At 42.0% G+C, this 135,005-nt stretch overlaps 2 protein-coding genes across 2 annotated transcripts; one reads left to right on the top strand and one right to left on the bottom strand.

Annotated features, from left to right (window-relative positions):
* Positions 1-25,989: 25,989 nt before the first annotated feature.
* Positions 25,990-78,117, bottom strand: reck (reversion-inducing-cysteine-rich protein with kazal motifs). Its single transcript, XM_084566547.1, has 21 exons — positions 77,849-78,117; positions 60,401-60,459; positions 57,786-57,860; positions 55,200-55,236; positions 53,640-53,725; positions 53,495-53,542; positions 53,138-53,171; positions 52,556-52,753; positions 51,478-51,742; positions 51,191-51,364; positions 47,899-48,111; positions 46,406-46,542; positions 45,275-45,418; positions 44,998-45,186; positions 43,800-43,922; positions 43,016-43,187; positions 42,436-42,625; positions 40,924-41,134; positions 40,769-40,842; positions 37,048-37,203; positions 25,990-31,162 (listed from the first exon to the last, which is right to left on the bottom strand). The coding sequence occupies exons 1-21, from the start codon at positions 77,919-77,921 to the stop codon at positions 30,956-30,958; spliced, it is 2,865 nt and encodes a 954-aa protein (XP_084422673.1). The 5' UTR covers positions 77,922-78,117; the 3' UTR covers positions 25,990-30,955.
* A 25,685-nt stretch (positions 78,118-103,802) lies between these two features.
* Positions 103,803-107,658, top strand: hccsb (holocytochrome c synthase b). The gene is made up of 8 exons (XM_084566166.1): positions 103,803-103,875; positions 104,642-104,760; positions 104,926-104,973; positions 105,111-105,244; positions 105,423-105,571; positions 105,999-106,118; positions 106,209-106,295; positions 106,407-107,658. Exons 2-8 carry the CDS (start codon positions 104,652-104,654, stop codon positions 106,603-106,605), a joined length of 846 nt encoding a protein of 281 aa, XP_084422292.1. The 5' UTR covers positions 103,803-103,875; positions 104,642-104,651; the 3' UTR covers positions 106,606-107,658.
* The last annotated feature ends 27,347 nt before the right edge of the window (positions 107,659-135,005 follow it).

The following is a 135,005-nucleotide window of genomic DNA, read 5'->3' as shown; positions in this document are numbered from 1 at the left end:
TTTTAGTCTATTAAACAAGGGCCTCGTTTAAATAACTGAAGAAATTAGAATAAAATTTCATCAGAAATGTCTGGGTTATATAATTGATGTTGAAATTACACACAACTATTACAGTCAGTTTAAAATATATATCTGGATTTAAAGAATTTTGTTACCTGCAACAACTTTTAATGTTTAAATTATATAATTCCAACCAAAAGAAAAACAGGGGAGGCAGAAAATGTTCCTTTGCAGAACAAAATCAATGATTTTTTAGATTCAGTGGAGGAGGCCCGAGCCAAATCCGCCTTCAGCAAATACAGTGTCACCATTTCTGCAGAGAGAAGGTCAAAGGTCTCTCCATCGCTGGCAGAGACAGGACGGAGCACAGAGGACGGACGCTCGGCTCCATTTTAAAACGTCCTCGCTCGCGTTTCCTTTGGCAGCCTCTCTCTCAGGAGACTCCCTGCTGCCATCTTAAGTGCTCTTCCATTACTGTGATGACTCGACCGGACGTTCTGTAGTCCCGGCCTCTGAGCGGTCAAGTGCATGAGTCAACAACGGTGCGGCCTTCAGCTGTGGATTTTTGCCCAGAATGGATTCAGACACTATTCATTAGTTATTTCTCGTGCATGGGCATCCTGCAGCCGCTCTGTACGGTAGAGGAATGATGAAAACGTTGAAGCAAACTGAAAATGAAGCAATGTAAAGAAGCTGTGAACAAGAAGACAAGATGGATGGTTGGAGTTTATCAGAGCACGCAGAAATAACATTAGGACTGTTTTGTAAATTATTTACATTTTTCATGTTTTATTCATTCTCTCGATTGTGTTTTCTCTCAAACTGATTTCTTGTTTTTTTGAGAATAAAAAACACAAAGGAGATCCAAACATAAGAACAGAAAAGCTGTTGTTAAAAATAAAAACCTCATTCAGAAATCTCAAACGTCTCAGATCTGCGGTTTAAATAGAACACACACCACAGGTGAACACATTTCATGTAAAATTTAGTTGCAAATGCCTCAGATAGCAACGCTTACGGCACAAGTGTCTAAAAACAAAACAATAAAGAGTAATAAAGTAATAAGGTGAATAAGAATACTGCAGAGGATTATTGCAATAATAAATAATAAAGGAGGAAGGGTCAGTACCTGTGATGTCTGACCATGCAGCCTGCTTGCAGTTAAAGCTCTTTATTTACCACCTACATTAATAAATAGAGACATAAACTTCATCAGATATAAAACAATAACTTTTAAACACAACAGACGTGTCAGGGTTTTAACTTTAGAACCTTTTTCTGTTTATGAAGTTGAATATTTTCTGTAACCACGTCTGCTTTCTCCTCACATTTCCTGTTCTTAATTTGGAACGTCTCAGTCGTTTGTCGGGTCGTGTGTTGAGTTAACCGCGTCTTGTCCCGTCCTGCCTGTTTTTCCTTTTGTTCCACGCGCCTTTGTTTCTTGCGTTCTGTTTTGATTGGATTTGTATTGACCTGCGCAGCGTCTTTTGTTCCTCGTTTAGTAAGTCATCATTAAATTTACCTTGAGCTGCTCATCCTGTCTTTCTGGATTCTGTGTCCTCCAGGTCTACATCACATATACCCACAAAACGCACCATAAGTCTTTATGAAATACCACCCTGAAAGGCTTTAGTTGATTCACTGTCACACAAATCAAAACTGAACAGTTTTTAATCTCTGGTAGGAAAGTGAGAAAGAAACGCTGACACATCATCGACCAGACTGAGCCTCGATGAAAACTACATTTAAGGCTTTGTTGACTAAGAGTTGACTCCTTATGACCCAGAAAAGACATCTTAAGTAAACAAGCCTGTTCATGCTGTACCCTGAGCTGCAGTCCACAGTTTAAAGATATAATATATGAACACCTTCCAAACATCGTGGATCAAGCTCAGACACTTCAGGTGCACACTGACGTTTTAAGAGTTCATCTACAGACTCTCTGGTTGTCATGGTGTCATTTAAAAAAAAAGAGTTTCCACAGAGTCTCCACCACATTTGCAGTTTTTTATTAAAACGCTCTCATTCATGTTTCCTCCAGACCTAATTATAAAACGCCTGATAATCCTCTGAAGTTTCATTTTTAAGTGTCGTCATTAGGTCGGTAATCTAATCGATCAAACGCTTTGATTTATGACCAGAAACCTGCAAAGCTAACGGTGTTCCCTTCAGACTCAGCTCTGCTTTCTGCTCGGTGCTAATGAGCAAATTCTATCAATCTGAACATGATAAGAGACCAGATCTTATCTGTTTCCTTCCCTGCATGTTTACCTGTTTACATCCAGGTTGTTTTTTAAGCTGTTTAAATTCAGGTCGTTCATATTTCGTATGCGTTGCACGCTGAATTTGATTCACCACGTTCTCGGGTTGGAAACACGGATGAATCACATAAAAGATTAATACGTACGCTGAAATGTTGAAGGGATGATGAGAGCTGGAGAAACTCTGAATTAAAGGTTAACCAGGCTAGGAGCTTCAGGAATCAGACCAGAGACAGTTCAGTCTGTGAAGGGTCTCTGTTGTCTTCTTGAGGACGTTTCTGTCTCTGAACAGGTGGACTGAGGTTTAGTCTGACATCAGTCTACAACACCTGTCATTCACACCTTGAGCCTCTGACTGGTAATGGCTCATTAGAGAACCATTCACTGGAGACTACAGGTGACTCTTCTTCTGTTCCCTTCAGGGGTCGCCACAGCCAATCATCTTCTTCCGTCTCACCCTGTCCTCTGTGTCCTCCCTCACTACATCCATAAACCTCCTCTTTAGTCTAGCAGCTCTAACCTCAGCGTCCTTCCACTGATTTATTCACTAACCCTCCTCTGAACATGTCCAAACCATCCTCTCTAACTTTATCTCTAAAACATCTGTCCCTCTAATCTACTCATTCCTGATCCTGTCCATCTCCAGCTCGTCCTCTTGTCTTTTCCTCCAAGCCGTACAACATCGCAAGATCTGATCATTAACAGACACTAGTCATACAAGTTTAATTTTTGTCCTCTGTAGAGGACACGAGTCTCTTAGTGATATTTAAAGAAATTATATGAGCTAGGGAGTAGAACCTGTTGTGCCATGTAGAGGACATCCTGGCCTTTCTCGTGGTATCTCATTGGTTGGGGTGTAGCATGTGTGACATCTCACTGGTCACATTTTATGGAAAGCAAACGTTAAATAGATGAAAAACAAACATTTATCGAGGCTCTAAGTGAATATTTGATGTGTTTTAGTTAACCTTCTAATAAGTTTTATTCACATGCACAACACTTTTAGTTGATGTCCCCTGTGGTGGACATTGGGACTCAGTTCATTAGTTTTTATTTTAAATTCAAGTTTCGCTCAAAATTGTAGATGGAATTTGAAAATTTGCTTGAAAATTGAAATGGGATCACATCCATCGTGATTCTATTTGGGTCAGGAGCAACATGTGAGATCAGCAGATAAATATATTAATGTCATGTTATTATATTTGTTCGACGGTAGAGATGAGTCTTGAGCATAAAAGAAGAGTTATTAAAAAAAAAGAAGTAGGAAATAAGATAAGGCACAGCTTCCTAGCTGGGATGTATCCACACCATCATTTAAGTTGTCCATAAAGAAGTAAGAGCAGTGACAGATAAAATAGCATCACAGTAATGTATTAAACTGCTAAGGTTACATATCACTCCTGACACAATCATTAACATCCTTCGACATCGTTGCCCTGCAGGGCTCCTGTTTTACCTGATGCTTCCTGGGCATCAAGTAACGTGACTGCAGTAAAGTACCTGACAGATGTACAGGTGGGCTGCAAAGCTGGGACGTAGAGGAAATCCAGTACTTCAAAAGGCAGAATGTGTCCCAAAAGGAACCCAAGTATAACTTCTTTCTGTGTGCGACAATAACAGGAAACAGTTTTTGGGACGACCACTCAGAAATACAGCTCTGGAAAAAATGAAGAGACCACTCCCACAAAGGTCTCTTAAATCTACATCTATGGCAGCCAGTCCATCCCAGTGTTTGTTCGATTCCAACACAAGCCTCCTCATTCTACTTACTGAGACACTGATCAGCTGATCACCTGAACCAAATCTTATTTAATGAGGAAGATTATAAAAAAACCACTGCTGTGACTAAAGATTGAGATTATCCCACCAATAATGATTTCTAAACTCTTCCTAAGTTAAAATATTAGTGTTGTGTTGTTTAAGAAATGTTTTCTGTGAATTATTTTTGAAAACACTGCATCTTTTTTGTTATTTTGACCAGTTGTCATTTTCTGCCAATAAATGATCGAAATGGCAAAATTTTAATTTCAAATTTGAGAGAAATGTTGTCAGCACTTTATAGAATGAAACAAAAATGTTCATTTTAATAAATACATAGCAAAACCAGCAAAACTGATCATTTTGCAGTGGTCTCTTATTTTTTTTTTAGAGCTGTATATCTCCTGATGCACTGAATGAACTGTGAGGCTGATGACGGTCCAGTTACTGACATAAAAGGAGAACAACGTTCCAGTTAACTATACTTCAGTTACAAGTTTAACTTCATAATTGTGTTGTTGCTGATGTTGCAGCAACAGTTTGGTCGGATCAGACAAGAAAACAAAGAATTTGAAACCCGTCTTCACTATAAAGGACAGAAATTCTCAAACTTTAATTTTGCTGCGTCCCAGGAGGATATATACTGTAAATAGCATTCTGCTTTATTGCATTCATCAAAGTAAACGTTTAGATTCATCCGTTTATTCCATTTAATCTTTTGTAGAATATAAATCTGGGTTTATTTGTTCTAGACACATGAACAGAAATGAAAATGAATTTAATTTTTAGACGTCGCTCTGAACGGCAGCAACAGTGGAAACATTAAACGAAGGAAGAGTTTTGTCCCTGTTCGCCCCCACACAGTGATTGGTTTCTGTGTTTTACGGCCGTTATCATCACACTCTCTCTCTCTCACACAGAGACAGACGCGGTGGCCGGCGCTCAGTGTTTAACTAAAGGGAACAGGCTGTGCTCTGAACAGGGATCATTCTCAGACTCCACCCTGATATCTGGTGGTGTGGATGGACCTCTGCCAGCTGCACTGCTCCCCTGCTTTTTATTTTAGACTCTGACCTGTCTCGACAAAGGACTCTTTCCAAACACATAACACATATCCTTCCCACTGGAGGGACTGGGTGTTCCTTTGCCAAACTAGTTTAACTAAATAGTGTTGCGACACCGAGCTTGTCTAAATTTATAATCCACTCTTTAATACGTTTAAAGTGTTTATATGAGAACTTTACTACCTGGAGTTGGATTAAGGGTTGAGGTTAGCAGATGGCAGAGAAGGGCTGAGACGATGAGGTGATGGCCGAGCTGACAGGTGGCGTGGTTGTGGTTTGGTGAGCATGGCGTGGATTCCTGGTGGTGGGCGGTGGGAGGGAGGGGGGCTAACGGTCTGGACAATGGGGTAAACAGCAGGTAAGAGTTTAGCTGAGCCGGGATGTGCCATGTCTATTTCTCTCTTGGCTTGTTTCACAGTTTGTTCATCCTTGAATTCTTGAACATCTCATCTAGGAAGTGACATAAGGAGGAGATTGGTTCATCGGTCTGTGATCACGTCATAGTTACCAGAGTCACTAGAGGTCACTGTCACTTGACCTTTAACACCAGCTCAGTCATTTGAAGGACATGCAAACTCCACACAGAAAGGAACCAGTCGGTGCTGATGGATTAGAACGAGCTGCTTACACAAATAATTCTTGTCATTGTTTAGACGAACAAACATTAAAGTGAGAGTTTTGTTGAACCAACAATCCACCCTGATCTCCTCCCTGCTCGCTCTATGGTCCCGCCCACACCTGGTATTAACATGCGTCTCCACCCAGCTCCTCAGATCTGATCTCAGTTTATCTGGAAGTAAATAAACTCCAGTAGAACCGTCTCTAATGGATCTCTACTGCCGTTTCAGAACCAAGAACAGGGAGTGCTAACCGTAACCCTGAATCCTAAAGGAGATATTTTAACTTTCAGATTTTATTCCAGTAGTTGGTTCAGTCTGTTGCTGGTCAGATTTGGACAGTGATCAAACATTGCTGCATTCCTGTCCTCCCAGCCTTTCAGTGTCTTTGGTTATGATGCATACGATTAATCGCCTGAATCATCCGCCCCTGAGCAGGTGTGGATAAAGGAGTGGCTGGAGAGCTGGTTCAAGGAAGACGCCACCTTCTCACCTTTCACCCTCTTGCTTCTAACTCATAGAAATTAACAGTTTATTTCAGTAGCTCTGTCGTCTGTCTCCACTTCTGCCACTAAGGAGTGACTCAGGTTTACTTCACACACAATACTAAGAGATTTGCTTTTTTCATTTTAATAATCATCTCCAGGAGAAAACAGAGGGAGCGTCCAAGTGCTGTCTACTTAGAATAATAGTGTAATAACATCCTCTGTATAGTGGCTATGTAGTGTCTGGTGATCATATCTCCTGTGTGGACCATAAATCTGTTCAGTGAATTCCAATTTGTGCAGTAATGCAGTTTTGGTTCATCCACATTGGCCCAGTTCGCCTCTTGTGCCGCTTTTATTGATGAAGCTGTTACTTCCAGAGTATAAATGGATCTCGTATAAATAGATAGTGTGTGTGTGTGTGTGTGTGTGTGTGTGTGTGTGTGTGTGTGTGTGCTCTCCAACCTGAGAGATTGTTCACTTCACGGTGAAAGTGTGAATGATCGTCGGAGGGAAAACTGTCACCAGAATGTCGCACTCACGTCTCGTCTCTCTGGTTTCTGAGGTGTAGCGTCACCAGACTTCATTTTCTGGACCGAACGTGTCACGTCAGAGTGAGAAAGTGACAACATTAACTACACACCGACGCTTCTGCAGAGATGCAGGGTGCACCAGGACAGGGAGAGGATGTTCATGGAAACAGAAACTGCAGCTTCTGCTCAGATTAAAAACCACATTTACTGATCCTGGTTAGTTTAACAGTTTATTTACATCTTTGCTAAATTTGGCTGCACATTGTTTAATGTCACTGCTCTGGTGAGGTCATGAGACAAAGAGTTAGCTCTCTGTGTTTACTGCCTACCAACAAATTAGAGGTTGCAGGTTCATATCCGTTGCTCTGCTGCTGTGGCTCTGCTCGTATTTACTCTCATGATATTGAACATTATCATGTCGTATAAAGTCCTTGTTTTACCTCGCAGCAAAGAGGACCCCGTACCAAAGTAGACTGCAGGGCAGAGCATTCAACACCTTTTTATGGCCCGGCATTAAATCCCTGGCAGGACCTTTGCCGACCAGATCGTGTTGCTTGAATGCCGCCTGCACAGTCACTGGCTTTGATGTGAAACCGATACCCGGACTCATCTTCCATAACTTTCTCCTCATGACTAAGATCCTCACCGGGAGGAGGAACACTGTTTTTAGATTATTTTTTGATCGTGAGTGTGTGGATGGAGGAGAGAGGAAGGAAGGAAGGAGGCAGAGCACTGTGGAGAGAACAACCTGAAAGTGGCACATTATGTCTGACGCCTCCTTTTAGCTGATGTGCTGCAGCAGGGGGGTAATCAGGCTAACTACAGTGGAGGATAGAGATCCATTTACATTATGCACGGTTCTCAGAAGCTGTAATCAAAAGGATTTAACAGAGTGTGGAGAGGACGGAGCATGGCAACTATTACTCTGTGAGTTATGTTATAGGATGAATTAGACCAGAAAAACTGAAATAACTGAGATGAAATATTGTTCTCTCTCTACCGAGTTAATTCTTCTGCAGTCACATACATCCTCCTTTAAATCCAGGCTGGTTTCACTGCTAACGTTGCCTCCATGTCTTCAGGTCCAGGTTTCAACCAGCTGATCATTTAAACATGAGTTCAGTTTCTAGTTGGTGACCTGCTACAAGTTTTACTTCGTGTGAACTCGTGTCCAGTTCAAGGCCTGCAGCTCCAGCATCAGCTTGTTTTATTCTACCGCCTGTGTGTGAGTATGTGAGCTCTGTTGTAGACAGAAATGTACGTTGATTTACTGGAGTGAGAGAAATGATTCTTAATTCTTTTCTTGTATGAGTAGCCAACATCTGCAATGTACAACTTCTGTATATCTGGAAGGAGGACATTCACTCGTGGGCTGAAAGCTGAATGCAGAGTACATTTATGAGCGCAGAAACCATCGTGACCCTTGAGGAGGTTAAAACGTTGCGCACGTCAAGATCAGACTATAGAGGAAAACAAAAAGAAACCTTGATAAGATTTAAACAACTTTCATTTTCTGCTGCCACAGGGTGAACTGTGCAGAACTCTCAAGAAATCTTGAGGTGTGTGTGCAAATGCAAGGCTGAACTCAAGGATATAGGCTATGAAGGTTTGTAATTCACTTCAGTTATTTAAAAGTTTTCAGACGGCAGGATCTGGTCTTTAGCTGATTTTTAACTTTGCTCAATTTTACATCAACGAATCCAAAGGGATTTAAAGACTGATTGGTCAAAGCAAACAGAACACAGAGGAGTAGATCAACTAAATATAAAGTAAACCCAAATAAACATCATTTATTCAGGCTCCACCTTCTTCTCACCAGGAAGGAGGAGCAGGACGACCAGGTGAGAAATAAAGATTAATACAAACAAACAGAAGCCTGCCTGTGGCCTCATACTGTCAACGAGGTCACAAAGCAAAATAAAAACCTAAATTAAAACTGTTGCATCAGCTGACCTGAAAAAGATCGGATTCTATCACAATGAGCTGCTTACACAGATAAATCTTCTCATTGTTTAGATGAACAAACATTAAAGTGAGAGTTTTGTTGAACCATCGATCCACCCTGATCTCCTCCCTGTTTGATCTATGGCCCCGCCCACACCTGGTATTAACATGAGTCTCCACCCAGCTCCTCAGATCTGAGCTCAGTTTATCTGGATGTAAATAAACTCCAGTAGAACTGCCTCCAGTGGATCTCTACTGCTGTTTCAGAACCAAGAACAGTGAGTTTGTTAACAGTTAACTTGGCTGCAAATAAGATTCAAGATTCACAGAGTTTATTGTCACATGCACAGTATAGAAATTTTTGCTGTCCACCCAATGCCTAATAGAGAATCTTAGAAGTAGAGTAATAAAACTAACGAGGTGAATTTACCCTGAGATGTCTGTGTCCATCACATGTAGTCTCTTACTTCGTGTCTTTTCAGTTTTACTTCCTGTCTGTCTTTTCCCTCCTTCCTTCATTATTTCCACCTGTGTCTTGTTTTCCAGTCAGTGCTGCGTCTCCTGGACGTACCTGTTGTTGTACGAGGTGTTCTCTTTTTTAATTCTGCCTCGTTCCTCTGGTATCTTCTCTTGTCCTGCAGCGTGAGACATTAAAGGGTTAACTAGGTTTAATTAGGCGGCCTGCACAAGCCGCTGACACGACTAAAGGAATCTAACGTATTCATGATTTCTACATATTTATGAAACTATAATTTACTTTACAGTAATAAGAGAAGTCTCTTTAAGGTGAATTCAGTTTAATTTCACCTTAAATCACACAGAGTCTGGGATGCAATAAAAAATAATACCACAGTTCATTCATGTCTGAGACTCTGAGTGGTTAATTTCCTCCTCTGTCCTGTCGAGTCAAACTGTGTCTGCTACCGTGAAGTGTTTAAAGAGGACGACAGGAGCTGATGCCACACGTCTCCACTATTTTTGTTGGTCACGCCAACGAACTGCGACTGACACCAGATATACCCAGGCTGAAGAAAACGTAGCTCCGGGGTGTTATGTGAAAATAAAAGTAGAACAAAAACACAATATGAGAGTTTTTCATGTTGTCTGTGATAAATATGCAGCGACAGAGACGCCACAGCCCATAATATTCAATGTTATCAGTTCAGTACAGATCCAGAGACAAAACATCAGCGTCTGCCTCAGTTAGATGTGATTAATCTGAATACATCATTAGGCAAAGTTCACATCCCTTTATTTTTATTTTCATTACAGAAAACACTAAAACTTATTGTGTCACTTAAAAATAATTGTATGACCTTTAAAATATGACTTTACTGGATCAAACTTAAATAATAAAATGATAGATATGAGTTTAGAAATGTTAAACAGCAGAGTTTAGCTCACTGAATCAACTGATCTTATAACAATTACCAGGAATATAGATATATATAAATATATATTTGCAGTTTTCTACATTTCTGAATAAAAATGAATCAGAACGTCAGTTGATTTTAACACAAGTCCTGAAAGCAAAACTCTATCAAACACATGAAACTAAAATATTATACTTTATTCAAATTAAATGAGCCAATATTACATATCAATGAAGTGCAAATGTAACCAACATCCAAGCTGCTGTAGACCACTGATAGGGGTTGATGTTTTTACCTCCACAGAATGAGAGGAAGCATAACGTTCTCCAAAATGACGACTGTGAAACAGCAGAACTCAGCTCTGATAGTTTTTAAGACAAAAAATACTGGATGTTAAAGATTTTACAGGTTCCCAAGTCCACAAACAAGAAATGACAGAATGTTTTTACACATGATCTTAAATACTGTTGGACTAAACCATCTTGAAGATGCAAAGGTGGAAATGAAAACAACCAAACCAAGAAACTACAAATGTAAACAAAGAGGTTTTTAAATGAAACCCTTTTAAATAAAATAACTTCTTCTTAAATGAATGTTACTAGGTTTAACATAAAAGAAAATACAAAAGAAAGCAACCCACCCTCTCTACCCCTCTAAACTCAAGATGGTCCAGTCTAGATTGGAAGCACCTGGTTGGATGTGTGGCGTTCAAGTGCCGCTTCATGAAGACCAGCTCCTAAAGAGAGAATGGTTACAAAACAAACCAAACACCATTCATTCATCTTCTGTAACTGCTTGTTCCTGTTAAGGGTCGCGGGGTCTGCTGTCACTGGTCTAGAGGGGGGTCCACCCTGGACAGGTCTCCAGTCTATCACAGGACTAACACAGAGAGACACTCACACCTACGGCCAATTTAGAATCACCAATGAACCTAACCAGCATGTCTTTGGACGGTGGGAGGAAGCTGGAGAACCCGGAGAGAACCCACGCAGACACAGGGAGAACATGCAGACTACACACAGAAAGGAACCAGTCGGCCTGGATTAGAACCCAGAACCTTCTGGCTGGGAGGCATCAGTGCTAACCACCACATCACTGTGCCGCCCAACCAAACACCAATAAAACAAATATTAACTGATCAGCAGTTACCAGAAACATTCAGTCACAAGGAGGTCACAGCAGATACTGGAAACAAGGAGCCACTGATATGAACACATGTTTCTGTTTAATGTGTTTGACTGGGTTCTCTTTGTCTACTTTAATGAAAATGAAGTCGTTTTAATGCAGAAATCTAAAATATTCTGAGATGTACAAATACTTTTAAGCAGTACCATACGTATAAAGACAACATGGGGGCTGATTCAGTATTAATTATTAATCATTTGCATGTTTTTCAGTATTGTCAGTGTTAAAATGCACAGCAGTCTATGTACAAAATGTTCAACATTTCTCTTTCTAAACTTCTTATAATGTATAAACCCTAAATGCATACTTACAAAAAAAAAGAAAGAATTCTGTTCAAACTTGAATGAAACTGAATTCTTGGTGAAAAGCGAGGTCGTCAATTTGCAGTTATTATGAAAAGAAATGGTTATATTCATAGAAATAAGGAACCGACAGTCTGTGTGTGCATTAAATCAAAAGGACTGTGGTTCATTTGCTTCTTCTGCAGAATACAAAAACAAATCCTTACAAATAAGAGAAGAAGGTTCATGGGTTTACATGTGCCTCAACACGTGTCGTCATGCGTCTGAGTCTGAGTCTGAACTGTGTGAGACCCGTTGAGTCCTGAAAGGAAGGCTGCAGCCTCTGGTTTCATTTTAATGATCTGGCGACGAGCAGCAGAGAGTGAGAAAATGCAAACAGAGCTAATTTAGTTTTTCAGATGAGGTAATTACGTCTCTATTGCAGCAACAGTTTGTACACATCTCCTAAACTGCTGCTTTCTCCTGAAAATGTCAGCGTGTTGTTGTTCAGCCTGAATGTGACAATGAAGTCTGTCTGAATCCTGTCCAGACCTGTCTGCCTCCACAATTCATCTCCAGCTTCTTATTTCCATATAAGCCTTAAAGAATCTTCAAACCGTCACTGAGCTCCGTATTAATGACACATCCAGTCTGAAAAACTTTCCATGAAACTGAAGCTTAAATCATGACACGTCTGACTTTTAATTAAAACGGTAAAACTGTGTTTGGTGTTTTGCTCATGTTGGTTCCTCGTGCAGCTGCAGGCTGCAGAGCGTCGGTGCACATCAATGAGAGCTCAATATGATCCAAATCACTTTGAAATTATTCATCAAAGATCCAGGTTTCCTTCGTCAAAGACTGTTTTCCCTTCACGCCGGTTCATCAGGATCTTAACCGGTTCAAAGGAAGAGCGACGGCGGCTCACATTTACACGTGTGTTTGGCTGCTGTCTGTTAATTATGTTTTGGTATATCTGTTTATCAAAATGCAAATTTAAACTTGGGTTGTGTGAAGTTTGGTTTGTGTGATGGTGCAGAGGAATCTGTAACTGAACATTTATAGAATTTAAGTTTAAATTTGGGCTCAAATGAACTCTGAGTATAAACTCTAACAATAAAATAAAAGACCAGATTTATTATGAAGAGATAATACAACAAATAATAAATCATTCAAAGTTTTCTTTCAAAGCTTTTCCACCATGATGTGTTTTGAAAGACATTGTTTAACTGACCTTTTAAAACCAGGGATCTCAGTGTGTCGTAAATAAAAACCTGATAAAAGTGTCTGGAACGTATTTGTTAATATGGCGTCAATAACAAGACACATAGTCTCAAGATACTTAATCTTGAGACTATGGAGGAAACCTTGAGCAGAACCTTAAGCTCATCTGCTTGAGGCCGACCATGTACGGACAAAAAGAGAAAGAGAGAGAGAGAAGGCTTTTTTATTGTGGGTCCAAAACACGAGGTACACAAAGGGGGACGAAACTAAGAGAGGTAGAAGAAGAAGAGGATGAATAATGAATCCAACATAAAGGATTAAAACATCAGTGTAATTAGAGTAAAGTGGGTTTTATTGAACAGAAGAGAAGAGGTGAGAGGCAGCAGCAGGAGGAGGAAGAGGATCAACATACATCTGACTGAAGCATCTAATCACAAGAGCACATTGGTTTCTGCGTCTAAGACGAGACGGTGACGAGCTAAAACTAAAGCCTGGTGAAAAATATGATGCTTTAAAATGATGTTTGATGTTATTGACAGATGAGGAGGAAGAATACGATGTTTGAAGGAGCATCACTCTGATATCTCTGCCGCATCCATCACCGTCACTAAGATAACTATGAAGTTAAAGAAGTCTCATCTCAGTACTTTACTAGTTCTGAAGTCTCATCTCAGTACTTTACTAGTTAAAGAAGTCTCATCTCAGTACTTTACTAGTTAAAGAAGTCTCATCTCAGTACTTTACTAGTTAAAGAAGTCTCATCTCAGTACTTTACTAGTTCTGAAGTCTCATCTAAGTACTTTACTAGTTAAAGAAGTCTCATCTAAGTACTTTACTAGTTAAAGAAGTCTCATCTCAGTACTTTACTAGTTCTGAAGTCTCATCTCAGTACTTTATTCGTTGAAGAAGTCTCATCTAAGTACTTTACTAGTGCTGAAGTCTCATCTAAGTACTTTACTAGGTAAAGAAATCTCATCTCAGTACTTTACTAGTTAAAGATGTCTCATCTAAGTACTTTACTAGTTAAAGAAGTCTCATCTAAGTACTTTATTAGTTAAAGAAGTCTCATCTAAGTACTTTACTAGTTAAAGATGTCTCATCTAAGTACTTTACTAGTTAAATAAGTCTCATCTAAGTACTTTACTTGTTAAATAAGTCTCATCTAACTACTTTGCTAGTTAAAAAAGTCTCATCTAAGTACTTCACTAGTTAAAGAAGTCTCATCTAAGTATTTTACTAGTTCTGAAGTCTCATCTCAGTACTTTATTAGTTAAAGAAGTCTCATCTCAGTACTTCAGTTAAATGAAGTTATTGACCTCTGACCTTTTACTGACACGTATTTAATCAGTGATCTGCTCAGAGATCAATTTTGATCCAGACTGGTACCTGGATTCACATTAAACTGCTCTGAAGAGACAAACACTTTCATTGACGTGAAATCAGACTAATAAGAAGATGTAACTCTTCTAATCTGAATTGTCATAAAGCTGCTGAACATTTCTCCAGCAGGTCTGTTCTGTAAACTACTCTTCATCTTCAGTTCAAGAGGGTTGGAGAGTGAAAAGGCATCCAGGAGTGAATAGCTACTCAAACCTTGAGGGAGAGAAAGGTTTGTGACAGGTGTCCTCTGTGTGACGTGAACTGCTACTGGAATGAAGAGCAGCTGGGTGGTGGGGAGGGCGACTGTCAGCTGATGAGATAAGAAGGTGGGAAATGAAATGATGGTGGAGGGAGAGGAGTTAGGGAATGACAGGAGACGCGAGAGTACACAACACAGAGGTTAATCAGAAAGACAGGAGGAGGACGAAGAGGAGGAGGAAGAGGAGGAGGATGCAGCTGTTGCCAAGACAGCAGACACTTTTATTTTTAATTCTACATAATTTAAATGTCTTCCTCTCTGACAGCCGAGTCCTCACAGCAGTCGCTGGAAGTGCTCTCCTCTTTGCTCGCTCTATTTTCAAACTCTGGCGAACAAGTGGCCGCGAGACGTGAACTAACGGAGCAGCGGGAGCGTCACTTCAGCGGGAGCTTCAGCGGGAGCTTCAGCGGCCGCTAACCACACTTCTGTTGTCACACGGTGGATTAATGTGTGTCTGTTTAGGAGCAGGGAGGTGGCGGTACACTGTGTTCCCTTTGGAATCCGAAAGCAATTAAACAAACGTCGATAGGATCGCTCCGGCTGATGATAACATCCAGCTGAAAGGGTTTTGTTTTTCTTCCCACAGAGGAGAGATTTGTGGGAGTTCTGATAAGCAGAACACCCCCCCCCCCCCACCACCACCACCCCCACCTCCACCACACCCCCAGGCCAGATACAATACTCTGATCATGTTTCTCACTTGACCCGCTGGGCCTTCAACCTAATTTCTCTCTCTTCTGAGTTTTTATCAGCGTATTATTAAAGAACACAAAACAATGGAGACGAGGCAAAGCAGCTTTTCTAGCAGAACAGTTAACGCTGGTATCGGAATAAAAACCTCAGTTAGATTTTCCTCAGCTCAGTTTAGTTTTTGATTTTTGTAATTTCTGATCGTGTTTGTGGCTCCAGTGAGTCTGAGCTTCTCTTTGTGTGATTCATTGCACACAGCGTCAGACAGTTACAGAACCAAGGAAGACATGTCCCCCCCCCCCCTTCCCCCCCTTCCCCCCTCTTCCCCCCTCTTCTTGTGAGTATCTCTGGCCTGGAGTGGTGTGTTTCCCGTGGAGCTCTATACTACATCTGTTGTCGTGGTCTCATCAGCCTGCCTAGTCTTCATGGATTCCTGCAGTTATCCACTCCTACCTGAATGAACAATTCTCCAACCTGCCTATGATTCCTCTTACATTTTCAAACTGTCATGTAACATCATCAGTTTGTATCATAAGATTCCACATGTACACTTTAGTCAGATATGTGTATCTATGACAGATGTATGTTTATCTTGCTGTTCTCTTCTCTTCTCTCTTTGCTGTTCTCTTCTCTCTTTCTTCTGTCTGTACCCGGCTGGCCTTAGGCAGATGGGTCCCTCCATATGAGCTGGGTTCTGCTCGAGGTTTCTTCCTGTTAAAAGGGAGTTTTTCCTGCCACCGTTGCCTTCAGGCTTGCTCTGGGGGTTTCAGGCCGGGTTTTTGTAAAGCGTCTTGAGACGATTTGTATTGTTATTGACGCTATATAAATAAAATTGAATTGAAAATTGAAATTGAATGTCTGAATTCATCTGAATACATTTAAGACATTTATGGTGACACTTAATAATAACAGCACACTATGGAGCATTTATAAAGCCATGTATGAAGGAGTCATCAGTGGTTCAACAGATCAATTATTGAGTGTCCGTTAATGATTAATAAACTAATTAAATCTACATTTATTCATCTCGTTATTTACACATTTAATATCTGGTTTATAACGATGTATTCTGACTGTAATTAATGATTAATTCAGGTCTTTATAAAACATTTAGAGGCTGTTAATGAACTATACCTGGAGTCTGTGACATGTGAAGCTTTTATGAAGAAGATTTAAAGGTTCAGAAAAACAAAACACAGAAACACAAAGAGAAAAACCTGTAGAGATGAGACTAAAGGAGTTTGGATAATGTGGTAAAACTGACTCAACCATGGAAGTGAACCTCTGTTTAGGAAGAACGAGAGCTTTGACCAAATGTCAGGAGAGACGCAGACGACGTGGTCCAAGCTGGAAAACTCTAGTTTAAGAAGTTGTAGAAGGGTGTGTGTGGTGTGATTAAATGTGATGAGTGTCATCCCTGGCCTGTGTGCGCTGCTTCGACTCAGTGTTGGTGTAAAATGAGCAGAGAAAAAAAAAAAAGACAATATCAAAAACCCTGACGGTGTTAAACAGCTGAATATCTTTCAGCAGAGAGCAGCTGGAGAGGCAGCCATGACTTCACTGGAAGGATGTGTTCAAGTTTTATCACTGTCGGGACAATAACTTCCTTTCAACCGTCATTTCCTCCGAGGAACAAACCATCCAGTGTGTTAACGTGAACAAACTGAGGCTTTTATTCCTTATTACTGCATTATCTACGTCCTACAGAGGCCTTTTCATTGGTCCAGCCTAAATAATATATATATATATAGAGAGAGAGAGTAAATGGAGCTCAGATGAACATTATTTCCAGACAAATGAATGAGGAACACTTGAATGCATCAGTGGATGTGAAGATCAAACTAAATCTATTAGAAGCTCAGTAATAAACACGTCTGATCCTTTACTTTTTATTTTTGCTCATCTACATTTTATTTACTAAACCAAATCCAACGAGGACAGTCGGCCTAAAGCACATAATGATTTTCTCCTCTGAGCACGGACAGCAGCCAAGCAGAGAGAAAAGGGACGGATGAGTTCACTAATAGTTTCATTTCACATCTTCTGCCTTTCAGCACGTTGCACCGTCCAGGAGGAATCACATCAGACTGTGGCTCAGTCGTCAGCTGCAGAAACGAACGGCCTTTAATGCACCTCAATGCTCCGTAAGAATAAAAACCAGGCCCCTGGATCAGGTCTGAGCCGGCCTGCATGGAGCCAGAGGAGACCTGACAGACCCAGAGGTCACTGTGAGACAGAGTTATTGTTCAAACATGTGAAACAGACTGAACCTTAACGTTCACTCCTTTAGTCCGGCCGTGTCCCAAACCTCGTTTTCTTTTAGCCTTGTTGACTCTGATAAAGTCTGCCTCCATAGAGTCCTGAAGGGTTTCACTTCAATACATGTAATTATCTTTAACTGTTCAGACGATAACTGATTTTTTCTTGCTTACTTTGCAAAAGGAAAAGTTTCTCAGCTTTATTCATCTAAACAACTCTGGAGCTGAAAGACGAGCCTTGACTTTGCCTTGTATACGGGAACATTCAGTGTACAGAAGCTTTCTGGTACAAATGGTGTGTGTGTGTGTGTGTGTGTGTGTGTGTGTGTGTGTGTGTGTGTGTGTGTGTGTCGTATTGAGTTCTAACTTTCTTTCTTGTTTGTGCTGATTTGATTTGCGTGTTGGTGACACCTAGCGCCTTCTCGTTTCTTCTCATTTCTTCTCATTTCGTCTCATTTCCATCTGGTTTTGTGTCGACCCCGCCGGCGCCCACAGTTGATTATGGGATGTCTATGCTCGTGCACATCGACTCCAAATCGACCAGCCAAACCCCTGCAGGGTCTGTGAAGAGAGAGCGCCGAGCCGGAGCCGTTAAAACACTTGAATAAAAACCACTTCGCACACGACACATTTTATTTAGCAGCCACGCGTCTATGAATACGAAACGCACTCCCTGCTTCTATTACCTGCAAGAAATACAGGATAACTAGATGGGACGCTGTGTTGCAGATTTTTTTTTCCAAATTAACTGAGCCCATATTTGCCTTTTGTAAATCTAGTGCAGACTGTTCTTGCATCATTTCAGTTCCTCGTGAGGCTCCTCGTCTTATTTTCAGCAGAACAATTGATTCATTTCTGCCGTTGATTCACTTAAACTCAAGAGCGAGTTTGTTGGACGATCATTAAAAGGAAATCTGAATCTGAGAGTGAATAAACATTTCTCCTGCGTCCTTCTTCATTGAACATGAAAGCTCCTCGTCTGCTCTGGTGAGCTCAGGGGAAGGCTTCCTTTCATCATCCTGTACAGTAACTTCACAAACAAGATAGAAGAACACAATCTGAGCTGAGAGCGCGTTTCAAACTTTTCCAGCAACGAGATACGGCTCGATTGATCCCTCCTCATCTATAAACCAACGCGAAGCCTCACAGACCAGAACCAGACGAGCTGCAGGCACGGGACCCAGCGCTTCAGCGCCTCACGCCTCTGTTCCTCTGTCGGTTAGCTCCGCTCTGACGGATGCTTTTGTTTTCTGGGTTTGTCTCACGCCGCCGCTTATCTAATAAACTACAGAGTAGCTGCAGCAGATAACCTGGTTTGACTCTGACATGTGGATTATTGACCTGTTGGGACTCCTCTGGACTCCTCTGGACTCCTCAGGACTCCTTCTGGTGATTTATGAGTGAAAATGAGTCAATCATCAGTAACTCAGCTAAAAACAAGAAGAAGAAAGGTTTTAAATGAGAGATATATTAATTAAAATAACAACTAAATGTATTTATCCTTGCAGGTCCAAGGAAAACATTAAGATTCCCTCATTTTAAAGCTTGTTTCTTGTTTTTGCAGCTCCTCAGTCCTCTCTCTCTGCAGCTTTTCCCCCGTGTTTCCTGAACACTCCAGTCTGACTAATAACCTTTCTGGCACGGCCGACGCCATGTGCATTAGTGAAGGACGGACGGCGTGAACAGATTCCACCTCGGAGCCATTAGGTGCAGAGAGACCTCTCGGCCCTCAGCGATCGGTGCAGCCGTCCGTCTCTGTCTGCCGTGGTGGTTTTACTGGGACTGAATGTGAACTAGTTGTCCTGAAATCAGATCGATGAGAGACAAGAGACGAGTTCTTCTGTAAATGTAAATGTCATAATAAAGAGAGACAGGTGTCCTTGTCCTGTCTGGGTTTGAGAGATGAATTCAAACAGAATCTGCAGCAGAGGTCATGATGTGTTGGAGCCAGACTCTCTCCTGAGGATGAACACCTTACAGCCGGGACGGGGGACGGTCCAGGTGGCTCAGCACTAGTCCCAGACTGGAGGCTTCTACTCTCTGTTCCTGCTCCTTATTCATGATATCAGTATTCATATTAAGTCCAGAGCATCCTGACCCACAGCTCACCCTCCGTTCCTCAGCCTAAACCAGCCCCCTCACATGTCTTCACATTTCCTCTCTTATCTAAAGACACGTCCTCAGCAGCAGACGGAGCTATGAAGGTTACACAACGCCTTACATATCAGATAAAAACAACTGAACTCAGGAAACTAAAGACAATCATCATCTAACGGTGAAGCTCGAGGACGGAGACGCTCGGTGTCGGTGGCCGTGACTTCAGTCTGTAATCTGAAAGCTGTTCATTGGTCTGGACATGGAGCCAGACATGGAGACAGACATGGAGACAGACATGGAGCCACGCTGCAAGAACACTGGACTAAGATTAAAGATCTTAAATCTGTATTTTTATTTTTTTAATAAAGTTTTTGCCGTCAGTTTCTCTACAGAACCATCTCTCTCTAGCACTGATGCCTCCCAGCCAGAAGGTTCTAGGTTCTAATCCAGGCCGACTGGTTCCTTTCTGTGTGTAGTCTGCATGTTCTCCCTGTGTCTGCGTGGGTTCTCTCCAGGTTCTCCAGCTTCCTCCCACCGTCCAAAGACATGCTGGTTAGGTTCATTGGTGATTCTAAATTGGCCGTAGGTGTGAGTGTCTCTCTGTGTTAGCCCTGTGATAGACTGGAGACCTGTCCAGGGTGGACCCCCCGTCTAGACCAATGACAGCTGGGATAGACTGGAGACCTGTCCAGGGTGGACCCCCCCTCTAGACCAATGACAGCTGGGATAGACTGGAGACCTGTCCAGGGTGGACCCCCCCTCTAGACCAATGACAGCTGGGATAGACTGGAGACCTGTCCAGGGTGGACCCCCCCTCTAGACCAATGACAGCTGGGATAGGCTCCAGCAGACCCCCCATGACCCTTCACAGGACAAGAGGTTACAGAAGATGAATGAATGAGGTAAATAGTTTCCGTCTAGACGTCTTCATGTCTCCTTCAGTCGTCTCTTTAATGTTTCTCAGGATTCCACCTGAAATAGAAACCTAGATTTTCCTTCTTTTGTGTTTGCTCATATTTATGTTCGATGGATGAACAAGTTGTTCCGTCTAGAAATCCAAGCTGCTCCTTCTGATCTGATTCTTTTTGAATCAGAGAATGAACGGGTCCAGGTGGCTCCACGCAGCCTCCATCATAGAGGAGACAATCTATCATGGAGACCAGATGAGATCTTACCTGGGGGAGGGGGGTCTCCTCCTCCATCATCTCCTCCACCCACCTGGGTGCCCACTATCCACCCCCGCCCCCTGTAGCTGTTAATGGGACCACTAACCCTGTCTGTCCCATCAGGAGCCACCTGTGCCACCTGGACTCCATCTGTTGCCAACACATCCTTCACCCCATAGAGGTGGGGGTGAGGGTGGGGGCTGAAAATGAGAATAAATTGGGTTTACTGGGTTATAATCTAGATTTATTTTCACCGTCTTTATATATTTTCTTCTGCCCCCCCTCCCTCCTGATTCTGTGTCGTCTCCCCATCAAGGTTTTGCTCCTGGTGTCTTTATGTTTCCTCTGCAGGTTTCTGTTCTCTGGCTTCTTCTAAACGTCTCCAGAGGTTTAGAATTAAAATGAAGAAGAGTTGATCCTGGGTGTTGGACACTGAGCTCCTCTAGGAGTTAAAGCAGAACAGAGATCAGATCAGATCAGATCAGATCAGAGACCTGGAGTATGACTCAAACATCTCTTTGTTTCTCCTTCCAGCAACAAAGAGAACACGTCAGGATCAGAAGCTGTGAAGACAAAACTCAACGGCTGCAGACGAGAAAGAACAGACAGAACAGAAATATTATTTAGCTTTTCCTTCAGGTGCATCTGTTTCTATCTAACACCAATCAGCCACAACATTATGACCACTGACAGGAGAAGTGAATAACATTTAAACCATCTTGTGACGGTTCAATGTTCTGCTGGGAAACTTCTGGACCTGGCATTCATTGGTGTGGATGTTACTTAGACATGTAGCACCCACCTAGACCAGACCAGGCCCCCCACCCCATAGCAATGACCCTCCTTGATGGCAGCAGCCATCCCCAGCAGGATGCAGCCTGACACAGACACACACACAAAAACACTTTAGGAACAACTAAAAAAAAAAACATGAAGAACAGCACAAGGTGTTGACCTGGCCTCCAGATTCACTAGATCCCAAACTGATCTAGATCCCAACCCACTAACAACAGGACACCCTCAGAAGGCCCATGTCCATGCTCTGATGAGTCACCACAAGGGAGGATTGATTGCTGTGTATTAAAACTGAGACTTATTTGATTTTAAACTGAACTCAAGAACTTAATCCGGTTTCTCTTTCACTTCCTGGTTGCAGATCTCCTGCTCTGCTCCACAGGAAGCTCCAGACCTCGACCTTTAGCTCCGTCTGATAAACAGACTGCAGGTTTCCTCTGAGGACATGATATAATGCTGCTTTAGGTTTAAGAAAGTAATTCTGGTTGAGATCAGCTCAACTAGTTCCTGAATCTGAAGCGTTCTGGTGGCGTCATGTTCGGCCTCCTGGATCAGATCACGTATTAGTTTTCTGTGTAGCTGCAAAAACTGAAATCAATGCTTGTTCTTTTCCTGCCAACAAGTACTGTTTTTTTTGCAGAGTGACCAGGACCATCTCCAGGTCCTTGTCTAAGTAACATCTGCTTCTGTTATCTCCAAAAAGTATGAACTGCTCAGATTTACTGATTTCTGCACCAACAAAGAGCAGAGATCTACCCTCACTACAGTCACTGAGCTTCTACTATTATTACAGCCTTTTCACGGACGTGGAGACGTTCTCCTCTGAGATATTCTCCATGAAAACTATGACAGTAGCGGGTGCATGTTGGTTTTTGACCCTCATGAATGAAGACCAGAATCCTGGTCTATCAGCTCAGATCAGACAGAACCAGACGATTAGATGTGAACGTGGACTTCAACCTCCAAACACTGGGAGCACTGTCTGTGGATTATCTCTGCAAACACGGACTCTGCTCTGTTTGCTCCACTGGATTCCTGTCCCAGTTGAGCTGAACTTGCTCTGATTTGATTGCATTGTTTGGGACACGTGACCCGTCGGCCGGCGGGTCGGCTCAGACCCTGCTGAATTAATTAAAACCCAAAGTGGAAGCAGATCAGCTTGTGTTGACACCTGGAGGTGGATTGTTGTTCATGTTAGTTTCAGGCTGAGATTAAATATTTACCAGATGAATTTATTTCTGGGATGTTGCTGCAAGAAAATCAGCTCAACTCAGAAAATATAGTGAAAACCAGAGCTGTAATAAACCTGAGTCACCCTGAGATCCTGGAGTTGTTTGCAGCTTTGTGAACAACTAAACATCTAAACATCTGGTACAGCAGGAGAAACATTCCTCTAATAGAAGCTGAAACCTGCTGACTGCACTGAGCACGTGCAGCGCAGGGAAAGTACCAAGTTGCAAAACATGGATCTTTGAAGTGAGTCGATCCTCACAGACCTCCACGTCTACTGTTTTTATGTCTCATTTCTCCATTAATTCAGAGCTTTTCAGTGACGTCTGGCTGCAGTCACAGGTTAATATCTAATCTTTGAGCCGTCAGGAATCAGCTGAGAGTCAGGCTCTGCCAGCACGGTGACGGCTGGAGACGCCACACTGAGCCTGTCCAAGGTAACTGCAACTGAACAAGGAGCTGGTGGAGGAGGAAGCCACGGCACAGAAAGGATGAAACATGAACGAAGCTCACATGAAACAAGAGAACAAAGACAAACTGGTGACGGGTGAAGGGAACACGGAGGATAAATAGAAGAGGGACAATGAGACACAGGTGAGATACATCAGGGCGGAGCCAACAATCAGAGAGACAGGAAGTGAAGACATCTGGAATGATGGAGGGGTTAGTAACGATCAAAGTAAAACAGGAAGTGACCAAAAAAACAGAGAAAATGACTCTAGTGGAGAGAAATGGTTTCATTTAGAAATGTTTCAGAAGCTGCTGGGACAACTGGTCTAGAGGGGGGGTCCACCCTGGACAGGTCTCCAGTCTATCCCAGCTGTCATTGGTCTAGAGGGGGGGTCCACCCTGGACAGGTCTCCAGTCTATCCCAGCTGTCATTGGTCTAGAGGGGGGGTCCACCCTGGACAGGTCTCCAGTCTATCCCAGCTGTCATTGGTCTAGAGGGGGGGTCCACCCTGGACAGGTCTCCAGTCTATCTCAGGGCTAAGACAGAGAGACACTCACACCTACGGCCAATTTAGAATCACCAGTTAACCTAACCAGCATGTCTTTGGACGGTGGGAGGAAGCTGGAGAACCTGGAGAGAACCCACGCAGACACAGGGAGAACATGCAGACTACACACAGAAAGGAACCAGTCGACCTGGATTAGAACCCAGAACCTTCTGGCTGGGAGGCATCAGTGCTAACCATTTCTTTCTGGAGCAGAATTCATTCAGAACGCAGATGGACCTTTATACTGGGCTCTCTAAACCTGTTTGGTTTCTCTTTGAATGTTTGGTATCAAATAATCCATGACTGTTTTATAATAGAAAGAATTTCACTTTCTCCATGAAGTTGCAGGAAACTAAATTTGATTAAATTCTACAGGAAGTGGATGAAATATATCCCCCAGACGCCCTCCCTCCCTCCCTCCCTTCCTCCCTTCCTTCCTTCCTTCCTTCCTTCCTTTAACTGATATTACATTATTTAGTCTCCTCAGGTTCTGCTGTAACAAATCAAACTGGAACACGTGATAGATTAGATTAATTTCCAGGTCATCACTTCCTGAATCTGTTCCTGTCTGTGTGGACTTTGCATGTTCTCCCTGTGTCTGGGAGGAAGCTGTCGTACCTGGAGCAGCGGCTACAGGAAATGAATGAATGAATGAAATGATTAATGGGAACGCTCCAACAAATATGTGCTAATGATCGATTTCCTGCAGAGGACACAGTTCGTCCAGCAATCAGAATCCTTGGAGACGTTGTCTCTGGGTTCTTCTGCAGGATCTTAATTGAACGTGATTCATGCTGCAGCAGCTCCAGACCTTTCCAGACATTTTTCTGTTTTTTCAAACATTGCTGAGACGTGGATTCTTTCTGACAACCTTCACAATTCAAAAACCGCAGCAACCAAAGTATCGGCCACAGAAATGTAAATGATGATGAAATGTGCAGCGGCTGCAGGAACGATGCTGCTCTGTCTGTATTGTTTTCTTCTCTGACCAGGAGCCTTAATTTACTCTGCAGGGAACGGGAGCGATGCTGCAGCTGAGAGGAGCAACGAGCTGAGACTCACCTGGTATCAGATCATCTGATGCAGAGACTCCAGAATGAGGCGGGGATGGTTTCCAGCTCCTTTATTCAAGGATTCGAGGTTTATTATCGTCACATGCACGGCGTCCAGGCACGGCGACGCAACAACCCACAGTGAGTGAATAAGAACTGAATGAAATAAGGTAAAAAATAAAGAATAAAGAACGTCATCTATTCTAAGATCAAGGCAGCACAGTCTTAGTGAAGCTGCTGCGATGGCGTCCAGTCTGGGACGTGGTTTTAGTTTTCATTTTGTTCCTGGGGCCTGAACACTGAGCTGGAAATCAGCCGCTGACAGAACGATGCAGCTCTGTGTTCTGAAGTAGAGCAGCTGAGTGGAGTTATCTCTAACAAGAGAAAGAGTGTCAGTTATTTGTGAAGCTGAAATGAAGACGCTGCTGCAGAGCTGCAGAGCTGCAGAGCTGCAGACTTCCTCCTCCTTACATTCAGTCATATGTTAAGAGATGAAATGATAACGCCTGACTGTGTTCAGACTGTTTCATAACGTGAGTCTTTAACCTCTCAGATCATCTCTGTGCATCAGGAAACAGAGAGGAGACAGATGAGGAGCTTTACTCCAACAAACCATCAGGGGCCGTGTTCACAGAAGGTCTTATCTCCTAATCCTCCTAATCGGACTCTAAAGTTTTCTCTTCACAGCTGCAGAGTTTCACCTGACGGAGGAGAACGAGCCTGCTGCTACAGCTGCTCCAACCAGTGAACGCCTCATGAAACAAATCAAATAACTTGAATAATCACCTTCTATGAATCTGATTTGTGCCGCTCCTGACGCGTTGACGTGCTGGTCTGTTTCTGGTTTGAGTTGAGAGCATCAGGACTTTGTTTGAGGACGTTTGTGTCACTCAGGTGGAAGGAGAACAAGAAATAAAGTTTTAAAGCGATGGATATGTTACTTAAATAGACCAACGATGTGACAGAGAGGTGATAAACGGCTCCAGTCATTTATCACCATGATAATAATAACGCCGTCAAGGCTGCGTCTCATTTACTGAAGAGTTTTAAAAAGAGCAGAAAGAAAGTTACGAGCTGCTCTTCAACTTTCAGCAGAGCTAATGCGTTTGCTTGCTTCAATATTTGATGCTAAGCTAGGTGAACCACGCTCTGATCCAACGCCGTATTTAACGCAGACAAGGGACCCAGTTCAGTCTTAAAAGGAATCAAACAACCAGAGAGCAGGACTCTAGTGGAGCAGTCAGCGTCAGGATTTCATGTTCTTGTTGCTCTTCTGCTTTCATCTGAACGTCTTCCTTCCCCTTTTTTCTTTTTCCCATTTGACACAAAATAAATCTATTATTCATTTAGTTTTCTTCTTTCTTCACTAATAAAACTAGTTTGGTAAAAGGAACAGACCACGGTGTTTTCTTTTATTTAAATCTTTCCTTCACTCTCGTCGCTGATGAATCCTGGACTCAGACCTTTAACCTCAGCCGTGATCAGACAAACGGAGAAAAACTCCACCGCTTCATTAACGTCTCCTCGTGTTTCAAGTGGTTTCTCTTCTGCTGGAGGCTCAGCTCAGGTCACATTAAACTTTCTGGATGATGAATATGTTATTCATAAGTAAACAGAAATGTAAAAGGAGGAATATAAAACCTGAGCTGAGGTCAGGAGAGAAGTCAGAGGATGAATCATCTGATTAGGATTCATGTTGAGGAGGATCGTGGAAGGATTTTAATTACAGCTCATAACTCAAGTCGAACTAAACGATTCTTTTTCTTTCCAGAGTTTGGTTTAATAACATTTATCTTGTGTTTTGCAGCCTGACGGATGGTTCACTCTGATAACTTATCTGAACCAGGTTGAACCAGTTTCTTTGCAGATGAATTGACTCCACACGCTTTATATATTAAAACCTTCAGGTCAGTCAGGAAACACATCAGTAAAGATTGATAAAGGTTTACGTAAAGGTGCATGTGATGAAACGCAGATGTAAAAAAGAAAAACCCAACTCTTCTTCTGGTATTGCTTCTTTTTTATATTTCATAAAATATGCATCCTCATTTTTGTTTTTAAAATTAACTTTTACAGAGTCAGACACAGAGAACGACATGATGAAGAGGAACCACACATGATCCGACTATAAACACAGACTGGGCGCCGTGGCAACCATCAGCTGGTTGCAGCGACTCATCACAGGCCGTGGACAGACCAGACGAGTCCATCACTCTGGATTTACATCGTACGGAAAGACACGAGAAATGAGTCTCCTGCTAAAAATACTCTTCCCCTCGGGCGCCGCCAGGTTAGCAGCACAGAAAAGAATTAATAAACGTGAAGGATTTAACATATTGGTGAAATGAAGATTATAAATCTCACGTCTGTGTGTTTTAAATACAGCACCAGAGTCAGGGTGAGGTTAGCTTAGCTTAGCTTAGCATACACACACTGGAAACAGCTAGCTCACTCAATTATCTGTCCAAATAAAATGTATTTACATCTTCTAAACTAAGAAGCTAACGTTAGCATGTCTGGCTAGCTGGTTACCCCAGCGCTAGCATGGTTTCAGCCAAGTTTTAACTTAGTGCATGACATGAGAGTTTACAAATGAACGAGTTAAATGATATAGGCTAGTCAATTGTTCAATTGTTGTCCATGTTTAAGCTAAACTAAGCTAAGCTAAGCTAAGCTAAGATATCCATATGTCAGCACTGTACTTGACACACAGATATAAGACTGACGCAGTCTTGTCACATTAAACCTAAATAAGAAAGTATATGTGTCAATGTGTGGTTAGCCTAGCTTAGCATACAAACAGGAAACAGCTAGCTCACTCACTGACTTTCCAATTATCTGTCCAGATAAAATGTATTTACATCTTCTAAACTAAGAAGCTGACGTTAGCGTGTCTGGCTAGCTGGTTACCCCAGCGCTAGCATGAGGTATGGTAATGTCTTATGTACAACTGAACAAGTTAAATGATACAGGCTAGTCAATTCCCATGTTTACGCTAAGCTAAGCTAAGCTAAGCTAAGACATCCATATGTCAGCACTGTACTACAAGACTGACACAGTCTTGTCACCTTAAACCTAAATAAGAAAGTAAATAAGTGTCAAGGTGTGGTTAGCCTAGCTTAGCTTACAAACAGGAAACGGCTAACAACATCTAAACTAAGCAGCTAACATTAGCATGTCTGGCTAGGTCTGGCGCTAGCATGATTTGTTTGCCAAGAGTTAGCATAGTACATGAGAGTTCATGACTGTTATTTGATGCCTGCCTGTTGGGCCACAATGCTAACTTTTTGTTGGACATGTAGCATTAGCCTGTCTTCAGAAGTCGGAGGTGTTTACCAGCTAATGGCGTTCAGCTAGCATCCTGTTTGTCAAGATAAAGCTCAACCAGTTAACGTCCCTTTCAACCACATCATTTTATCTTATGTTAAGATAAATGACATAAAACAATGTACAAGGTGTTCTAAGCTAACCTAAGCTAAGCTAAGCTAAGCTAAGCTACAATGTCCACATGTCAGCACATACATAAGATTGATGGCAATATTGTCAACTTAACCTAAATAACTCTACCCTTAGCTGCATCCCAGGTTTAAGCTAAGTTAAGCTAAGCTAGGCTAGGCTAAGCTAAACATGCCAGTTCTGTAGCTAACACACAGACATAAGATTGAGTCTCGTCACCGTAACATAACCTCAAAATGTTAAACAACTTTTTTTAGCTGAGAAAAAGTTGTTTTGTTTTGCAGACGTGAAATGAGAACACGTTAATGAATCGACATCGGCTCCACTGAACATCAGAACATAGACATAGAAATAATAATAATTATAATAATAATAAGATATGGAGGAGCTGTGTCGGGGGGGGGGGTCCCTGCTACAGAGCTGCCTAGCACGGTAATACTGTTTGAGAAGGACACACATGTTGTGCTGTACAGGCAGAAACACACACACACTAATACATTCTGGAGGAAACACACTTCATAATTGTCATCATGCAATAAAGAGTAAAAAAAACAGAAACATGGCACGTAGGTGATCAGAATCACAATCAGATACAAATATAGACATTTCTTAACACAAATATAAAGTTATTGCATTTTGTTTTTAATTATTACTTCATATAAGACACTATACGCCGGGCACACGCTGGTCAGTCCTCTCTGTCCAGACGGGACGGGACGGGACGGTCGGTCGGCAGCGACTATGATTGTCCTTCTTCTCATTAAATGGCTTCTAGTTTATTTATTATTTTATATATATATATATATATATATAGACAGGAAGAGTCCCTTTAAATGCTTTTCAGAGCTACTGGCCTCACACTAAGGGTTTTATATCAGATTAGATTAGATTAGATTATAATGGTCCTCATTGTTTGACGTGGTGCTCATAAATACCTCCATTAGAGGACTGTATCAGGTCTTTACTGTATCAGGTCTTTACTGCATCAGGTCTTTACTGCAGAGTCTAATCCAATGGTTGCATTCACAGACAATCAGACGTTTGAGTGATATTTTCCTTTTACTGGTGATGATCTGGAACCAGACCGGAGCTGATCAGCTGATCATCTGATGGTCACCAGTTACAGTCCTGAGGTTTGGATTATGGTCGCTGTCAGCGGCCGTGTCATCATGTGACTCTACTGTGGCAGCAGAATAGAGACGAGTTTTAACTGAAGTGGGTTCATCACATGAAGCAGCTCCCACTGAGCTCAGAGCCGACACACGACCAGTTCATTCATCAGTTAGTTCACTTCAGTTCATTCAGTTTATTAAAGCTCCATCTCAGACTTTTTGATCATGGTTTGTACATTTTTTTAATTTATTTTTTTGGTATTTCTAGTTTGTTTTTGCTTTTAAAACCAGAAACTGAAGAAACATCTTCTAGTTGATTATTTATTGAACTGAAACTTTTCTTTTATTCTTTTCAAAAAGAGAAAATTAATGTTCATTTTCTTTCTATTAATGTGATTTTAAAAACAAAAGTCTAACAAGTCAAACACAACATAAAAACTAATTTGTTGTCCTTGACTGAAGCAGGAAGTACAGTAGTCTCCATGGTAACCACTGGTCCAGGTCTCTCCTCTGCTTCTTCTTCTTCTATAAATCTAATAACCACTGGCTTCTCCTTTACTTCTCGTTCAGGTTTCACAGATTTAACAGTTTTAGTTTTAGCTTCTTTTTAAATTAAAAATCAAATGAATCCTTATTTATTTATTTATTTATTTATTTATTCTTTGTTTTTGAGAAGTTTCACAGAACGATGAGAGTAGTCTGTAGATGGTTGGAAGGTTTTGTGGAGGTGCAGAAAATGAAATGACTTCAGAACATGATGATCATTATGGAGATTATTCAGCCGAAGCTTTTGGCTCTAAATTAAGATAAATCCATTTATAGAATAAGTCGTCTCCATTTATCTGATGGATTATTAACGCAGTATATTTATGAACACCACATCAGGTTACACACATTTAAACTGGAGAAAGTCTCAACGGGACTCTAGATCCGGTCAGTCTTAGTCTTTTTTTTGGGGGGGGGGGGGGGGGCACAGTCTTTGTTTGGTCAGTCGTCACATGTGACGTCGTTAGAGGCTGGATTAGTTTCACTGGAGCCGACTCAGTCCATGAGCACGGCTCTAACACTGCTGAGGTTAGAGGTTCAAACACTAGGTCCATGTACACCTCACATGTACATATACACACATGTATATATGTATGTATATGTATATATGTGTACTTATACCACACACTGTGCTACAGATTGTGCATCTCTCATGCACCAGAGGCTGCAAACGTGTCAGTCAGCTGCTTGCATTAAGTGACAGCGGTTGTGGTGTACGTGACCAGGAGGAGGCTCAGGTCATTCGTCAAACAGATGTGCTGCCAGATGAGGACAGTTTGTCTCCTGTCAGACACACGGACACACAAACTAACCCTGGACACAAACAGAACGAGCCATGAAACATTTCCAGCTTCCAGAGGAGGCCGTGCAGCTGGGACTAATGGATAAACACTGTTGGTACGAAGCCAAGCGCTTCTTTAAAAGGTCACTCTCACATACAAACACTCACACGCTTCACGTCTGGAAGGAAACCCAGCTGAATAATAATACTGTTCACACAAAAGCTTTTTTTTTCTCTTCTCCATAATAATAGCTTTTCCACCGCCTTGATTGTTTGAAACGCAGGTCAGTCAAGAATGATTGTCGCCTGAACACACTCACCTCGTGACACCCCGTCCTCCCAGGAAACCGGGGGGGGCCGGGTACTTTGGAAAAGTTACAGTGAGGGAGATGGTTGGAGGGGATAATAAGCACTTAGAGGGCTGCAGCGACGAGGAGGGCCAGGAGGAAGCACCAGCCGGGGGGCAGAGGCGAAGGCAGCGTGGCCCCAGAGGAGTGGATGTAGGAGGTCTGGATCTCAGAGGTGAGGAAGGCAGAGAGGGGGACGTGGGAGACCAGGGTGGGGCTGGCGTAGTTGATGAGGGAATCGATCTTCTCCGCCTCCTTACTGCAGGCTTCGATCTGGGAGACACAACACAGTCAGCTCAGGACCTCCACGACTCCTTCCTTCTTTAATGAAAACTAACCACAGCTCTGCAAATAAATGTTGTTGGAGGATGATTTAAAGTCGGCCCTCATCAATAACACATCCTGTCCTGGAGCTTTATCTCCAGACAAACCAGCACACCCACCTCTTCCAAGACGAGCTGATGTGAATAAGCTTCTAGCTGCTGCTGAGGACGAGGATGAACGTTACCTCTAAATACATGTGGAAGATGCTGTTGCTTAGTAACAGGCTTTACCTACCAGAGGAAACTTCTTAAACTTTTCTCTGCTGTGAGTTCAGCATCTTGTTTTCTCTTCTTCTTCTGTTGTCGTTTATCTAAATCTAAGTTTATTCTAAAGTGAAGACGAAGAACAAATGAAGAAGACTTGTTTTGGTGGCGGTTGGCTCGCGTCAAAGCTGCCAAAGAAACTAAGCAGAAGAATTGATCCGTCCTGATACTAAACAATACATGCACCTCTTCTGCTTTTTTATTCTGAAGTCTAAAAGAATCAGTCCAACAGCTCTGGTTCATTATCATGTGAAGCTCGAGAAGAACCGCTGGTGAAAAGTAAAATCAGGTTTGAATCAGCCCTGAGTGGAAGACGAGATGCATCGTGACACCTCAACTGAAACAGAGACCAGGAAAACAAATACCCTCAGAAGATCTGAATAACTCTTACATTCAGGCAGCGAGCATGCTGCTAGGACTAAACCCAGAGAGACACGAGCAATCTAAACTCAGTAAAACACAACTTTCCTTCCATGAGCTCCATTTACTCTCAAATTGATTTCAGCTGCATTACCATGCTGATGGAGGCAGCACATGACCGGCATTAATCAAGCCTTCCCTTCTGATCAAACTGTTGCTGCTTCCTAACAGAGTCACATTGTGTTTCTAGATGACGAGCCACGACATTATTGAACCACATTAACCCTCCCTCCTCCTCAAATTAGCCAGAGAGGGAAAATTAGAGACTCTGGGAACAACTCAGCTCTTTGCTTTTAGCTCGTCTCATTCAAGCCGTCGTGGGTAGTTGTAGTTGTCCATCCAAAGATTAAATGTCATAAATGTCACATATTTAATACTGTACATGTTACACCAACTGTGATTATTGTGGAACAACGTGGTCTGGAGACGTCTTGTAAAGTCCAGGTCTCTGCAGCGTATTAGTAAATGGGTGGTCATAATGTTTGGGCTCATCAGCAGGTACAGAAATCATTTTGTTCAGAACGTAGACTGTAAGAAAAGTGGACGCCATGACAGTTTCTCAGAAGTGAAGCTAAAGCACGTGGAGCTCCCCCTGGTGGCTGGCTGCAGTATAGGTCATATAAGCCCCGCCCCTTTTGTGAGATTATCAGCTCCAATGTTAGCTCTATGGGGAAAACAGTCGTCAGTCCATAGTTAGCATTTACAAAGTCTGAATCCATGACGGTGATTGATTTAAAAATAATAAGTTTAGTTTGTATAATCCAACATATCCCAGAAACTGATGGAGGTAGAGAGAGAGACTCTGGAGATGGCGGCGTCCATATTTACCATATTCTAGCCTCAGTTTGACCAACAGGAAGGAGAGGAGACGCTTTGTCCATTTGTTTTTTTCTACAGACATAAATGTAATACGTCTCCATGGTGGCGTTGTAATTGCCAAGGTTTTTAGAAATCATAACAAAAGGTTTTCTAAAGAATCAGTCTCAATCAAAATATAGATATTTTACCTCTTTTCTACTTTCTTCTACCAAAGTAATTCTGCTTTAATGTCACAGCGCTTCTCGTTTCATTCACAGGGACAAAGAGACCTGGAGCTATGAAAAGCCGTGTTGTCTGCTGCAGCCGTCCACCTCCTGCAGCGAGCCTCGTGGGACAACCAGCTCTGAAAAGATCGCGACTGAGACGTCTTTTCTTGTTTAGACGATTATTATTCTGCTTTAAGTGGAAGCCGCCGACGCTTTGATGATATTTGTGCTGAGGAGACGATGCTTTGAAGTTAAAGTCTGGATCTCAGGTGAATGTTTGAGATGTTTCAGAAGTGCGACTGAAGAGTTTCATCCAGAATTATTAACTTCTACAACTTCTACAACGAGGACGTAATCTGATTTATGACGTCTCAGCTACGTCTCTGCTTCCACGCCACCACACGTTACAGTTAATATTAGACCTTTAAACTGCACCTCTACACTTTCTGACACTTTGCAGATTCAGACTAATAACGAAAACTACACCAATCAGCCACAACATTATGACCACCGACAAGAGAAGTGAATAACATTTTAAACCATCTTGTGACAGTTCAGTGTTCTGCTGGGAAACTTCTGGACCTGGCATTCATTGGTGTGGATGTTACTTAGACATGTAGCACCCACCTAGACCAGACCAGACCAGACACCCCCCCCCCCCCCCCACCCCATAGCAATAACACAGAGGCCCCTCCCCTCAAAGCCCCCCCCCCCACTAACAACAGGACACCCTCAGAAGGCCCATGTCCATTCTCTGATGAGTCACCACAAGCAGCTCCACCTTTACTGATTCATTATCATAAATAAAATCTGCTGCCACACATCTCATCATCCTTCACGCTACACAGCAACGTCTGATTTATGACACAGCCTTCATAATTATTAAGTGAAAAGAGGCCGAAGAAGAAAAAGCCGTGAATCAAAGTGTCAGGAGAAACATTGTCAGTATCTCTCAGTTTGATCTTTACTTTCCATTCGTACAGGATTAACATCTCAGACGACCTCCACAATCATTCCCCAGGAATAAAAACCGGGGCTTTATTCTCTCGCTCTGCGTCTCGTTTGTTGCTTAGTCTCCTTCTATCACTCCATCGGCAGCTTTTGTACAGAAGTACGTTACAAAGCTCTGGGCCGTGAACTGATTCTGGTCTAAGATTAGATTAGACTGTTAAACAGCAGCCTGAAGACAGAGAGCAGCGCCGCACGGTTTAACCCACTTATGATCTGACACACATAAAAACATCCTCCTATTAGAATAAAACACGATCCCTTCATGACTGGAGGGTGAAATACGGACTCATTGACAGTCACAGTGAATCCTGACATCACCTCTCTAAGGCCGCAGATAGCTGTTAGTTTAAAAGTTGGACTAACACGTCTCATCTCATACCATTTTCTATGCTCTGAAATAAATTGAACATTCAATTCACTACTCTGCTGCAAAGAGGTTTATATAAGTCTTCAGGTTCATATTCTCATCTGGACATGAATGCGAAGGCTGCAGCACAAGGTTGACTACGGAGACAAACCTATCGCTTCATTATCGTCTCTCATGCTCAAAGAAAATTAAATAGGGCGAAAGGACGAAGGAACAAAATGAACGAGCTACTTTAAAGATAATGAAGAGACTCTATTCAGTATTTTCCTCTGGTGGTGGTGGACAGACGACCACGTTGACAATCACTCCTGTCCTTTAAACATTTGAGTTGTTTCTTAACGAAACCGGAGTTAATTAGTAACTTAAACCTGATCCAGTTTTGCTATTACCTCATTTTGTTTTGCATCTACCTTACGATGTCTTGCAGGTGTAAAACCATCATTTGGAATAAAAACAGTGGAGGAGAAGAAATGCTTCCTCCCCCTCAGTTCACCACTGTAATCACTGCAGCGATGAATATTCATGTCCAGACGGAGCGCTGGTGGTAATTAGCTGAACACAACTGGGTTTGGAAGCAGCTCATGATCGTGTGTTCACGGTGTTTGTGCACGAACGTGTAAAAAGGGAAAACCGGTGGGGGAAATAAAAACATGGAAAATTGACTCGAGCAAAATTGGTTTCAATCAATAAATATTTATACGGTTATATATTTGTGAGATCACACAGCAGCGGCTCCGTTCACCACCAGCGCTGATTTTAAATGAAGCAAATAAAAAATGTGGTTCAATTTTAAACTTTCATCTTTAATTAAAAAAAAAATCAAAAAAAAAATCTTGCAGTTAATATTTTCTACCCTCCAGTCTCTGCATTTAAAAAGCTCCAAATAATCAGATAAACTAACACAATTATAAATGTAAGGATGATTCTGACTTGTTATTACTTTTCCTCCAGTTTCCTCCTGTTGATGATAAAAATGCATTCGTGACTGGGTGGAGGCGTCCTGACTCACGCTGCCACTTAGAAACATTTCATGCCTTTGTCTTTAGACCTTGGGTGGATTATGTTTGTGTAGATGTCTGACGGAGCAGAAGTTAAAGCTCTGTTCACTTCAGAACTCACTCCTAGTCGATGTATGATAAACCCGTCATTCTCCATACTCACTCTCTTGTTCACAATAAACAAGATCTAGTTCAACGGTCAGTTCGCACAGATTAAAGTGAACTAGTTCAAATTTACATTTTTTAATTTTGAACTAAAATTATTATTATTTTAAATGAGCAGCTTCGAGCTAATCTTCTTCAACAGAGTCTCTGACTGACCTGCTCATCCATCCCCAGCCCGTCATATTTATTCCACCAGGATCTTTTCTGCTTTTTTGAATAACTATTGACTGTACACGCAGGAAATAACTCAACTGTTACGGTACCGGAGACAGATTCTCTTTCAGCTGCACCAGCCGTGATGGATGCTGTAAATAACACGTCGGCTGACAGCTGTTGTAAAACTATTTTTCTTTTCTTTTTTTTTTTTTTTACCTGAACATCATGATTTCCCTCCAGATTGAGTGAAACTCACGTCTACGCTCAAAGCTGGAATAATTATGTGTTCAGTTCACAGTTCACAGAAAATATGAACAGCGTTTACTGAACATGTTCTACACAGCCTGGTCAAAAAACATAAATCACCATCTGGATTTAACTAATCAAACAGGTATTCACCTCCTATTGGATAATTACTGCATGGGTGATTATCTTTCAGCTGACAACAAGTTATTTAAGCCCAACTGATGCAATGAGTAGCTTCTCATTTCTTCAACAACCATGTCTAAAGACACATCCTGTGGTCGTCTGTTTGAGAAGGGTCAAATCATTGGCATGCATCAAGCAGAGAAAACATCTAAGGAGATTGTAGAAACTACTAAAACTGGGTTAAGAACTGTCCAAGGCATTATTAAAAACTGGAAGGATAGTGGAGAAGCATCAGGGTAAGAAGAGAGGCAGATGAAGTGATGCACCCATCATGCCTAGTGTCTACTGTACAAGCCTGTGGGGGCAGTGCTATGATCTGGGGTTGCTGCAGTTGCTCAGGTCTAGGTTCAGCAACATTATGTGTCCAAAGAATGAGGTCAGCTGACTACCTGAATATACTGAATGACCAGGTTATTCCATCAATGGATCATATTCCAAGATGACAATGCCAGGATTCATGGGGCTCAGATTGTGAAAGAGTGGTTCAGGGAGCATGAGACATCATGTTCACACATGGATTGGCCACCACAGAGTCCAGACCTGAACCCCATTGATTCTGGTACAAGTTCATCTTGAAGTAAACACATTCATGACTGTGCTGTAGACTTTAACCATAATCTATCTCAGAGGTCTTGACTTGGCCGGTTGTTGTGAAGTGTAATTTTGCGTTAACCCACTTCTTCCTGTTTCTTCCAGAAGGCTTTAGTTTTGAATGTGTTGTTTTAAATCGTTGTTTAATCTTTTGTAAAGCACCTTGGTTCACCTGTGGGTCGATGTAAGGTGCTATATACATAAAGTACATTTACATTTCCATTCTTTAGTTTCCATTTTACTTACCTCTTTCATTTGCATTAACACCTCTTAGGACTGCATAACCAGAGAAGCCATTACATTAAGAGTTGTATTATGCTTTAAATCAGTCAGTTTTCAGGTGATGTTTAACACACAGTAAAAAGCAGGAAACAATCACATGATCTATGTTGTGTTGTTTGTGTGTTACCTGCAGCGGCGTGGGCTGCTGGTCCACCGGGACGATGAGGACCACCAGCTCATGGTTGATGCTCAGGTAGCCGAAGACGTCGCACTGTGGAACGGAGACGTGAAGCCGCAGGACCTGGAGGACGTCGTGGACGGTCACCGGCTGGTTCTTATTCAGCTGGAGGCAGAGGTCAAAGGTCAAAGACGGACAGCGTTGCATGAATGCTTCAAGTCCAGCTCTCAAACGATTATTTTCACTGAACTGTGTGAAATTAGAACATCCTCCTGCTATAGCTGTTAGCCTTGTGACCTTTTGTTCAGTCTAATACCCAGATTTAATCAAACAACTACCATCACCTCACGTTGCCTATGTCTGGGACAAACAACTGGATTTGAACGCACCACAAAGACGTTGAGCAGCAGCATGAAAGGAAAAAAACTTCTGGACCTGGCATTCATTGGTGTGGATGTTACTTAGACACCTGGCCTCCAAATTCACTAGATCCCAAACTGATCAAGGATCTGTGGGATGATTCACAGAGGCCCCTCCCCTCAAAGACCCCCCCCCCCACTAACAACAGGAAACCCTCAGAAGGCCCATGTCCATTCTCTGATGAGTCACCACAAGGGAGATCAAGTGTGTGGAAATACTTCACTAAAGATGAAGCCCATACTACCGTGACATGTCAGTCCTGAAATACAACTAAAGTACTACTGCAAACAAGACATGCTAAGGCTAACGCTAGCAGAGGAACGGTCCAAATCCTCTGGACAGCAGTCAGTTAACAACTTGACCAAACGTCCTGTGGTAACAGAGAGAAGGAGGCTGCACATCAACTACCTGATAAAGTTATTAGACCTTTAGCTGCTACACTATCCCATCTAACAACACGCTGTGGAGGAGGTGCTGCCTGTTTTTATACAGGCTATACATATCTGCAGCTCACAGTATTGATGAGCTCATGTGTTTATGTTCAGTTCTGTTGTTTTCTATTAGTTGACATTGTTGCTGTGGTTGTAGAGCGTGTTGTTTTTGTCCTTGATGTCAGTGAATGCACCGTGATAGAGATGTGTTTTTTCACTACGTATTAGTCGACTTTAAAAAATCGAAAGTCATTCAATAATGCAAACACATGCAAGGTTTTTTTGGGGGAAACCAGACGCAATCAGGGGCAAAGAGGAAGAGAGTATTGACATTTACCACTGGGAAATATTTTACAGGTTAATTCTGATAAAACTAGTTGAGTCTTTTCTCAAAAGAATTCTCTCTTTCTCAATTATTCCACATTTTTTCCCCCAAGGTTTTGGGAAGAAGCATGTGAGTCAGTTTCACTTGGGTCTAGTTATACTGCAGAAAAAAGCTCCAGGCTTCTGAGTACAGCAACGAGCTCTAACTCCCTGTGGTTCAAGTTGTATTGTGGTTAATGTAGGTTTGGAAATGAAAGAAGTATGCATGGAATAGAAAAAAGGAAATATCTCTGGTTCTGATGCATCAGCTTTGGTCCTCTGGGGGTATGATTGCATTTCTTTGCCTCAGGATTTTTGTTGCTCTCTGCCCACCTGCTCTAAATAATACATGTGACAGCATCTGCTTGGTACAGAATGAATATATATGTATTTATTTGTGCCGTATGAGAAATGTGCTCACATTTAAAATCACATACGCAGCATAACAAGCTGCTTCATAACAAAACCTGACTCAGTGAGAAGGAAAGTCGCCACACGCCTGCAAAATCTAATAATAAACATTATTATATTATAGTGTCTGTTTATGAAGGTGCATCTCATTTGACCACAGTGCAGGTGGTGCACGGTGAATGTAATATGTGCAGCATGGGGGGGGTAGTAGGGGGCTGTTTGGATTTATAGCACCTCCAAGTGGTCACACCGTGTAATTACATCTAGCAGCAGCAGCATTCAGATCCAGAACACACAGCTTATGTTTTTACCACTTCCAATGCAGCAGAAATGTTATCTCTTCAGGGATATCTACAATACTGTATGTCTCAAAGAAGCTAAAGGTTTCATGATTCCTGATTCCTACGTATTTATCTTCTCTTTCAAGATTGAAATGTGGAAACACAGTCTGAGTTCTAGTGATATACTGTGACCTGTGGTTCATTTTCTGCTCCTGCTGCAACAACCTGCAGAACAATCTCAGACTTCAAAACTTAGTGAACGAGTTTAAAAAAAACGGTGAACTCTGGTCAGTCCTGTTTGTCTGTGTGCAAATGTTCATATTAATTCTTGGTGAAACCAGGTCTTCCTTGTAAAAGAGATCTTTAATCTAAATGGGACAAACCTGGTAAAAAAAAATAAAATAAAAAAAAAATCGAAATAAAATAAAATAATATTTTTCTGCTTATACAATTCAATTTAATTCAATTTAATTGTTTATTTAATTTAATTTTTTCTTCAATTTAATTAAATTTAATTGTTTATTTAATTTAATTTTTTCTTCAATTTAATTAAATTTAATTTTATATTATTTTTTTTTTTAATTTAATTAAATGTAATTATTTTATTTACTTTAATTTATTTTATTTTTAAATTTAATTAAATTTTTTTTTTTTAATTTAATTTAATTTAAATAATAATAATAGTAATAATTAGGGCCGGGACTTTAACGCGTTAATTAAGATTAATTAATTACACAAAAATAACGCGTTAATTTTTTTTAACGCATTTTAATCACACTTATTTTTGCACCGCGGAACGTTTCTCACTGGATGGGTTTCGGCGGACCGATTATACTGGAGCACCAACTAGCGTTCATTACCAGTGTCCTCAACAAGCAGCGGGTGCTGCCGTGAGCCCCTCTCCCGTCCCAAAGCACTCACAGGCGGTCAGTCTCACAGTAGCCCCGCCCCCGCGCAGCAGCGGTCAGAGCAGAGAGGGAGAACCACGCCACCGCGTCCAGATTGCAAACGAATGACGCATGCGCAAAGCTGCCGCTGATCGCGCCCTGGTTTACAGAGCGGGATGTAAATGTTTCTTCACTGTCACACTAAAATAAATAATAAAATAATAATCCATTTAGATTGTTAATTTTGTCAAGTAAAAACCGTTTGTACAAAAAATGTTAAAAATATTCTAGTTATGGCAAAAAATGCTCATGTTCTTCTGTGCCTGTGACTTGTAGGCTAGAAACTAAACCGAACTTAAGGCAAAAAAAAAAAAAAAAAAAAAAAAACTTAAGTTACTGTGCCAGAGTGTCTCTTTAGAGTCATTTTGCCAATACCAAGCCCGGATAAAGGAGGCGCGTTAATAATACAGCGTCCATCACAATTACATCCAAAAGGTAAATTATGCAAATTAGCCGATGACGTCATTTAGCGACTTCTAGCGACTTTTAGGACAGCCAATAGCTACTTTCCTTTCCTGAAGAGTTGGCAACACTGTTCATTACTTCAGACAACAACAAACCACAGTGAACATGAAAGAAGCTGATGAGACCGCTTTGGTTGGCCCCGTGGATGGGAAATTTAGTCATTATTCAATGGTATACTAAAAATCCATATGAAAAAAATTACTTCTCACTGTTCTCAGGTCAAATAATTATATGCGATTAAAATGCGATTAATTTCGATTAATTAATTACAAAGCCTCTAATTAATTAGATTAATTTTTTTAATCGAGTCCCGGCCCTAGTAATAATAATAGTAATAAGAGCTATACTTTGGGGAACATTTTAGAGGACAGTGGCTGTGGCTGTGATCTGCTGAACCGTGACCCGTCTGTACCTTAGAGAAAGCGTTCATCTGCTCTTTGTTCAACAGGATCTGCAGCATACTGGCACAGATGGGACAACAGGCTCCTGGAAACAAGCGAGAGGTCAGAAATCAAATTAAAACTCAAACAGTGAACCAGCTTTCTGTCCTCGTGTCGCTCCACTCACCTGGTGGCGTGACGGGGCGGCAGCCTGGAGTGGACAGAGCTGGACAGGACACCAGGCTGCACGCAGAGTCGGGGGCCGCGTCGGACACCGACCCCACGGTGTGGCAGGGGCCTTCGTAGTCCATCGCTACCCGGTCGGCAAAGGCATCACACACGGTGTTGTACGTCTCGCCGTTGTGGCCGCACACCGGTTGTTGTTTCCTGCAGGCGTCCTGTGGACACGAACGGGCATCCGAGACACATTAGTAATTACTGAACATGACAGATGTCACTGCTAATGAGAAAAAGCCTGAAGCCACAAAAGAAGAAGAAGTGATGAAGAGGAAGTTCTGTTTGTCACACAATTAAGTTTTTCACAGTAACATAATTAAATTTCTTCTCTTTCTATAATTGGATGTTTGATGTATGAAGCAGCTGTAGCTTCTAGTTTGTTTCCTATCAGAGCTGCACCGACGCCAACACCTGACTGAAGATATGCAACGTTAATTGAGCCAGTTAGCCTTCTGCAGTCGGATGTGAAAGAACGCTGCCGCCCTGCAGCAAAGAACCATCAGCTGTAGATCTGACAATGACTCAGGACTGCAGCATCTCTCTAATTCAATCAAACTTCCCCTCCAGAGACGACATGGACAGTTAGGGACATGAATGATTCATCCATCACAATAGATTCTAGCTGCAGTGGATCATCGACCACTGTACATTATGCTGCCCGTTCAGCTGCTTGGTATTCTCCACACAGTCTGTATGAGAACTCGCCTAGAAACATGAAACTGGTTCAATTCATCAGATGGTTCATGTACAAGTGACGTCAACTGCAAAAGACTCAAACGCAAATAGAAACAGTTATTTCTAATAATCACATAGAGGAAGAAGAAATGAGAAGGAGAAGGAGAGGAGGAAGAAGAAGTAGCGGAAGAAGAGGAGGGAGAAGAAGAAAGAAGAAGAAGAAGACATGAGAAGAGGAAGAAGGAGAAGAAAGAAGAGGAATGAAGAAAGAAAATGAGGAAGAAAGGGAAGGAAAAGAAGAAGAACAAGAAGAAATAAGAGGGAGAAGAAGAAGAGAAGAAGGAGAAGGAGACACAAGAGGAAGATGTTCTGATGCTACAGGGACCTGGTTTCTGTCAGACCTATAATAAATACCTACAGAGATCTGATCCTGATCAGGACGTCCCTCGTCTACTCTGAACTACTGTCGTCAAAGATCAACCAAGTAAATAATCTTTCTTCATTCCTCTGCACAGTCAAAGAAGAATTCAAAAACTATTTAATTAAAAACTTTTCCGTTTTACACGAAAACGTTTTGAGCCTCCAAGGTAACAGCTGACGGAGCCTTGATGGAGCTCTGTACTGTACTGAAGGTAATTCAACATCTGACAATAACTGAAGGCTGCACATGTTTTAGCTACCAGCTCAGGTACAGGGGAAACTAAAAGACTGACAAACAGCGAGGCCAGAACTCGGGGGGGGGGGGGGTTCTGTCCTGCTCTGCTCTGGTGTCATTACTGGGACCTACCTGGCAGTGGCCCATGTAGGCCAGGGTTTTCCCGGCCTGCTGGAGGTGGCACAGACTGGGGTGGACCGAGCCCTCAGTGTCGCAGGCCGGCTCCAAGCTGTTCTTATCGCAGGGTCCCGGCCGGCCGACGCACTCGTACTGGGGGCAGTCCGACGAGTCGCTGAGACACACTCGGTACTTTGGGACGCACCTGACAAAAAAACAAACAAAGATAACATTCATACACGTCAGTCCATTTCCAACAGATACATTTTTTGGTAAGATGCTGCAATAAAAGAGCAACAGGAAAATATCCTGCTCTGTTACCATAGCAACCACCCAGTCTCCAAGGCCGGCCACCAATCAGGTGTTCAGTAAGTTAGAGTCGGTTTGCTGCACTTACTGCATCATTTACCCTCAGAACAAAGGGACGGGTTTAGTTTTTATCTCTGAACAGAGACGGGACGGTTTATTATTAACGGTTTACTGAGCTACGGGGAAATATCTGAAAACACTCAACACTCTGGCTGGCAGTGGAGACAGAGAGGGAGGTGTGGAGGGGAGGAAGACGGGAGACTGGAAGGACAACTGTTGGACCCACCTCTGGTTCTTGGTGCAGGGTTTGCCGGTGCAGGGGTTACTGAAGCGACACTGGCCGAAGACAAACAGACGGTCCTTGAATCCCATGCAGCGAGCCACGCAGGCGCTGGGATAGGTCCGTCCATTAGAGGCACACACTGGAACAAAGCGGTCCGGACAGCTGCAGGGGAGACCTGAGAGGGAGGCCAGTGTTGTTATATCACACAGCTCTACCTGTACACCCAACTCCACCCCCTCACACCTGTCTGACTGTCTACAGGAAATCAGAACCTGGTTCAACGTCAACTTCCTCAAACTCAACAGTAGTAAAACTGAAATTCTTCTCATTGGCACCAGATCCACCCTATCTAAAATAAACTACTGCACCTCCTTCTTATTTGGTTTATCAGACAAATCCATTCACAAACCAGACCCCCCTCCATGAGTCCCTCACACCTGTCCTGCAGCAGCTCCACCAGCTTCCTGTTAAATTCTGCATCACCTATAAAATCCTACTTCTCTCCTCCAAGGCCCCTCAGTTCCTCACTAACCTCCTCCACATAAACATTCCCATCTTCACTCTTAGGTCATCCTCATCCATCCAACTCACCCTCCCACCTGCTCGCTTGCCCACCGTGGGGTCCAGAGCCTTCAGCCCCTCAGCCCCCCACCTCTGGAACACCCTCCCAGGACACATAAAAAACGCCTCAACACCTTCAAAGCCCAGTTTAATTTATTCAGACAGCCCTACTCTGTAGACACTTCCGTGAAGATCAGACTCTGTTCAGACCACGTCAAGAACCCACCAGTAAAGCGTCGCTGCTCCTCGTCTGAGCTGCTGAAGCCCAGACATTTTCTGTTGGAGCAGATGACGTCGCCGGCGAAGCAAGAGCAGGGGTTGCAGTTGATCTTGAACGACGTCCCGTGACCTGACGTAAGACACGGGAAGAAGACACGACAAAATGAGACAGAGCTTTAAAATGTCTCGTGTGAAGACTTTGTTGGACGTCTGATAGAAAAGAGTTCACATGACGGAACAGTTATACCAGAAAAAACAGACGAGGGTTAAACTGAGGGAAGGTCGTTCTTGGATGTTCAGACCTTTAACATCTGATCACTAGTTCACACCTGGTATTAACATGTGTCTCCATCCAGCTCTTCACATCTGATCTCAGTTTCTCTGGACGTAAATAAACTCCAGCAGAATATCTGAACATCTACTGTCTCTAATGGAGCTCTGCCTACTGCTGTTTCAGAACCAAGAACTCTTATTTTGTGCGTGTGCATCTTTACTTGTTAAAATCTGGATATAAATAAACTCATTCAGGGTGCAGTAGAATAATTTAACAGCTGCTGTCTCTAACGGATCTCTACTGCCGTTTCAGAACCAAGAACTCTGTTATTTTGTGTGTGCATCATGACTTGTTCAACACACGTTATTATTTATTATTTATTGATCTCCGTCCTGACGTTAGTTATTCCAGAGACCTGCACTAAACTCAGATTCTAACTCCAACCCTGGAAGTTTCCATACGCACCGTACGATGCTGATGTGAGGTCTGAACGGGACCTTTGTGAGGATGTTTTGAACACGGCTCCTTATACATCAACACGATCACATTAATAATTAACCACATGATGAGACGACAGAATCACACACAGTGGACTCATGTTAAATACTTTCATTTCTTTACCAGGGTACTTTTTTAATGTGGTGCTCTTGTGCCTTGTGTTTGAAGGGAGCAGTGACCAGCTGCTCTAATTTAGGAGCTTGTCCAAATTAAATTCTCCTCTCTGCAGGAGAGTCACTTATTTCATCAGGCTGGAGCAGGGAAGTGAAATGGTGGCATAACTTTTTAATCAGAGCCACCCCGCTGCGACCGAGAGGTTCAGTTAATGAAGGTTCTTCAGATTTGAACGCTGGCTGGGACTAGAAATACTTTTTTAAAAGTGTGAGACTCTTTATCAGCTGTTGTGCTTTTGGAGACGTGTGTGTGTTCTTACTCTTCCTCTGGCCTCCTATGACGCAGGGCTTGTCGGTGTCCACGCATGGCATCTCCACACAGTTCTCCAGGCGCCCACTAGCTCCACAGGTGCACACCTCGTAGCAGCCAGCGGGGCCATTACGGGTCGGGACTTGGATGCGAGCGTCCTGCTGCACCAAGAACTCAGAGGCCTCGCCCAGCTTACAGCCTGGGAACACAAAAACAACAGACGTCAGACTCTGGAGGGAGTGTAGTGGAGCAGCTGACGGGGGTAGGGGGGCAGCGGTGGGTGCTACCTGGCACACAGATGAACGGCTGACAGCTGAGCTCATCGACGCAGCCTTTCCTGTTGACCTGGCATAAGTGGTTGCTGGGACAGGGGTTGGGGTTGCATGGATGGATGACCTCCTCGATGACGTTGTTGCCGAGGGAACTGGGTACTGGAGGGTGAGTGGAAAATAAGATCAGAGATGACAGTCAGGCAGATATGTTGGCACTCAATATGTTAAAATTAAAATCCCATCAGAAGAAAAAAGCCTGAACGTTCCAGTTTAATATAATAAGAACTCATTCATTGTTGAGGTCAGAAGCAGAAGCAGAGGTGTGGACTCGTCACACGACTTAAATCTGCACCAAGATCGAGTTTTGACCAAAATATGTTCTTAAACTGTCTCCCAAATAAAAAAGACTTGTTAAAAGTTTGCTGTTTTGCAAAATCAGGAACATCATGACTCAGATCTGACCAACTAGTTCATGCATTTGTTAAGTCCAGGCTTGACTTTGTAATTTATTAATGTCAGGTGGTCCAAATACATCTCTAACACACCAGCGTCTACTAGTTCTGGAGGTATTTAGTAGCTGCTGACATGTTTTACAACCAACAATAATTCATTGATAAATAAAGGAGCAGGCAGGGTAACGTCAGTATTTCACATTTGCTTTTAAAACAACCGTTTTATCATTTATTTTATTTTTTAAACTGCAAAAAAATAACTTCTTTTATTCTGGAGCCTAACAAGAAAAAGAGAAAGTTAAAATTAGACTTAATGTGCTTTCTACTAAAGTGAAACTCTCTTCCTGGTTTATTTTATCATCTATCAAAGGACGAAAAGTAAATTTAGTTGATTAGCAGACCCACCATCTTCTCAGCAAATTATATTTCATCTATTTTCTAAAGACTCCATTAAGTAGTTGCCCTCTTCCTCTTTCTGATAAACATATTTTCTCAGAATCCTTTTTATTTTGAGTTTTTGTTAAGATGTGACACCAGGTGAGCCTCTGTGCTCCACTGCCCTCTAGTGGCCACTGATCAAACACAATGATTCCCTCACTCACTATACTGCAGCAGGTCTGTGTTGACGTCTCCATCTAAAGCTAAGACACTTTATATACCAGCTGCAGCTGCAGGACGGTGCTCTGTGACTCACTGAGGTATCTGTGGAGAGGGATGCAGCGTTCAGGGTCGTCTATGGGCGACAGCAGCTCACAGATCCTCTCTGGCGTCTGTCCCTCGTGAAAACGTTTCCTGTCTCCGCACTGAGTCAAGATGTCCACGCAATCAGACCTGAGGACGGATGACGGAAAACAGGAGGATGAAGAACGAGGACACAAACCGTTCTCTTCCTGAGCTAAACTCCACCTCCTGGTGTGACAACGTATGAGAACGAATCAACCACATGTCGTCATGAATAACTGTAAAAACTCTTTGTTCCTTTTGTTTTAGTGAAAGAAGAAGACGAGCCACCGACCAACCGTCACACTGAGCTCACTGGAATAGTCCAAATATTTATTTTTAGTAAACGTATTCTATGACGTTGACGCGCCGCTGCAGCTCTAAACAGCATGCAGCAGCACTCAGGTGTTCATTCAGTCACAACAGGCTCCTTCAGTGGAGGATGTTTGTTCACAGATTAGTCAGCGGCAGCTTCTCCTGCAAAGGCTCATGGTCCATTTGAGTGGATAAAAGCCTCGTGTGGTTGTTCTCAGGGCAGCCACCGAATCTATTATCTGTCGTGGCAGGGAAAAGGTCTGGAGAACACTGATCAGCCATAAGATTATGACTATACACAGGTCGAGTGAACAAAACCGATTACCCGGTTATCATGACAGCTGTCACACCTTTTAGGAGCCAGAAATAAATGTATGTAGAAGGATCTGAACAGGTTTGACAAGAGAAAGCTAAATAACTGGGTGAAAACTGCAGCTGTTGTGGGGTGATCCTGGTCTGCAGGGGTCTGAACCAAATAAAAGACCAAAGCTCACTGATGCATGTGAGGGGTAAGGACTGGTCTGTGGCGTCTTTCCCACCAGACGAGTTACTGAAGCTGAAACTTTTGAAAAGCTCAACGTGTGCCCCAGACCAGTTAGAGGTCCTGACCCCTGTCCACTGCCAGCAGCACCTACGATGAGCATCAGAACAGGACAGATGGAAGGAGGTGGCCCAGTCCAGTCTGACGAACTGCATTTACTTTAATTATAACATGGATGGCTGGGAGGAGTGTGTGTTGCTGAGGGAGGATAGGGGAAGATATGACCCCCCCTACGGTTACCATGGTGGTGTGCAGTGATGTTCAGGTGGTGCTACATATCAAAAGTAACGTCCACATAAATATCAGGATCCAGGTTTACCAGACAAACATCACAATGTAATGAGCTCATCAAGGCTGTTGACATCACAGTGAATCTGAGGGTTTGTCTTTAATTAAAAAAGAGGAGGTAGTAGATTTGGAAAGAGAACTCTAGTAGCTGAACATTTCTTTGTGTAAAAGGCTTCATGCAACACCTGATGTGTTTAATTCTCAATAAAACAAATAAAAATTGAGTCACAGCTGAATTTGGATAAAGTGAGGAAGAGGAGGAAACGTTAAATCATCATGTACAGTATGTACTGATGACACTGAGGTGGAGGTGGTGGACCTACTTGCATATGACACTCCCTCTGGATTTGCTGTGACAGGGTTTGATCTGCAGGGAACAGGCCACGGCCTTCCACATGTCCGGCAGACACTTCCTTATGTCCAGCACCGGGATGTTCATGAAGGGCATCTTGATGGTCCCGTTGGACCAGAGCTTGATGTCGTTCATGGCGCCCTGGTCCGACTGGACGTTGCAGCTGCGGAACAGCTCCGTCGGCCTGAGGACGGACAAACAGGACGAGGAGTGAGATAAAAAGTGGATGAGAGCTCAGACTGTGCAGCCGTCGGGTCGGTATCTGAACGCCTGAGGTATTCTGGCAGCTGCAGCCTTGAAGGCAGAACAGAGGGAGCTAAAGTCCTGCTGTTTTCTTCTCCTTCACTGTATCAAGAGGCGTCTTTGAAGTCTAATTGGTGGGTCTGGTCTCCAGTGAGTCAGCTAATTGGTGGTTTAAAATGGAGACTGTTCCAGGGCGTGGTGGTTTCTTTTATTTTTTTATTTTCACTGCATTTGTGCCTGATGAGCAGAGGCTTTGTTTATCTTGAACTAAATGAGTGTGTGGGTTTAAATGTGTAACCCAGGAGCCTTCACATTAGCCCCCCCCCCCCAAAAAAAAAACTAAATGTGGCACTCAGCTGATTCTTATTAAGAGGAGCTCACTGCAGCTCTTTCCTATGTTCAGTGACATGGAGGCAGTCTGAGGGCTGCAGCAGGAAGGACAGATCATCTGAGGTGTCAGACTCAGAACAACAAACACCATTTACTTCATATTTCATCATAAACAGCCTGAAAACTTTTATCTGCTTTTACTGTTGGTAAACTGATGCACCAAGCTGAGTTTGAACTATGTTACACCAAAACATTTGCAGAGTTTCAGATCTTCAGACATCAATCTGTATAACCAGTGATAATACAGATGCTTTAAAGTTTTCACAAGTTTATTTTTGGTCCCGTCAACAACGATCTGTGCAGACCCTTCTATTATAATGAGCCCATCAGTAGGACACATGTAGAGCCTTTTATTCCTTCTGCTATTAAGCTTTTAAACACAGACCGTAGTCACTTTAGATGAACTCTTTAAGCTTTTATCTATTTATTTATTTATTATTTTATTTTATGTGCCCAGGCACTTATTGTTTCCTTGGCTTGCTTGTTTGTCTACTGATTGATCGACTCTAAATGCATTCTGTTGGGATAAATAAAGTTCCCTGAATCTGAATGAGCAACGATTGGTCAGATGAAGGAGAGGAGAGAGACATTAGTGAAGCACTGAGCTAATAAAATCATAGAGGACTCCTACGGCTGTTTTATATTTAATGTTTGAAAGCTTTAATCTGTCTCACACCCACTCAGACATAAAGTCAGACACACACACACATATATATATATTTATTAGCCTCATGCCCCTTTGCCCTGAAGCACCACGTCCAGGCCGGTGTTTGTCTTCCATGCTTCTCTCGGGCAACACGGTGCAGCGTTTGAACCCCTCGGGGGAGGACGGAGCCCCCCGACGCTGCCCTGGAGCCCATCAAAGCAAACGCCAAAAGCCTTAAATGCAGTTTGTTTGCTCAAACTCGCGAGTCCCACAATGCCACAGCATGCCACCATGATCTACTATCACCATTTGTCACTTTGCTTTTCTTAGTGGAAAAAAATAACAGAGATCTGCTTTAGTGTTATCTTTGTCTCTTACTGCTGTTCACTTACAGAGGAGACGGTCTGAGCCTCAGTTCAATATAATATAATATAATATTATATAATATAATATAATATAAGACAAGACTTCATTTAGCCCTGTGGGGAAATCAAGGTGTAACAGCAGCAGAGGATGAAAAAAATAAGTTAAAACATTCATTCAGTCGTGTTTACATCCTCTGTGGACGGTTTGGAAGGTTTCAGACATTTATAGCATCGTTTTTGAACATATTGTGTGTTGTTTTTGTTTCTTTAAAAGTGTCATCCAGCTCACATGTGTCTTAAATTGTCCCTGAGGATAAATGAAGTTTTCTGAATCTGAATCTGAATCAACTACTACCCGAAACTTTTACCTGGACCACTGAAAGTACAACGGGTCACCAACATCCTCACAAAGGCCCCCGTGTGTTGAACAAGTCATGATGCACACACAAAATAACAGAGTTCTTGGTTCTGAAACAGCAGCAGAGATCCATTAGAGACAGTAGGTACTAAAATATTCTACTGTACCCTGAATGAGTTTATTTACATCCAGAGGTGAACGGAGCAACTCAATTTAAAGTTTTCTGTTTTAATAAACTATATATAAATATATTTATGAATGACAGACGTTACACTCCTGAACCTGACATCTTAGTTTTCATTCAAAGCTCGACTTTGATTTTTCAAAAGGCTCTGCCACCTGCTGTGAACATTTCTCACCGGGCGATCAGACGGCCGCTGCGTATGTGTGAAATATATTTGAGTTTGTTTTGATGTGTGTGTGCTAGCGTGACCTCCCGGCGCAGCCTTTGAAGCAGTTCCATTTGGCCTTTCGCCCCGTCTGTGGACATTATATAAAACATGCTGTGGCACTGCAAACTCCAGGGTCACACAGAGTTTAATGTGAATCTGGCTTTTGTGTTTGCTCTGTGTCTCTGTGTGAAGCGTTCTCCAACGGGATTACAGTTTTTGAGATGTGACTGTGGCGCTGTCAATAAACCAAAGACAACCAAATGGTGTTTTATTTGTTTCCACCTGTGACTATTAATAAGCTCTAGTGTAATAGAAACAGACGGAAGTTTAAGTTTAAAGTTTATGCCCCCAGCTTTGTGAGGTTGAAACTAGTTTAACCGTTAAATGAAAACGTTGAAGGCTGCTGAAATGTCCATCTGCAATTTGCAATTTCTGCAATTTCCCCATTGCGGGACTAATAAAAGTTTTTCTTATTCTTATTCTTATCAATGCCTGATCCTTGAAGCAAATAGAATACCAACCAAAGCAATAAAAGCATCTGAATCAGAAGTTAGTTTTGAGATAGTTCAACTTTTCATGATTTCATGACATTTGAAACTCCACTGGTCATGTATTTACATTTAACTCAAATCAACAGCACACATGGAGCAGTGGGCAGCCATGCAGGGCGGGGCTGTTTGGGGGTTTAAATGCTTGCTCTAGGGACCCCAGCCATGGACATAGGGGGATCTGAACCATTGTACAACCAGCAAGCTCCTGTTCCATCTCCTTGGTCAAAAAATCAAGTTGTTAGGTAGATATAGAAAGCAGCAAATTACTAGCAACTATGGAGGAATAAGTGTGAGCGTGGTAAGAAGCAGGAGTCTGACCTGTTGTTGAAGTTGGTGCAGTAGGTGAGGTCCTTGCAGCCGAGCTGGCAGGGCTCTCGGACGTCAGCGAGGCAGTTGATGAGTTCTGTCTCAACTAGGTTGTACTCGCAGAGCTGGTCGAAGTCCTGCCACGTCTGGCTGCCCCAGTTGGTGCTGATCTCCTGACACATGTCCCTGTCACAGCAAAGTACAGAGTCTGTGTCACAACAGCAGAAATAATCACATCCCTCCTGAAGCTCTGCTCTGCTTCAGCACATCTGTCATCGGTGTACTGCCCAGGGCTGTACCTGCAGAGAGAGGTGTTGGCTTTGGAGCAACAGTGCAGCTTGGCACAGTCCATCTTGGCGGGATGGGGGACGTCATCCTCAGGGGGGGGAGGAGGGTTGGCGCTGCCCAGAAAGCACTGCCACATGGGCTCCTGAGGGAGGGGCTGGGAGTCACACTCCGTAATCAGACCCTCCATGATCTCGTGCTCTGTTCTCATGGTGCTGAGGATTTTGCGACAGGCCACCTGGCAGTGGGTAGCCTCAGCCCGATCACAGCAGTGCATACCTGGAAGAGTCAGAGAAACTCATCATGAGTCATATCATGATAAACATGGGCTGTATTAAAATTGCACGTGGAGTGGAGTTTGATCTTTTGCCCCGTCTTTTACCCCCTATGTAATGACAGATGTAGTTATTGAACTGGAATGTAGCTGGAATGTAACAAGCCCTTTAAAGTCTTATCAAGTCATCATGAATGAATCTATCATTAAACCACTATGATTGGGATTTTTGTAACTACTGAACGTGTTAGGGTTAAACATTGGCCCTGTTCACACCTTTCATTAACATCCAATCACAGGTGTTCATCTTTTGTTACCTGTGTTCACACCTGGTATTAACATGTGTCTCCATCCAGCTCTTCACATCTGATCTCAGTTTCTCTGGATGTAAATAAACTCCAGTTGAATATTTTAACGGATCTCCTCCTACTGTTATCTCAGAACCAAGAACTTAAACTTATTATCTATTGATCTCCGTCCTGACATTAGTTATTTCAGAGACCTGCACTAAACACAGTTTCTAACTCCAACCCTGGAAGCTCAGTTTCTCTGGATGTAAATGAACTCCAGTTGAATATTTTAACAGCGACTGTCTCTAATGGAACTCTACTGTTGTTTCAGAACCATGAACAGAGCCATTTTTTGGTCAGATCTCTCAAATGCGTCTTCACACCTGGACTTTAAGCTGGTCACTTGTGATCAGACACCCCCCCCCCCCCCCCCAGGACAGATGTTAATGTCAGGTCTGATCAGGGCTATAGCTGGTGAAGGAATACTTCATAGCTTCTGTTTCCAGCGTGAGGTGCAGATGGACTTACTGTCTCTAGGGTTGGGTTTGGGGTAAGACTTGGTGAAGTTACTGACGCAGCTGAGCAGCTGAGTGCTGTGACTTTGGCAGTAGTCCTTGACAGCACTGATCTGGGACACAGTGGGGGTGGAGTCAGTCCTGAAGATGGCCTGGCAGTACTCCCTGCAGGTGGTGTGACGCCCTGCATAGCTGCAGCACGTGGAGCCCACTGGAGGAACAAACACAGGTTAAACACAAGAATGACAAAGCTCATCAAGCACCAACAAACACTGTTCACAAGAACTCCCATTGAGACGACTATGAAATGATTGCACCAAGTGGCCTTGTGTTGCTGTCCTTATCAGCTGGTGTGAAGATTAACACTCCTACGAACGCATTACTCTACGTTTCTCAAAAACACTGTCAACAGAAACTCTGTGTGAATATGAGTGAGGCAGTGCAAGAATGAGACTGAGAAAGAAAGAACACAAACAGTCCCATCTACTGGTTCAAGGGGCCAGCGATCTCATGGGGTCTGTTTACGTATCAGCTGGAAGGAAAGATGAGCTCAGTGTAGTCGGATCCTTCACTGATCGTCTTCTGAGTGACTTACTTTCATTTTTGGTGATGCAGCTGTAGAGGGCGTTCTAGAACGAGAAGAGAGAAGCTGTGGTGATACCGGCTACTCACTTTTTTTAATCATAAAACACAAAATATAAACAGACAAAAGTGTCCTGTAGATATTTTAGATTGTCCTTTTGATTCCTTTAACCTTTCTGTAATACCTCAGATTGGTTTTATTACCCCAGGGGATTCTCATGAGATCTATCTCAGGCCTTGTTCAGACCTCACACTAACATCTGTCTCTGGGGAATCTGATCACAAGTGATCAGAAGTACAGGTGTGAACACAACCACTATCATAAATGATCACCAGAAAAGGAAAAAGCACCTAAAGCTCTTGCACTTACCTCTGTGGCTTTTTTGCATAGTTTTGTTATGTCATTTTTAGATGATGCCTGCAAGGGAAAATAAATTAAATCAAACTCAATACAACGGGAAAAAACGCCGACAGTAAAGGTCCCAGAAAGCTGGACTCATCCCAGCCTAACTCACCTGTCTGCACACCCTGCGGCACTCGGTTGAGATGGCCAGCTCGCAGCAGCCAAGTCCCACCCAGCCGTCTGACTTCCTGGATACTCCTGGAGTCACATCAAACACCACTGAATCAACAACATGTTATTCTTCTTTGTTGTCAGGGGAGTTAGCTTGTGGAGACTAATTTATTTATTGGGCTAATGTTGGACTAAATGCTGGATATATTAGGTGTCCAACACCAAGTTTGTGTACATGGTGGAAGATGTTTAATAATGTATTAACAAGAACTGTGTTTTTATGAGATCCTTTTTATTTTCTTCATCTGTGATTGCTCATAACTGTTTGGCTAACTAGGGTATGCTGAGTTTCAAAGAGCAATATGAAAGCGTGGTGGAAATGCATTCGTCGGGGAATTAAGGAATCAATAATTGAAGCTGCGCTGTAGCGGAGAAGCGGTTACACCAACAGAGTAAATCCTTACAAGCTGCTGGAATGCAGTGAACATCAGAGAACCGATGATATCTCACAGTCTGAGAGGATCTGAGGGAGGCTTTTCTTTTTATTTTTTTTACTTTGCAGACTCCTGAAGCTGTCTGGAGGCCAGTGTTTAGCGGGTAGAAAAAGGTATGAATAACAATGCCTCACAATCTGGAGGCCATTAGCTCTTCTGACAGGTAGATTTGTTCCAAGACCAGGCAGCAGGTCTCGGTCCTTTGATCCACTGCCGGCTTTCTGTTCTGCTGTGATCTGGTCAGGGCCAGCTCTCCTCCCAGCTATAACAGCTTCACTAGCACTTACTCTCATGCTACACACATTAGATGAAGCCTAAAAAGTCATGTTTCTCGTCATTTTTAAGAGCCAGTGTGTATTGTTGGATTTTGGATCAGAACTCGGTGAAGAATGCTTTTGAATTCCTGGAGGTTTTCATGTGATCGTCCAAGTTTGAGCCATTTTGTTACGACAGCAGACTCACCAACGTTTTAATACCAGAAGGATCAATTGAATGGGTAACTCAGGCGTAGGCTACGTACGTAGGTTGCGGCGTTTAGGTCCCACAGTACCCTTGTGTCCAGTATCTGCTGTGACCTCCTTGTAACTAAATGTTTCTGGTAACTGCTGATCAGTGGTCTACAGCAGCTTGGAGGAATTTTAGCCCATTCCTCAGAACAGAACCACTTCAGTTCTGAGATGTTGGTGGGTTTCCTCACATCAACTGCTGCTTCAGGTCCTTCCACAACATTTCTATTGGATTAAGGTCAGGACTTTGACTTGGCCGTTCCTAAACATTCATCTTGTTCTTCTTTAACCGTTCTTTTGTAGAACCACTTGTGTTCTTGGGCTCTTTGTCTTAATCTGGAACTATTCTGAAAACTGACTCATTGTTTTAGTTCATTGAGTCATTTAATTATTTAGGCAGGATGTGATGTTTACATAGCTGTAAATAAATACCTACCTGAGATTTAGGATGTTAGTCGGATAAAACAAGAAATCTGAAGAAGTTACTTTGGACACTAGGACGTGACGAAGCTAAAGATGTTAAAATCCACCACATACTGGCTGCAAGTACTACTGCCTTACCTGGAAGTGTAGAGTTGATGCACATCCAAAGTTCATTCTGGAAAACAAAAGCAATGAAAATGTTTATTAAACATTATTAAAATATTATAATCTGGAAACTGTAAAAGAATACTGGTGCAAAATCATCATCAAACAATATTCAACGGATTCTGAGATTGCTGCTTAAGCAAGCCAAACCTTTTCTGACTTTTATTACTATGAAGAAGTGAGGAAATAAACACACTGCGTCTATTTAAGTATTTCCTCAATAATCCCTGGTGTCTTTATTTCCCTTTATCACCAGAGATTACGGTGCGTATGGAAGCTCCCAGGGTTGGAGTTAGAATCTGAGTTTAGTGCAGGTCTCTGAAATAACGTAATAACTTAACGTGTCATGATGCACAAACAAAAAGCAGCACTGTTCATGGTTCTGAAACAGCAGAGATCCATTAGAGACGGTAGCTGTTAAAATATTCTTCTGCACCCTAAATGATGATCTGAGTTTATTTACATCCAGAGAAAAGAGCTGGATGGAGACACATGGAGACACCAATACACTAAAAGATGGACACGGTTGCAACTAAATCCAGTAAATCTGTGTCTGTGAGTTAAATAATAGACCAAACAACAGACTGAAGGAGCTGAGTGAAGTTTCTCCAAGTTTACAGATAGCAACGATTACATGCCGCAGATAACAAACAAGAAAACATGAATCGGATGACATTCCCTTTGCGTTTGGGGTTAGATGTGACGAGATTAAACATCACAAACAAGCTTGTCTGTTTCCTCTGCCTATAGTAACAGGGCAGAGACGCATATTGTAAAGCAGAGAAAGACATGGAAAAAGACGTGTGGCAGAGAGAGAGAAAAATAATCCTTCCATGCTCCTGTGTTATTACAGGACGGTGAGTAGTGTAAATTTAACACGTCACTGTTAACACTACTCCTGTGTCTTTTGGCCGAGGAACAAAGGTTCCCGTCAGCAGGCGTCAGCATCATTTATGAGGCAGGCCGGGGAGTAACAGCGACTTTACTTAAAGCATAAACATGATTTGTGATACGGCCGGGGCCAACGAGGATAGAACATGACAAGAAGAATTATGAAGCAGTTCAGAACATCCAAAGCACAAATCCCAGTCGCCCCAACGACTCTGTCAAAGTTAACTTGAGCTGATTTAGTATCTTCACATGTGATGCATATCATTGCATGCTACATAAAAGTGGCATCCTTATTATTACCATGAATGTGTGGAATATGATTTAGGTGTCTCTATAAAATGATAAGACCTTTAGAGAAACAAGGTATACAGGAGATTTATAAAAAGAGTTCAGTTCCACGATGGAAATATTTACTGAACAAGAAGCTGCAGGAGGAACAAGTTTGAATCAATGCAGTCATATCGGCCAATGGGCATGTATTATAATATATTGATGTAAGAGGTTTTTATGTACGCTGGTTAAAACCTGCTGCAACCTAATGCCACGTCTCGTCATTCCTGGCGTTCCAAGTGTCAGGTGTGATTGTAAAGAAGTATTAGTTTGGATAACAACACAAGTGAGAGACTGAGAATATCACACACCAAGATTTTTCTGTGAAAAGATGAGCCGAGCTGTTTCACACAACCCCCAAGTTAAGTTCAATGACTGTTAAAATGTGGCTTCAGCCTAGTCAGCTAACTTCTGTCATGAGTACAGCATTGAAATTCAATATCAGGTTTGGTATTGCACTAAATCAAGAAGCAAATAGTGACTGTTACTGGATAGCTAATAGTGTTGGGTGGAGATCAATAAATAATAATTCAAGTTTAAGCTCTGTTCTTGGTTCTGAAACAGCAGTAGAGATCCATTAGACCTGTGAAAACGTTCTACTGCACCCCAAACGATGTTGGAGTTTATTTACATGTAGAGAAAGTGAGATCAGATCTGAAGAGCTTTATGGGGACGCATGTGGAGATTGATAATTCATTCATTTTAAGAATTGTGATATACTGATATATTTGGGTGCTGAAAAGCTTAAATGACAGCGGACATGTAACGTTTCCTAAGTCAAACTCTTGGTTTAATGCATGGATGCCTGGACAATGACTAGACCAGCACCACACCAGCCCCTCTGCCTTTTAATCAGCCCTGGTGAGAGGGAGGGCTGTGGTTTAACCAGGTGCTGCAGTACTCTGGTAACCACAGCCACCAACTCACTTCCTGGGTGTGTGTCTAATGAGAGAGTTCATACTTGTTCTGTCTTAACACTCGCCAAGACACGGCCTCCATCAACACAAGGAGACACCGGGACATAACACTTGATCAAAGTTGCACCGAAACATAAATACTGGTTACAGGTCTGTTATAAAAGTCATTGTTGTCTTTTAGGCTGTGACACAACGTTAATTGATGACTAAGGCTTAGATGTCTGTTTATTAAAATAACTCAGGAGTTTGTAAAACTGATGCACTTAATAATGAACCATGACACCTGAATATATATAGTTATTAACACCTAATTCAAATGTTAAATACATCTTAGTTTACACCTTTATTGATGCAACACAAAGCGACATGATGTGTGTGTGAGTGCTTACATTTGAACATATAGTAAAGTAAATGGGCTCACCATAGCCTCTGGACAGTAACTGGGTAACCTCTGGAGGAGATGCTTCAGACGTGACTCACTCTTTATAGTGGCAAGCTGTGGGACAAAACAAAAAACCAGAATGAATATAACACATTACATGTATATGTGAGTGTGTGACCAGCAGATATATCTGATCACTAGTGATGCCTTTTAGAGATCTGATCTGGAGGTGGTCTGGGACACATGTGACCTCCTTCCTTTGGTAGTGTGAACACACAGTGAGTCCTGGGTCACATTAAAGACCACCTACTCAACAGGGCTGATCTGAGGAAGAGGAGTTTAACTCATTCATTCAACCACTAGTAGAAATGATCACATGAATAAGTCATGTCTGTTCATTAGTAATGAGAGCCTTTTAAAAGATTCTGGTAAACGTCTCATCATGTGGTTAATTATTGATGTGATGTGTCTTTATTTCCCTTCATCACCAGAGATTATGGTGCATATGGAAGCTTCCAGGGTCGGAGTTAGAATCTGAGTTTAGTGCAGGTCTCAGGACGATTGATTTATTATCAATAAATAATAATAACTTAATGTTCATGGTTCTGAAACAGCAGTAGAGATCCATTAGAGACGGTAGCTGCTCAAATATTCTACTGGAGTTTATTTACATCCAGAGAAACTGAGATCAGATGTGAAGAGCTGGATGGAGACACATGTTAATACCAGGTGTGAACACAGGTAACAAAAGATGGACACTTGCCCAAGAAATGCATATTACGAACAAGATGATTTTCAAAACATGAGCATGCCCACATTAACTTGTGCTTTGAAGAGAAAATAAACTAAAATGAGACTTAGAAAATATTGAAGTAATTCGATTTACAATCATGAGTTGTTTATTCCTCATATGAATATCATCAGTTTAAATTTTCCAAAAGACTCCTTTGTCCTCAAGATGATGACATAATTTAAAATGAGAATTAAAAGTGGGAGAATTACAGTTGTTGAGTCACTGGAGCTGATCATGTTCACTAGACTCTGTATATTAGGATCCCTTTGATAAACGGGACTGTAGGAATGTACTGATGCACCTTTAGCCTCGTGTTGTTTTTCCACACAGAGAGGAATGTGTTCAGGCCATGGGAAAGTGACGGTTAACGTACTTGAGATTACTTGTTCACTCACACATCAAGAAGACATCCAAGTCTGTGGATACACTGAGTCAACGTTGTGTGAACATACAAGACAAGATCCTGGGAGAATGCAGCCACTGCCAATAGTCTCTGGCTGAAGTGTGAAGTCATGAAACCAAGTGAGTGAGATTTACAGCTTCACACGCTCAGACCGCTGGGAGGACTCATTGTTTCTGTGGATCTTCATCATCCACAGCTATTAGACTCTTACGGTAATTCAAAACACTTTCTGTGGAAATTAATGGACAAAGAATACCAAAGATGCTTGATGGTTTGCAGCCGCATAGTCGTCGCGTTCATCTCTTCTGAGGAACGTGGAAACAAACTCGTGCTTGTTCGGTTTTGTGAGAAAATGAAACCATAAGATAAACGATAAACAGCCATTGATGTTTGAGAGATGGAGCGATGCATGCAAAGAAAATTATTCAGGAATGGCAGAGGTTTGCTCTCTGCTGGCTGCCCTCCAGTCTAAATGTGGTCTAGGCCACAGAATGTCCAAGTGTGAGGGACAGAAAGTCGAAGGGTGGGACGTAGGGAGGACAAACTGAATGAGGTAAAAGGCACAGGTAGATTTTAAATGAACGGAAACGTTGGTGCTGTGCTGATTTATTAAACCTTCTAACGAGACTCAGACTATACATCGTCGTCATCGTGATTCCAACACTCCACTGGTCAGGAGCTGAAGCAAAATTAGACCAAACAAGGATTTGGAGAAGCCAAGCATCACTTTTAGCATCTTTGTTCTGCTCCACTAATTGATTCTTTGAACGTCTCCATATATATAATCACCAGAATCTGTGAAGAACCGCTCATTTACTGGGTGTAACCAGGCGCAAGGCAGCTTCTATTAGAGCTAAACTGGTTCCTGGTGATTACAAAGTGTGCCTGACACCCACCTCCCAAAAAAAAAAAAAAACACCCACACACTCGAGATCTCCACCACACCTTCCATCTCAAAGGGCATTTGAAGCCATTATCCTTCTAAAAGGTTATTATCTTTCATCACTTTATTTCACTTTCTCTTTCTTTTAGGACGTTCCTCCCGTTCCTCCACCCTTTTTACTTTTTGTCTTTGCAGAACGGAGATGTCAACCAAAATAAGGGACATCAAACTTCCACGATCCGCCCTTTCAAAAGCAGCAGCAAGGTTTAAACTCTCAGCCTTGTTTGTTGCTTCCAGAGAAAAGCCTCTTTCACATTTCCTTTATGTCTCTTTCCCCCATAATGAAGGACATGAGGGCTTCAGAGAGATAGCTGGAGAGGGGGGGAGAGGGGGGAGCGAGTGTCACCTGCTCCCAATTGAAACGGGGTGAGATAGAACTTTTATTCTGCACTTCAAAGGCTCATGAGACAAAAAAAAAAACTTTGTACAACTCCCCATCAAAACCCTCTATTCATAGGCCGAGTATAATGGGCTGAGGAGTGGGCTTGTTTGTGAATGAGTGCGTGTGTTCATACCTGGTCACAAGCTTCTTTGCAAGGCGACAACTCTGCAGCATGTTGGCAACAGGCGGGATCTGGAGACAAAGACACAACAAGTCAAGTTAGCGATGATATTTACCATTTTAGTTTTAATATAGAGCGTTACCATTATTATTATTACTATTATTATTATTAATTTAAACAGTTTAATTTGTCTGAGCAGTAGGAAAGGAGGGTCCCAAATGGAAAGCATCCATCTTCATGGAAAGTTGAATTTCTTTTTTAAACGGTTTAATAATTTACACAGAAAACTATATATTCAACTATAAGTATACGGTAAATAACTGTAAACATTCAGTAGATTAAACAAAGCAGATTATATGTTAACAGAGATTAAAGTGCCACTGTGTCCAATGGTCCAATGGTTGATTCCATAAAAAACTTTGAGTCACTTATTATAATTATTAATTATCCCACCACTAGGGCTGGGCTATATGGATTTCTCAAGTTCCAAGTCAAAGCCACAATGACTGCTTGATACGTGCATGAAAAATGGCTGTAAATCTTTTGACAAAATCAAATAAAAATGCTCTTTAAATTAAATTTTAAAAAAAGTAATAAAATAAATAAATGATATTTATTTCCTGCACAATAAAATACTCACAGGTGTGCAATTAATAAAATGTAAAATGAAAAGACATAGAAATATATAAAGAGGTGTTATTCCACACTTTATGGCAAAATATAAGTCGTGCTCAAACTGTTTAGAGGAGAAATAGGCCACAGAGTGAGTTTAAGCGCAACAGAAACTATGCAAAATATGAAATATGTACTTTTATCGTACATCTTGTATGAAAATATATCGATAAATCTAGAAAACGTATTATATCAACCAGCTCTAGTCACATCTGGAATTAAAGTGGTTGTCTTATGAACATGAAGAGCTGCAGAATTACGTTTAAATAATAAACAGGAATAATAGTCAGTCAGTCAGACAGTCAGACAGTCAGTCAGTCAGTCAGTCACAGTCAGTCAGTCAGACAGTCAGTCAGTCAGTCAGTCAGTCACACAGTCAGTCAGACAGACAGTCACACAGTCAGTCAGACAGACAGTCAGTCAGACAGTCAGTCAGACAGTCAGTCAGACAGTCAGTCAGGGAGATGTTGGCTTTCAGCAGAGCTCCAAACCACAGCCCTGCCCCGAGGTTCCAGTAAGCGACTTGGCTCGGTTTGCTGTCAACAAACTGCTCCCACCCCTCATGTGTGGACTTCACAACACCTCACCACAATGTTGCTGAACTGGACTCGTCAGTGTGGAGTGGAAAGATACCCTCCAGCAACGGAATCAGCTTTGAACTCACAACACTGTCACACACACACACACAACAGACAAAACGGACAAAAAACAACACACTGAAGCCGACACACAACCTACAACCAGGGATCCTACAGAGATGTGTTAAGATCACTTAATTCAGACTCCACAGTTTTTCACTGCTGCAGTGTCTCAGGAACAAGAGCCCTGTTGAGACCTCACATTAACATCCAATCACTAGTGTCCATCTTTTATCACCTGTGTTCACACCTGGTATTAACATGTGTCTCCATCCAGCTCTTCACATCTGATCTCAGTTTCTCTGGATGTAAATAAACTCCAGTAGAATATTTAACAGCTACCTACTGTTATCTCAGAACCAAGAACCTAAACTTATTATTTATTGATCTCCGTCCTGACGTTAGTTATTTCAGAGACCTGCACAAAACTCAGATTCTAACTCCAACCCTGGAAGCTTCCATACGCACCATAATCTCTGGTGATAAAGGGAAATGAATCTGATCTGAGGGGTGTTGGTCGTGTGTTCAGTCAATAACAAACACTAGTCACCCAGTGCCACTGAAGTCCACGCTCATGCATCACTCTGCCTCCGCTGTGTTTTTACTGGTGAATGTTTTAAATCAAGAGCTGTTCCAGTAATCTTCTTCCTTCCATCATTCGGGTACATGCTGATCTTAGCGTCATCTTTCTAAAGAATGCTGCTCTAAGACTGGCCGGGTGCTTTCCATCAAAGTGTAATGTGGTCCTTTTATCATCATGAACAGGTTATGAAGGTTTGCACCTTGTGGTGAACCCGCTCTTGAAATCTTCTTTAAGCTCGACTTGAATAATGACATGTCTTCCTCCTCTTCCTCCTGGAAAGTGTTGTTCAAGAGGTTTATCTTCACCGTGGGGAGGATCCTGAGGTCGTCTGTCACTGCCGTCCTCTGGATGTCCAAGCTTTTTAATGTCGCTCAGAGCGTACGAAGCAGTTCTGGCCACTCTTGATGCTCTTGCTATCTCTCTGATGGATCTGTTTCTGTAGATTAATAATTGGCTGTTTAACTTGCACTAAGAGCTCCACCTTTATGCAGTTAGAGTAATTACACACACTGTGGTGTCATGGTGGTCATGTGATGTATGCCTCGTCTTATTTTAGACTGCAATTCTTTCCACTAGCTCCTAATAGCTGTAGCCTACTTTATCTTAGTCATTACGGTTGCTGCTTATTCAGCTTTGGCAAACAATCATAGCTGGTTGACGTAAAAAGGGCCGATTGAGGCATTTATAAGATGATCAGATAGGTACCGCAGATCTTTTGAGGTTATTTATTTTAAAAATGACTGGTCCTGATCTTTAGGTCTGCCACAAACTAAAACCATGTTCCTGTGGCATCAAAACATCTTCTTCTTATGTTTTAATGGTGGTTTGGCTAGCATCAGTGCAGCCAAACAAACAAAGAAGAAGAAGAAGAAGAACCAACATCATGTGACTAAACGTGTCTGCTGTGTGGAAGAACTTTACTCTAGAAAATTAAGTCTGACAGCAGCCAGTAAATTCTACAAAGTGGATGTGTGGTGAGGTGGTAGTAGTTGATCATCTAAACAGAATCCATGGAGTCCACTCAGTCAAAGGCTGCACCCAAACAACAACAACAAACACTGAACGTTTAAAAGAAGAGAAAAGTTTCCTGGAGACAGCGTCAAGGAGAAACATCTTCCAGAGAGGGTTAGGGAGTTTATGGCAGCGTTGGATGACCAGAACATTTCTGGAGTAGAGAACACAAGGTACCAGCTACCCTCTCCACACTACATTAACTTTGACTGAAAGATTTATTGGACTGAATCCAGTCCACTCTAGGAGAAGACAAGGAAGACAGACTTTAGGACATTTAACATCAGATCTGGACTTGGACATCCCTAAATATTACCAATGAGCTCATAACCTTAAAGCTGCACTGCATGATAATCATTTCTTTTTTTAATCTACACTAAATGTTAAACTAATTTAAAGTTATATATTCACTGTAATTATTTCAAACTAGTGTAAAAGGTTGAGAAAACAATGCGTGAGACTGTTAATGTCCTTATTTGGAGCTTTCTCCTGGAGTCCCCGGAGCCCCCACCAGCCGGCCGGCCGGCAGCCCCTTTGTTACACTGCTGGCAGGCATTATGAGACTTGAAAGAAAAGTGAGTGCACTTGACAGGCCCGATAGAGGCCGATGAAAACCATAACACTTGCTTATCAGCGTGTTCATGGCTGAATTCAAGTGTGTGTGTGTGTGTGCCGTGTCTCTGAGCGAGGCCTCCAGTGGTTTATCTTCAGCTGCCTGACACCAGAGTTTCTGGATTCCATCACTGGAGCTGTTACACTCATCTTTGATGCTCTGAAGAATAGCAGCTTCAAGACACAGAAATAATTAATGTATAACTGAAACCTGCTTCGTACCCAAACTGGAGTTTTTGTTTTTTTTAGGTAAATTGTCCTTTAGGTAGGTGGTCATACTCAAAATAAAGACATAGTCATATTTCTTCTCCTACATTAATAGACAATAGTATAAATGTTTTATTCTTAATTCATAATAATTTCTATAATCTGTTTAATAATTATATTTTCACACATTACTAATGATTAGTTTATAATTTATAAATTAAATATATCAAAGGACTGATCAGTGGTTCATGAGATCAATTAGAAAGTGTAAACGATTAATGAACTACTTAAATGTTCATTTCTACATCTTATTATTTACACGTGTACTAAGAGTACGTGTCTGTTAAATGGTTTATAAAGATGTGTTCTTGCTGTAATTCATGATTAATTAAGGCACTTAAAGTTTAAATCTCCTTTATTAAAGCTTTAAAAGTCACAGATAGTCGTCACTTTAGATGAGCTCACACTAACAGTTCATTAACAGCCTCTAAATGTTTTATAACGACCTGAATTAATCATGAATTATATCTATTAACACACTCAGTAACTATTAGTACATGTGTGATTAATAAGACTAATAAATGTACATTTAACAGGTCTGTAAATACTTTAATATTTAATTTATAAATGATGAACCGATCATTGGTAAAGTATGAAAATGCATGTATTAAACCTGTTCTAGAGATTTATAACTGCATTTATCAGCTGTTTACTAATGTCTATTAATGTAGGACTGATGCTTTAGAAGTATTTACGAATGCTTCATAGTTCTTATTGTGAACATTTTGACCTGAATGAACTGAAATCTCTCTCTCTCTCTCTTTTCAGAAAACAATAGCAGGTGACATAATAATGGAGGGGGAGGGCCGATGGAGGCCATTCAGTCATGTACAGTACGAGGCCCCTGGTCGGCTGCTAATGAGCACTGGCCCCATTCTGGCACACAACAGGAACAAGAACTCCCCTCTCTGGGCTACATTGTTAAACTCAGAGTGTCTGGAATGAAGGACGGAGCAGCAAATCCCCTTCATTCAGACAAACACCTTACAGTTTACTGCTCCTCGTACGCTGGCCATGAAGAACCGCTCCTCTAGACTAGCTCCTAAATATTGTTGAGTCACAACTTTCAGTCCATTTAATGGGATTCAGACATCTGCGTTCTCACGTACAGCTCATCTGGGAAACGTCTAAAAAGTTCAAAGAAGTCGTCAAAGTCGGAGAGTATCCCCAAAGCAGAGCTAAAGCAAATGCAACTGAAACATGTTTGAGCTCTGCTGCACGCCTGTATTACCGTCTCCAAATGCATTCATCTTATTAAACTGCCAGTCTAGAAATGATCTCGGCGCCGTTGTAGGCAGACGCCTGTTGCTGCAACTTGTCTGTGTGTGACTGATGACACTCTGGACTATTGTTTTTGCACATTTGCACATGGTTGTTTGGTTGTTGGTTGTAAATCTATCTATCTTATCTATCTATCTATTCTCATGTAACCTACACAGCCAGTGCTGAATCTCTTGACTACTTGGTGAACTGCACAAATAGTCTTGCAACCATCTCCTTAATTTAGCAAAAGCTATGTTATAAAATCCTTTACAAAGACATGATTAGATGCTGTGTTGCTCCAGTAAAGTAGTCACTCAGTAGCATGGTTCGAATTACGGGGGGTATTGGGGGGGTCTGACTCCCCTAGATGAGACTTAGACCCCCCTAAAGTAGATGAAAATAATAGTTTGGGGGGGTACTGAAATTTTTTTAATAAAATATAATGTTAGCCTTTCCAAAATTGTATGTATTTAAATGCAGTATTACCATCACATCAATTCAGGAAATAAGCTAATGAAATACGATTTTCAAACCCTCACCCCCATTGGGATGTACCATTTCTCAGTACGTTCAGTTGTTTGCTATGGTTCTTCACTAGCTGTCAAACGTACGTAGCCTACTGGGTGTGGGCGCAGGCGCTGGTGTGTGCGAAATTAAGAGTAAGTGGCTGAATCTTTGAATTTTTCTGTAGCCCATCTGTTAATAATTCTGGATTTTACATTTAAGTCGGGTGTTTGACATTTCGGTAATCTGTGCTATTGGTCTGTATGCATTTCCATGTTTGCATTGCACTGCCATACCGAAAAATATTTTTTGACTGTGGCGCACAATTTTACGCACGGGGCGCACCGTGAAACAGTGTTTATCCGTGCCCGAATTCAACCCTTCCTATAACGTGTAGGGTGCATTGTGCTTGCTAGTATGATTAGTTGTTTTTACCTTGTCGGCCAGCCAGCCACAGTCATATGACCTGTATTTCGAAGGAAAATTGACTGTGAACCACAAGTGTGAAATCGTGTGTGTTAGCCTATATAAAATGGAGAGTGACGTCACCAGTCAAAATAGCGGTACCCCCCGAAGCTCATGGTATAATTCGAACACTGCTCAGTAGTCACCCTGTTCAGACCTCACATTAACATTCAATCACTAGTGTCCATCTTTTATTACCTGTGTTCACACCTGGTAACATGTGTCTCCATCCAGCTCTTCACATCTGATCTCAGTTTCTCTGGATCTAAATAAACTCCAGTAGAATATTTTAACATCTACTGTCTGTAATGGATCTCTGCTGCTGTTTCAGAACCAAGAATGTTAAGTTTTTATCTATTTATTGATCTCCGTCCTGACGTTATTTAGAGACCTGCACTAAACTCATATTCTAACTCCAGCCCTGGAAGCTTCCATACGCACTGTAATCTCTGGTAATAAAGGGAATAAAGACACCAGAGATTATTGAGATAATATGTAACTGAACTCCACACGGCTCCTGATACATCAACATGATCACATCAGTAATTAACCACATGATGAGACGTGACTTATTCATGTGATCATTTCTACTAGTGGTTGAATGAATGAGTTAAACTCCTCTTCCTCAGATCAGCCCTGTTGAGTAGGTGGTCTTTAATGTGACCCAGGACTCACTGTGTGTTCACACTACCAAAGGAAGGAGGTCACATGTGTCCCAGACCACCTCCGCATGTGGACCGAGACCAGATCTCTCAAATGCTACCTGAATGTGTCCTGGGTGTGTTCACACCTGTGCTTTAAGGTGGATACTTGTGATCAGATCGTCATGGAAGGATGTTAATGTGAGGTCTGAACTCACAAACTTAATCACAAAGATAACGCATACATCAATTTGAGTCCTGACATCTCTCCGGGAAGAACATGTGGCCCAGCTGTGAGGGGGTGTTACTAAAAAACACTAGGGGGTATCTAACTGTGAGCTGTGATGATAAGAGTGTGTTGGAAGAAAAACAAAGCTATGTGGGGGGTTTGAAATAACACAGAGAGAGGCCGTCACTCACATGGCAATAAGAAAACATGTTGGATGGCTCGACCTGTAAATTGTGTCTCTGTGTCCTGCCTGCAAATCAGATCAGTCGATGACCTGAAGGTCAAATCAGAGCTTCATGCAACAAACAACACCGTAGAGGCATGCATGTGTTCACCAGAGGATGTATTAGGAATCCTAAACAACCATCATCATCATCATCATCATCTCAGACTGAGAAGAAAGCATTATATGGAAACTAAGAAGAAGAAAACAGGAATCATCTGATTGGCAAAACCAATAAGTATTCTACATTAACTTTTAAAGCCCTCAGCGGAGCCCATGGAGACATGTAATGTGGTGTAAAATGGATTGAATTGGTGAATGTAGCTGTAGCACCATGACTGCGGTGTGGGGTGAGAGAAATGTCTGGTCTATGATGAAAAACACTGCTGTGGTTTCTGTGGAGTGAGGAAATAACATAAAATAAATCTCAAGCTGAGAACGGAAAGGATTCTCTTATCCAACCTCAAGAGTTTACATATCGGTGTCTATCAGTAAAATCCTACTAATAAAAAAAACAACCACGTCTGCATCTCAAAGAATATAACCTAAATGCAGATTAGGGATGTCCTGATCAGTATCGGGGCGGATCCAGGCATTTTTAAAATGATCGAATCGTTATCAGGATCCAGCCAACTTCTTTTGTAGTTATTTATTTTAGGTCTCCCGGAAACTAAAACCACGTCCCTGTAGCGTCAAAACTTCCTCTTCGTCTTTCCGTTTTAACAAAGATGCCAAAAAAACGAAAAAGAAGAAGAGGAATCACGTGACTAAACATGTCTGCTGTGTGGAAGAGCTTTACTCTGGAAAATAAAATCGGTCGGACAGAAATTTGTAAATTGTGCAATGTGGATGTGTGGTGAGGTGGTAGTAGTTGATCATCTAAACAGAATCCATGGAGTCCACTCAGTGGTCTGTCAAAGGCTGCACTCAAACAACAACAACAAACACTGAACGTTTAAAAGAAGAGAAAAGTTTCCTGGAGACAGCGTCAAGGAGAAACATCTTCCAGAGAGGGTTAGGGAGTTTATGGCAGCGTTGGATGACCAGAACATTTCTGGAGTAGAGAACACAAGGTACCAGCTACCCTCTCCACACTACATTAACTTTGACTGAAAGATTTATTGGACTGAATCCAGTCCACTCTAGGAGAAGACAAGGAAGACAAGGAAAGACTTTAGGAAGCTACAGGAGACCAACTCTAGGAGAAGACAAGGAAGACAAGGACAGACTTTAGGACGCTACAGGAGACCAACTCTAGGAGAAGACAAGGAAGACAAGGACAGACTTTAGGAAGACACAGGAGACCACCTCTAGGACAAGACAAGGAAGACAAGGAAAGACTTTAGGAAGCTACAGGAGACCAACTCTAGGACATTTAGGATCAGATCGATATACGATCGGAGGGCAAACACTCGGGACAACCCTACTTAACAATGTCCAACCAGGTTACTCATGTACTACTCATGTGCAAGCTGAATTTGTAATTTGTGAAAGTGTGCTCCATTCATTTAGACATAGAAACACACAATTCAAGAACTGAGTAAAAAACTGAGAAAACCAAAGTGGTTGTCACTCCACACTGTTATATTTTCAGTAGTGCCAGCCATCAGAGCCAGTTCCCCACTTTCAACAAGCGTAGAAAAAAAAAAGCCCTTTTTCAACTTAAGACAAACAAACTGAAACGAGCCGCCACGCTTGTGACCGTGAGCCAGCTGCAGGGACGATAAGGAGAGGAATTTCAGAGCACCCCCTTCTATTTAAATGTAACATTACTCTGGGTTTCCTGCCAGCCGGTTTCCTGTGTGTGTGTTTGTATGGAAGGAGAGGGTGGACATAATGGAGCCTGGCGCTCATTCAGGACATCTGCAGGTTTCAGAGGGCACCAAGTTAAACCTTTTAAAGATGGAAATTTAATTTGGAAACTAACAACTGGCAAAACCCCCTGTTTTTGTTGTTGAAGAGAAAATTTTAATTGTTAATTTGTTTAATGTGCTGGGTGGAAAAGAAGTGTCATTAGGAGATAAATTGATGCAATTAATCTAAAAATAATTAAGTTTTATTCCTAATCACACAGTCAGCTCCATAAAAACCAGGCTTTGCAGATATCCATCTGTAAATCTGGTTCCAATAGCTGGTCCTCAGTCAAACTAATGAATTAGAGCAGATGTTCAGCTAAAAGCAATGCTGTGGGTTTTGCCAATTTACTACAAATTGCAGACACCACTGGCGGCCATTTTCCGGAGCATGGTACAGTGTTTAATGCTAATACATGTGCTTCTTGTGTTTTCCTTCCTTCAAGGCATCTGTTCGGCCTACAATCATTTATCTACAGGAAATTGTTTCTAGCAGAACTTATGGGCCCCGTTCAGACCTCGAATCAACATCTGATCACAAGTGTCCAGCTTTTAGTTCCTGTGTTCACACCTGGTATTAACTGTCTCCATCCAGCTCTTCACATCTGATCTCAGTTTCTCTTTATGTAAATAAACTCCAGTAGAATATCTGAACATCTACTGTCTCTAATGGATCTCTAGTGCTGTTTCAGAACCATGAACAGAGCTGTTTATTGTGTGTGCATCAGGACTTGTTCAGCACACTTTATTACGTACTGATCTCCACCCTGACGTTATTTTAGAGACCGGCACCAAACTCAGGTTGCACCTAATTTATAATGGACCTCTAGTGCTGTTTCAGAACCATGAACAGCACTGGTGTTGTTTTGTGCCATCATGCTGAGCACTAAATAAACATGGTTCTTCCCCAAATTCAGAGATAAATTCGGATGACCAGATACCTCTAGAGTCCTAGAGGGCTACAAAATTATTGACTGCTGTAAACAACATATTCTTCATATTCCCTTCTTTTTCTTTTTTTTTTTTGCTTTGCTAAATAAAAACAACAACAAATGATTTAGAGTCTGAAAACAAACTTGAAATACCAAACAGTACACCGACCTACCAAACTATGTCCAATACACATGTGACAAAGGAGTTTTGTCTTAAGACAGACTTGAATGTGATCTTGCTGCAGTTTATTTCAATTTTATATTTACTAAAGTCATGATGTGACTATGTATATTTTCCAATGAAGAGCCCAATTTGAAAATTGTTAGTTTGACAAAAAACTACTGAATCATAACAAACAAGACTTCAGCGTTCATAGCGTGAGCAGGAACACAAACAAACACATGTAGACGGAGAAGAGAAGCCTCTTGAATGCCACTACTCTAATTCCTGCATTCCTTAAAAGCCACTGCATACTCTCTTGGGGTGAGGGTGGGGGTGGGGGGTTAATGGGTCAAGGTCAGAGGTCACTTCCTGTGCACTGATTAATTGACATTTGCCATAAAGAGCCGGCTATTGAGTAATAATCCACGGAACATGTTTGGTCAAGAACAACAAGAAATGCTTCACGCATGAAGAGAAGCAAATCAACTATTTACATTTTATTTACCACGCAGCGTTTAATACTCTTCAGAGAACATAACTTAAATCAGATCTGACAGTGATCCCTGTCCCATGAGTAAGACATCAGCGTAAACTGAGTGAACTTCTGGTATCTGGTGACATTTGAGACAATGAGAAACATTTGTGGTTCAACAAAATTTCTCTCTTTAGAGACACTTCAAACAAACCACGCTGACAGTGACACTGATGAATGGAGCTTTTACTTCTTCCTGACACAGAACTAATATGATCTGTGAGAGACATGAACAGACTCACAAACTCTCCTGTAATGGACTGGGCGACTTTTTCAGAACCCCGAGGCCCCGAGGGGAAGTTGTGTTACTGTATTTGTGTGTAGTGTTGCTCTCAAACATAATATTAAACACAGGGTTAAACTGGTGCACCAACGCCGATCTTTTAATATTTAGTATCGATTGATCTGAGTCCTGATCTGATGTTAAACGTCCTAGAGTTGGTCTCCTGTAGCTTCCTAAAGTCTGTCCTTGTCTTCCTTGTCTTCTCCTAGAGTTGGTCTCCTGTGTCTTCCTAAAGTCTGTCCTTGTCTTCCTTGTCTTCTCCTAGAGTTGGTCTCCTGTGTCTTCCTAAAGTCTTTCCTTGTCTTCCTTGTCTTCTCCTAGAGTGGACTGGATTCAGTCCAATAAATCTTTCAGTCAAAGTTAATGTAGTGTGGAGAGGGTAGCTGGTACCTTGTGTTCTCTACTCCAGAAATGTTCTGGTCATCCAACGCTGCCATAAACTCCCTAACCCTCTCTGGAAGATTTTTCAGTTTAGATGATCTACTAGATGAACTACTTCCACCTCACCAAACATCCACATTACACTAGTTACTGACTCTTGTTGGACAAAACAGCAGAAATGTTTAGACACATGATCTTGGTTCTTCTTCTTCTTCTTCGTTTTGTTGGCAGCATTGACACTAGCCAAACCATCATTAAAACACAAGAAGAAGAAGATGTTTTGACACTACAGGAACATTGTTTTAGTTTATGGCAGACCTAAAACAACTAACTACTAAAGATCAGGTTTGACTGAAGCCCAATACCAATCTGATGATTTTAAAAATACCAGGATCAGCCCTGATACGGATCAAGACATCCCTAGTAAGACACATAAAAAGTTTCTGACGTTACGTAGCGAAACAGAAACAGGAGAAACTTTGCATCTCATGTTGGGAAAGCTGCAGCTCTTTCCGGTGTATGTGAGTGAATGATTATGTAAGGAGTAACCTCGCCACATGCTGACCAGGTGTGTTCCTGGGTAACAGAGAGATCTTCCACCTGAATCCAATCAGAGGAGGACCAGACGTCCAACACACCTTCAGATGGTGGAGAGCAAGTCCAGCCCACTCATTTCATATTCAATTAGCAGAATCAAAGGAGGACGCAGACCTGACACTGTATCCTGTGAGTGAGTGTAATGGGAAATGACTAAATGAGGCACATATGGCCACATGGAGCTAGGAAAGGATGGGGGGGTTGAGGGAGGAGGCCATGAGAGGGAAGAAGGGAAAGCGGGGAGGTAATGAACCAATGGGAGAGGTGCATAAACTAAAGAGCAGGAAATCTGACGTCCATTTCCATTTCCTTATGAATAACATAAATGATTCAGGTAGTCTAATGGGGTTGGCACACACTGCAAAATGACTGGATCAAATGATCAATGATTCTGAACCAATAAAACTGAGATTTATTTCCAATCCAGAGTTCGGTCTGCGAATGTCAAAAACATTCTTTAAAGCCAGACAGAAAATCCTATTAAGACTGTTTGCTCCGTTGTAATGTTAGAGGATCACATCCCTGGACTAGAACATGGGTACCGTCCCTCCTCCTCCCCCTTTCCTCCCTTTAACTGTGTGAATGTAAAACAGGGCGTCACTGGAAAAGAGCAGCCACTTTGCCTGAATAAACAAAGGTTAAGAAAAGAGTGAGACAGATGTAATGTAGATGGTATTAACATGTGTCTCCATCCAGCTCTTCAGATCTGATCAGTTTCGCTGGATGTGAAGAAACTCAGAAGAATATTTTAACATCTACTGTGTCTAATGGATCTCTATCTACTGCTGTTTCAGAACCATGAACAGCGTTGTTTTTTTGTGTTTGCGTCACGACTTGGGCACTCGTTATTATTTATACAGCCCTGTTGAGTAGGTGGTCTTTAATGTGACCCAGGACTCATTGTGTGTTCACACTACTAAAGGAAGGAGGTCACATGTGTCCTCAATACGTCCTGAGTGTGTTCACACCTGTCACCTCGGATCCGATGCCCAGGATGGATGTGAACGGGACCAATAAGTTGAGACATTCAGACTCAGAAGTTCCTATTTCTTCTATTTCTGCCTCAGTGTTCCAAACATTTAGTCTGGTTCCCATATGAAAAGTTCAGTACCTAGTCTGAACTGTTACAGATTTGTACTTTGGACTGATTGGAAAAATCTGTAGAGAAAAACATGCCCTGATCAGTGACAATATCAACAACACCTGCAGAAAATCAAGTAGGTGCCCCATGTGCCACTGGAAAAGCTCTGACCCATGAAGTTAGGACGTCCCGTTGTGTCTTGTGGTGTCTGGCTCTGGGACATTAGCAGATTCTTTGTTTCTTGTGAGCTGTGATGTGGTTTCTGTTGTTGATGGGATTTAGATGTGGGTATTTGCGTGTCCCAGTCAACAACTTGGGCTCCTCGAGTGGTTCCTAAACTGTTTTTTTTGTTGTTGTTGTTGTGTTTTTTTGTTGTGGCGGAGAGCACTGTGTTGCTTGCTTGGACTCTGCAACAACGTCTAGATGAGTAGGACATTCACCTGTCAGTGGTTTTAATGTTGTGGCTGATCAGTGTATTTGATTTTTAAGGCATGATTTCCTTCTTCAAAACAACGAGCAATTACAGATCTGCCTTCTGCCAGGTCCAGAACAGACAAGCCAACAAACAGCCAGCTGCAGTCCGTTCAAATTAAATTTAATTGATTTGTATAAAATGAGTTAATTGAATTGTAGTGGGACAGAGTTTTGGAAAAGCATTTGTTTCTCAACAGGTTTTTTCAGGGGCTGGCCTCAGACATAAATATATTCAAAAAACCAAACTGTGTACATAACATAATAGAAAGGGGGACTAGAAGAAGGCCTCTAGGAAATGAACAGAAAATGTAATTATACTAGAATAGTGCTTTATTTATCTCTACTCAGCAGAATGGCTACGGGGCCAACCACTCAGACAATACTAACTCCCTTGACTGAATGTGAACCTTTTGTTATTAGTGCGTACTTTGTGTTGTATTCAGTGGATTTAAGAGGAAAATATGAGAATAATATGAGAGAAGTCATTTATAGTTTTAGTGAGCTGCATTTAAAACAGTTTACTTCAGCGAGTGCACTGGTGTATGGTGAGCAAACTGGTATTTAACGTCTACAGTCAGGATATAACCTGTGTGCTTTTCTGTATGGGTCATCCTCAATGTGATGCCAGGCAACGAGCAAAGACTGATTTTATCTGGAGTTTAGGCAATCAGTGGAAAAAGAGCTGCAAAGATGCTGTGTGATATATGGAAGTAATTAATTTAAAAGTTTGTTTTTAAATAATATGATAATAATAAGTCTTCACCCTGATTCATTCCTTCAGACAGGGACATGAAAGTAAGTTACATCCAGTTGTAGATCGTCTCAGACCTCAGACGAGGAGTCAGTATAATCTGAAGATTAATATAGGTTATAATTTCATGAAATTATGCATACTGCAAAAAAATAATTCTTTCAACAAAACCCAAATTACTTTGTGCAGTCTGCTGTGTCATATTTAGCCTAACAATAGAAATAAAAGCTAAAAATGCTTCAAGCAAACAGCAGCTTTAACACTTAATTAATAAAGTGGCTAAATCTTCTTCTGAACAAGAGATATTTTGGGTGGTGGAGTCACTAATGAGTCACTAATTTGTTCATTCATCCGTTTTACATCATGTTTTGTTTTTAATTAGTCGGCTTGAAATATTAGGATTTAGTTTTAGTTTTGTTTTTTTTTGCGGTAAAAAGTTGTTCTGGAGTCTCTCTGTTGGGAACTGATTTTGATCTCAGCCAGGCCAATCAGATCGTTTGAGGGCGGGGCTTAATGTGATGATGGACAGTAGTCATAGACGCCATCTGAGCACCATGGAGTTTAATTTGTTTACAAGGACGAGGACTGTAAAGTTGCATGCAGAAGTAGTCTTCCTCCGTATCGGTTGAAACACGCCCCATAATTAAATCCAAATTGCGCATCACTAGACTCATAATCTGATAAGAACTCAGTCTGGCTACGCTAGGCTAAGAAAAAAAGTTAGTTTTAATATTGCTTTTCTGAAAAAAATAGATTTTTTTGTGATTAAATCAGATAAAATAGAATAAAATATAAATTCTCAGACTAGAAACGTTCCTTGTTTTAACAAAAAAATGGCGTTGACTTTTTTTAAGAATAAGTTGATTAAAGACTTGAGAGAGTAGCAGTAGGTGCATGTAATGCTTCTTTTTATTAAGTGTACCTGGACATATCATGGGCTGGACCCTGATAGTTTCCTGTTGTTCTGATTTGTCTGTTTATGAGCCACGACTATGAGGATGCTGCCTTCGAGAGCAAAGGGCTTTGAACTGAGAGCCTCCAGAGATCTGAGCCGGGAAACGATCTCAGTCACAGAAAAAAACAAATAAATAAACAGTTTTCAGGATAAAAAAATCGACTTTTTTTGTATTATTTCTATTTTTATTATTCTCATTTCTTCTAATTTCTCCTAAAGGACTGATAAAATGTCAGCCAAATAAATTCAGTGGATGTTTCTTTTATTTTTTATTTTGTTTTTAGGGGAAAAACATATTTCACAGTTAATTCACTGATCACTATACCAAGACATTCAGCTGTGTGTGCCACAGTTTAATCTTGTGTTCACTAAACTATAATTAGGTTTTGCGGGACTCGGGGCCCATGTCTGCTCACAGTGGACATGGAAAAAAAAAAAAAAAAAAGGAGGGCTGCCGTTGACGTCCCTCCTCTTCCCCCTCCTGCTTTGTAGAGTCAAATTGGTTCCAGATGCATTCTCTCACGGCTAGCCTCCAATAACCAAAACGGCAACATGAAAGAAAACGACAGCGAGAGCTTTCGCAAAAAACTCGGCAGAGGACAAAAATGTGTGGAATCCCTGCACAAAGTAAAGAGTTAGGAAGTCATCGCTTCTTTTTTCCCCACATGGTGCTATTTTTCCACACCTGGGCCACTTTTTTTGGGGGGGGGGGGGGTTTGTGAGACCTTTATTATGGACAAAAGCCGCTGGGAGACAATGTGCACCCCAAATGAGGATCTGAGAGTTGTGTTTTCTTTCATGTTCAGGACAGATGTGTCAGGAAAAATCCACATCCTGCACCCATGTGCACCGACACATCAAAGACGGACCCCAGCAGCATGTTAGACCAATTTATAACCCTGCCCCCGTGGAGCCCCTTCAGATAAAACACAGCGACCCAAATGATATTAAAGAGCGACAACAGCTCACGACCAGAGAGGCTCCAAAGATGTGACATTAGAGCACCAAAGCGGCAGCTCCGTGTTTACTCAGCCAATTAACAAGTGAAAGTAAATTCAAGGCCAGTTGTCCTACAGCAAAAAGCCTCACCTCTGAGTTTGACTTAGTCCTTTAACAAGTCCCTGTCAATTCATTAGCACCCTGAAAAGATCTATTCATCTAAACCTCTTTTCATTCTCATGTTTGACTTATTTCCTTGTTTACATTATTTCTTGCATTATGCTGCATGGTTAAACTGCAGAGGTGTTTTTTTTGAAGGATTTAACGTGGGAATAGCTCGCCAAACGTTTAAAACATGAAGTGTTTAAATAAAATACCTCTGTTTTGAGGGTTTCTGTGAATGCCGAATTGAATAGTAGGTTGTGCTGATCATTAACAGCTTAAAAGTTATTCTTAGAAGTTATGCAGATTCGCCAGTTACAAGAAAACGTGTTAAATTGTCCATAAAATGACATAACCGTCGCGGTAACGGGTCCTTTTTTTTCTTTTTTCTTTTTTTACTTTTCTTCCAGATCCGCTATCTTTCCTTCCCATGCCCGGATATCTTTCCTCAGTCAGTCTCCGGCGAACAAATCAGCCTTTAGAAATATCAAGTATATACATAAGAAGCCACAAAGTTCAGGAACAAATCCAAAAGGAAATGGTTTCTTTTAAACTTCGGTGTTTTTCTCTCCTTAAACCTTCAAAGACTTTCCCTGTTCCCCGGGACGGACGGAGCGTCATGCTAACGTTCCTCCTGGAAATAGACCGACTATAGATGCTGTCGCTTAAATACAAAGAAAACTAAGATATACGTAAAAAAATACAGCTTTTTAAAACCATTAAGATAAGCACTTTAATTCGGCTTGTGGCAAAGCGATTAAAATGAATAAAATTCCAACTTTTTTCCGTGTTTTTGTACCGTTATTCCCACAATATTTTCACACCTAGACACTAAGTGGTGGGCGGTAGCTAGCGCTGTGAACTAGTACACACGTTTGGGTTTTATTGAGAAAAACAGCTGCTTCCAGGTTAATTAAGTTGCCCGTATTCAACAAAGTATTTTTAAATTTCTAAATAAAACGTAATACCCGGTGTTCGTGGTGTCTGAATTCGCTAACGCACAAGAGAATGTTAAATAGTAAGATTTCTGAATGGAGTTTGGCACAGATACACCAGCGCGTAGTAAATCGGGCCATCGGGACGCAGAAGCTGTCACCGGATCAACAAGTTCGTCTCCACCGACGCGTAAACACGGCTTTAAGCTTCACGCTTTGAGCTCTTTAAATCATTTATTGGCGAAGTTTGAGAGCAGACAATTAAAAACTAAAACATGAACACATGAGTTAACGGCTGTTAACGGGAGACTCACCCTGAGCTCGCAGCGGCTGGCAGTAAAAGTTAACGGCGAGGAGGAAGCTGGTTATCTGGAAACACACACGCATCTTATTGAAATCCTAAAGTGCATCGTGGACAAGAAGACATAGGAGACGCTGGTGCTGTGACATGCTGGTCCATGAAGCCCTGTTAACTCTACGTCCCCCTTCTCTCTCTCTCCCTCTCTCTCTCTCTCTCTCTCGGTGTCTCCGCGTCCGTCCACAGCCCCCCCTCCCCTCCCCGGGTTTAGAGTTCGGACCGCACGGCGCTTGCGCAGAACGGAGCCGGAGTAACGGCGGCGACAGAAGCAGATGTTGAAAATAAAGAAACCAGCGGTAGTGTAAATATAACACAGGCTGCTTTTTTATTTTAGTTCTCTACTTGTTAGCGTGACGAAAACATAATGTAATGAAAACATTTGATTTTCTACATTTCTGAAAAATAAAATTACTCAAGACAAGTCCTGAAAGTAGACAAATAGAACCCAAACTAACACATGAAACAAATAGTATGCTTTTGTGTTTGTTTATTGTGTTCTACTGGTTGTGGATTCATGAAAATTAGACAATGGGAGACGTTCCCCTGGGTTCCTTTGTGAACTATTTAATGCCTCATGCTTTTCTACATTTCCACATAAAAATGACTCAAACCCTTCAGCGGGTTTTAACATAAAGACCTGAAACAAGACAAATAGAACACAATTAAAATAACAGGAATATTGTGCTTTGTTTATTCAGTCAAATACACCGGTATTACTCCTGCTCCTCCAGGATCCAATCAGAGTCCATGTGTCCAGAAGTGTTTCCATCAATGTAATGAGACTCAGGTGTGGTTCAGTTCCTGGTTTAGTTTCAATAAATCAGGGATTTGTCTCAGTCTGATCTTCACAACACATGTTTGTGGACAAAGGAGCTTTCTGAGGAGCTCAGAGAAAGAGTTGTTGTTGCTCATCAGGCTGGAAAAGGTTCCAGAACCATCTCTAAAGAGTTTGGAACCCACAAATAATCCACAGTCAGACAGATTGAAGACGACAGGAGTGGTCCACCAACAAAGATCACTCCATAATAGTCTGAGAGGTCCCAGAGGAACCCAGGGGAACTTCTAAGCAGCTAAAGGCCTCTCTCTCATTGGCTGATGTTAATGTTGATGAATCCACTGAACAACCATGGTGTGATGGACAAAGACACTGCTCTCCAAGAAGAACATTTCTAAACATCATGTGGACGCGACAGAAGACTGGTGATTCATTTTGTTGGATAAACAAACACAAAGCAGTATATTTCTGTTTCATGTGTTTGATTGCGTTCTCTTTGTCTACTTTCAGGACTTACTCGATGGTTCGGGGCCAGAACACGTTTCTGATCTGCCGCTTGCTCGGTTGGTTTGGACGAGTCTGCTCACCATGAAAACCAAACATAAAGAAGCAGCGTTCAGGTTTTATGCTCCACTTGTCTTGAACAAACTCCTGGAAAACTTGAGGTCTGCCCCATCTCTTGATTCCTCTTAATTTAGAACTGAAGCGTTTTCTCAGTAAAGCTGTATCATGACCACACAGAGGAAGAGCCAATGCAGGAAGTGAACCAAGCATCAGTGTTTCACCAGTAATTCATTAGTCCTTTCACAGCAGCTTATTCTCATTAAGACACAAATAAGATCTGGAATCCATCCCAGTACGCCTCAACAAACACAACAATCATTAAATAAGCCATTTATCAGAGGATAGAACCATCGGGATGATCTCAACTGCTCTCTGTCATTTATTCATTTGGTTAAATTACATTATCTTTAACTTTCAATACCTAAGTGTTTACATACTGTCACAGATGTTGACAACATTTTGGTGGAGAAATACTGAGTATTGCAAAATATCAAAGTTTGACAGTCAACATCAATACCCAGTCCTTTAATGGTTTGTCGCCATAAAAATGGGCAGATCTAAGTACATGACATCTAAAAATGTTGTATTCTGCAATAACAACTTCAAATAAAGCTTAGTTTATGAGCTGTTTTACAACCAGTACAAAGAAACCAGAGGCGCTTAGCTGTACAAAATAACTCAGCTCCATGGTGTTCAGGTGACAGGTACGACTACGATGCAACAACTGACATCCAGCAAAGATGAAACATCTTAAATGAAGGTAAAATAAGCTCCAGCATCTGACTCTGTTCCAGTGTTTAGCTCCTAAATGATCTTAATCATCTGTTCTAACTTGTTGTTGAGATGTTCTTCCTGGTTCTTAGTTCAGTTGAAGCTTCAAATGAGAACTAGCACAACTCTAAAGGTTTTAGATGAACACAGACAAGAGCAACAACTACTTTGTCAGAGTCAGAGTTTCTTCTTTCCAGCGTCTGATCCTTTTCATGTGTGAACACGTTAAAAACAGATTCATTGATTCATTGTCAGTCTGACAACACAGCACAGCAACTAACATATGTCCAGAGATGAAATCCAGTCCAGAGCAATGACAGTACTGACTGGAAAGTAGAAACTATTGCTACTGACTAAACTGTTCTGGTCACATTCTCCTTGGATCAACACAAATCTACTTGGTTTTAGTCTGAGACTCTAGTTTGGACAAATCTGGGCCTTCTTGGAGGAGACACACTGGGAGTATTTAACAGTGTGTGTCGCTGTTAAAAACAAAAATAATCATTAGTAGGGGGAGTTGGTCTGGCCTCCAGGCTACAGCTGATTACATGACATTACATTTCACTATTTTCTAATCATTTCTACAACAATCACTTTATTATTGAGGAAAATAATCGTATAGATCTATTGAAATCACAAACTGTTGTACGATCAGATCAGATCAGATAGATTTTATTTGTCACATGCACGGTTATACATAGTACGATGCACCCTGAAATGTATTTTTGTACCTGCAGCCATTGGTAAAAAAGTACTACAGTAAAACAGCACACAAGGTAAAAGTATTATATTTTTCCTGCGGTGGCTGCAAGTCTTTATTATTATTATCATTATTATTTGACACATACAGTTTCATAAAAATACAACTTTCGAACAAATTTGTTTTATCTAAAATGAAAAATAAAATTTAAAAAAATGTAAATTTTGACACAGTCCCTCTACAAGACAAAGACTGTAAATCTGAATACATTTAAAATAAACGTTCACCATATCAGCCCAAAATGTGAGAACTGTATTCACCACTAATATAATACGACCACTGTTGGTCTAAGCTGAACATGTCAGCATGAGAAGATAACCATTCATTAAAGACAGAAATGGTCACTTTCAACAAACCCTTCCAGAAGCAGGAAGTGTTGCTTTCCATGGTGGGGGGGCTCCCAGCCTGTCCCCTCTTTGTCCCCTCTTTGTCCCCTCTAATGTCCGTGTCAACAGGGCCAGGCGTCTTTTTGTGCTGCACAGCCGTCAGACAGCAGGGAAGTCTCTGTCCAGGGAGACACCCTCCTTTGTGACGGGTCAAAGGTCGTGATGGAGGAGGCTGCTCAGGGGCCAGAGTCAGCGCTCTGGGCCCATGCGGCTACATCATGTTGTCGACAGGGCATGAATGAGGGGCCTTTGGAGAGAGGGCCCCGCCGGCGGCAGGGAGGAGAATGAATCATGTGTTCATACAGATGTACTGAGGCCCTCTGGGATGATAGATAGTCCTTTCACTTAAATACATGACAGGCTACTACAATGCGCTGCTTTTTGCTGTATCTTATTCCAGCGCCCATCCTAACACAACATATTTCACTGCTGTCAGTTATTAATGAGGCCGTATCACTGGCAAAACTAATAATGTAGCTTACAGCTGAAATGACCGTGAAAGTGGCATCAAGAGAAACCATCTATCCGGCACGGCTGACGTTTTAATGAAAAACATCATCACATCTTCTTTTATTTATTTACAGACATAAGAGCTTTTAAAGAGGTGGTGATGTTTTATCAGAAAGAAAAGGAGAGATGCACTTTGGACTGTCTCTTTTTTATTTCCAGTTTTGATTTGTGTGAAAATCAGCTGATGTTTTGAGTCGTTTATATGCAGGGTTGCAAACACTTTTAAAGTAGTACTGTATATGTATGTGGAGGTATGAGAAGTTCACTTTGCTTATACATCGATCAGCCACAACATTATGACTGCTGCCAGGAGAAGTGAACAACATTTAAACCATCTTGTGACAGTTCAATGTTCTGCTGAGAAACTTCTGGACCTGGCATTCATTGGTGTGGATGTTACTTAGACATGTAGCACCCACCTAGACCAGACCAGGCACCATAACACACAAGAAAACCGATTTAGCTCTGAATGGTTGACAGGAGCTAAAACATAACACAGGAGTCATAGTATCTAGTTAATCATTTTATTCTTTAACGGCTCCCTCATCAATATTTGAAGTTTGACAACAAGTGTTGACTTTCAAATTACACACATTATCAGCCTGTTTTAGCTTATTGTTTTGATTTTGTGGCTCACAACCTCACCACCAAACCTGGTTTCTAGCAACACTAGTCTTGCGTGGTCCTTTGTGCTGCCACATGTGCATTGTTTGTCCTGTTTTAGGAACAAATGTGTTTAAATAAAGAGTAAAACAAACTTCCGTTAATTTCCCAATCCTGTGGCGTGAAACTAGACCCAGCTCCAGTCCTGACCATGAGTAGAGTTTCCTGATCTTAACACTTGGAGTCAGAGGCAAATCCACTATACGTGAGCCCATGACCTTCTCCTGACATATAGCCAGAAAGATTTATTTTTTTGTCAAATGGAAAACTACCAGTCCAGCTTTTCTTTAAGGTTGTGTGGAGGAGGACACGGCTCATCTGGGCTGCAGGGCCCAGCTCATTGTTGTACCACAACATTTTTAGGGTTTGGCTACACTTTGGAGAGGATTTTAAAACTGGAATTTTTCTCTTTTGATGCTGCACCACCACTACCACTCCATCCATACCAGATGGAGTGGTTCTAAATCATTTAAATAGATTCATCTCCAGCGGTACGATGTCCTCTGGTTGGTGCATTATATGCAAAGTACTGTAATTTATTATATGAAGAGAGTAATGTGCTTCCTTTTTTAGGTTAAATAGAGTGAAGCATTACTGTTTGATATGTAATTACATTGAAGTCAATAATCCCTGTAACACGCCCTTATTCTAACATTTAGGGCGTGCTCGGTGTCCTGTTGTCTTTGATGGAGGCTTGGTATCAGTTTGGCTTCTCCGTGTTCAGTGGGTAGACTGGTGCAGGATGTGGCTAGGGTGTTGAGTTTGTGGTAAAAAAACATTAAACATGTGACAAATAAAGACTTCTCGAACCTCATTTAGGTGGATTAACAGCTCTGAGGAAAGTGGAGGATAAAACTTTCTCTGTGGTGCTTCATAATTTAACTCACGGCTCCTGACAGGATCTAGGAATTTTTCCAAATGACGTTGGAGTTGTTGATAAAAAATGCTGAACAACAAATCACTGCAACATAGAAAAGAAAGACGACGTCAGATTAAATGGTTTGTGGGAGGCAGAACTTCACTTGTTGTGGTCTGCAGTGCCATGATGTGAAGTTACATTTGTGGGGAGGTACATGGCAGACAGAGCTATAGCATACTTATGACGTACCTGTGGTGTATTTATGGTTCTACCTTATAGAAATAGATGGGTTCTATCGTTATTGATTGTTTCTATTGAGGAACTGGTTGGCTTTGGGGAAGAAACTGTTCACTAGTAGTTTTTGTAGACCTGTATCGCCTCACAGAGGGCAGGAGGTCAAACAGGTGGTGGCTGGGGTTAGTCAGTGGTGTTTTTGGTGTGTGCAGGCGATGCTGTGCCTTCTGCACAACAGCAGTCGTGTTAACCGACCATGAAAGACTGTCAGAGATGTTGGTTCCCAGAAACTTAAAGCTCCATTGGTGAGGATGGGTGGGAGGTGGGCCCTGTACTTCCTGAAGTCCAGAATACAATTTTCTATTCAGTTTTCTCAAGACGCCTTGCAAAATCTGCTCTGAAACACCCATAGCAAGCATGAAGGTGATGGTGGCAGAAAAATCTCCCTTTTAACAGAAAGAAGCCTTGAGCAGAACCCAGGAGGACACACAGCAGTTAACATGCTCTGCAGCAGTAGCACAGAAGTAGTAGTAATAGAGAAGAAATTAGACAAGAAATTAGAGGACAGGAGCTCAATGCAAGAGAAAAGAAAGTAGAGGATAGGAGCTTGGTGCGAGAGAGAAGAGAGTAGAGGACATGTGCTCAGTGCATCGTCCCCAATCAGCCTAGGCCTACTGCAGCATAACACGAATGAACGTTATGAGTTGAGGCACCACAATGTCAGTATCTGGACCTTGTCTCTGTAGAAAGATTCATCCCAACCTGAGATGACTCCAACCACTGTCGTGTGGTCAGTACCTTCAGCATAACTAGTGTGTGGACCAGATGCAAACGCATAAATCGAGGATAAGATGGAAAATGCAAAATAGAGAGAGATAAAGAGAGATAAGAACATGATTAAACGTCCTCTAACCTGCTTAGAAATCATACAATAAATATGGTTTAGAACTTCCAATGTTAAGTTTCCTTCAGAATTAAAGTAATCCACCATAAAAGCTGAGTCTGAATGGTGAACATTTATTTATGGCTGTTTTGAAAATAACTATCACATCGCTCACAGCCAGAAAGAATAAAGAGCCTGTTGAAGAGAGAGTCTCTTGTCTACGATACGAACCTTGAGACCAGAGACTCCATCCATCACCCGCTGGCCAACTAGCTCCCAGCACTCAGCACAGAGCCTCATTGTCGTGGTCAATTCAGTTAGAGGCCACGATAAATTCACTGTTGTTGTTTTCCATTAGTCGCTGCCGCTGCCTCCACAAACCAGATGTTGTTTTAATGTCAGCACTTACACTGTTTTACAGATATCTGCCCGGATGGCTCCAAGTATCAGTATATTCGAAACATGTTCTGAGAGTTATAAATCATACTGGACTTGAAGCTGTCATCTCAGCAGCATATTTCAATTTAGATAAATTCCTAGTTTATGTGGGATAAGTTGATTTTGTGGTTAGTATTGTGCAGTCAACAGTTTGCAAGACTGGAGGTAGAGATGCATGTACAGGTGACAACTGGTCCAGGTCTCTCTGGTCCAGGTCTCTCTGGTCCATGGATCATTGTGTTCAGCTCTAAATAAACCTGGTTCTTCTCCAGATTCAGAGATAAATCCAGATGACCAGATACCTTGAGTCAGAAAGTCTAAACTTACATCTGAATATTGTTCCAGAGTCATGTCCGTACTCCTTTAGACCAACAGAAAAGATTTGAAATCACTGATGGAAACTACTACTTCTTCTTCTTCACCGACAAAGACTTCTGCTTTAACATGAATCTAATAACCACTGGTTTCTCCTTTACTTCTCTTTCTGCTTTCAGGTTAAATACGTACAAGGATCAAAGGTAAATTTACTGGTTTAGCAGTTTTCGGTTTTAGTTTTTAAATTGGAAAAATCTAATCAAATAAACTCTTGAAATGAATCCACAAACACAAAATCAAATAAATTCAGATAAAGTTTTACCCAACAGGTAAAAAACACTTTTCTAAGTTGAATCTAGTTAAACTGTAAATACACGTTAATCCTGAGGAATACTCGCAGTAATATGCTGCATATAAAACTAACAATTCAAAGCCAAGTCACCCCAGTGTTGAAGACCTCAAACGTGGCCCCCCCAGTGGGTGTGTTTATCAGCTGTGGCCTGTGGATCGGTGCTGGCGATGGGTTAAACACACACAGTCCCACATGGAGACTAGTGAAGGCTTGTCTGAGTGCAGGGCTTCTATTCTCACCTGTGCAGAAACTGACTGGAAGTACAGCTCTGTCTGTCTCTGTGGTTGTTTTTGTCCCTGAGGCAGCGCTGCCCGGCCTTTCACCACCTACCAGTCAGTGTGAATAGAAACCTTACATTTCACAAAGCAAACAGCATCTATCAAGTTCACACCGGCTGCTCGTGTCCAGAGTTTGTGTCTCTACCAACACATTGGTGAGTGTTTACGTCAGAGCAGAGCAGGCTTTGTCAGCTATGATGGATGGAAACAGGAACATATGGTTTGCTATTGTTACCCAGTAAACCAACCCCCCACCACCACCACCACCACCACCCCTCCCTTTTACTATAGAGGTGTTTGCTTGGTTTCCAGGCGCTGGGTTTTGATGTGGCTTGAGATAGGCCATGACTCACAACACCGCCGAACGTAGAACGAAAGAGGAGAATAACATGAGCCACCTGTGGCCCTTCAGAGCAGGACTGTCAGCTGAGAGCTTCTACACTTATGAACAAATGTTGTCAGACAGACAGAAATATTAGTGCGACATATTCCCTAAAGCAGGGGAAGGGGAAAGGTTTATGTTTACAACTTGTTATGATTGAATCTAAATTAACACCTGAACACTGTGGAATATATTTATTACTCTTCTCAGTGATGCTTCGTGCTGAAGGATGGTTGTCAGGGCAGGAGGAAGTCTGGTAGATATCTGGTTCTCAAAGCCATAACATTATGACCACCTTCCTAATATTGTGTAGGTCTCCCTTGTGGTGATTTGTCAGAGAATGGACATGGGCCTTCTGAGGGTGTCCTGTGGTGTCTGGCAACACAATGTTGTTAGTGGGGGGGCCTTTGAGGGTTAGGGGTTAACCCTAACCCTACTTGTGAATTTGGAGCATAGATGGTATAAATATGGACAATGGAACTGCTCCTCTAAAGTGAAGCCAAAGCAAAGTAGAGCTCCCCTTGGTGGTTGGCTGCAGTATATGTCATAAGCTCCACCCTGTCAGTGTTGCTGGGTGGGACTTGGGCCAAACTAAAACACTAAAGTAAAGAATTAATCAATGGAAAAACACGAGTGAATCTGGAGGAAGTGTGGGCGGAGCGTACCAATCAGACTCTGGCTCCAAACTCACAAGATGGCGCCCCCCGTATCCCCTGGAAAATAGAGTCAGTTTGGCCATTGAGAGGAAGTGGAGACGTGTTGTCCATATTTATATACAGTCTATGGTCTGGAGGCCAGGTCAACACCTTGTGCTGTTCTTCATGTTTTTTTTTTTAGTTGTTCCTAAAGTGTTTTTGTGTGTGTGTCTGTGTCAGGCTGCATCCTGCTGGGGATGGCTGCTGCCATCAAGGAGTGTCATTGCTATGGGGTGGGGGTGCCTGGTCTGGTCTAGGTGGGTGCTACATGTCTAAGTAACATCCACACCAATGAATGCCAGGTCCAGAAGTTTCCCAGCAGAACACTGAACTGTCACAAGATGGTTTAAATGTTATTCACTTCTCCTGTCAGTGGTCATAATGTTGTGGCTGATCGGTGTATGTGAGCATAGCACAGGAGATGTGTGTGTGTGGGGTACAGTTGGTGATTGGTGGGTGGGGGTCAGGGTGAATGCACCTTGAGGCCATATGTGGACCAAATGTTGAGAAACCTCCTCCCACACAAACATAGGTAGGACTCAGCCACGGAGCAGAACACGGCCTCTTTCACTTTGTGGTAACAGGATCCCAATAAATGAGCCAGAACTATACGTGACTGAGTCTCATTTCATTTGACTCCAGAACGAGCTGAGGTCGACTCACACATGCTCCGACTTCCTCTTCCTTACGAGGGACCGCGGATCAATCTCTGTGTTTTTCTTCTGGTACACGCTGATTAGAATTCAGAGAATCAGATGTGAGTGACATTTGAAGTTATCCAGCAGTACTCCAGCTGGTTTCAAACAACACATGCTTCCACTTCAGACGATTTAGGTTCAACAACAACAACAACAACAAATAACATCTAAAAATGACATTGTTGTCTGATCTCAGGCAAATATAAGAACTATAAGCCACTGGATTGGCTGACTGCTCATCTCATTTAATCATCTTTTTGCAGTCTCTGAAAATGAAATGATGCAACATTTTGAGGTAAATTTATCACATTTCTGCCTGTGGATAGAAACAGGTTTTTAGTCTGGTTGGAGCGCAGTAGAATATTTTAACAGCTACTGTCTCTAATGGATCTCTACTTACTGCTGTTTCAGAACCAAGAACAGAGCTGTTTTTTGTCATTGTTACTGTGGTATTGTGTTCAGCTCTAAATAAACCTGGTTCTTCTCCAGATTCAGAGATAAATCCAGATGACCAGATACCTTGAGTCAGAAAGCCTAAACTTACATCTGAATATTGTTCCAGAGTCATGTCCATGCTCCGTTTAGACCAACAGAAAAGATATGAAATCACTGATGGAAACTACTACTTCATCTTCTTCATCTTCTTCTTCTTCTGCTTTTTACATGAATCTAATAACCACTGGTTTCTGGTTTTACCCAAAGGTAAATTTACAGGTTTAGCATTTCAATTAAGATCCAATGTCACACTGTCACTGATATGTGAAGATGCTGCAGTGAGACGTTTGAATGTTCAAAGATGCAGTCAGTCAGAGATTCAGTGACAGCCTGTGGATAGAAACAGTTTTTCAGTGTGGGTGGTCTTGCTTTCACACTTTCATTCAGAGTTCATTCATTCATCATTTTCTGACCCCAGAGGAGGGTTGGAGCCTATGCCAGCCGTCATTGGGCGAGAGGCGGGGTCCATCCTGGACAGGACATTTAGAATCACCAATGAACCTAACCAGCATGTCTTTGGACGGTGGGAGGAAGCTGGAGAACCTGGAGAGAACCCACGCAGACACAGGGAGAACATGCAGACTACACACACAAAGGAACCAGTCGGAACATGGATTAGAACCCAGAACCTTCTGCTGTGAGGCATCAGTACATGTCATTGTACAGTACGCCAGCGCTGCATATGTCACAAACAATGAAGCTGCTTCCCGGCACACTGCAGACAATCCTTTATCTCTAATTAAGTCGCTAATCTCCCAAATGGGAATTTAACTTTGATCCCGCGTGAACAACAAGAGGCAGACGGCCGCTGCAGAGCTGAAAACGAACGCAGGCGACGAGCCGGCCACCGATACAACAGCTGGTGTTTTCTATTAGCTATCAAACACCTCCACAGGTGAGCTCACACCTCCATCTGGAGGAATTAGAGAGGCAGCGATGCACGTGGATGGTTCAGCCGTTATCAGAGGTGAACAAACAAGTACCAACAGTTACACAACTGTTGCTGCTATCAATATTTCAAGAGGCAACAAGAAGCGTGTCAGATGTGTTGTTTTCTTTTTGTCTCTCGGTTTCTTCTTCTTTTGTTTCCACCACTAACGCTCGGTTAGAAACACCAAAGACTCATGAAAGACGAGCGAAAACTCAAACCACATTTTTAACATTTTAACTGAAAACAGAAACACGGCCTGCATGTCCTCTTTGTGAGCCTTGTCAGCTGACATTTAGCTGATCCCAGAGAAGAAGAAGATCCTCAGTCATTTCTATTCACTGAAGGTACGAGACGGCAACGCATGGAGCAAATACTGGGGAGATGGTTTGGACGGGGAGATGTTTGTTTGCTGTCACCATCAGCTTGTGTCCTCTGAAAGGAAAATGTTTTAGAGGCATCTTCCATATTTATGGGTTACTTTCTAATAAAAGACTGAGCACGTCTTCTAGGACTTTCTAGTTGACAGTGGCATTAGAAACCCTGAAAAAGACACTTTAATGCCGTGGAGCAGCTCTGAGACGTTACAGCTGTCAGGAAACCTCCTAGCATGCAGGATGTCATGTAGGATTGAAGGTCCTAAGCCCACATCTGCTGATGTGTGTGTGTGTGGTATGCAAGCTTAATAAATACCTTCTTACATGTGCGTGCAGCCGTGCAAAACAGCAATGTGGGCAGCACATATCTACGTACACATGGCCTTGATTCATCAAACTGAGGCCAGCGCAGGGATCAGAGGCCGTTCTCTTCTTCTTCTTCTTCTTCTATTAACAGAGACCAAACAACATTTAATTTAACAGTTACACAGCACACGAGTGAATCAAGAGTAGATGACTTGATGTATGTTTACTAAACCTCTATGAGTCTAAGGCCACGTTCAGAACTCACATTAACATCTATCCTGGAAAATCTTGTCTCTAGTGTCCACCTTAAAGTCCAGGTGTGAACACTGATCTGGTCTCAGTCCACATGTGGAGGTGGTCTGGGACACATGTGACCTCCTTCATTTGGTAGTGTGAACACACAGACCTCCTACTCAGTTTTGCATCATTCATTCATTAAAATAATCTGCCCTATTCTGTCAGTTCATCTGTTAGAATCTGTGTACAGTGCAGGTCTCTGAAATTAATAATAACTTAATGTTCTTGGTTCTGAAACAACAATTGGTCGAGATACATTAGAGCAGGGGTGTCAAACTCATTTTAGTTCAGGGGCCACATACGGCCCAGTTTGAGGTCAAGGGGGCCAGACCAATAACACGATGTTTACCTATAAATAACGACAAGTCCAAATGTTTCCCTTTGTTTTAGTGCAAAGAAGAACATTATGAAAATGTTTACGTTTAATGACCTGACATTTATTAAGAAAAATAAGTGCAATTTCTTTTTAGTTCTAGGTCTCAGAGTTGTGTTATGTCCACAACTCTTACTAAATCTGTGTGAACCCTAAGAATAGCAATTACTTTTAATGGAAAATTTGCAGTTAATGTCTTCAATGTAATTTTTGCAATTCGCAAATTCATCCCGCGGGCCAGATTAGACCCTCTTGCGGGCCGGTTTTGGCCCCCAGGCCGTTTGTTTGACACGTATGCATTAGAGACAGCAGCTGTTAAAATATTCTACTGGAGTTTATTTACATCCAGAGAAACTGAGATCAGATGTGAAGAGCTGGATGGAGACACATGTGGACATTGGCCACTTGTGATCAGATTGTCCAGGCTGGATGTTAATGTAAAGTCTGAGCCAATCGATTTATTGTAAATGTGACACTCTGCTTTCCCACAGTCTATCCTACAACCCCCCTTCTCCCCATCCTCAAATCTTCTTCGTCGTCATAGGAGTCTTCATCAGCCATCAGCCACCTGCTAACTCCATCTGCTGCTCCACCACCACCAGCTTCTAAACCCTGGGGGGGTCCTGTCTCTGTCTTCTTTAAACCTCAGGGGTTTCACTTCACGATCCTGTCGCCTCTCTGCAGTCTAATCACCAAAACACTTCGTCTCTTTTTATTGAGGTTACTCACCTTTGGCCACCTGCTCGGCTTCGCCTGTGGACCGATCTCTGCTGTGTTTCTGCTTTTCATTATTCAAGGCAAGTACATCGGCTCTCTTTGAGAACGATAGGTCGGCCTTCTCTAGCAGGAGAAACTGTTTGCACGTGGCTATGGTGTGAATGTTGGCCATCCATCAGGGAGCTGCCACGTGCATCAGCTGACAGGGTTGGGACTACACGGAGGCAGCTGCATTCAATAGACTGACTGATGAACAGACCTCAAGTATAGTCAGTATATTTGCGGTGCACCACTAGTGTCTCTTTGCATCTCTTACATGAAGCAATGAATCTATTAAGTCCACAGTAAAGTAAAAATATGGGATTCGTATGCTGTATATTCAACGCCTCCTCTTCCTCCTGTTGCACTAGAACATAACTTTACCCTGGAAGAACTTATGTGCCGGATCCAGTTTTGACTTGTTGTGACCGATGCAGCTGCACCTACTGACACATTAATCGCCTCAACAGAAGCACGTTTCAAGACTCAGCCACAGCTATATCAAGTTTCTGGATATGAATTCACCAAATGTCACAAATCATGCTCTGCACTGACCGCTGGACTTCTTCCATGAGTCGCAGAAAAAAAAAGAAAGTCCTGGATGCTAAATGGAAATGAAGCGGTGCCTTATGGTTTTGCAGTGCGCTGCAACTGATTTAGAAAATATTGGATTAAAGCATCACAGATAATGAATGGCAACTCTGCTTTATGCACATTGGGTGTTTAAACAGGCAACAGTTTCACTAACACTTTCACTAAAACCTCTTTATGAGGTCAGGGGTGGAGCAGCAATTTTAAAAGTGGGGGGGTTCTAGGGGTAGTACATGAGCACTGCAACCACCTTTGCCCCTCTTTCAGTCTCCAAAGCTAATGCAATGCATTTCTAGATTTTCTTCATCAGGGTATGCAAACAATATTGCATTCAAAATGTACATTACAGCATAACGCGATATAACCCAAGATATATATTCACAAACAATCACATACCATGGTATTAAGCAGTTCATTTATGTTTTATTAAAGAACAAGTGTGAGTGACAAGAACACTGTGTTCCCTCCCTCTCCTCTCATGTTCTCCCCTTCTTCTCCATACTCTCCTTTGTCCTGACTCCTGGACTTCCCTTCCTCATCCTACATAAAGAACTGAATGTTAATATTCCTGAACATTGAAGTTTTGAAATATTTTATGTTAACTTAGAACAAACCTCTACAGCCTTGATTTTGATGAGGAATCATTCCTTTCTTTTGTTCTTTTATCTGCTTTTTATTAATTATTTCACATATATTTTGTTGTTCTAATCTGTTTTAACTAGTCTTTCATCCTAGCCTTTATTGTACTCTATATTATTATTTTATTCCTCTTATTATTTAAGATTTTAATAGTTTTATTGCATTTCATTGTCTTCATTTACGTAAATGAACACCTACATGGCTTTATTGCCAGTACTACTAAACCATTGAATTAGTTCATTTATGGATTGACAGCTTTCTGTTTCCCTCCTGTCTCCTAATTACATGACAACTTGAGTGGAAAAATAAGTCAATCTTCTGCTGCCTTTCCTTTTTGGCATTCATAACAAAAAGAATAATGCTTGCAAAACTTTGCATTAACTTTGTTTGCCACCTGGGTTGCTTAATAGTTTCGTTATTTACAGAGAAAGTTCTACATTATTAACTAGTTAAATTACCGTTTCATACCTCTGCTCTGTTTGCTGTCTGCTGCTGCGAGTGACGGGTCGGCAGCTCCGTGTTAGCGTTTACTTTGCCGGGCGGCCGGGACTAGTGGGTTTGGTCAAATGACTGTGATTGGCTGGATAGCTGTCAATCAATCTAACTGTCTGGGGGACTGAGGTGCGCTCCATTTCAGTACGCTGGTACACAGCCAGGGCGGGCAAACGGTTTAATACCTTAGGAAAAAGTGGGGGGGATGAAATCAGCTTGTTGAAAAAGTGGGGGTGTTGCAACACCCCCATCCCCCACGGGTGCGACGCCCATGTATGAGGTGATATCTATCTCTCTCTCTATCTCCACTAAAATGTTAACAAACCCTTCACATCCAATACAGTTAATCTTTACAAATAGTACGGTTTCTTCTCAGTGGGTTACAATGTTCTGTTCATAGCAGATGTCTCCGGTCTGTTATATCTATTCAGTGCCACAAATCATACGATATACCACAAAGTCTTTACCCTCTGTTTTAAAAAAACATCTATAAAAAGACACGTCTAAGGCCACAATTACCGGTTTTCTCTCTGCCCTCTCAGTGTGTGGCTATATTTAACCCACTACTGTATAAATAGAGTGGATGCAGATGGCTACACGTCTTTGAGGAAAACATTCAAAGTCAATGGAGTGTGCGGACGGCAGATTGCACAATGTTCAGCATCCACGTCCATGAATGCTTGTCCCTTTTATTTGTTTTTGTTTGGTTTTTCTTTGTAGAGACGTTTCTTTGTCCTCTTTTGAGTTAGCAAACAATAAAACTGGAGAAAGCACCGGAAGTCATGCCTGTTCATTAGTAATGAGAGACTTTTAAAAGATTAGAAAGACAGTTACATATTTCCTCAATAATCACTGGTGTCTTTATTTCCCTTTATTATCATTATCAGGATGGAGATCAATGAATAATGACTTGAACGTTCTTGGTTCTGAAACAACAGTAGGTAGAGATCCATTAGAGACAGTAGCTGTTCAGATATTCTACTGGAGTTTATTTACATCCAGAGAAACTGAGATCAGATGTGAAGAGCTGGATGGAGACGCATGTTAATACCAGGTGTGAACACAGGTAATAAAAGGTGGACACCGGTGATCAGATGTTAATGTGAGGTCTGAACAGAGCCTTCATGTTTCTATTCTACAGTATCCAGTATACTTTTAGCTCTTGTTTTGGTCTCCACCAGGAAACAATGTTCACCATCTAGTCTGTATCTGTCTGAGTAGGTGTTGTAGTCATGTTGTGAGTCATAAAACCAATCTGCAGAGATGCTCTTGGTGGGCTTGTCGCTATGAAAAAACCCTTCCACATTACACAAAATGAGTTTTCAGTATTGCTAATACCAGTAGGTTGATAGACGATGACACCAAAACAGCACACAACTATACAAATGATGGATAAGTTCCAATCTAAGACCATGTACAGGTGACATTGTGCAAAGAGAGGCATGGTCTGCTTCTGGATGTGGAGGGTAGGCTAGAGCTTGGACCATTGTTGTTGGAAACAGTGACATTGTTTGGTTAGATTTAGAAAAGATCATGGTTTGGGATGAAAAGAACCCTTTCACCAAGTTAAATAAATATCACAAAGAAAACTTCTTCCATCTGCAACAATCTTTTCTTCTTGCATCCCATGGTGACCGGTCTCACCTTCAAAAACCCACCACCGTCATTGTTCTGGTGAGGTTGGGTTCCACCGTGTTTACTGGAGTCTTCTAAGGCAGCTATGTCTGCAGACTATTGACAGTTGTGTGGGCATCTTCTTCTGCTGCTGCTTTTTTTCTTTTGTTTTCCCTAAAATGAACAATAATTATGGCAAACAGCTGTGCCCGTTTTGTCATTCTTATGTAAGAGGAGGCCACAGTTGCTACGACGCTGCCCCTGTTCCCTCTCAGCCATAAACCCCGGTCCTCGGGGCAGCCCTCCACTGACAGCACACAAGCTGTAATTTCCAGCTAAAACAGGGATGAGCCAAACCACACACACACAAAAAAACATATTTAGAGTCGACACTGCCATGAAGACGTTTCCAGACCACTCCATCCCTGAAATAACCTAAAGACTTGATTTAGACAAATAGGTTTTTCCGCTTCTCTCCTCCTGTTTCTACCCAGTGGAGGTCAGTGGGAGGTGTGCAGTTTTTGGATAAACAGAGAAACATAAAACTTGTCATTTCCACTGAAATATATTCAGAGGTCGCCGAGCATCTCAATAGAAAACCCGGGCTTCATATTGGTTCCTTTTTTTTCTTCTGTTGTGGGTCTGAAAATGAGCCACGGTGTAGATTTAGCATTTCAAGCAAAGTGAATGTGACGGTAACATCACATGAGACGAGGCAGTCAGCTCAGTTCACAGGATTTAATGGTGGAAACATACTGTCCCACCATGTCAGTGTTCATTAAATCTGATTATTCAAAGAGAAAGAACTGTAGCCCGTTTATTACCCTTAACCCAGAGTGACTGAAGATTGCTGCCCACACAGAAATCTAAATTACACTATTTACTACCACTACTACTACCACCACTACTACAACTCAAGTATGAAACAACTTTGAATTCTGATCTTTGCTGGCATCATATTTTACTGAACAAATGATGTTGTCTGGGTTTGGCTCGTCGCGCCTAGAAGTGGTTTCATGTATAATCTGATCCTGTACCACCCTTTTAATAATCATGGTCGTACCACAAGGTTCTGTGCTTGGGCCAGTATCATTTAAAGTATAAACCGCTCAGCCACAACATTATGACCACTGACAGGAGAAGTCAATAACATTAAAACCATCTTGTGACAGTTCAGTGTTCTGCTGGGAAACTTTTGGACCTGGCATTCATTGGTGTGGATGTTACTTAGGGTGTATTCACACCTGCCTTGTTTAGTTCGATTAAAACGAACTCAAGTTCGTTTCCCTGCTTGGTTCGGACCTTTTTGACTGGTGTGAATACAATCACTCGAACTCTGGTGCGGACCAAACAAGCGGACCGAGACCCAGCTGAGGAGGTGGTCTCGGAGCGGTTCCTGCCGAACCCTGGTGCGGTTCCTTTATGGTGTGAAAGCAGCCTGACCTCGATCCGACCCAAGTTGCAAAAATCTACCTTTTTGGATTTGACGAGCTCCCGTAGTTTCCCGTAGTTTTCGCGCATTATGGGAAATGTAGGATAGCCCAGTGACACACACAACAGAGAGAGAGACGTGAAGCAAACAAACGCAGGTAGGTTAGGTAGAGATGAGCCGTTGCAAAATAACGAGCATGATATGGTTAAACTCATGTTGCATCAAACGGTCTTGACGCTCGAGCACAAGCTGTAAGTTTATAAACCATATTGCTAGCATAATAACAAGTAGACCTACAGTACGCAAAGTCTCCATTGTAGCCTATTTACGTGGGACATTTGGCTTCCTTCTTTACCCCGCCTATACGTTTACCAGCCAATGGCTGAACGACCTTAGCACATGTGTTTTTGTTTATAAATTCTGGTCCGGTTGCAATTAATCACAGTGTGAAAGCGAACCGCACTAAAAAAAAAAAAAAGAAAAAAAAAATTGGTCTGGACCAAAGCAAGTGAACTAACGGACCTTCCTGGTGTGAATACGCCCTTAGACATGTAGCACCCACCTAGACCAGACCAGGCACCCCCACCCCATAGCAATGACACTCCTTGATGGCAGCAGCCATCCCCAGCAGGATGCATCCTGACACAGACACACACACAAAAACACTTTAGGAACAACTAAAAAAAAACAAAACATGAAGAACAGCACAAGGTGTTGACCTGGCCTCCAAATTCACTAGATCCCAAACTGATCAAGTATCTGTGGGATGATCCACAGAGGACCCTCCCCTCAGTTGGGTGCATTGCAGAGTGGGGCAGGGATGTCCAAAAAACTGAAAGCATGGACAAAAACTCAGAGGAAAACAAGAAGAGCTGAACAGAAACACCAGGAAACATGAACAAGTTAATTCAGGGTGAGAGAACAGAAGAATGAACAGATCGCAACAACTGGGAAACAAACTGGTAACTCAACATACAACCTGACAAAGGCAAAGGCAGCGCTATGTATACACACTGAGACTAATGAGGCACAGCTGAAACCAATGAGGACGGAGCCACAAGGAGAAACCAATCAGATAATCAATAATAATTCTATCACAGGCTCATTGGAAGTAACAGTCATCTTTATGCAGATGATACTGAGTTTTAATTCCAGCTCAAAGGATGTGAAGTTTGCAGTATGACTTAAATATCCCTAAGCTTTATCTACAGATTCTCAAAGTTGTACTAAATGCCATTAAAACCCTACGACAGTCCTATATTACATCTTCCTGCCTTCCATATACAACCATATAAGTATTAAATTAATGCTGGAATCAACCAAGTTTATCACTTAACCTGAGACCCCAGCTTTTGTTTGCATTTTTAATTTCTCCAAGGTATTTTGGATAAGTAGGACCAAGGAAGTATAAAAACTAAGCATTATCTTTGAAAAGGAAGTAGTTTCTGAAAAAAGAAAAAGATGTCCTCATATGTGGACATGGGGAGTATTTAACTGTATATTACAATAAAGTCACCAATATGTGACAAAACTTAAAACTGCATATTTTAATACCTGAACATTGCTGTGCAAAGACAGAACTGCGGACAAACACCTTTTTTTTCCATTGTTCAAATATAAAACTTTTCACAATGGAACAGACAATGCAGTCCCAGTGTCCTCAAACGTGTACTTGCTAATTATCAATGTTGTAGTGTCTTACTATTGACAAAATTCGGTAAATTTGCATGTCATATCAAACTAGAAAAGTTAGTAAGCATAAATAAACAAGTTTCAACTGTAGAATTTGATGAGGTTTTGTACCTCGTCCACTTTTGTCCCGTGATCAGCTGTAGAATGAATCTATCATGTTTTTACACCAACTAGTGTATTGACCCTTTGCTACCACTAGATGGCAGACTAAAGCATCTACTTATGAGGACAACAGGTCTAAATGAAGCAGCATGCAGAATAAGTTGCCACAAACCTAAAACTTAATGTCCACATATGAGGACGCAGGGTCTCAGCATCAACAATCCTTTTACTAAACATTTGCTGAACAACCAGAAGTTTCTTAGAAATAAAAGTGCAGTTTCAGCACATTGCCACCTGCTCTGTAGTTGTGGGTGTTGTGTTCTGTCTGCTACTCCGACTAAAACAAATTAGGAGGACGCAACAAAACAACATCTGTGCTTGAAATGTCCTTATGCTGCTCCGTCTTCAAACCACTTTACGCTAAGAAATAAACACTGTGCCGTATGATTCCTCGCTAACAAAAGAACGTATAAACTATAATTTCTGTTTTAATACGTCTCCTGGTAAAAGTTTCCCAGAGCAGACCGGTTCATTTTCATGCCACCCAAGTGGCCCGAGTGAATTTTAAAGAATATTCAAGCTTCAGTGGAGAGAGATCTTCTTGTCATCGGGACTAAATGATTACAAGGCACCACTGGCCTAAATGGTTTGAAGACGCCCAGAAATAATAAGTTTCTGTGAATGATCTACTGCTGACTTCATTGATAGAAATTGTCATAAGCTGCTCAGTTTGGTCTTTTCTCTTTGTATGGGTTTATTTGTTCAGGCTGTGGTTTAAATTATTATAGACTTATTTTTACCACTTATAAATGTGTCCCTGTAGCAGCACGTCCTCATCCATACAGTAGGTCGATAAACGTCATCTATGAGTCTCTACAGGTGGTCAAGTATAAAGAGAAACAGGGTCTGTGTCTGCTTTGATTCTGATCTGAGTTTTGTCTTCAAACGGTCTAAAATTCAGCTGCCAGGCTTTTAACCAGAACCAGGAGAACGGATCATATCACTCTGGTTCCATCAGGTCTCCTCTGGCTTTTAGAACGTTTTAGAATTTAAGACAAGCTCATCACGGCCACAGGTACATCAGGTCAGCAATGTACCTTTAGATAGTTAGGGCAGAGGTCTGCTGGCTTTTCCAGGGGCCTGGCTGAAAACTAAAAAGGGGACAGGGGCTTTCTCGGTTCGGGACCCTACGGCTGAATGAGGAAATCAGGTCAGATATCTTGGTTTTAACTGAATTTTAATTGAGATTATAACTAACTGTATTTTTGTGTGTTCTATTGTTTTTCCTTGAAAAGGTCAGTTTTTATTAACTTTGTCTCATAAAATTGCAGATTTTTTTGTTTTTGTGAAGCTCTTTGAAAGGTATACAAATGTATTATTATTAGTAGTAGTAGTAGCAGTAGTATTATGAGGCTGGACAGGAGGCTGGTGTCATTAGTACACCATCGTTATTAGAAGTGGCCCGTGTCCTTGTTTTTCCGACACCGTTCACTTGAGTTTATGTAACTAACGGAAAAGATGCGTCTGTCGCCTCGTGTGTCTGATCAAAGCTGGAGTCTGAGGAAACAAAACCAGCTAAAAAAAAAGAAAAAAAGAAAAGAGGCCGAGTGAAGAAAACAAGTCAGAGAAAGGGGACGAGCTGAAAATAACACATTCATCATCATTTCAGTTCCAGCTGTGGATGCACTGGAATTAATCAGGACTACAAAGCCGTGCAGACACAAAGCCTGTGAAGCAGACCAGAGGAAGCTTGTTAAATCTGAACTGAATCCCGTCGTGTTTGCAGGCCGGTTCCAAACACTGATATTTGTTAAATACACCTGGTCTGATTACAGTACGCAACCTGCAGGAGTCTGACGTCTGAAAAACATGTTTGAGAGCTGCAGACTTTTACATCTGCTGGTCTGTAACTTTGACACATTTTGGGATCTGAACCTGAAGACTCAGTAGATGTGGAAAAGCTGGAAAACTGTGGATCTACAATCAAGGCTTGTTTCTTTCTCTACCAAGATGATTGTTGTTCCTGGTCAGTGTCTGACTCTGTTCCAGTGTTTAGCTCCTAAATGATCTGAATCATCTGTTCTAACTTGTTGTTGAGATGTTCTTCCTGGTTCTCAGTTCAGTTGAAGCTTCAAATGAGAACTAGCACAACTCTAAAGGTTTTAGATGAACACAGACAAGAGCAACAACTACTTTGTCAGAGTCAGAGTTTCTTCTTTCCAGCGTCTGATCGGCAGTTAACATGTGTCCATAGATGAAATCCAGTCCAGAGCACTGACAGTACTGACAGTACTTTCTTGTATTTTAAGTTTTATTCAGTATCTCTACTGGTAACTATCCAATGACGGCCATGAGACAGAGATGCTAAGAATGACATTTAAATTGATTAAAATACACATTTTAACGACCATGTGTTTGATTGGAGTGTGTTTTGTAAAAGTGATGATCTTTCATCCTTTTCAAAGGGTTTTAAAAGGCCAGATCATATCCTCAACATACACAGTATGCTCTGGACTGGACCTCTGGAAGAAATTAGAGAAACTGTTCTGTCTCAGCTGGTACGACATGAACGAAGCAACCTGTGAGAAAAGCTGTGCTGTAATCAGTGAGGCCGGTCTTAGGTTTCACATCATTTCATTGAAGTCGGGAGGATCTGGGCTATGATTGATATTTTCTAAGTCCTTCAGGTGTTATGAGAACAGATGCCCTGTTCTGCCGCCTAACAGAACCCTGCAACGTGTGCGATCGGCGAGTTGTCTTACAACGGAACAGCATCACCAGCTTCTACCGGAACGCTTGGCAAAGATGGTTATTAGAGTTTGTGATCTCATTCCAGACGCAGCGAGCCCTCCTTATTAATTACGCACACTAACAAACAAGCACGAGAGCCAAACCCAAAGTAATATCCACTGGCGTCTAAGTCATGTCACAACATTAACTCTGTTGTCAGTGGGGGTGTTTACAACCATGAGAGCTCAAAAAGTACAATACGGCTATAGAAAAACTCTGATAGAGCTCTGGGAACGTTCTTATAAAAGTAGAGTCAAAGAGCAGCAGACGAGGATTAACAAGGTGGTAAACTGCTCTGGATAGATCCAGTGGAATATGTTGACTACGTGCAGCTGCATGATTAACTGTTAATTTGGAAAAATGCATCAGGGCTAAAGAAAATATCCAACTATTTTGGTCTTGTCCAGTGAAAAGCAACGGAAAATGATTATAATACATCGTGCATTTCTTTTTGAACGTGACAACAACAACAAAACGTATCGTATCTGAAAGACCTCATTGTACCAGATCATTCCAACAGATCACTTCCTTCTCTAAGTTCAGGCCTACTTGTGGTTCCTAGAGGTTCTAAAGTAGAATGGGAGGTAGAGCTTTCAGCTATCAGGCTCCTCTCCTGTGGAACCAGCTCCCAGTTTGGGTTCAGGAGGCAGACACTCTCTCTACTTTTAAGGTCAGGACTAAGACTTTCCTTTTTGATAAAGTTTATAGTTAGAGCTGGACTAAACCATCCCTTAGTTCTGCTGCTATAGGCCTAGGCTGCTGGGGGACCATGCACTGACGCTATATAAATAAAACTGAACAGAACCGAATTGAAAACAAACAATATTTATCTCAGTTAAAGTGAAAGGAAGGACATGTTTAATCAACACGTGCACTTTTATGAATTAGATTGATTCAGAACAACATTTCAAAACATCTAAAAACAACTAAACTTGTTCAAAAGCACAAGTTAGAAAGCAGACAGTGAAACAATGGTGGTGTCATGGGGTATATCCTGGTCCTGGCCTCATCAACCTCCTCAGTGTTTGTTCTTTTTTCTCTTTTATTATCAAAAATGGACTTGGACCATGACTTGTTGATCAAAAGGACTGTCCTTGACTCTTTTTTTACTTTCTGTCAGAGCTTAAAATTAACAAAAAGTGAGTAAATAAACGGAAAAGTGCAGAAAATCTGTTCTAAAACGTCGTGACATGCGTCTCTCATGGGTCCTGAGTCCATAGCAGCTTTTCTAGATCATTGTCATCAGCATCAAGTTGGATTTTCTGCTTTAATACTGACTGTACTTTCACTGAAAATGTAAAGGTGACTTTGAGTTGATCTTGATCTTTAAGATGTGTCTGGGATCATTCTCTTTCTGAAGTCTGTCTCTAAAGAATGGAGAGATGCTTCTGTTTGGTCAGGGTGGAGTTAATTTGGAGCAACCTCAAATCATCCCCAGTCATGACTGTTCCCCATCTCTGAAGTGTCATATTCTCTTCTAACATAAGCCCCGCCCTTAATTTATTGGATCTTTTATTTCTCCAGCCTCTGTCAGATGCTGGTATGTCCTGGTCTGCCTCAAGTCTTCCTCCTCCTCCTCCTCCTCCTCTACCCCTTATCTGGGACACAACTAGAAAGCCTTCTGTTGACAATGATCAGAGCCTGTTACATTAGTGTTGGTGCTTAGTTTTAAATGATTTGTTTTTGTGTGTGTGTGTATAAATGACTCACATAACGTGAACCTGAGGCTTTAGAAAAACATTGTCTGGTGGAGTCTCCATGTGCAGCACTTAACCTGAAGGTGACAAAAACAAAACGTGGAAAGAGAGCGGTCCACGTCTCAGTTATACCCTGGAGCTGAATACAGTTAGATAATGGAAATAAAATGTATGAGAAAGACAGACGGGGAATTTGGTAACAAGTAGCATCATTACACAAAGACAGGAGGAATCACAATCAGTAAAATGGCAAAAAATAAAATGTTTAGAGAAACAGAAATGAATAAAAAGCATATTTAAAATATAACATATTATACAATATATGAGAATATGAAACTTTGTGGTAATATAAAATGTATAAACATCATACACGGTATGTAATGATGTAAATATAGTGTAAATATACAAGATATACAACAGGTAAGAGTATAAAATATAAGCTATGTTGTGCGTACATGTAGATAATGTCTATGTCTAAAATATCTGAGATGTGTAACTGTGCAACTTGTAAAATATATAAGTTAAGAAATATATAATATATAATGTATAAAAATACGAAACAGAACACGAGAGGAGTCTGCAGCAGAGATAACAAGGTTAAGGAGCATTTAATAATATTTAATAATATTTAATAATACTTGTTATTCCAGTGATTTTATGTTGTTCCTGTTTATATTTGATGTTTGACTGTTCATTAAATCTCTTCTCAGACCTTTTGTTTTTATTACTGTTTACTGTGATGAAGTTACCTGAATGACTCTAACCTCTAACGAGACAAGCTCTGCCATAAAACGATGGTGATTTGGTTCCCTCTAGTGGTCAGTGACAGTCTCATACTTTATAGAAATAGATGAATATATAAATATATAAATATATATATGGTGGTAAACAGAATGGTTGTTAGTACCAAAAGATATAAACCTCTGCTGTACATTTTCATAACTGTATACATTTACTATATTATAACATTAACAATAAATTCACTGTTCACTCATCAGACCTGTTTGTGTATAACATCATAGTGAAAGGAGGTTTTCTAAGTTTATACACTGATCAACAACAAATAAATAAATACTAAATGCTAACAAACAAAAAAAGTTTATTGTACAAATTATACTGTATATAGCAACAGACCAGCATGTATTCCCTAGTATAACTATGTCATGTAATATATCGTTGAGATATTTTATACAGTATTTATACATCTGGTATTATTTCATGTATATATATATATATATATATATATATATATATATATATATATATATATATATTTGTATATTGTATATAACATAGTTAACATATACACACAGTATAGCTCATGTCCATATTTTATACTCTTACATACTGTATATATTGTACATTTACATTTATTTATTTATTTTTCTGTGTGTTGTACTTTATTGTATATATTAATATATACTTTGTATATTTTTTTATGTACTTTTGTGATTCCTCTTGTCTCTGTGTGATGATGCTTCACTGGATTTCACACGGAATAAATAATAAATATAAATATAAATATAAATATAAATATAAATATAAATATAAATATAAATATAAATATAAAGAGTATGATGATAATGTATTATACATTTTATATAAAGTAATAAAGTGTACATCTATATCTACATATGTAATGGTTACCTAATCTCTTATGTATACAGCCCGTGGTTACGTATTGTTCTTGTCAGCGTGATGACGTTTGAGGCTTACGTACGGCACGTGGAGCGTTGCACAACTCTTTCTAGGTAACGTCCTCGTAACGGCTGCGTCCGCACGTTGACATTGGGATAGTAACCCGAGAGAGGAACTGTTCTCCGCTTGAGCTCCAGACAGGTCAGTTATACCTCCTGTTATTAATATTATTAATATTATTAACTTGTTTTATACACGACGCGACCACGTGGAAACAAAGGAGAATGTTTTATTAACACTCACACACGGGACGTTAAAGTTAAAGGCAAATACTAAAGTCAACGTATTAGCTAACGTTAGCCTAGCTGTAGGCTAAGAGGTGGTAGCTGTGGGATGTAGCATGAAGCTAGTAGCTACACAACACGTCCCAGACAGTCTGAGTGCTCATTTCGTTTCCCTTTAGAGTATTTTAAGGACAAGTCAGAGACATGAGAAGGTTCTAGACACCGGAGCCGGTTTGATAACGTTTGCTAGGGATGCTAAGTTAGCCGTGTTTAGGCTAGGTGCTCCAGAGGTAACAGTGAGGTTAATCAAGGATAACTTCAGGACAGTCCAGCCACACTCCTCAGGGATTCAGGTATTTTGACCAGAAAAAGATCAGAAATCCTTTTTATAGTCGTGATATTTGTTGTTTAGTTGTGTTATTAGTTATTGTTCTTGTGGGTCGTTTAGCTCCATATGAGATAACCTGAGTTTGCCCAGGTGCTGCACTAATAACCTCTGATTATATTAAGATATTAAACCATTAAACTGTCAGCAGATGTCAAGGTCACATAAAAGGTTTAATGAACATTCATGTCAGCGATTAATAGTAAATATCCTCAGATGCTTTAGAGGACAGTCAGTTTGTCCTCGTACTGTAGCTCCACTGATTTCTACATGTGTCCTGTTTGTCTTTCCACATCAGACCGGGCAGGATGGGAGCCTCCGTGTCCACACCTGCTGCTCCAACAGTCCAGGCAGAGGCCATGGTGGCCGCCCCCCCTCAGGGCTGCCCCATGCACCAAGACGTGAAGCCTGTCAAAGGTACAGCAGAGGTGTTGTCAGTACTAGGGGTGTCCCCCATGGGAGTCAGGGACAGTCAGAGCATCTCAGAATGTGATTAGGGAGGATCTGGACATCCCTACTCATACCAGCTTTAACATGTGTTGTTAAGTTGTTGTAACATTTTGTAATTCTCCTTTTCTTTAGTGTCTCCACCTTCAGAGTGTCCCATGCATCAGGCTCAGCCAGTCAAAGGTACAGATCTGCTGTGGGACGTTTGAAGCAATTAGCACACAATTAAAATGCTGTTTCTTTCTTATATAACTGTTTTTTGTTTTGTTTGGCATGTCTGATTTTGGTTCAGATTGTTGACGTCTTCTTGTCTCCTGCAGCGTCTCCTCCATCAGAGTGCCCCATGCACAAAGCAGAGGCAGGTCCAGTCCACCAGGAACGAGCGTATGAGTTTGTGGAGTGTCCCATGAAAGCTGCGGCCGGCATGAAGAGCGACATCGATCCGGCAAATATGGTAACGACACATTTAGTATTAATTGTCTTTAAACTGAAAAGCTTTTTCGCTTGAACCTCGTTTGACATGTTCTCTCCTGGATGAATTATTTAAGTCTCAGTCGTAATACGTTGCCACATCTTTAAAGATGAGAGTCCGGACTGTGTTTGAACTGTGTTCTGTCCTCGCGCCTGTACAGATGCCTCCCCCTAATCAGCTGCCCGCCCCAGACCAGCCCTTCGACCTGTCCATCCGCAGGGAGGAGTCCACCATTCCCCGTCACGGCGCAGACAAGAACTGGGTTTACCCCTCGGAGCAGATGTTCTGGAACGCCATGCTGAGGAAGGGGTCCGTCTCAAATCTGTTCTTAAAATCCGAGTAGCTTTTTGCACTGTATGTGTAGTCATATCTTAAAAAAGAGCATCTTATGGTTACCACATACAGTCTAACAAAACAAAAGACAACCAGCGTAGAAACTGAGCCCATGAGCTCATTAGATGTTTACTGATGTAATAAATCAACGGAGAAGTCAGAATAGCAGCCTGAGTTCCTCCTGCATCCAGTTGAGTCGACTCCTGCTGATCATTAGTAAGAATAGACATTTAAGGCTTCACAACACGCCACCAGTTGATCTGTTAATCCTTTTGTTGTTTCCAAAACTCCCGTCCCACGAGTCAATGTCCTTGTCACGCAAGCCTTCAGAATAAAAGTTGCTGTCTGATAGTCTTCTACTCGGTTTAACGTCCCGTTCTGTTTGTGTGGTCCTGTCCTGCAGGTGGCGCTGGCGAGACGACGACCTCGCTCCTAAAGACATGACCAACATCATCAGCATCCACAACAAGAACAATGAGCAGGCCTGGCAGGAGATCCTCAAATGGGAAGCCATGCACGCTGGGTGAGTCAACGCAGCAGAGCTTTGTATTTCACTCTGTGCGCCTGCTCATCTACGAATTATTAGTGACTCGATAAATATTTCTTCTTGCAGTGAATGTCCATGTGGGCCGATGCTGAAGAGGTTTGGTGGGAAGGCGAAGGAGTACTCGCCCAGGGCCCGCTTCCGCCACTGGATGGGGTGAGCAGCTTTTCTTTAAGATCAGCTCGATGGGCAAAAACACTTGACCCGGGACATCTCATTGTCGTCCATCCGAGTCCTCTGTTAACATCTAATCCCATCCCTCTCTAGCTACGAGCTGCCTTTCGACCGTCACGACTGGATCGTTGACCGCTGTGGGAAGGAGGTGCGCTACGTCATCGACTACTACGACGGCGAAATCGACAAAGACACCTACCAGTTCTCCATCTTGGACGTACGTCCCGCCTTTGACTCCTTCGATGCCGTGTGGGACCGCATGAAGGTGGCCTGGTGGCGCTGGACCTCCTAAAGGACGAAGCAGCTGTCTGCAGCGTGTGTGGTTCTTTGAAACAGAAACAAACATAAAGAAAACAACTTTTATTTTTATGTCTGACATCTGCTCATCATGGTGATCAAGGCTGTTTCAGGCTTCACGGTTCACTGTTCTTTAAAAAACAAACGGCATGTTCATCTAAAGCTTAGTGGACGTGTTTGACTCACTCTGCTGAGATCAGATGTAAATACAGAGACAGACGACTTCTTTACTTTAACGAATGTGTGATATCTTCTTTGTCTTTGGAGGAGTTTCAGCAGCGACAGAGTTTTCACCTCCATCAACGTGTCTTTTTATCCAGATCAGACGAGTCACATACGGTTCAGACTAGACAAGTGATCAAGACCTGTGACTTAAGCCAGTTAGCAGAAGCCAGTTAGCAGAAGCCAGTTAGCAGAAGCCAGTTAGCAGAAGCCAGTTAGCAGGAGGCAGACAGGGTGAATAGGGTCGTACTTAGAAACAGCATCTAGTTATTCATCTGCTTTAAACGCTGATATGATCAAACATTTGCTTAAAGCTCTCTGTAGAGTCATAGATGTACTGCAGCGCAACACGGCAAGCTCCACAGAAGAGGACCTGCTCCATAGAGGTGATCATCAGAAAAGCTCCTAAATCATAAAGCTGGAAGGTTTTGATTGAGATATAGATGCATCAACGAGTTACTGTTAATTTATCGGTGAGATAAAAGCCGCTCAGTTCTGCAGATTAACAGGCTGTTAAACTATTTACTTTTTTATATCTGGACCTTGGACAGGAGCTGGTTTAGAGATAAAAACCCAGCAGACCTGTATCTGTAAACCTGATAAACTGTAATGATTTATTATTTCATTACTGAAACACTTTTCTCCTCAAATATTTACAGTAACATTTCCTCCGGTTCTTCCTTCCAGTCCATCACCACCATTTCAGTTTGCTGATATCCATATTTTTATTTATTGTTTGATGAATGAGTGTACATTGTGTTTCTTCCTGTGTCTAAAATCTTATTTTGGTTGTTTTAAACTTTTAAATAAACCTGGTCCTCCTCTGCTTCTGGGTCACACTTGTCTTCCTTGCAAACTAAATGGTTTAAATAAGATGCACAAAACTGATTCTGGTAAAACGTTCAGACCTCCTGGGTGTTTAAGTTCATATGTGATGAGCAGGTGGTGGAAGCTGGAAGCATGACATTGACACAAACACTTCATTGGAATGAAAAAAGGGTAAAAATCCAATAAAAGCCTCAGAGCACATCTGTCCTTCTAGTTCATCTACAGCACCATCTGCTGGACATGTTTCTAATGAACCGTGAGTTGGATAATATTACAAACCAGAAAATACTCTATATGGTTATTAGTCTAAGTCAGTGTTGCATCTTTTTCAAGTTTTAATTCCTACATTGAGTCAAAGTGACACCAACAACATTAATGTAATAGACTAAACATTAATCAGATCAGTTTAATGTGAATCCAGGTACCAGTCTGGATCAACACTGATCTCTGAGCAGATCTCTGTCCAGAGTTGGATCTCAGCTGCTGTGCTGTCCTTGATCATTTAGAAGGTTGGATCAGACATTACAGAGAAAAGAGGAAGGATTCATTCCAGGAACTACATTGATGGACAGTGTTAGCTCCATGCTAAATGCTAATCCATCATCCACTCTACTGTCCACTGTTTACATACGTGTCAGTAAAAGGTCAGAGGTCAATAACTTCATGGAACTAGTAAAGTACTTAGATGAGACTTAGACCTAGTAAAGTACTTAGATGAGACTTCTTTAACAAGTAAAGTACTGAGATGAGACTTCATGTAACTAGTAAAGTACTGAGATGAGACTTCACGTAACTAGTAAAGTACTGAGATGAGACTTCATGTAACAAGTAAAGTACTGAGATGAGACTTCATGTAACTAGTAAAGTACTGAGATGAGACTTAGAACTAGTGAAGTACTTAGATGAGACTTAGAACTAATAAAGTACTTAGATGAGACTTCTTTAACAAGTAAAGTACTGAGATGAGACTTCATGTAACTAGTAAAGTACTTAGATGAGACTTCTTTAACAAGTAAAGTACTTAGATGAGACCTAGAACTAGTAAAGTACTTAGATGAGACTTAGAACTAGTAAAGTACTGAGATGAGACTTCATGTAACTAGTAAAGTACTGAGATGAGACTTCATGTAACTAGTAAAGTACTGAGATGAGACTTAGAACTAGTAAAGTACTGAGATGAGACTTAGAACTAGTAAAGTACTGAGATGAGACTTCACGTAACTAGTAAAGTACTGAGATGAGACTTAGAACTAGTGAAGTACTTAGATGAGACTTAGAACTAGTAAAGTACTGAGATGAGACTTCTTTAACTAGTAAAGTACTGAGATGAGACTTAGAACTAGTAAAGTACTTAGGTGAGACTTAGAACTAGTGAAGTACTTAGATGAGACTTAGAACTAGTAAAGTACTTAGGTGAGACTTAAAACTAGTAAAGTACTTAGATAAGACTTGACCCTACACGGCTTTAATAAATATCAGACATCTGAACTTTTTCTTTTCCAAATGGTCCAAAGAAGATTCTGATTTTCCTGTGTAGTTTTCAGGTCTGACACTAGAGGGGGGTGTTTCACTAGACTTGGTCTTGTGGCCTTGAAGACCCCCCCCCCCCCCCCCCCCCCATATACTGTATCTCCTTCATGCTGCCTCATATATTCACTCCTCAGCCGTACTTACTCACATGAAAACAGCTCCTATTGTGACTGACGTGGTTTCTTCTGCGTCATCTCTCTCTGTTCATTCTCGTCACCGAGGCTTTAGGAGCACACTGAATACCCACTTAGCATTTCTACAATGAACACAATGAATGTTTCTCTCTGTTCTCTGTCCCATGCATCACCTATTATCATGTAATCATGTCTGCGTCGTGTACATACAGCGCGCCTCATGTATGATTCATGCAGGTGGATGACATTACGCTGCCTTGTTTGATTCTGACCCGGTTCCTTCTTCTGGTTCTGGCTCAAGGTTTCTTCCTCCTTTAAAGGAAACTTTCAGACACTGGACAGGTCAGACACAATGAAACTTAATGTGGCACATCTTTTCTACTAGTAGATCAGCTGTTAGCACTAGTTTTCATTCTGCCTCTTGGATAGAACTGATTAAAGGGACTGTCTCTGACACGTCTTACGTTCTGACAGAGTTTTAGTTAAAATTCATTAAAATAAAGTCAGAAAATAAAAAGTTTAAGTTGGAGAAATTGGTCCTAAAACAGTCTGACATGTTGAACCCTTTTTGGATACAGAGGTTGATGAACGTCTGACTCAACAACCTTAATGTGGATTGTTGCCATGGCGTCTCCAGGTCAAAGTTTTCACCTGTTTAATTGACTGGAATCTGATTTGGGTCATTTTATTTTGGTTAATGACCTGAACTCCAGAGGTATAAGGACAGTAGAGATGCTATCAGGCCGGCATGTGTATACAGATCATGAGCCAATGGGCAACCAATCATATACACCGATCAGCCACAACATTATGACCACTGACAGGAGAAGTCAATAACATTTAAACCATCTTGTGACAGTTCAGTGTTCTGCTGGGAAACTTCTGGACCTGGCATTCATTGGTGTGGATGTTACTTAGACATGTAGCACCCACCTAGACCAGACCAGACAACCCCACAGAAGCCCCCCCCCCCCCCCCCCCCCCCACTAACAACATTTTGTTGCCAGACACCATGTACTAGCCAGGAGGCATGCCAGTTGCCTCAGGAAGTTTTTGTGCGGTGCCTCCATCATCCTATTTACCACATTATTACTTTCAGGTTCCGGTTCTTCTCGTAAAACGCTTTTAGAAAAACCAGAGCAAATATAAAATCAGCAGCAGCTCGACGCTCTGGGCCCTAAGTGCACATATGGCTTCATTGAATTTCTGATCAGCTGTGGGTTATTCATGTAGGTGGTCGGAGCGAGAGCTGGAAGCAGAGTGAGGGCGGTGAACACGGCGCGTCTCGTGGCTGCTGCATAGCGTTCTAGTTTATTAAGGCTCCTGTCAGCATGGGGGGGGGGCACCTGACATCCATTCACTCTGTTACGGACTCTGTTTCGATGTGACGTCTCATTGGCTGTAATTGACAAAATGGATCCAGGGTGTACGCCGCCGTTCGCTGCTACCAGTTTTTGTGTGGATTTCCCCTTTAAACAGTGTGTGGGTTGACCACGGAGCACAGAGCCATGCGTGTGTTGCCTCAAGTAATGCGTGCATGTTGATTTCCCATGTGTTTCGAGGGGGGGCGAGGTGGGGGGGGGCAGATAGCTGCACAGCACACAGCAGATGTCCAAACAGCCCCTGGCATTCTGTGTGAAAGTCTGATATTTTATCATATCTGCTCTCTGCAGTTCCCATTTCCATACCAAAGGGCCTTTCTACAACTCTGCCCGCCACCGGCCACCCGCTACCGCTACCACCACCACCACCACCGCCGCCGCCGCCGCCGCCGCCGCCGCCGCCGCCGCCATTCCCCGACTCTGTCTGCACGTCTCCTCGCTATCAGGAATCATCTGGGTAGACGGCAGCAGCAGCTCTGTACACACTGACGGGGCTTGTTTGCCGGCGTACGAGTTAATCAGTGTTAAGTCATTCAGACGAGTGTTGGATTCCACGGTCAGCGTCTAGTCGGTCTCTCATTCTGGAGTGGGAGAGGCCTTCGTTGGCTTTCAGGTTAATCTGGGTTATTATGATGCGAGCATGCCTGGTTAAATCACAAACCTACTAAGAGCTCCGAGGCTTAATTATAAGTAGAGGAGGACGGAGGCGCCTGGGAATGTGGTGCACCATGATTCAGGAATATAAAACCCACTTGAGTTTGGTGAAGCAGGAGAGAGGCCTTCACATCAAGATGAGATAACAGTTATTAAGTAAATAGGCAGCAGTTTTTATTCTTATTTGAACAATAGCCCTGATGTGTGTTTATAATAATACTATGAGTTTGGTTTCAGCCTCACAGCTCATTTCCTTTATTCTCTAAAATGTGTCGGAGCAGATGGTGAAAACACTGTCAAGTATTTAGCAGCATTTAACAGCTAACGTGTGAGAATATGATTTTAGTTTTTAGTTTTTTTCGTTGGAGACCAAAGAAGACTGAGTAACGGACTAAATCCTTCTTTATTACTTTAGCGTACCGTCTCATAACAACATGGGGGACACTAAACCGTGACCCCCCTCCCATCCGTCCTCATCACTTTCCTCAGAAGCTTCATAAAGAGCAGTTTGACAAACCTGCATCTCTGTCTGTTTGGTAGCTGCAGCGTCTCAGACAAGACGTCTCTGAAGAGACAGAGAGGTGAGGACAGAAAAGATCATGGACTCCTCACTTCCTCCCGTCCAAGACTTTGCAGAAAACAACCAGGTTGTGTAGCAGCTTCATCCCACAAGTCCTCAGGTCCTTGAACTCAACATCACCCCCCAGCAAATGGACAGAAATATACAATGTGTAGAAGAGTTATAACTGTCAGTGCAATATACATATCGTTTTTATATAATAATAATCATTAATTTAATTTCTATCTGCTGCTGGGAGTCACTGAAACATGATTTCATTAAAATGTGCACTGCTGGTGTAAAGTAGTGACAATAAGAAAAAAGTCTAAACCATGACTATATAGATCAGAGGTGTCAAACATACGGCCCGTGGGCCAAAACCGACACAGTAGAGAGTCTAATCTGGCCTGTGAAATGAATTTGCAAACACTTAAACTACAAGTTTTCAATAAAAGTAACTGCTTTTCCTAATTTGTCCTCCGTTTTAGTCGGAGTAGCAGACAGAACACAACACCTGCAACTAAAGAGCAGGTGGCAATGAGATGAAACTTCGTTTTTCATTCCTAAGAAATTTCTGGTTGTTCAGCAAATGTTTAGTAAAAGGATTCTTGATGCTGAGACCCTGCGTCCTCATATGTGGACCAGAGGTTGCGCTAGACTTTTTCGTTGTCTGTCATTTTGACTGACAGGGTCATAAAAGTCCCGTCATAATCTATTTTTACCCGTCACTTTATATATATATATATATATATATATTTTTAAATGAAAATAATGCAATTCAATAGCATTTAATTTTCATTAGCTTTATGTACCTTTTCAGTATTTACAGTATTGACTTTAAATGATAGGAAAAAAAAAAGTTTGGGCTGGCAACACGTCTTGTCCATACTGGGACCAGGACTGCTAGCGCTAACAGCTCTTAGACGGTACCGTAGGGTTGAAGTGCTTCAGTGGTATGCTAACTCTTTTATTTTGCATAATTTGCACAAAAATCATCAGTCCTAGCAACGTGCTTTCATCTGATTCCTCCATTTTGGTAGCCGTTATCCACATAGACATATATACATATATATTGTATACATGTCTATGGTTAGCAGAGCTCTGACGTGTGCATCAGGCTGACAAGTGGTCAGGGGTGTGAATTGCAATCTGTCAAAATGACGGACGGCCTTCAGATTTTTCCGTCACAGTTTTAAAAAAACTGTCAATGACGGAAAATATTCGGTTAACGGGACCCCTGATGTGGACATTAAGTTTTAGGTTAGTGGCAACTTATTCTGCTTCATTTAGACCTGTTGTCCTCATAAGTAGACGCTTTAGTCTGCCATCTAGTGGTAGCAAATGGTCTAAACACTAGTTAATGTAAAAAGATAGCTGTTATTGGGATTTCATTGTTTGCAATTCTGTCTGTGCACAGCCATGTTCGGACATGAAAATTAACTGTTTTATATTTTGTTACTCATCGGTGACTTTATTGTAATATACAGTTAAATAATCCCCTTGTCCACATATGAGGACATAATTTCTTTCAAAAACTAGTTCCTGTTCAAAGATGACTCTTAGTTTTTGTACACCTTAGGTCCTACTAATCCCAAATACCTTGGAGAAATTAGAAATGCAAACAAAAGCTGTGGTCTCAGGAGGTTAAATATTAACATGTGGCCCCTGAACTAGATCAGTTTGACACCCTGGACCTACGCAGTATCTGTGTCTGCACTCACAGGCTGGGTGGAGGGGGGGCTTGTACAAATATTATGAGAAGAAAACCATTGTAGCTGATTATTGTCTTTCACTTGGCTCATTATCTGGAGTAAAACACTTAGGCGAGGGGGGTGCAGCAGCACAGCGCTCTGTGGGACGCCTGTTCTCCTGAGAGTACAGTGATGACAGCTGAACTTAGCAGCTAATTAGCTTTCCACTGAGGAAGAAGCTTGTTTTTGTTTTTTTTAATTTTAATTAGGAAGAGGAAAGTTAAGTTGAGGTTTAAGTTTCTTTAACGTACAACCTTCACTGCTGTCCTTCCCAGTCCTGGCCCTGCCGTCCCCCCGGCCCAGACCTCCTCCTCCACCTTCCTGCCTCCCTCCAACCTTTCCATCCGCCTATAGCTTCATGCCCCCCGGCCAAACCTGACTACACAGGTAGACACTTCTGGATCTGCTGCTACAAAAGCCAAGAGATTTCATCCTTGTCTAATTGATGCTTTCTCTCGAAGTGCCCCGAGGCGTTATGGGCGCGTGTTTTGCTTCATCCCGCCGAGGAGTGGGACCCCACGCAGCATCGTGACTGTTGCAGGTAGTGCAGTTATATTATTAAAGAACAGTGGACTGGAGAGCTGCTGGGGGGGGGGGCTCTGTCAGCTCTGGCACTGGGTAAGCCCATGTCCTCTCTGTGTGCCTCTATTTGTTTTCATCTTTCAAAAAACTTTTGGGATTCATCACTCACTGACTGATACCTATCTATATTTAAACCTACCAAAAAAAACAACAACAGCCATAGATATAAATCTGTGCACATCAGTCGATCATGTTTCAAGTGTTCATTGAACATACAGACTTTTGTCTTTAAGACTGCAACTCCGATAATGTTCCTTCCTGTTCTTGGTTCTGAAACAACAGTAGAGCTCCATTAGAGACAGAAGCTGTTACAATATTCTGCTGCACACCAGATGATGCTGGAGTTTATTTGGCCATGTTAAGGTCTGAACTGAGTTATTTCTGTATGCAGATAATGAGTCCAGGAAGTACTCTGCTCCTTGAAAGGAAAATGGGATGCGTGGAATATTTTTTGCAACCACGAAAGGTAGGATTTGGTTGAATGATTTATGGTTTTTGATAAAGGTTTGTGTTAAAACAAGTACTCAAGTAAAGTTAGGAGAACGTGACCATGTGCATATGCAACACCCGTGATGGGAAACAGGAAGTAAATAAGGGTATTATCCATCAGCCTGACCTAAGTTAACTAGCTAACTTAAAAGACAATAATTAATGGTGTTTGTGACCTTATGTTGTAAAGATTCATGGCCTCCCCCGAAAAGGTGATAAAAACTGTCCAACCAGTCAGAATGTGGCATTTACCTTCCAGGTCGACGGCCGAGAGATTAATTAATTGAAGAATGAGTCTGTGTTGAGACAGAGAGGAGAGCGATGTCTGCAGCTGCACACGGAGAGGAGGCGCAGTTAACCGAGCGGTGATGGAGGAGGCCTAAAAGAGACGGAGTGCTGAATGAAATAGGAGCAGACAGCTCGGATGAAACCCAGAGCTTCATCACACATCTCCTCGGGGATGTAATCAGTCCTCCTCCAATTTGGCGCTCGCTGCTTATCGCGCCACCGGGAGCCATGACCCGCCGACTTTTTACGGTGTGGTCGACTGGAAAATGGAGAGATAGGTCCCGTCTGCTTGCCAATGTCTTTTAATGAGTGCGCCGATAAACAGCGAGCAGGAGGACGGGGGCCCGGGCCCCTTTATAATTACTTCTCCAATGATCACCCTATTTCAGCCTGTATACTAGATCAATATTACAAGACACAGCCCTGATGACTTACAAAGTCACTTAATCTCACTTGATACTGGCTTCACCGAGGGAGGAGCCGAGGAGGCCGCAAAGAGGGGGATTAAAGACTGGAGAAAGAAAAGAAAGGAAAAGAAGGAAGGTTTGATTTCATTCATCTCAGGGAAACAAAAAAGAAATAATACAGATAGAGAGGAGAGGGAGGGAAAGATAGATAACAGACAAACTACAGGAAATGTACACAAAGCTACAGCTAAAGGCTAACAGCGTCTTAATCAGAATATGAATCTGGTGTGAAGCCATTTCATGTTTCAGACGATACAGATTTAAAAAACAAACAAACAAACTCTGCATTCAATTGGTTCATCCTTCAACCAATCAGAGCCATTCAACTCCACGGCGCTCAGGTAACATCACTCTTCTGGCAGATCTTTGTTGGAGCAAGACTGGAAGCCAGACAACCTTCTCCGTCCACAGTTTTTTTTTTATTATTCCAGAAAGTTCATCTGGAGTCGCTTCGTTGTCAACTGATTATGCTCCACCAAAGATCGTCTGCTTTTATAAATATTCATTAAACTTGCAGTGAATATCAGTCTCATGCTCTATTGTGCATGAAGGATAAATAAAAGAAAGTCTACTACTCTCTAGAAATATATACTACAACTATATACAGATTACAGACAGCTGGAATTCATCCATTACCACATTAAAGTACCAGTAGGATCCTGAACTGCTATGAACGATGTAGCTGAAACTGTGGAGCGGCCTTAAATATGTCCAAGTCTGAGATTTTATCATCAGAAAGATGCTGTAATCACCTTCATCAGTGCTACCAGTATAATCTGACTACGTCACCATGATCTGATTGGCCCGGCAGATCTTTTCAGAGCAGAATCAATAAAGATCTCCATCAAATAACCGTCTGGAGAAGGAGAGCTCCACAACATCTCTGACTAAAAGCTGCTCTGATGTGTGACCTCTAACTCTTATAACCCACACATCATCCAGACTCCACCCTAGCAGCAGAGTCCTAGACACAGTAATTAGGCTGAAATGTTCCCGTGAACAATACAAGCAGCAGTGTGTACCTGCTACACACTCATGTCCTGTATTTGTCTTCATATTCCAGTCTGCTGTCACTCTGACCCCTGTTCTGCGCCCGTCCATGCGTGGTGAGCGGTGCATTCACCCGGCGTCCATTCACATCACCATTGTTTCTGCTCAAGCAGAAACCACTTATTTGGCAAGCACTAATTACATCCTTGATTAGGAGGAGAAGCAACGAGAAGGAGCACGCAGGAGGAGACGGTAGGTAGAAGTAACCCCTAACCCCCCCAACCCCCCTGTCTCTTTGTTTGGAGGGTGATGCTGGTCACTTAGGTGTAGGTGTGCGTGTGTGTGTGTGTGTGTGTGCACCTCCAGTGTGTGAACATTAGTGGGTCTTCTTATTTGTGTGTTCTGCAAAACCCTGGTACACTGTTGTTTACAAGATATCACAATGTGTAGGAGTTACTACCTGACAGGAAGTGATGCTGATAGCTTTTTGGGTGCTACATGTCTAAGTAACATCCACACCAATGAATGCCAGGTCCAGAAGTTTCCCAGAAGAACATTGAACTGTCACAAGATGGTTCAAATGTTATTGACTTCTCCTGTCAGTGGTCATAATGTTGTGGCTGATCGGTGTACACTGACTAAAGAAAGGGAATAAAGAGTGCTGGACCAAGTAATAAACTATAAATGTATTGAATGTATTGTGTCGTAGGACTTCATGCAGTTGTGCAAGGTATATACACCGATCAGCCACAACATTAAAACCATGTTATTTCATATTTCTGAATAAGAGTTGTATTTTGTACATATGTACATATATATTTTGTTCAGTGCAGTGGTGTAACCATAACACACACATTATCTACATATTTAACATGTATTATGTTCCCTGCTAACTGGCCACTCCCAGTAGGTCATAAAACCACGCCTCCTGTCTCCTGCCTCCTGCCTCCTACGTCCTGCCTCCTACGTCCTGCCTCCTGCCTCCTGCCTCCTGCCTCCTACGTCCTGCCGCCTACGTCCTGCCTCCTACGTCCTACGTCCTGCCTCCTGCTTCCTGCCTCCTGCGTCCTGCCTGCTACATCCTGCCTCCTGCCTCCTTCCTCCTGCGTCCTGCCTCCTACGTCCTGCCTCCTACGTCCTGCCTCCTACGTCCTACGTCCTGCCTCCTGCTTCCTGCCTCCTGCGTCCTGCCTCCTACGTCCTGCCTCCTGCCTCCAGCAAAGCCTTTTCCCTGTATCTGTAACTTGGGAGTAAAACACATGCATGCTTCTTTGATCCAAGCAGTCAGGGCTTATCTTCCTCTCCAAACAGCTAACAAGCCACAGGTAACATTGTTCATTCTGGACGTTGTGTGAATACAAATATCACTGCTCAATCCCCTCTTAGAATGGGGCCACCAAGAATAGTGGCAACGTATTTATTTCACCTTTACGTCCGAAGTTCCTCTCATCATCAAAGATGGTCACATTACGACATGTGCCCTCCAAAGTGCTTCAAGACATGACAGGAAATGACAAAGGCACTTTCCTGGTTTGCTAATCAAATTCAGACGATTTAGTATTCCTGCTGGCGGCTTCAGTTTTATTTTTTTTTTCTCGATTAAAAAGTAAAAAGAAAACACGATTGCGCTCCCACACCTGATTTGCTGAAAACTTTAAACTCCTAATCAAATCCTGCATCACCTGATGCAGCATCTCCAGCACGCTCCGAGTATTAATTCTGCTAATACAGAGGGATGGTGGAATATCATGGGAGGATATTGGAAAATAATTTCTTGCTTGGTTATTCATTGCAGAATTCATTAAAATCCAATTTTGCAGAATTGAAATAAAAACAGCCGTTTGCCGTGATAGCTGGCATGCTGCACCAGCAAATATGAGAACGTGGGGGGGTGAGAGGTAAAGGGTGAAGGGGTAGGGGAGTGGGTGGGCGGTGGGTCGGGAATGTGCTGGTAAAAGCAGATGGAGAAGGAAAGGGAGGAACAAAAAGAGTGATACAAAGACACACAAACACTTGGTTCATGCATTTCATAAAACAGAAGGCAGCCCACAACAGTCTGTGCATCCTCAGATAGCCTCCAGACTCCTGAAAAGCCTCATTTATTTTCCAGTACATGTTAGCATCACTGCCCGCCTCGCGCTGAGAATAACACCTGCAGACACCTGCTTCTATTAGTCTTTAAGGCCGGCCGCCACTTCCCCACATTAGCGGCTGTACACACTCCTAATTGCAGTGACAGTGGGACTGCATTAGCTCATTAGCATGCTGCACCACGCGCTCCACAATAAAGGCAGAGGAACACACAACGCTGCTGTGATTAAGCCAGAATGGTTGTTTCGTGACAAAAATGCACACCCGTGCAATTAAATCAGAGGTCGGCTCTACTTATCAGAGATTAGTATTTCACTGATACGAGGCAGAGAAACCAGAGAGCAGCACCAATATTTTTGAATCTAGTTCATCTGATGCTAATGTCACAACTGTCCATGGTTAAATCTGAAAAATAACGCAGTGTTCCCTTTAAGTCAGGAGCCTAAATATCAGACATGTTTTCTTTACGGCGTCAGATATGAAAGCTGATTGTATTCTTATTAAAACAAAAACCAAACGATAATAATCTCTGATAATCTCAGCTCCATATAATTTATTTAACCAATGCATCTGAAATGTACACATTAGCTTTGGGTGTATAAGGTATTTTATATGTGGATATGTCTAAAACTGACTTTATTTAAGATAAACTGCACTAATTAATGTCCAAGTTCATTTTGGAGATTTCTTAGAGCAGCGATGTCAAATTTATTTTAGTTCAGGGGTCACATGCAGCCCAGTCTGTGGGCTGGACGCATAGTCTGTATATAAATATGGACTATAAATATACCACTTCCTGTCATTGGTCAAACTGACTCTATTTTGGAGCCAGAGTCCAATCGGTACGGTCCAAGGGTGGAGCCATGATATCAATATCAAGTCCCGCCCACTAACATTAGGGGGTGGGGCTTAGGACATACTGCATCCAGACACCAGGGGGAGCTCTTCTTCTACTTATAATTAATGATCCAACCGTTTCTCTTTGTTTTAGTGCAGAGTGTAAAAGCTGAAGGCTACGTTAGTGATACGTGGCAACGAAACATTCATTCATTCATTCATTCATCTTCTATACCCGTTTAGTCCTGTTAAGGGTCACGGGGGTCGGCTGGAGCCTATCCCAGCTGTCATCGGGCGAGAGGCAGGGGTACACCCTGGACAGGTCGCCAATCCATCGCAGGGCCACACACAGAGACAGACAACCATTCACACTCACACCTACGGTCAATTTAGAATCACCAATGAACCTAACCAGCATGTCTTTGGACGGTGGGAGGAAGCCGGAGTACCTGGAGAGAACCCACGCAGACACAGGGAGAACATGCAAACTCCGCACAGAAAGGCCAGCCGGCCCATGGATTCGAACCGGTGACCTTCGAGGTGGTTAGCATCAGTGCTAACCACCTCGCCACTGTGCCGCCCTGGCAACGAAACAGTTTTCTCAAAATGCATGGCTTTTAGTTAACTCAACAAATTCACTACTTTTGCTAAGTGACAGTGGCAACTAAACACACGTAGAAGCCACACTGGAGTATCTGGAGAGTACTGGAGAGGTTGAGGTGTCTGATTGCCCATAAATCTGTTTTCTGCAGGATAATGAAGCTGAACATCCAGCTTGAGTCATAAAGAACTATCTGTTCAGCCACAACAACAAGCAGCTCTGCAGCAGATGGTTGGTCACCCACAGAGCCCTGGTCACAGCTTCACAGAGTCAGTCTGGGATTACATACATATATACATACATACATACATACTAAACCCACAGATGAAGAACTGTTCTAAACAACTTATCAGACAAGTGTGTGATGAACAGAGGAGAGATTCTTTAAAGGCAAACAGTGCTCATATTAAATCTGATCTGTTGCTGTTTAGTGCCAACATGTTTTGCACATGTTTTTTAGTCATTCTATTCTAGAGGACTGCATGAAGCTTGCTCTACATATTCTCGTGCAGTAACTCTAACTCTCTGCAGCCATCCTTTATATTTTCATCCAGTGCCAAAATCTGATTTGTCAAACATCCGTTTTTCCATCAGCCTCAGCTGGTAGCAAGCCAACATGCTCAGTTAGAGGGTCTCATTCATTATCATCAAACACGTTAACATTATCAGTGTGAGCATGTTCATGCAATATGCTTTTAATCAGTTTAATGTGTAGCGCTGTAACGTAAAGCCTGTTTTTTTACTGATGTCTCTGACTTTTAATGCGTTTTTTAGTATTTCAAGTTTGTTTTAAAACCAGAAACAAAAACTGGAAGAAAGAATTTATTTTTAAATCCACAAACCAAAAAAATCTAAAGAAGGAACATTTCTTTTATTGTGTTGTCTAAAAGTAAACAGAGAAAGTTAATCTCAGTTTGAATGTTCTTTCTCCTGAGATGATTTGTTGTCCTTGACTGAAGCAGGAAGTCATCTCCATGGTGACCACTGGTCCAGGAAGTAGTCTCCATGGTGACCACTGGTCCAGGAAGTAGTCTCCGTGGTGACCACTGGTCCAGGAAGTAGTCTCCGTGGTGACCACTGGTCCAGGAAGTAGTCTCCATGGTGACCACTGGTCCAGGAAGTAGTCTCCATGGTGACCACTGGTCCAGGAAGTAGTCTCCGTGGTGACCACTGGTCCAGGTCTCTCTGGTCCAGGTCTCTCTGGTCCATGGATCATTGTGTTCAGCTCTAAATAAACCTGGTTCTTCTCCAGATTCAGAGATAAATCCAGATGACCAGATACCTTGAGTCAGAAAGTCTAAACTTACATCTGAATATTGTTCCAGAGTCATGTCCATGCTCCGTTTAGACCAACAGAAAAGATTTGAAATCATTGACGGATGGAAACTACTTCTTCTTCTTCTTCTATGAATCCAATAACCACTGGTTCTCCTTTACTCCTCTTCCTGGTTTCATAGATTAAAGACTGAAAGGTAAATTTACTGATATAGCAAACCAAAAAGTACACAGACCCTAATTTCAGATTGTCTGCCTTTGGACTCAAGGATGAACTAGAACATAGTGATCAAATGTCCAAGGTTTATTTCAGTCTTTCACCTGTAACGTCTCTGTAATCACTGTGTGACGGAGCCTTGAACTGTTTCCATCGTGTCTGATCATCTGACTCCTGCCATTCAGATCTGGAGATGAATTAACGTTCTTCCTCCTCCTCCTCCTCCTCCTCCTCCGTCCTGTGTTGTTGAGGATGCTGTGAGCCGATAGGACCGAGGCGTTCGTGGTCCTCATCCAGCTTCTAGTGGGGTCAGTCAGAGTGGACTGACACGGGGTCAGCTCCGCTCTCTCCGGCCTTCATTAATAATATTTTCCTGCGGAGCCCGGTGGCTGCCTCGCTGCTCTCCTCCATGCTTCACATTTCAATGAGGGGTCACCTTGTTGTATTTTTCAGCTGTAACTTTTCTCTTCTGTTGGAATTATTCACAGTTTGATGGAGAGCTGTGATACAAAGCCTGGATGGAGAGATGACGCTGGGCTGGACCTGAGGACTGGGAGGGTATGGGTGGACTCTGTTATACAAATAGTCCTGTTAACTTTACAGAGCCTTTCTTAAAAGACTAAAAACTTTACACTTCTCCCTTTTTTCCAAAGCTGCAAAGAGAACCAAACATTTCTTCTCAAAATCTATTTTTTTTTTATTTTCCTTCACCAATTTGACCAGTGACCAATTTATTTCATTACACCTCTTTTTGTCATAAAGTTGTCAATCAGGACGAACAGGACGGGGCTCATTATGTGATTGGCTGTCGGCTCATCCAGAACAAAGCACCATCCAATTACAGCCCGTGACAAAAAGCGAACCCGTCGCCCTCTGAAGCCGTCCGTCTCCTCTTCCTCCTTGTCGCCGTCACGCCGCGCTGCACCTCCGTGCCTCGGCAGGTGAGACAGGAAGCAGTCGCATGAAGCTCAACAGAAAAATAATAAGCGTCAGGCGTGTTCCTGACGACGAGGGTCACCAGAAAACACTCAGGCAACACAGAGTGGTGGTTATTGTTCGGTTCACAAAAGAGAACAGCTGCTCAGAGAATCATGCAGCCTCACGTCGAGGGTTCATTATCGGCACTGAATCACTTTCAAGGGTCAAACAGATTCAATATCAGATAAATCTTTAATTAAATATAAAACACCTCAACCCTCACCTGAATGTGTCGACGAGGAACCACTCACACGTTCCACTGCTCAACCGTGGAAACATTTTCTACTCCATCTAGAGGTCTCTAATTTTAAAAACACACGGCCAGTTTGTGTTAATTCAGCCTCCAAACCTGAATCTAGATAGAAACAGGAGCTGGAGATGAAGTTTCTGATCAACTCTGGGATCAAGCTGTGCAGAAAATACCATGCATCTGGTATAAATCCTAACATCTGACACCAGTGTGACAAACGCCTGTATACATTATCCTCTTGTCCCCAGATTCTGAAAATATTTTACTGTAATGTTTGTTCATGGTTCTCGATATTCAACTAAAAACTGACCCTTATGTTTTCAGTATTAGGAACTAATCCGTCACATGTTAAAAACGTACAAGCAGACGTACCGTCCTTCACTTCTCTCCTGGCTAGACGTTGTGTTATAGTTTATAGAAAAGATAAGGTTTTATAAATTCTCTCAGTTTCTTGTCAACCCTTGGATGCATGCACCTTTTTATTTATCTTGCACTCTTTTGTGTATTTATTATTTCTTCTTTTAATCCACCATGTTCCATTAAGTGTATGTGTGTAATTTCATTTTGTCCAGTGACATGTTCAGTTGTTCTAATGTCTAATGAGAAAACACAGGGTTGGAATATATATTTAATTCCTTTGTACTGCAATTCCCCTCAATTAAAACAGAATTAAAATAAAAAGGAACTCTTAACCGTGACAGCGTCCTTGTTTCTTTCTACTCTGTGCAGCTCCAGACATCTAGAGGTGGGGGAGTTCCTCCCTGACGCCTGAAAAGCCCCTCTGACGTTTGACCGACCCCTGATCAAGTCAAACTCGAGACGCCGTGCAGCCCAGGAGCCGGACGCCTCCACCAGAGGCTGCTGTTGCACTGTGCAGCGGCAGCGTCGGGGGCCGCGGGAGGCATGGGAGGCGTGGGAGGTCCCTGTCAGCGCTCGTCTCGCCTGCCTTTCTGCAGAAAAGCAAGTTAATGAAAGTGGAGAGAGAGATTATGTTGAGCATTATGTTTAATTGGACTTCTTTAAATAACACTGGAACATTTGTGCTCCACTGACAGTACGTATGTGTTTGTGAGGCCTGTGTACTACATGTCCATGTCGTCTCTGACACACAAATTTAAAATATACATATACATATATATATATATATGTGGATTAATTTCCCTGTGGACACAGTGTGTTGTTGAAGCAGCACAAGAAAGGAAAGGTAAGAGCTTAAACATGAACTGTAGTCGTATCTGAACACGTGCAGCAGCTTAAACTATCAACGTGTGCTGCTGCTGGGTGATGTCCACCTCTGTGAAATATTTAAATTCATCGAGACGCATGACCTCAGCTTTCAGGAACCAAAAGCCAAGTAATCTGATATTTTTTTATTATTTCATAGACAGATGTAGTTCACAGGTACAGCGTCGTCCTCAAACACATTTACACCTCAGCGGTAGAGTTTCACACAGAGCTCCTGAATATTTAGCAACCAGCTGCAGGAGGAAGGAGGATGCATCGGTATCTTTGGACCGAGGAGAATAATGCACCAGTGGACCAGTGTCTTCAGTAACAGAACATCAACAACAAACTGAACAAGTACGCAGATGATTTACTGACCTGCAGTAACACAACATGAACGCAAGAAGGAAATCTGTTCAGTTTAAATTTGGTGTAAATATTCATCAGCATCTGCAAATATTTTAGGACTAGAATGTAAATGTAAAAGAATAAATAAACCACATAAGGATGGAAAATCAGAAATCATAACTTTTACTGTATTGATCACACACAGGGAAATTCCTTCTCTGTATTTGAGCCGTTCATTCGTTCACACAGTTTCATGTACAGGCTGCTACCTGTGCAGCAGTTTGGGGGGTTAGGTGCTTCCTCAAGGCTCCTTAGCCATGGATGCAGGAGGGATGCAAACCTATGACCCTTTGGCCCCAAAGCTGCTTCTCTACCTCCACAGATCTCAAGTTTTGCATGTCTGTATGAACAAAAACTAACCTCAGGCTGATTCTATTTGCGAAAGCCGTTCTTAGGGCGTATAAAATCAACGTTTTGCTAAGTTTGAATAAAATAAAAGTAAAAGAAGATGAATCCCAGTTGGGTTTGCATCCCCAGTGTGACATAAATAGTATATCTGCTACCAGAGGAACACATTTAGTGGAAACACAGCGATACGACTCTCTGATTCTTTGTCCTGGCTTCATGAAGTTGTCACTGTAAACGCAGCGTACATGTTGGTGCAGTTTGACCCAAGTGAGCGACACACACAGATCATATTGTTTCATATCTGTCTTATTAAACCAGCAGCTCCCTGGGTGACTCTTCTAAAGGCAGGTCATTGTGTACCAGCCATGCTTCTCACAGCTCTGTGTGTGTGTCTGTGTGTGTGTCTCTGTAAGAATATTGTGTTTGTTTTTGGTATTTGAAAAGCTCTGACTTGTGGCTCGAGGGCTCTCCGATCAATTCTGTCTCTTCCTTTTCCTCTAAACAGACAAAAGTCCCGGCTTTAATTTCTGCAGCGCACACAGACACAGAGTGAACCTTTAATGTCACCGTCTGTCAGGGTTTGAGCTTTTTTTCTTCTTCTTCTCTTTCACAATTAATCTCCTGCTACATCTCTCTGCATTTTACCTCCTCAACCTCTGCAGAGTTTCTGGAAGTCTAAAAAAAATAAAATAAAATAAAGCAAAGAAAAGCCTTTAAGGGTAATTCCAGTTAGTCACATATTTCTGCTTTTGGCCATTATGAAGATTGCATTTTGAAGGTTCATAATTTCCCTGTCCCTGCCAAGCGCTACGTACCTGCAGCTCTGTGGGAGCGCTAATCTCCGGTATACACCCACAGGGCAAACACAATCTCCCACAGCCGAAGCCAGAAAGCAATTAAAACACACTAACACTTGGACAATCCTACAGCCAACCTGTCTATTATTTAGTTCAAGAACACTGAGGCTGCATTCAGCTGATATCAGATGCTCTGGAAACACAAACGACGCCGGCAGCTGAACTCTTCTGCTGCAGAGTGTTTCCTCTCCAAGCAGGTGAATGACGCCAGGACAGCCGTCACAACGTCTTTGTTATTTTTATGAGTGAATCCAATTAAAGTCTGCAGCAACAGATGAAGCGCTGGGGGGGGGCATGGGGGGTGTAGGGGGGCATGCTGCTCGTGCTAAACGCTTCATCATGTGATTGGCTGCCACACTTTTATAAAGATCTAACTGAAACTCTGCTGCTTTCTGTCTGAAGTAGATTCCTAAAGCCGTGGGATTTTCCGCTCACACTGAAGCTTCCTGGTGATCGTGTACCGACTCACCTCGGCCTTTCTCGCTCTACGCCCAATTAAGTTGAACATTTAACTCAAGTTCTGTCTAAACACACAGTACTCTTTCCCTCGTACAAAATTCTCCCGCTTGTGTTAAGATATTAGCAAATAGGCTTTTGTTAAAGTTTCTGGAGTCTTGTCCTTACTCTGCAAAGAGTTCAGCAAGAAAGTAATTGTAATGCAGAGTTTCCATCCATGGTTGACATAAATGCAGTTCAATATGTTAATGAATGAGCTGCAGAAGTCATGCTCTCTTAAGAGGGTTAAACACAGCTATGTTGTGTTATGGACGGAGGACACAAGAGGAGGACGGAGCAGGAAATAAAAGAACTTTAAGTCAGAAAGACAGGATGAGCAGATGAAACACAAATCTGAAAACAGATGAAATCAACCAGTGACTCTACAGACGCCCTGATAAAGGTGAAAGTCACGGTTATATACAGATATGGGCTGATGGACTAACGACAGACAGGTGAAACCAATGAGGGGAGGAGCATGTAAGACAGGTGAGTGTAATCACAGTGACCAGAAAAGACAAAGACATCACTGCACAATGAAAGAAAACGCTAACAAGAAACAGAAAGGCACCAAAACACAAAGATCATGATGAGCAAATATGAACTTTGCTTTAGTTGTTTCATTAATTTAAAAGCATACGTGGATTAGAGCAGCGACTTTCTCCTGCTTTTGAGGAGAAAACTATTTTTATCGACATTCTGATGGTCAGGGTTGAGTCTGGATGTAAATCTAAATCGTGGCGATGCTTTAAAGGGACGACGGCTACAGAAGACACTAAAAAACTCTTTTAAAAGCACATAATAAATGTTAAAGCTGTTTATTGTCACACATATAATAATATATAAAACACGGTGCAAGAGAAATCTGTTATAATAAAAACTAAAAAGCTTAAAACCTGAGTTTATAAAGCGGTAAAGCTGTGCTACTGTGACGACACGGTGTCGTTATAATTACATTAAAGTTTGTGAGATGAGGACGGAGCGAGTGAATCCACAGAAACAGACGACAGACACTCTAATAATGATGCAAGGAGCTAAACTGCTTCATTATGGTGATATTAGACATTATGGTCTGTCTCATGGCCCAGTGGTCTGGTTATCAGAGCTGGAGACGCACCAAAGAAGTTTTTATTTTTGTAATTTATTGTAATTTTCCAGCCTTTTAAAGATCTGAGGATTAGATCTGAAGACTCACGTTCAGACTGTTTTTTTAATTTTTTTTGCCAAACTTCAATTTTGTGCAAAATTTGTGCACATCCAAGAATATTTATATACAAAAAGAAAAAGACAAAATAATATTAACAATCCCTGAGAGTGGAGCCACGTTATCGTTATGGAGCAAGACTCACTGGTGATTGGTTAACTCCTCCTCCAGTTACTAAAAAATGTTGAATTACACACTTATAACTTCCTATGGGACAGCTTTGCAGAGTGGTTGTCAGTGGCAACTGTCAATCATCATGACCTGACATCCTGTTTTTATCACGTCAAATAAACTAAAACGAAACTTCTCCGATAAATGGATGCCTGAATGTACACCAACATTATATTAACTACTGAATATGTATTTGACGTGTACGTTAGTGTTTTGCCCCACCCACTAACATGTAGGGGGCGTGGCGTATAATATATTCTGCAGCCAGCCACCAGGGGGAGCTCTACTTGCTTCGGCTTCACTTCAGAGGAGCTGTTCTACCGTCCATCTTTATACAGTCTATGGTTGGATCTCTAAACAATGATCCAGCTGTTTCTCTCTTTGTTTTAGTGTAAAGAAGAAGAAGAAGTCACATGACTCTGTGTTTGGATTACAATGTAAGAGCTAAAGGCTAGGTTAGCGATACGTGGCAACGCTGAAACCTGACAAATTCACTCCACGAGCTCCACGTGATCTGGATATAATACAACATGGCTGCAGATGGCACCACACCACTAACAACTGTACTGTGTTTTCTGCAGAGACTTTGCAGCTGCAGAGAAGCGCTCATGATCTACTACCCAGAGAACACACAGGTGACCTTTTTCACAGCTGGATAAGCGGAGGTGAAATAAATTTTGTTTGGCTCAGCACGCACCATAGCGGGACCCTGGAAGCGGCTCGCCACCACAGAACACACGGCCTCTCCTAATGTCGCTAATTACACCTGCTCCTCTGTGCACGCTGGGACGCGCCACGCCGTCCGCTGTGAAATAAGCTCTTTAATACCAGGCATCGCTCACCATCAGTCACAACCCAGAGACGTATCAAGCGGCTGCTCACAGTGTGAGGGCAGATTTACAGTGTTGTCTTTAGACTCTCTCCCACTGATTCATCTTACTTTCATGTGTTTGGATCCCTCCAGTAAGTGAGATCAATGAAATATGGAACCAAGAAACAGCCAGACAATAACGTGCCCTGTCAGTTCACTATTGGTGCTGCTATTAAATTAGGTTATTTTAAGAGTATGTCCTTTCTGAAACAGAATTATCATTCTCACATGTATTGATTGCATTCTCTGAGATATTAAGAAGGCCTCCAACACGTTACCCTCCACCAGAACTGGGCTAATACTTCTCAGTGCAGTAGAATGAAGTGTGACATATACCTCCAGCCTTGCACCGCTCAGTGTATGTAAGACCCCCACCTACCAGCAGCTCTGGGGAAAGAGCTGATAGACTTCTCTTAATCCCCCGCGTAGGCTTCAAGTTTGCAGCGAGCCACGGAGCTGCAGGAGAAAAGGAATCGAATGTGAAAGGCGGCTATTTTCCTTGACGGGCAGAGAACAGTCCAGTCAGAGGGGGCGTTTTGTTGGTGTCAGGGGCCTAACACCCCCATTAAAGGAAGGAAAGAATACCCCAGAGCTTTTGCCCCGGTCTCATAGGCTTTAACGTTTACTGTCTGCTGCTCAGACTCTAGTATGACTGACATGTGAACATAGACGTGAAGGTTCAACCCGTAGCCCCTGGATTAGTGATGTGAAATGTTCATCTGAGTCTGTGGTTCAGGAAAGTCCCCCCAGTACCGGTCTAATGTCGGACCAGGGTCTGAGTCTGAGGATTTACTAAACCAAAGAGAAGATGCAGCTGACTCGTTACTTTTCACTTTCAGTTTTTACCCCGATCTGATCCTAAATGTCCAAGAGTTGGTCTCCTGTGTCTTCCTAAAGTCTTTCCTCGTCTTCCTTGTCTTCTCCTAGAGTTGGTCTCCTGTGTCTTCCTAAAGTCTGTCCTCGTCTTCCTTGTCTTCTCCTAGAGTTGGTCTCCTGTAGCTTCCTAAAGTCTGTCCTTGTCTTTCTTGTCTTCTCCTAGAGTTGGTCTCCTGTGTCTTCCTAAAGTCTGTCCTTGTCTTCCTTGTCTTCTCCTAGAGTTGGTCTCCTGTAGCTTCCTAAAGTCTGTCCTTGTCTTCCTTGTCTTCTCCTAGAGTTGGTCTCCTGTAGCCTCCTAAAGTCTGTCCTTGTCTTCCTTGTCTTCTCCTAGAGTTGGTCTCCTGTGTCTTCCTAAAGTCTGTCCTTGTCTTCCTTGTCTTCTCCTAGAGTGGACTGGATTCAGTCCAATAAATCTTTCAGTCAGAGTTAATGTAGTGTGGAGAGGGTAGCTGGTACCTTGTGTTCTCTACTCCAGAAATGTTCTGGTCATCCAACGCTGCCATAAACTCCCTAACCCTCTCTGGAAGATGTTTCTCCTTGACGCTGTCTCCAGGAAACTTTTCTCTTCTTTTAAACGTTCAGTGTTTGTTGTTGTTGTTTGGGTGCAGCCTTTAAACCTCGTAGAGCCGAAGACTTGGATGAAACATCTTCTAGAAACTTCAGCGGTTAGTGGATACCCTACTGTACAGGAACTCATCCTGGAATAGCTGACATTTCATCCTTTATTTTTACCTTATTTAATTTAATTCCTAGGATCTCGCCAAATTTGCACAGTGTGGGTTGTTGCAGTTTCATTTCACTGCTGCTGTACCTGTACACCGTGCATGTGATGAATAATAATCCTTGAATCCATGCTGTATTTTAAAGCTCTGATAGAGATAGTCTGACCGTAATGCAACTTTCTGTTTATAAGGAGGAGGAGGTTTAACAGAACTATAGCTGACTGTATTCTGTGCTGATCTATATCTCCAGATCTCCCAGTAGCATCATTAAATGTCTTTAAATATTGTTAATTAGAATAAGTCAGTGTTCAAATACAGTGGTTTCAGGTGCAGTTCTAACAGTTTATATTATTGCTGTAAGATCAGTGAAGAATCTATTTCTGGAACAAACTGTGGAGTTGCGTCAGTCCTTCAGTCTTCCTTTAGCCTCCCTGAACATCCACCATACACCTACGTGGACATTTTTAATTAGTGCGCCTGATTAGAGCTCAGAACAGAGCGGGAGCCGGAGCAGACGTGCACCACTGACCTTTTCCTAACTCTCCTGTTAGTCTGCTGTTCCTTCTTTAAAGCGTCCGTGGAGTAGCATCACTAGGAAAATAGTCTAAAGAGGTCAAATCTCCTGCAACACTTAAACACAACCCTAAACTATTACAGACTCATGAAATATAGAACAGAAAACAGGCTGGTTTAAAGATGAAATGCTGCATCGGTTTCATATGAATATATTCATAAAGAAGAACATCAACAACAACGATTACATGATGGAACATTGGTTGATTTTATTCCTAAAATACTAATACTGCAACTACACATAACATCTCTACTACTACTTCTCTGCAGAAACTTAAAAATCAGGAACATTTGACTCCCCAAGATTTATTTTAAATCAAGTAAATGTGTGTCTCCTCCAAGAAGGCCCAGCTTTGTCCAAACTAGAGTTTCAGACTAAAACCAAGTGGATTTGTGTTGATCCAGAACAGTTTAGTCAGTAGCAATAGTTTCTACTTCATAGAGAAAGAGACGATTTTTTCCAGCCGACTACTAATAATATTAATTGCTCTAAAGTCTTCATCACACAACAAATGGTGTCTGAAAGGCGTTCCAGACTGTGGCCGTGCTCGCTGCAGGACGCAGTCTGAGCCTCCCAGCAGGAGTCCTGAGTCGTCTGGTGAGAGGAAGAGCTGCCGTCTGAAACCTGAGCCCCGGACGCCAAACAAGGCGAAGACAGGCTCACCCACGAAGACAGGGACAATGCAGCGAGTCCACAGCGTCATGCACAGAGAGGATAAATGAGATGATGTGAGGATGAGTGGAAAGAGACTCTGGTAATAAGATTGATTAATTATAATTAACAGCAGAGAAACAAATGAGTGAGTGATGGATTCTGAGCCCTGGAGAAATAGAAACTAATTACATGAAGCCATATCATGATGTGTTATATTAACACGTAGTATGGGATATTGTTTTACATGCTGGGTGCACAGATAAATACTGGATGCATTCATGAAAGTATGATTTTTAAAGAATCATTTACGGAGCTATAACAAGATACCAAGGAGCCTCCAGCTTGGTAGCTTCACCGTCCTCTCACTACAACGTCATAAAGACATGGCAGCTAAGTAGTGGATCGAACTATCAGATAAAAACCTGCAAAGAGCCACTGGAAGGTAAAGACTAAACACAAGGACTAAATGAACGAGTTATCAGAATGAAACCTTCCCTGTCACCTCACTGAGGATTTAGAAAACACGTACTGGAGACAAATGAAACTAAAACTGAGTCCATGGACATAATGACCAGAGATAAGTTTTTAGGACCATTCATGCAGCATGAATGGTCCTAAAAACTTATCTCTGGTCCTTCTCCTATATTTGTTTTCACTCAAAGCAAGAAGATTAAAATAAGAAAATCCTACGTGGGATTAACCCTTGTGTACCCTTAAAAAACACTACCCTTTCATAGCGTTGGTGGCTGAAAACAGCCACTAACTTTTAACTGCTGTAATAATATATCATATATATTTTTTTTCAACTTTTTTTGCATAAATCTGTTAATCCACCTCAGTCCTCATCAAAACTGCAAAATCTTTAAAAAAGCATCAGGATTTTAACCCTTTAAATGCCAATTTATAAAATAAATTCACTGATTTTGGGTAGGGAAAAACACAAAATTACATATTTCAAATATAAAAAATGATCGGAGACAGGAGATTTTTTACCTGTTATGACAGTCTTGGATATGTCAAAGGTTAGTAACATCACTGACTTTGAAGCATATTTAGTTTTTGTGCAGCATCAGATTTTCAATAAAACTTCCTTTCATAGCGTTAGTGGCTGTTTTTGCCCCATTGACTCCCATTATAACCACATTATTTGAATGCACAGACATAACACTATATAACAATGCATTTTACAATCCTGGTGAGAACCCTGTTCAGAAGGGCTCAGATTTGGCAATTTTACTGTTGACCACCAAATCGCACCATTTACTCATTACATAGGCATGCTGTATAAAAAGCTTAGTTTCTGTATTTGATATATGGAGTTTATGAGAATATTAGTTTGTGTGTGTGTGTGTGGGTGTGACTCCAAGTGGCTGTTTTCATCCCCAACGCTACACAAGGGTTAATGAAATGTGCATTTTGCAGAGTAAAATAACGTCTTCTTGGATCTTCTTGGAGTTTTGGCAGCTTCTTCTTGTAGCCAGCCGCCATTAAAACTGAAGAAGAAGACGTTTTGACGCTATGGTTTAATAAATAACTACAGAAGATTGGGACTGAAGCCTGATACCGATGTGATCACTGGACCTAAATACAACGGTACAATATTGACCTCTTTGTTCTAATTTTAATTCTAAGGTGTATGATCACCAACAGCAGAAGAGAAATTAAAAAGTCAAAAGTCGATGGACGGTACATTCCAAGTAAAAACAGATGTTCTCTTCCAGGTTAAACCCTCTGAGCTCCAAGCAGCAACCTTTAGTGATCATTTAGTCTCATTTAAAGATAATTCTCTCTCCAATCCCCACTCCCCGCCTGCACCCTCTCCTCTCGTCTCCCTGTGGATTTTCTCTCGGTCAAGATTACCGGGCCGGCCTTTAAAAGCACACCTCTGCTCTTTCTTCTTCCAGTCCCATTCCCTCCCATTAAGCCCTGAGAGTCCGGGGCTCTGCTCGTCTCCTCTGCAGGCTATTGATCAGCGTCAGCGTCGGGCCGGCTACGACTCCTCTCCCACAGATGGATCCGGAACGGGCTCAGCCGCCGGCTTTTCATTAAGAAAACGGCACAGACGAATGGCAGGGAAGAAGTGAAGGGCATCAGGGCTAAGAGTCTGATAATCAAACCTGATGGTTCTCGGCCAGCCCCGTCCTCTTTCCTTCCTGTCGGTTTATTAGTCAGGCTGTTTGTCTGCTTTCCCGACACGTCCGGCTCGCTTTGATTGAGGGAACTTGTGAGGAAAAGGTGGTGAAAATGAAGTCGCTCATCAACTACAGGGAAGGTGTTGAGGACAGGTTATCAAAGACTTTATTTTCTTTCTATCTGAAGGTCCGTCTGTTCTCCATGACTCCAGCAAACATTTCAGTCCAGATGGGACTTTGATAGAAGCAGATCAGCTCTGTGGCGTTCCTTTTTGAAGTGCTAAAAACATTGTGCTGAAAGGAAAGAATCTAACCTGCAAAGCTAATCCTTAATGACTTTGCCCGTATCAGATCCTCCGTTTAATCACAGCCAACACTCAGCTCTAATGTGTAAATAAGAATCAAGAATAAAAAGTCAGACATCAATCTGAGAGTTAGGAGCTGAAATGGGAAATTGGAGGAGATGATTGTTTAAAGGTAATATCAGAGATGCAGACAGTTTGCACTCTAATAACTTCCTCCCTCCGTTAGAGCTAAGCCTCTTGGGATTCATTTGAATCACACTTTTTCTTCAAGCTGACACTGCTCCATCACCGACCTGTTTGCATCCAACCAGGGATCTGACTTTCTGTTATTTCTTGTTATTCCTTCTCACTGATCGTCTGCAGAACGATAGTGTCCAAAGAAGGCCATTCGTGTCCTTTAGAGACTGGAAAACAGATGAAAACAGAGAAGGATGTCCCCAATCTGTTACTGATCTTTAAACACTGAGTCCCTCTCTGATCCTAAATGTCCTAGAGTTGGTCTCCTGTAGCTTCCTAAAGTCTGTCCTTGTCTTCTCCCAGAAATGTTCTGGTTCTAACCCTCTCTAGTACTGAATGATGATCTCCTACTACCTCCTCACCAAACATCCTCTTCGTCGTCTTTGTTTTCGTGGCAGCTTTGACGCTGGCCATCCGACTCTACAGAAGAAGAAGAAGACGGTTTGATGTTACAGGGACGTGGTTTGGTTTATGAAAGACCTGAAGTAAATAAGTACCAGCCTGATACTGAGCCAGTCATTTTAAAAATGCCTGGATCAGCCCTGATACTGATCAGGACATCCCTAGTCACGACCAGTTAATCACAATATAACGTACACTATATGAGTGTTAGATGCTTTTGCAGCTTTACCTGTTTGTGTGAGTTATAAATAAACTCTTGTTCATTTGTCAGTTGGGTCGGGCGGCTCATGTTGGAGTTAATAAATGTTTATCAAAAGTTGCTTTCACAGAACTACAGAAGACTGTAAGAAAAGTGGACGTCATGACAGCTCTCCTAAAGTCACAGCTCCCCCTGGTGGCTGGCTGCAGTATATGTCATAAGCCCCGCCCCCTCCATGTTAGTGGGCGGGACTTGGTCCGGACTAAAACACTAAAATACGTCGTGTCACAGACATTTTAGCTTGTTAATAAAAGAAGTTTCATTTTAGTTATTCAATGCTATAAAAATGGCATGTGACATCATGATGATTGACAGTTGCTATTGACAACCACTCCGTGAAGTGTCCCTGTAGGAATGTGAGCAACTAAATAAGTCGTAAACTAACCAACCCTTAAGGATCTGAGTCGTATATATCTGCTCTTATCCTTTGTTTTTCAGTTTTTTTTATATTATGTTTATTGAGATTGAGATTTATTTTTTACACGTTTTATTTTTTACATTCTGTGTTTTTGTACAAGAGATCAAAAGTTA

The sequence above is a fragment of the Chelon labrosus genome (assembly GCF_963514085.1).
Source record: "Chelon labrosus genome assembly, chromosome: 18".
Classification (NCBI taxonomy): Eukaryota; Metazoa; Chordata; class Actinopteri; order Mugiliformes; family Mugilidae; genus Chelon; species Chelon labrosus.
This window is presented reverse-complemented; position numbering and strand designations above follow the sequence as displayed.

Coding starts and splice junctions, on each gene's coding strand:
- reck (XM_084566547.1), bottom strand. CDS start 77,921: ATGCGTGTGTGTTTCCAGATAACCAGCTTCCTCCTCGCCGTTAACTTT. Junction 43,923..44,997: donor CATAGGAGGCCAGAGGAAGA/GTAAGAACACAC, acceptor GTCTTACGTCAG/GTCACGGGACGTCGTTCAAG. Junction 37,204..40,768: donor AGATGAACGCTTTCTCTAAG/GTACAGACGGGT, acceptor CTCTGCCTCCAG/CTGAATAAGAACCAGCCGGT.
- hccsb (XM_084566166.1), top strand. CDS start 104,652: ATGGGAGCCTCCGTGTCCACACCTGCTGCTCCAACAGTCCAGGCAGAG. Junction 105,572..105,998: donor AACGCCATGCTGAGGAAGGG/GTCCGTCTCAAA, acceptor CCTGTCCTGCAG/GTGGCGCTGGCGAGACGACG. Junction 106,296..106,406: donor CGCTTCCGCCACTGGATGGG/GTGAGCAGCTTT, acceptor ATCCCTCTCTAG/CTACGAGCTGCCTTTCGACC.